The 119805-nt window shown below is 35.8% G+C and overlaps 2 protein-coding genes, 1 long non-coding RNA gene and 3 pseudogenes across 13 annotated transcripts; 2 read left to right on the top strand and 4 right to left on the bottom strand.

Moving 5' to 3' along the window:
- Positions 1-13732: 13732 nt before the first annotated feature.
- Positions 13733-28535, bottom strand: LOC120612312 (uncharacterized). 4 transcript variants are annotated; one of them, XR_005655441.1, is made up of 4 exons: positions 28190-28535; positions 23101-23224; positions 15549-15699; positions 13733-14861 (listed from the first exon to the last, which is right to left on the bottom strand). It is a non-coding gene; the product is annotated as an uncharacterized LOC120612312 (long non-coding RNA). The 4 variants fall into 4 exon arrangements; XR_005655433.1 differs by lacking the exon at positions 28190-28535 and adding an exon at positions 23360-23930; XR_005655436.1 differs by lacking the exon at positions 23101-23224 and having other exon boundaries at positions 15549-15732.
- Positions 28536-28687: 152 nt separating this feature from the next.
- On the top strand, positions 28688-56798 carry SNAPC3 (small nuclear RNA activating complex polypeptide 3). 3 transcript variants are annotated; one of them, XR_005655366.1, is made up of 10 exons: positions 28689-29047; positions 29743-29820; positions 36013-36097; positions 42231-42335; positions 44153-44302; positions 49894-49976; positions 51208-51372; positions 53766-53873; positions 55036-55639; positions 56390-56798. XR_005655366.1 is itself a non-coding variant. In XM_039874669.1 (9 exons), exons 1-9 carry the CDS (start codon positions 28731-28733, stop codon positions 55181-55183), a joined length of 1239 nt encoding a protein of 412 aa, XP_039730603.1. In that variant the 5' UTR covers positions 28689-28730; the 3' UTR covers positions 55184-55836. The 3 variants fall into 3 exon arrangements, 2 of the variants coding, with proteins under 2 accessions (XP_039730657.1, XP_039730603.1); XM_039874669.1 differs by lacking the exon at positions 56390-56798 and having other exon boundaries at positions 55036-55836; XM_039874723.1 differs by lacking the exons at positions 49894-49976; positions 56390-56798 and having other exon boundaries at positions 28688-29047; positions 44153-44307; positions 55036-55231.
- Positions 56799-58537: 1739 nt separating this feature from the next.
- PSIP1 (PC4 and SRSF1 interacting protein 1) lies at positions 58538-92533 on the bottom strand. Of its 6 annotated transcripts, XM_039874438.1 has the most exons (17): positions 92362-92500; positions 92005-92056; positions 91625-91837; positions 88485-88561; positions 80482-80620; positions 78157-78261; positions 77402-77464; positions 72994-73090; positions 71913-71988; positions 67201-67429; positions 66210-66328; positions 63472-63527; positions 62798-62868; positions 62492-62593; positions 62160-62373; positions 60939-61044; positions 58538-60143 (listed from the first exon to the last, which is right to left on the bottom strand). In XM_039874438.1, the coding sequence occupies exons 3-17, from the start codon at positions 91694-91696 to the stop codon at positions 60083-60085; spliced, it is 1587 nt and encodes a 528-aa protein (XP_039730372.1). In that variant the 5' UTR covers positions 91697-91837; positions 92005-92056; positions 92362-92500; the 3' UTR covers positions 58538-60082. The 6 variants fall into 6 exon arrangements, with proteins under 6 accessions (XP_039730372.1, XP_039730266.1, XP_039730288.1 ...); XM_039874332.1 differs by lacking the exon at positions 92005-92056 and having other exon boundaries at positions 92362-92512; XM_039874354.1 differs by lacking the exon at positions 92005-92056 and having other exon boundaries at positions 92236-92374.
- LOC120593736 (uncharacterized) lies at positions 68829-68947 on the top strand (annotated as a pseudogene).
- Positions 92534-97976: 5443 nt separating the features above from the next.
- LOC120592860 (uncharacterized) lies at positions 97977-98095 on the bottom strand (annotated as a pseudogene).
- A 6497-nt stretch (positions 98096-104592) lies between these two features.
- LOC120597637 (uncharacterized) lies at positions 104593-104711 on the bottom strand (annotated as a pseudogene).
- Positions 104712-119805: the final 15094 nt, after the last annotated feature.

The raw sequence follows: 119805 nt of genomic DNA, 5'->3' as shown, positions 1-119805 counted from the left end.
GCCAGGTTGATGCTAGATTTATGGGGGTATTACTTCATAAGTTATACAAATGTCTATCCACTATGTTATAAACCTGAAACTAATATAATACTGAATGTCGACAGTAATTGAAAATTTAAAAAAAATTTTTTTGAAACAGTATACCAAGAAAAAAGAGAGGTAGTCCTAAAGATCATGCATTCCCATTTGGAAGCCATAGGTGGCAGACATGGCCCAAAATGAGGACTCCCTAAGAAGCTGGAGATAAAGGGGGAAAAAAACTACCCTCTGGGAGATGGATTATAATATAAGCAAAGAAAGAATACTATCAGAGGTAGGCAAAGTTATGGGAAAGAGACAGATGGCAAGATTCCAAGGACAGTAAAAGATAACTGTAACTTGAAGTATTTTTGTTAATACACCTAAAGAGAGAGGTTGTGACTGGGTTAGTAAGTGAAGCATTAAAGAGAGTCAGAGACGCAGATACTGACATGGTGCCCCTAGCATGGGGCCAGGGCAGTGAGCCCAACACCACCAGATTCCTGCTATTTCTCATACCTTGATGATGTTAGCCATTAATGTCCAAACACCTCTCTGAATGCCCTAACAATTGAATTTCAGAGCCTAAAAAGCTAAGTATCATTCCCCAGAAAGTGGCACAAAATACCTCCAATACGTGGAATTGGGCTGGAGTGACAAAATACTGCCAATATATGGAGTTGGGCTGGATTTGTAGGAGGTCAGTGGGTCAGAGTACTTCTCCACCACTGATTTCTGCCTGCCATCGAAGCAGGAACAACACTCACCTTCTCTTTCTATCTAATCAGAAAGTGCAGACTGATAGTGAAACTAATAAAACTGTATTGATTTGTTATGTGGTGCCACATACGAATATATGTATTAACATCAGCAAGTCAATATGGCATTTGTAAAAGATTATACTGGGACAAAGAAATAGGAGAGCAACAGCCTCTGGTCATAAAATGATAAGGAAACGAACAGGTTTATTGCCATCCCAGTATGACAAGGCTGATGATTTGGTAACCAGGCTAGAGCTGAGAAGGCATGCAGCCAAAATCCCAGTGGGGCCCCACCTCCATGACCTATGCTATACAATAAGGCTTTCTAGAGCTGTAGTTATGACTCATACCACTGAAACTATATAAGCACTACATAGACTAGCAGGCCCCTGGTATACAAGAATAAAATAAACTTATCTCCCACTCTCCTTTTAAATACACTTGTTGGGGCTTGTTCCTCCTCCCCTGGGTAAAAACTGAAACAGTCCCTATGGCTTTTCTAATTGTTCTCTGTTCAATTTTTAATATATCAGTCTTACATAATAGTTCACACTTTGAACTTCACGTTAAGCTACGGTCTCTCCTCTCGTTGCCCCAGCTCTGGCTTATAGCCAGATGTTATCGGCTTTTCTCTTTCTCCCACTTTGGGCTTTTACTATTCCATCTCTATCTTACTACCTGTGTTTCTAATGTTTCCAAGGAAATTACTACTTGCACTGTTATGATTGGAACTGTCAGATTAATTAATTAAAGTTTTATCTTTCTCTAGTTGGGTATGCTTTTGAGATCCTTGGAGAGCCCTCATCAGTCAAGGTCCTAGCAGAAAATAGCATTTGCCCCAGATGGTTCAAACAAAGACACTCTAATGAGGGGCCTGCTTATAGAAGTGTGCACAGGCTTAGTGGAATACAGAAGGGATGACGTCACAAACAGATTTGTAAGTGTGGCAAGCCAGGCATGAGAGGGCAAGGGAAGGGAACAGTAGCACCAAAGCATAGGGAGGGCTGAGATTGTGAAAGAGGAGCTGCCTGGCCATAGTGTGGTCCTAGAAGGATGCAAATGCTTCCAAAGACACAATACCAATGCAGGGAGGGAGCAGAGAGAAATAGCTAGAACTCCCTCCTCTTGCTCAGTTATTTTCTGTCAGTGCCAAACCCAATAGTAGCTAGCCAGCAAGGGAGCTCGAGTAATAGTGTTCTCAGGAGATAGCCTCCTGGAAAGAATAATGGATCTAAGAGGACAAACAGAATAACCAGTACACCTCTCCCCCACCCTCGGTCACTGGGGAAGGCAAATGAATGCATCTCTGTTATGACCAGTTGCTTACTCTTTCCTAACCCTCTGGGAATTAATCCTGCAATGTTGTCACTCCCTATGTAGAGGGCTACAGAAAACACTCACACATCCTTTACATATAACATTTACTATTTCAGAATCAACATATGATACTTAGCATTCTATTCCATACAATATTTATTACATTCACTGAGCTGCTTGGAGCCAGGCATTGTGCTAAGGTGCCCGGCATGTGTTCTCTTTAAACCCTGCAATAGCTCATCAAGCCAGATATTGTCTTTAACTAAAGAGAATGAGACGCCAGTCCAGGGTGGCCGGGTAATATAAGCCACTGAACTGTCTTTCTGTATCACGTCTTCTCTAGGAAGGGCAAAAAAGAAAAAGAAAAAAAAACCACCGTGTTTCTTGATTTATCATCGTTTGTTTTGCTTTTTACCACGCTGCCCATCCTTGAGGTTGGTATCTGTGTATTTAGCATGAATATTGCAAACAGCTGGGCTTGGCTCTGAGATCCGAGATTTCCACTGAGAATTGCTTTGCATCAGGTTGGTTCAAGAAACCAAATCCCACGTGCCCTCTTTAATTGCTGGCTCATGTTTTCAGCTCATTGGATGTTTTATGTGGAGTCCTTGAAGGAACAAACTGTCCTTCTCATTCTCACCTGAGAGTTCTCTCATGCATTAAGACATAATTTAAAGAGCATCTCCCAAGGGATGTGGATGACATATTGTAGTTATTTTGTTCTGGAAAATTCTGAAATGATAATGGTCAGCTTTTGCCAAGAGACTGGTTTTCATCACAAGCTGTCTTCTTTCCTGATCGGATCTCTAGAGAAGCTACACCTAGGCCTACGTGTTCAGCCTCAGGGGAATTCTCCAGGATCAGCCCAGGACCGAACATGGCCTACGTTTCTCCTTACAAGTATGCTCTCTTGGGGTTATTCCAAACGTGAAGTGAAAATACCTGACAACTCTCTCCTGATGTCTTAATTTAACAAAGCTGTGCTCTGCAGAAGTAAGGCAAGCTTACCTTGATTGAATAAGTAACAGGCCTATTTTTTTTAGTGTTAACATAACTCTTTTTATATTTATTTTTCAATTATAGTTGACATACAATATATTAGTTTCAGTTGTACAAAATAGTGATTAGACACTTATATATCCTACAAAGTGATCACCATGATAATTCCAGTATCTAACTGACACCATATATAGTTATTACAACTATTACTGACTATATTCACTATGCTATACCTTACATCCCCATGACTATTTTAAGGAACAGAGAAGAACCACAAAACAACCAAAAAGAAAAGTTAATAAAATAGCAATAACTAAGTATAACAAAGTAATACTTATCAATAATTACTTTAAATGTATATGAACTAAATGCTCCAATCAAAAGACATAGAGTGGCTGAATGGATTAAAAAAAAAAAAAAGACGCCTGACAAAGCCTATTGTGATGTGTGGTTAAACTTAGTTGATCAGTTCCTAGGTGCCTCTACCTAAAGAGCTTCTTTGTAAATTTCTTTTCTTCCTAACAAATCTTATAGGGTTTTACTGAGTATTATTAAACACAAATTAAAGGTTTTTATTGAGAATAGCTATTAGCGCTTAATTTGATTTAATAAGTAAATAAAATTATTTCTTTCTGTAAAGGCAGTATTATTTTCCTAAAAAAAATTGTTTTACTTGGCTATAATTTATATACAATAAAATTTTAAGTGTATTTTATGTGTATAGTTTAAGTTTTCATAAATGTAGTCTTATAATCAAGACCCCAATCAAAATACAGAATATTTCATCACTCCCATAATTTTCCTCATGCCAATTTGCAGTTATTCCCTTCCCCTGGCCCTTAGGCCAGGCAATCTCTACTCTGTTTTCCTTCACAATGGTTTTAGAAAGAAAAGAAATTCTTTCTAATAGAAATTCTCCTTTCACTAACATAATACTTTTAAGATTCATCAATGTCTTTGAGTGTATCAGCAGTATGTTTCACCTTATTGGTAAGTAGTATTTCATTGTATGGAATGGAATTGTTTTTGGCTATTGTGAATAAAGCTAGAAGTGTTACCTCTTTCACTTATCAAGAAGAGTTTGTATAAGATTGGTATTATTTCCTCCTTAAATTTTTGATAGATTTTACAAGTAAAATCATTTGGGTTTGAGTTTTCTTCTTGAGAAGTTTTTTAAATTATGAATTCAATTTCTTTAGCATTTATAGGGCTATACAGATTTTCTATTTCTTCTTTTATCAGTTTTGGTAAGTTAGGTTTTTCCAAGACTTTGAATGTTTTGTCTAAGTTGTCAAATTTATTGGCATAAAGCTCATCATCATATTTCCTTACTATCCTCTCAGTAGGCTTTGCAGTGACATCCTCTTTTTTTATTCTTGCTATTTGTAATTTGCCTCTGCTCTGTTTCTTTTTCCTTTATTAGTCTTCCTCAATGTTATTAATCTTTTCAAAGAATCAACTTTTTGTTTTAATAATCTATTCTGTGATTTATTTTTCTTATTCGTTTTATCAGTTCTTTCCTTCTATTCGCTTTCATTTAATTTGCGTCTTCTAGCTTTTTAAGAAGGAAACTCAGATTATTGACTTTAAGCCTTACTTCTTCTCTAAATAATCATTTTAGGCTATAAATTACCCCCTAAGCATTGCTTTAGCTACATTCTACAAAGTTTGATATGTTTTCATTATTATTCAGTTTGAATATTTCAACATTTCTCTTGGGATTCTTCTTTGATCCATGGTTTATTTAGAGATACATTTTAAAAAGATATCTTATTGTTATTCATTTCTAATTTGATTGTGCTGTGGTCAGGGAACATACTTCATATGATTTCAATATTTTGAAATTTGAGACATGTTTTCTGGCTCAGCGTATAGTCTATTTTGGTGAACATTCCATGTGCATTGTAAAGAATATATACTTGGCGCTTGTTGGGTTATTGTTCTCTAAATGTCAAAGCGGTCATGGACATATTGACTAATTGACAAGTTGGCTGATCCAGTATTGTTCAAATCTTCTATATCCATGATGATTTTTTTTGTTCCATCATTTATTGAGAAGAGGCTTAATGTCATCAAGGATAAATTTGGGCATAACTACTCCTTTCGGTTCTTTCAGTTTTTGCTTTTGCTAGGCCTCCCAGAGCCTTGGCTATATACACATGTCTCGCCTTCAGCCATGGAGCCAAGGGGAACTACCACATGAATATTTCCAGCTCCTCACTCCTCCCTTCCCCCACTACTACAGTGTCTCTTCTGGGTTCCTTGTCCCATAATTCTAACCTTCTCAATTGCTTCAGATTTGGGCTATGTGTTCTGCAATCCAGAGAATGCCCAAAGACAGAAATCAGAGAAAACTGGGAGCTCACCTCACTTATTTCTCTTTTCTCAAGAATTATAGACCATGCTATCTATTGTCCAATGCCTGAAAACAGTTGTTTCATATATTTTATTCAGCTTTAGAAATGTTTATAGTAGAAAGGACAAAACCAGTTACTATTTCATGTCCAAAGGTGAAAATTCAAAGCACTCAAGATTTTGTAAAAGAAAGAGTCCTTTTACTCTTTCTTGCTTAATCCATAAGTATTAAATATAAAACCTAATGGAAGAAAATATCAAAATGTTCAGCTTATGCTAAGCTTAGTTAAGAAATAAATTCTCTGATCATTCATTTTAAACAGGGAAGATCTCCCTCTAAAGGAAATAACACTTATCTTGATTCAGGAAACAAGTAAGATTTCGTACTAAGAGCATAGTCTTCCTCCTCCACACTCAACATTAATATACAGAAGGTTGGACAGAGAGCCAGTTCCAGGCACCACAAGTGACTGAGGCTAGAAACCCTCCCTGATTCAAATACCCTGAAGTTGTCTTGAACCTTGGGGAAAATGACTGTGTATATGTGTGTGGGTGTACGTTGTATGTTTTGAAGGGAGAGTGAATTAAATGGCCGGATAAATAAAGAGCTCCAACACTGAGACCCATACCTGCAGTGGCATGGAGCTATTATAATAAACACAACACTAGGGAGAAACAGTTCCAAAACTCGATAACCTCTGATGGACAGTCATTTAATAACGGGCAAGCAAAGGGGCCAAAATTATCTCCCTTTTGTAAACAAAAATTACAACAGGCTGCTAGGGTCTCTCCTCTTGAAACAGTATTAAGTAGAATTAAACTCTTAGATATATTTTTGGAGATATCATAAGAGGAAGTAAGAAACCAAAGAGGAAAAAAAGGCATTTTCGTAATAGATAGGATGTAGATTCAGAATTTTGTTATCAAAACATGACCCATCTTCTAACCCAAGCTGGTAAAGCAAAACGTATCATTATACATGTGCTATGCTTTCCTATCTAAGTATGGCTGCTTAGGTTTCTCCTTGTCTGAAGTGCCTTTCTCAAGGCCAGATCATATGCTATCACTCCTACAAAGCTTTTTCTAAACTCTCAGGTAAAAATCAACCTCTTCCTTCTCTTCTTTTGAACTCTCATTGTACTTTATCTCTCCATTTCTTGAGGCAATTATCACTCTCTACATTGTAACATACTTATGGAATACAAATCTTATGTTCCCATACAACAACCTGGGGCTTTTTGGCATCAGAGACCACAATTCATTCCTGTTTACATGTTCAGATTGCTTTGCAAATAAGAGGAGCTCAAAAAGTGTTTTTTAAAAACCAAACAAACACCAAATTCATAGAGAAATAAATGAGATTTATGGTTACCAGGGTTGGGGGAGGTAAGGGAGAATTGGAGAAAGGTGGTCAAAAAGAATAAATTTCCAGTTATAGGATAAGTAAGTACTAGGGATGTAATGTATAACATGAAGACTGCAGTTAACTCTGCTATATGGTATATAGGAAAGCTGTTAAAAGAATAGACGCTAAGAGTTCTCATCACAATGCAAAAATTATTTTTCTTTTTACTGTATCTATATGAGATGATAGATGTTAACTAAACCTATCGTGACAATTATTTCACAGTAAATGTAAATCAAAACATCCTGTTGTATACTGTAAACTTATACAGTGATATATGTCAATTATTTCTCAGTAAAACTGAGGAAAAGTGAATGAATGAAAATAGTGGCTCCAACCCCAAATTAGTGCAATTTCTTCATGGGAAGTCTTCTCACTCAGATAGAGCTTGATTCTAAAATACCAAACAGTTTCAAATTTGCTACAGGATACAGCAGCAACTTCTGTCTACCTCCATGTGACTGAAAGAAACAATAACAAATCTGTTCAAATACACAAAATCATATCTATGTTGAAACTGAAAACTTATGAACTTTACCACCAACACATACTAATGATAAATATCGAATGGATAGTATAATATACCATATTGATTGGCTATCATAACTGACATCATATTTGACCATATCTGATCTAATTGGTAAAACAACATATTGTGATTTATTTTTCTCCACCCTATGACCTATTCCTCAGTTTTCAGCCTACTAGTTTTATTCTCATTATCTAGCTCTGCTCCTATTTTTCACTGAGATCCTAATGTTAGGTAACTAGTCATACATGAGCAACAGGCAGAACAAAAGAATAGGTGCCCAGCCTAGAGACCACTCAAAGAACACCCTATTGATAGCTAGAGAATCCCTCCTGCATTTCCAGAGACAAAGGACAGGAAGGTTATTAACTTAGCTGGCCTAATTTGGCTATAGACACCTGAGCAGAAGATACTACCTTAATTTGCTTACAATTTAAGCTTCATTACAATACTATGTTTATGCCTAGAAGTTCATGAATCTAATTATAACAGACTATGTTCTGGGTAAGCACATGTGCACTAGGCAAAGAGTTGTATAGCAGCCAGGTGTCAAACAAAATGATCTCACTTGCCAATCACCTAGGAATGCCTTTGGAACCACCCATCAAGGCCTTAATATAAGGCAGACATTCCCACTGCTGAGTCCTCATTTTGTGGTCTTTTTGTGGTCTTTTCGTGGTCCCTTTGTGTTGGTTGTAGAGTTGAGACCATGTGCCTCCTTGGGGCATACTCGTCTTTCTCCATGTGCCTCCTTGGGGGCATTCTATGTCTTTTGGAAACATATTTTTAATAAATCTTTTAAAATAAATCTAGATCTCAATGACCTGTGATTCTTCATTTCATCAATTGAGGAAGAACTGAGGAAAAATGCTAACCACACTCTGTACCACTGTTATCCCTCTCTCTGTTCCCTGCCATTGGGACAACACTGAACTCCAATCCGCCCCAGTGGTAACTTTCCTAGACTGAGGTGAACAGGTCTCCACCCGCAGGCTCTAGAATATAGGTTTATCGTGTTGTAACTAGACCATGGATGGTATCTGGCTGAGCCAAACCAAAGAAGTTTGTGTATGAATTTAGGAACAAAGCTAGGGGTCAACTAATTTAAGGAAACCGAATCTGGCAATCAGACATTATAGAAACAAGAGACAGGACTTAAATGCTGCCAACTAACATTCCAATATAAAGAAGGCACAGCGCATCTCTGTAAGCTGGGAAGAGGTAGCCTACTGCCAAATTCTAAAATAAGTAAGAAACATCACAGGTAGAGTTTAACAAATAGTAGTCAGAGTGGGTGGGGTGGGTGATAACAGATAAAGGATACCCAGCCTCTGGGACCACTGGTTATCTGGAAAAATTCAGTTATTAGGGAAAATAAGGACCATATCCCCAGATTTAGTTAATCCTAATCTTTTTTGGCCTTATTCCTAGTGTGTGCCTGCTAATTACTAGGGGATAGTGTCTGGCCATCCTTCTGTGGGATTATAATGGGCTCCCAGCCGTCTAAATCTAGATGCCCAGAGATGAAAATGTATGTGATTTCTTCTGTTATATAGCACTTGATATAATGATAAAGTTATATTGTCCTATTCAAAATTACCTCCATGGGAGACTATATGCTCAATTTGATAACATTATTGCTAAAAATAGTTTGAAATTTCTACAATAGAACTGGCTTCAAAAGTTTATTTGTTGTCATTTTATCTGTAATTTTTTTTTTTTTATTTTATGAAGATCTTTATGTAGTTGGAATAAGCTGAAAATTATTAAGATCCAAGTCTGGAGAAAAAAAATCAATGACCAAGCCAGGTGATTCTGTTTAGGTCAAAAATGAAAATGCAACTATAAAAACACTAGCCTATAAACTCCATTTTATAGGAGAGACAATAGACTGTGTTCTATTGCCTTCTGTGATGTGACTAACTTATAAAGCATAGTGCCTAGCAGATTGTAAATTATGTGATAACACAAAAATGCTATGTATTATTACTAACAGAAGTAGATGCAATGTTTATATTTAGTAAATTCCTTTTGATTATGAAATACAAAATTTTTTAATAGCAAAGCAAAACAAACTCAAGAGGAAGAAGGCAAAGGAGAGTAGAAAGTATAGCATGCTATTGGTTCCAAGTTTCTGTAGTCTCAATGACTAGCCCCCTACCCAACATGAGCAGCCATATAGGCTAGTGACCGGGTAAGGAATGGGTTTCGGAATCAGGCAAATCTGAATCTAAGTCCTACCCTCACCAGCTCCTTGGGTAACTCTGTACAGTTATTAATTTTCTCTGGAATTTAGTTTCATCATCTCTGAAACTGAGATTAATAATAGGACCTAGGTCCTAGGATTGTTTAAAGATTAAATATACCAGTATATTGTCTGGGACCTAGAAGCATTTGATAAGTGATAGTTTCTGCTATCAGTGAATTAATTTACTTTATGTGGAACTCAGTCTTTCTCCTTTTTTAAAAAATTTATTTTAATTAGTTTCAAGCATACGGTACATTGGGTAGACATCTATATAGTTCATAAAACAATCCCCCCAGTTGCTCCCTCCCTCCCCTGACCCTCCACCTAGCCAACATATTAATGCTAACTGCATTCCCTCTGCCATGCTCCCCATCCCCGTGAACATCCACCAGCTAATTTGTGCTTCTTTAGCCCCTGCACCCCATTCTCCCAGTCCCCCAAACTCCCCTCCCTTCTGTCCATCACCAAATTGTCCACTATATTCGTGAGTCTGCTTTTGATTAGTCTGTTCTTTTTATTCCTTAGATTCCGCATATAAGTGAAATCATAATAGTGTTTATCTTTCTCTGTCTGACTTAAATACCTTCTAGGTCAATCAAAGCAGTTTTTTCCACCCACTTCCTTTTAGTCTGTGTGTGTCTTTTAACTCTTTATTTTTTAACTCCACCCATTTATACTACACAAACGAACAAAAAGGCCCACACACATAATGGTGCTTATGTGTGTTGCAAAGTTGTAGAGATGAATAGGATTTTGTTCTGTGCTCTGACCCTGTTGTTAGTGATGCTATCAGCTAGGAATGCCTGAGGCACTCACCTGGGCTCATACTACTTGTGGTGAGCGCCCTCAGACATTTCTCCACTAGAGCCAGTGTTATAGCTGGACTTCTCCTTGTGGTTCTTATGATTGCAGGATGAACTTAAGTAAAAAGTCATCAGGGGACTTTGAAGAACAAGATTAATTACTCACAGGTCCTGGAGGTTACATAGCACACCAGAGGGCCACACGATGAGGTCACGGGGACAGAGGGTCTAGAAACTACAAAAGCAAGTTCAAAGTTTCCTTGAGAATGCTAGATCATGATGTGGTACTCAATTCGGTTTTGTTGAAACATTCATCATGTGAAAAAAGTAGCAAAGGAATAAAAAAAGAACACCGAGGAGATGGCATATCTTTGCAGAGATGAACAAAATGTGGCACTTGTATGGCAGATATCTACAGACCAAAATAAAGTTCTCTAAAGCAGAAGTGACCTCTAATTGCCTCAAAAGCTGTGAAACCAGAGGCATGGCACTTTCAGAGCCATAAAAGAGCCTTTCTGTCAACTAATTTAACTCCCTCACTTCACAAATGAGGAAACTAAGCCACCACCTAATTAACAACACATTTGAGCTCAGAGTTGAGGTGTCCTGATTCCAGTGCACCCCATTGCCCATGACATCATGGCTATCAAGATAAGCCCCAGGGAGCATAAGATAAAGACCTAAGGAAATCTTGAGTATGCTGTGAAGTTCAAGCTACTATATCTTCTGCTATGGTCTGAATGTTTTTGTCCCCCTATAATTCATATGTTGGAACCTAACCCCCAAGGTTGGTATCAGGAGGTGGGACCTATGAGAGGCGATTAGGTCATGAAAGCAGAGCCCTTACGAATGGGATTAGGGCCCTTATATAAGAGGCCTCAGAGACAAAGCTCCCTTGCCCCTTCTGCCATGTGAAGTTACAACAAAAAGACAGTCATCCAGAAAGTGGGCCCTTAGCAGCTACCAAATCTGCCACTGCCATGATCCTGGACTTCCTAGCCTTTAGAACTGTGAGAAATAAATGTTTGTGGTTTATAAGCCACCCACTCTGGTTATTTCGTTACTGTAACCCAAATGGACTAAGATACCTCCCTTGGCCTAAGTTAACTCACCTATAAAAAGGGGTCTAATCCTTCCCTCAAAGGGCTATTTTGAAGATATTTTAAAATGTAAGAGTGCACATGAGATCTCTATCATTATGTCTGGAAATAGTAGGCACAAAATAAAAGATAGCATCCTCCCTTTTATCAGTCACATAGGCAGGCATACAAGTTGGATTCAAGGCCAAATAACATCAGCTAGAAAAAATAACAAGCACCAATAGTTGAGAGACAATGAATTCTATCAGCATTTTTGTTGGTAGACTTTGTTGGAATTAACGCAGACTGGGCCTGTCCTACACAGTGTCAGCTGGCCGATGAGTAAAGAGAAATGCATATGAGCAAAGGGAAATCTGTTCCAAGTTCTGCATCGAGGAATGGTGCACGCCAGGCCCAACCTGGTTTCCAGTCTACATGCCCGTCCTACTGCTCCCCTCTCATTTGCCAAAGGCATGCTCAGTCCTCTTCTGGTTCCCAGAGCCAGTCTTGACCTGGGGCCAGATGTGCTCAAATGACTGCAACTCCACATTTGGCTGCCAGTCTAATCCTGATCTAATGCCCAAGTCTTGATGGCTGGGCTTCTGCTTGCTCTCCTACCTGATTCCCTGCCCCACTGACCTGCTTTCTTCTCTTCCCTGGGTTCCTTGTCATTCTGGCACACACACCTGATAGGAAGTCCACTACATTTTCACTTTGGCCCTTCTAGTAGTCAAAAATTACAATGGCTTCCTGGCACATAATGATTTCTCAAAAAGCTATACCTATATTACTCATCCTGTCCTTTAGCTATGCCTGAATGATCCTAGAGAAGACAATGCTAACCTCATGTTCTTTCCTTGGAACTTTGACAACTTAAACAGAGACAGAAAGTTCTAAGAGCTGAGTTACCTCTGGCAATATTCAGAAGCCCATAGGCTCTTCCTATTTCTGAAGGACTGACTCCATTACCACCCTTCCTGAGACTTGGCTGTTCAGCTCTGCCTTTGACTATGAGCTTCCACAATAAGTCTCATTTTTGCTTAGGTGGTAGACCTGTTCCTAGTGCTTATATCTATAGGAACCTTATCCAGTACAGATCTCGATTGTAGACTACTAATCTGAACTCAATGTGCCTTGCTCCCAGTTCAGGACCTGTCTTTCAGTCAACTCACCCAGCCAGGCCAAATCTTAAAGCATAACAATGCACATTGGTATTTAACATTGATATTTGCCCAAGATTCTCCATAGGATCATAATTTTGGAACTTAACTCCAGTAGTAATTTCTTTGGTTTTATCTATGCATCCATCCATCCATCCATCCATCCATCCATCCATCCATCCATATTGAGCATCTACTGCACACGAGGCACTGACCATGGTCCTGGGGTTACAAAAATATAGCAGACAGCATTCCTCCTTTTCAACCTCATGGACCAGTGGAGGTAACTGCCATACCGATAAATAATCAGTACAAAGGGCTAAGAGCTATAATGGAGGCATAGATATGGGTGAATGAGAGCACAGAGGTGGGAGCAAATGACTATCTTCAGAAAGGGGATCAGGAAGTCTTCACAGAGTAGCTAATGTTTAAAATGAGTCTTGGAGAATAAAAATGAATTCACCAAGAGAATAAGGTGAATTCATTTAAGAAAACACTGCAAGAATGACGAATTTCTTAACTATTCAGACTTGCAATCCCGTTTCTGGGATTTAACCTGATGATGTATGTACATGTAATAAATGACTTATGTATAAGATTAACCGTTGCAGCATTGTTTGTAAGAATAAGAGATGGAAAACAATTCACATGTAAGTTAATAAGCACTCGTTAGATAAATATGGCATATCTGCTTAATGGAAGACCATGCAACTATAACAAAGAACGAGGAAACTCTGTTAATTAATATGATAGATCTTTAAGATACAACATTAAAATTTTTAAAAAGCAACTTTAGAACAATACTGCTTCTTGTTTTAAATGGGGTAAAATGAAAATATATATTCATATGTGTCCATACATATTAAAAACCTAGTTATATACACCTTTAGTTATATAAAAGTTACGTATATATTTGATAAAAGTGGTTACTGTTGGGTATGCAGTGGTGAGAACTGTAAAGACAGTGAAAGAGGTAAGCGTGGGACCTTACACTGAACACTTGTCTTTTGTGTTTCAAAAATGTAAATAAGTTTTCAAACTTTAAATTGCAAGGAAACAGCAAGTTAGATACAAGACTCAAAAGCAACACTTTTTCAACTCCTTTATGAGTCACAAATGTGCTGGCCAAAGAAATAAGGAGAGGATGTTTTGCTTCACCTCCCTCTTATGTGGGTAGCAATACTATATTAGCTAACTACTTATAGCAATTTCAAAGTAAGAAAATAGGCACCTTTAAAAACACGGACATGAGTAGAGACTTATGGCTGGTGCCAAAGTAAAACATTGCTGGCAAGGAAACCTAATGTACAGATTTAGAAGCAGAAATTTTATTCCTTCGGATGTGGGTGTATTCATTCAATTTAAAAACATTCCTTTGGTTGTGTTGATGAAAGGATGCAAAGGCTTTTCATTTAAAACACTAGGAAAATAAAACAAATAAAACAGTATACCCTTAAGTCATCTTACAATGAAAAAAACAATCCACTGTAATTTCAAACTTGTGGGGAATATAAGATACAAGGCTGGAAAGTCTGGATTTTCCCCAGGCAATAAGCCAGTGAATATCATTAGACAGGATTTTCACATTTTTTTTCCATCCTTCCAAGCTTCGGTGTACTCCTCTTTAAAAGAACAACAGTCCCTTCTTGGACATTCCATCTGAGTACTATAAAATCCGTTTAGACACTCAAATGAAAGAAAATATAAATAAGTAAAATCAGTATCATTCATATAAGTGTCCTTGGACATTTATCATTACCTGAGAGTTCAGTCCTCAACTTAATAGTTTCAAAACTTTTGTTTTCAATTCTCCAAAGCATGACCAGGTTTGGGCGGGATTGGGTCATTCTACCAAAACTCAGAAGAATCTTGGTTTTTGTAGACAGCTGTTGTTTCTGTCTGCCCATTATTACCTTCCTTCCTTTGGGGAACTGTTCTTTTCTCATCCACTTGCCAATTCTGATGTTGATTCTGATGGAGCTGTCAATCACAGTATCTAATCATATAGCCACAGGGTGATCTATAACTGGTCAAACAGAGTAGCTCATTCCTCTAGCCACATTGATTGGTTCAAAGGTATGAGACACTATGTAATGGGCATGTGTTCCAAGCTGGATTAATCATCCTCTTGGGTTGTTGCTATTTGGAGCTGGCTGAGAAGAAGCCTTGCCTCTCAGATCACAAAAGCTGGAAAGACATGAATAGGAGACAGCCAGCAGTCATATAAACTACATATGCATATTTAAAAGTTTGGAAGGCTAGTCAAAAATTTTTTTAAATCATTTAATATTGCTGACATTATGAGTAATTTTTAAAATCATCATAATTTAGTACTATAATTTTGATTTTCAACTTAAAAAACAAATGTAGGCCAATTAAACTTTTAAGGTAGTAAAGTATACAGGACAACTTGTAAAGTTCGGACTGATACAGACTGGAGTGGAAAAAACTTCATAGAACTGAGAGACATTAGTTGAACCTCTAATAATCTTGATGAACAGAGAAATATAATGACCACATTTTGTGAAGAAAAGGAAGCAAGCAAGGTCAACTTGACGGGGATAAATGTCAGCAAGCAGTGAGGTGAGCCAAAAACATAAGATTCATATCTGAGAAGCTTGAGACTAAGGGAGGAGAGGGCTCAGTACTTATCTGAGGTAAAAGGTACTGAAAAAGGAGCCCTGCTGAGACAGAGAAGGGGCGAGGAGGAGAACTGGAATGAGGGAAACTTGCACACTAGACGTGTACATGTCTCACTGCCTTCTTCCTACATAAGCAAACTCTATTATCTGCCCCTGCACGCCCCCCCCACCCCACCAGCTCATCTCCATACCACTACTGGTTAGACCAGAAGTGGAGATAGGACAGGCCTACCTGAATGTTGTCCAATGTCCTAGCATGGCCTGGTATGCAGGGCTTCTCCCAAACAGGGAAAACTGGGCCAATCCTCTCCTTTTTCTGCCTCTGGCTTTTGCTCTTTCTCGGGAGATCCAGATTGACATTTCTTGTAGCTCCATGAATTGATCTGAATGGTTATGAAGTAGACAGTAGGTCAGGACTGCCAAGTAAAATACGGGATAGTTAAATTTGAATTTTAGACAAATGACAACAATAACTTTTTTTTACTATAGGTATGTTATAGGTAGTGCATGGGATATACTTATACTAAAAAGTTATTTATTTATTATTTATCTCTGAAATTCAATTTTAACTAGATGTTTCTGTTTTTCATTGGCTAAATCTGGCAACCCTATTAGGAGCCCTTAAGCAGCAGCATGTGAATATAAAGTATGTGGGGCAAAGCAGTACAGATCTCTCCTTTCCTACCGAGGAAGGCAGTTGATGGTCTCTGGTGTTGGGTGACCCTGCCCTGATGCCACAGGTGTGTCTCCTGTCCTCTCTTCGCTAGAGTCCCACTAAGCAATTGGAGAGCACTTACTGTTTCTTCTCAGGTATCCTTGCTGTTTAATCTTCTCTGACCAGACACATATTATACAATGAGTGAGGCAGACATTCATTACCACAGGTTAAGGGTGAAACTGTATTGGACTTTATTCTCTATTCTACTATATACCAGAGAAAGCCTTTCAGACTAGGTCCTCAAAGGAGGGGAGTATGTCGATACTCCCTCACTCCCTCCTTCTTGAACCCTTCTTCAGCTAATATAGCCTGTTTTTGAAGCCCCTTGTCAGGTGCTCCCATGCCACCCACTCCCTCAGAAACCCTCTGCCCTCTGTGTAAGAAGAGGACATGCTCCCCCTCTGTATTTTGCAGGGACTTACAAACTTGAGCACCTGAGAGGCTGAACTTTGCTTAGTCACAGCTGACTCTGGGAGAATAGGTAATCCCTAGTGTTAGATGCACTTGACATTCTCAGATATGTACCTAAAAAGAAAGGCACATCCTCCAAGGTGAGTAGTTTTTTTCTCAGCTACAATGTCTAATCACATACAAGGAAAGAATATTCTTCCTGAAAATAGCATTAATTTGACAAGTTGAAGAAGAGTAACCGTTTTGAGAAGGAATTTTTTTTTTCTGGGTCTAGTACATGACTAGAGGTGTACTTTGCTTTCTTTACCATCATAGGGGGTAATGCCAGCTCTAATTAGATTCTTCTTCATTAGAAATTTCTACCCGTTTCAACCTAGCTAGAAGGGGAGATTCCCCTTCACAGTACAGCAGGGTATATAAGAAGGTAATGAGAACCACCTGACAGAAAGGAATAAAATCCAAAAAGCTGTAGAAGAAAATGTAGTGTTGATTCCTAGTATTAGATCCTATAAACCAAGGGTCCCCAACTTCCAGTCCACAGCGGTCCATGGCCCGTTAGGAACTGGGCCACACAGCAGGAGGTGAGCAGCGGGCCAGTGCACGAAACTTCATTTGTATCTGCAGCTGCTCCCCAGCGCTAGCATCACCACCTTAGTTCCCTCTCAGATCTTAAGGTTTTAGATTCTCATAGGAGCACAGGTCTCTGGTGCCAAAAATGTTGGGGACCACTGCTAAGATCTTTGGTTCATATTTGGACTCCTTTATTTCATGTTTTGGACTTCCATAAGACTTCTCTGTCTTTACAGAAATAAGAACAACCGCCTTCATCTAGAAAAGGGGTCATCAAATTTTCTATAAAGGGCCAGATAGTAAATATTTCAGGCTTTACAGGACATACAGTCTCTTGTAACTACTCAACTCTGCTACTGCAATGCAAAAGCAGCCACAGAAAACATGAAAATGAATGAGCATGACTATTTTCCAATAAAACTTTATTTATAAAAACCAATGGCAAGATCGTTTTCCAATAAAAAGAACCAGGATTCCTTGGAGAAATGTCTGATTCTAGGCATTGGGTGATGATTATATAAGTCAGGGGCACCTTGTAGCACCAGAAAGTAAGGACATCCTCAAAAAGAAAAGAGGACAAGTGGCATGTGGAAGGGACAGAGGAGCCAACCTGAAAGAGCTCCCAATAGCCAAAGCCAGAACAATTTGAGCAAAAAAATAAATAGTAGTTGTTTTATTTATTTATTTTTTTAAAAAATGAGATTGGGCACATTCAGGGTGGCATGGCCGTAGACAGCAGTTGTTTTAAAATGTAGGTTTTGTATTTTTATTCATGTATGGTGAAGGACAGCAGATCAGGGGTTGACTGCCATTGTGAAGATAGTTGCTCACAGTTCCTAAAAGAAGGGGCACGCTATGCCACAGGGGGCCACATGAGGAAGCACCAGGGTTGATCAGGAGGAAGAAAGAGTGAAGGGGAAATGTAAGCAAGAGTCTTTATTGAGGTTTCTGTGTAGCAGTCCTCAAACTTTTTGGCATCAGAGACCAGTGCTCCTATGAGAATCTAATGCCTGATCTGAGGTGGAGCTGAGGTGGTGATGCTAGTGCTGGGGAGTGGCTGCAAATATAGATGAAGTTTCATGTGCTGGCCTGCCACTCACCTCCTACTGTGAGGCCCAGTTCCTAACAGGAGTTGGGGACCCCTGTTCTATAGTAAGGAATAGGCAAGGCAGGATAAGTAGGTTTAGGATTGGCTAGTTTAATTTCAGTGGCTCTGAGGCATAAGTACTGTCACTGGTTTTCTGGTATCTGGGCTTGGCTAATTAGGACAGGAGAATAGTAGCCCTGAGTGTGAGAAGCAGGTAAAGGAGGTGGTGGGGATATAGGCCCTTAATTGGCTGGTTTACATTTGAAAGACCCACTCAAAAGAGAGGCCATTTCTATATCTAGGATTTGGCTAGCCCTGGAAGGGAAAGTCTCTCCAGGGTCAGCAAGACCCCAGATGTCAAAGCATCAGAAAATATATGGCTAATACAATAGTATTGGATGATAATCCAAAGTATAAAATAAATATACTGTGACTTCACACTGATATAAATAAAAGATTGAATATTTAAATAAATAGAAAAGAGACAGATCTCCCTCATAGAATTCCAAATAGTTTATGTTACTCCCCACTCTAGGAGATGGAGTCTCCCCTCTTGAGTATGAGCTGTGCTTAGTGACTTACTAACTCTACAGTGGGAAAATGCTTATCTTTTGAGATGAGGGTAAAATCTTATATAAGAGTATTTCATTATCTGATACCACAGCTTCTAGCCTTCAATCATTTTATAGCATTTCCAGGATCTATTTCACTTACTTCAGGGAATTTGTCTCACGGAGGTACTAGGATAACTTAAGTAGATAAAAGAATGTTTGCTGGATGCCAGCCTCATCTCATGGGAGTCACACAATGTCCTGGTCCAAGCCTCCCTCCAGAAAAATAACAGCTTCTCCCACATCTCTCCAAGTCCACAGTCCCAAAACCAAAAGGGGCCAGAATGTTTTTTGATATTTTTTCTGATTATTTATTTCCTGTAGCTGACTTTCTCACTCTTTGCTAATCCAAGATTTAAAACACCTTCCAGTAAATTTGGCATTGTCCTTGAAAAAAACTATCACCTAATTTTTACATATCAGTGGAACTGAAATGGTGATGGCCCGAGAACAAAGAACAGTAGAGATTTCCCAAAGCAATTAGTTGGGGGCAATTTAGAGAAAAGAAAGTCATTATGCAAATATAGATCTATTAATAGTTATTCAGCCTTGAAAAATGGAAGAGGACACCAGATTCAGGTTTTCCACCTCAGTTGTTAAAATGACTTATAATTAATGTCAGCCCTCTGAATGGTTATAAATTTTACTTCTCACTAAATGGTTATAATTATTCTGCCAACTGCCTTTAGGACTAAGAGCACTCCGGCTGTCTTTCCTGTTCACACAATTCCCTTTCCGTTCTTCTCTACTCCTTTCTTTGGCGGAGAGAAACCCCTATGTGGTCCTCTGTTCAGAAAAGCAATTCTCCACCTGAACAAGCAATCCCTTAAAGCAGAGAATGCAGGAACAACACCAAGCAAAAGATTTTCTCCTTCTTGTATATTCAAAGAGGAGTCCTCAAACTTTTTGCTGAGAAGACCTGGCTAGTTCTTATTTTCCTAAAGCCTCGCAATGTCTAAACGGTGGGTGAGACTTAGGCATTTGCCCCCATCTCACTAGAAATACCAAAGAGAGTTGGCTGTGGCAGCAGCCGTTTCATTTTAGTTCCTGCAGGGTCTTTCTTTGAACCAGGTGGGAATGTCTGCCCTACAGAGACCAAAGGAAAGAAAGATCAAGCACATTGTGATTGACGCTTAAATTTAGAGTTGAGGTATGCTCCCCTGCTAATTGTGGGTCAACTGTAAACCACTGAAATAATCAATTGGCTTAGAATATCGTCAAAAAGAGTATAGCTTTGAAACAGGATAGATAGCCCAGGGATACTTCCTCCCCCTACAGGATATGGCTCAGAATATTTTTTCCTTTCTTCACACCTCCCCGTTTTAGCCCCAAATAAGGGAGATAAGCCAAAACCAGAATTTTCCAGCTTAGACACCATCTTTGGCTAACACATGACCTTTGGCTAACTATATCATTATAATCTTATCCACATTGCAAATGCTGTGGTTCCTGATGCCATTACAGGTCCAGAAACACAGTATAAGGAAGAAAGACCAGGAAACCAAGCTCCCGGCCTACTAGGAGGAGACAGCAAGTCTACATCAGTAACACGTTTCCAGGCTCTGCCCTCAAAAGAACAAAAGTCCAGAATCAAGACATCCTTGTGTGAGACTCTCTCTCATTCTCTTCCTAGTTCGCCCACACTCACCTCTTGAGTGTGTACTTTCACTTTAATAAACCTTGTACTTTCCTGCTTGCTGTTCATCTTGTCCTCGAATCCTTTCTCATGGCATAAAGAACCTGGTCACACTGGAGCTCCAAGCTCTCCAGCAACAGCTTTGGCAATTCATTAATGAAGATTTATTCTCAGTTGAGGTGATGGTTGGATTACAAAAGAGGTGTTCTTTTTTTTTTAATTTAGAAACAAATTTTTTTTCAGATAAAGTTCATCAGAGCTTTGAAATACAAATAACTCTCAACAAAAAGAATCCTTGATAGACAGATGGATATATGGATGGATGAATGGATAGATGATAGATTAGATATAGACATTGGCATATAGATTGTATATGTGTTTCCCAAAGGTCAAAGCAGAGAGTGGACAAAAAGGAGGTAAGTCTGTCTGCTCCCCCGTGTCTCTCTTTGATTATCCCAGATTTTTCCCAAACAAAATGGCAACGCATCAAGGCAAAAATGTCCCTAAATGGTGTCCCACAATGGGAATTGCTACTCAACAAGAAAGAACCAACAGAGTCAAAAAAAAGGTGATCAGAAGAATGAAGACGCCACTCAATATGAAGAGCCCATTCTGACCAAGCTCACAGTTGAAAAGCGATTTGGGTATACTAGCATTTAATGTTCTGAATTAGTCATTTTTGGAAATACTGCTATTCAAGTATATGAATCTTCAGGATTTTTATTATCATCACACATAATTCTCACCCCTATCCCAGCAAACTCTTCTCTTTCTAAGATGTATCACTGTGTTGTGTTGGCTTCAGCCCCAGGGCTTTGCTCCACTGAGGGTCTCCCCTGGGTGTTGCATCTTCCATGTTCTCCTTTCTACTACTTTTGTGTTCTCTGTTGTCTAATTCTGAGAGAGGAGACCTAAGGGTAGTGGTAGAATTACTTTAGAAAACAAACTGAAAGAAGTTCACATGTGGAATTACATAATTTGGGAGCTGGATAGATTTTAGAGATACAACAGATCAGAGACCACAAACTGGTGGGCCACATGCCTGGTGCCTATGTGTTGCGTTTGGACCGAATACTGTTTTCATACAAACTGTTAAAAGATAAACTAAGGCATATTAAAAATTTTTAAGTATTTGAGTAAAAATTGATTCCATTTGGGCAGCAATAAAACAGAAGTGTTGGAGCGCTCCACTGAACAGAGCTGGAAAGAAAACTTTATAGAGAAAAAGTGGCAGCAAAGCAAGGAAATTATTGATTGGCTATAGCTTAAGCCTAGTTGGCTGTTTGTGATTGGTTATCCTTAGCACTTTCATTATGTAATTTTCAGGCATTTACAGGTTTAGATTTTGGGTTGTTTATGTAGGCTGCCATAGAATTAAAGCTGCCTCAGTCTATGGTCTCCTTAAACTGAGTAATTTAACAAAATTAATTGCCCACATTTAAGATCAAGAGATTTCACATTAAAAAAATTAAATGTCTGACTTCAGAAATTTTGGAGTCTCAGATAGACAAAGCATGCATTCCTGCATGGCAGCCATTATAGCTTTGTAGACAGAGGCTGGTACTCCCCAGTTTGCCACAGTTCCCACCAGCAAGCCAGTTTTTATCACCTGCTGAACCCATTAAGCATCTCAGGTGATAAAATGAATGCACAGAGGCAAACTTTAAGAGTACATGTCTCTCTATTCCTGCTCCCTAATTCGTAGTCTTTTCTTTGATGAGCAGAATTGGAAAACCAATAGTCAGATAACACTTCATAATCTTGGTTTGTGTTACTATTAAGAATCCCTACTATAAACCTGTGTCACCACCTCAACCCAGTGGTTGGTTCCAATATCTACAACTGGGAAACCTTAGGTTTTTTCTCCCTCAAGAATTGAACAAAGCTCACCCAGAATCATAGAACCTATGACTATATTGGGACCTTGGGATCTATCTACTTTCCATTGTTGTTTAATCATAGTGCCACATCTAGCAATATTCTCATCTTCTGCCAAGTTTGCCATAGGGCCAGAAACCACCTTTGCCAAGGCTTTGCTGGGGAGGAAAACTTGTTCCTCTATCCTCTTAGGTTCAGTCATTGCGGGCTGTGAACTAAACTGACAAAAAATAGAAGAGTAAGAGAAAAGACAAAGTTTTATTCACATATGTACAACGTATGGGAGAGTTCACAGAAAAATGTGACTCAAGGAGGTGGTTAGAATTGGGGCTTATATAACATCTTAATAGAAAATGGGGCAGGGAAGAAGGGCAGTTACAAGAAAACAAGTGACTTCTTAACAGGGGCGGGGAAGAAAGGGCACTTTTGGGAAAGATAAATGGGCCCTTAGGAGAACAGAGAAGAGTTTTATGACAATGTCTATTTGGGTGTAGGGTCCACTTCTGGTCAATCTTTCCTGGTTTCAGAAAAGGGATTTATGACAACTGAGTTCTATTGAGAAGCTCAGCTTTTAGGTAGATAAGAGAGTTCTGGGGGGAAAAGAAACTTATTTTCAAATGCCTTCAGTTCAAAATAATTGGTATACTGTACCGGCTATTCTGGACCCCTTCAACCTTATTCTAAAGAGTGACTGCTGATGATAAAACTCCAATGAGTGCTATGTTATGACTGTGGCTGGTACTCAGCATGAATCTTTATTTTTCTATTAATATCTACAATCCTCATCTCTCAAGGTGCTGCTACCCAATGCCACACCTCACAGTGACAACGAGCCACGTTCCCTTGACATGCTCATTCTGGTCCTGCACTTACCCACTACTGCTCAGGAACCACTGTGGTCTCCATTCCTGAAGCCAATGCTACTAAATCTCCAGATACATGTTAAGAGTTCTTCCCACCTGAAGTGTAGCTTCATTCTCTGGAGTGAGAGCTCCCTCTGTTGAGAGATTTGGACCAAGTTACAGGCCTGGGGAAGACCATTAGTCTTTAGGTTGTGAGATTACAACTCAAACTAGCTGAAGATATAATAATAATAATAATAATAATAATAATAATAATAATAATGGCCTACATAGTTCCAAGGCACGTGACTTCTCTCTTTTTCCATCTTCTGCCTTTGATTATTTAAACTCATGGCTTTCTTCCAACATTTCCACTGGCCAACATCGTTAGGTCCTTATAAGGAAGGGAGAGTTTCTTAGCTTATAAATAAAATTCCAGAGGAGGATTCTGATTGGCTCTAGTCGAGTCACTTGTTCATCTTTGAGCCAATTACTGTGGCCAGAGTAGGAAGGATTCTATGATTGGCAGCCCCAGGAGGATCAAAAGGAATAAGGAAAGTAAATTCTAAGAAACAGAATGTTAGGCAAACAAAAACAACAGATGTCTCTTACAACAATGTACTAATACTGAGGCTTCTATAAAAAGACATATAACCTTCTTTTAAAATGGGCAATGGAATTGCATAGACATTTCTCCAAAGAAGGTATACGAATGGTTAATAAGCACATCAAAAGCTGCTCAGTGTCATTAGTCATCATGGAAATGCAAATCAAAACCACAAGATACCATTTCACACCCACTATGATGGCTATGATGAAAAACTCAAATAATAACAAGTGTTGAAAAGGAGGTGGAGAAATCAGAATTCTCATATAATGCTGGTAGGAGTGTAAACTGGGGCGGCCACTTTAGAAAACAGTCTGACAGTTCTTCAAATTATTTAACATAGAGTTACCATGTGACCCAGCAATTTCACTCCTACATAGATATACAGAAATAGAAATAGATACAGATATATATAGGTATATCCAAGAGAAATAAAAATATGTCTGCATAGAAATTGTACAGAAATGTTCGTAGCAGCATTATTCACAATGGCCAAGAAGTGGAAACGACCTTTTGATGAATGCAAAAACAAAATATGGTACATCCAATGAGGTTTCTGGTCAAGATGGTGGAGCAGTTAAACACTACTTGCCTCTTTTCATGACATCAAAATTACAACTAAACTACAGAACCATCAATGAGAATTGCCTGAAGTCTAGCTGAAAAGAAGTTCTACAACTAAGGACACAGAGAAGCAGCCATGTCGAGACTGGTAGGATGGGTGGAGACATGAAATGGGCTGGTCCCACACCTCCATGTGGTGGTTAAAAATTGGGAGGGATATCTTGGCTGTAGAGGTACTCTCTAAGGACTGAGTGGTCCCAGCCCCACACCAAGTCCCCCAGTCCAGGGTTCCAGAACTGGAGAGAGGAGTCCCTACAACTTCTGGCTGTGAAAACCAGCAGAGATTGTAGCTGAGTGAGATGGAGAGCAGTTGGACTCACAGCTGCCCCTCTTAAAGGGCCCTCACATGAACTTACTTGCTGATGAACTCAATCACTCGGAGCTCCAGTACTGGGGCAGCAGCTCAAAAGGCTCCAGGGACATATGAGCAGGAACTAGATTGTCTGGCTTCAGGGTAAGGGCTGGAGGAGCAGCTTTCTCCCAGACAGAAGTGCTGGCAATGACTGCTGTCTCTTTATTGGCCCTCCCCCAAACCAGCCTGCAGAGGTAGGTGGCCACCACATACGAGTATCCACCAACCTGACTATCACTGGTCGCCCTGCCCAAGTGATTCCCTGAGCCCTCACCCCACCCAATTTGCAGACCTACCCAAACTGCTTCCAGTAGCTTTTCTATACAAACAGCCTGTCCTGGCAATACTGCAGACTTTCCTAAAATTTCTCAAAGATTCAAAAACCCAAACAAGCAGCATTTAGCCTCAGTGTACCCCATAACTCTTGCTGAGCAGCCCCAAGACCAGCACTAGCAGCAGCTGGCCTCAGTTCACGGCTTGGCCTCTTGAGGAATCTTCAAGCTCAGCTCAGGTGATGGCCATCTGCAGATTTCTTGGTGGCTCAGTCAGGTGGCCCGTGGCAGGGTACAGGCTGTAGCTGAACTGGGCCTTTGACAAGGCCTTTCCCAGAAGACCCTGGGGCCAGCATACCTGGTGGCCAGCTTTGGACTGAGCTGGAGCACCACTAGGGCCAAATCTAAGGACAACACACCCAAAGGGAAGACTGAGCAGGCACCAGAGCCTGCTAAAGTGAACCCTGCTCTATAGGGTCTGCCCCTCACAGGCCATTCCTCACAACCAATCAGCCTGAGGCTCAATCCCTCCCACTGACGTGCAAACAGCAACCAAGGCTCAGCTACAACAGGAAGGAACACACAACCCATACAAACGACATACCTGGAGCACCCAGCTCGGGTAACCAGGGAGACTGCACCACTGGGCCCCATAGGACATCTACTACGTAAGGCCACTCTACCAAGACTGGGAGACATAGCAGCCCTCCCTAATACATAGAAACAAATACAGGAAGGCAGCTAACATGGGGAGACAAAGAAACGTCCCAAATGAAAGAACTGAACAAGCTCCAGAAAAAGAACTGAACAAAGTGGAGGCAAGCAATCTACCAGATGCAGAGTTCAAAACACTGGTTATAGCCATGTTCAATGAACTTAGGAGAAGAGTAGATGAACTCAGTGAGGACGGTAACAGAGATAGAAAACATAAAAATGAAGATAAAAAACAAAAAAGAACCAGTCACAAGTGAAGAATACAATAACTGAAATGAAGGATCCATTACAGGGACTCCACAGTAGATTAGATGAAGCAGAGGATCGAATCAGCGATTTAGAATGTAAGGTAGCAGGAAACACCCAATCAGAAGAGCAACAAGAAAAAAGAATCCAAAAAAATGAGGATAGTATAAGGGGCCTCTGAGACAACATCAATCATACAAACATTCACATCACAGGGGTACCAGAAAGAGGAGAGAGCAAGGAATTGAAAACCTAGTTGAAGAAATAATGACAGAAAACTTATCTAACCTAGCGAAGCAAATGAACATACAAATCCAGGAAGCACAGATTCCCAAACAAGATGAACACAAAGAGGCCCACACAAACAAACCTCATCGTTAAAATGCCAAAGGTGAAAGACGAAGAGAGAATCTTAAAAGAAGCAAGAGAAAAGCAATTAGTTACCTACAAAGTCACTCCCATAAGACTGTCAGCCAATTTCTCAACAGAAACGTTGTAGGCTAGAAAGCATTGGCACAAAATATTCATAGTGATGAAAAGGAAGGACTTACAACCAAGATTACCCAGCAAAGCTATCAATTACATTCAAAGAACAGATAAAAAACTTCCCAGACAAAAACAAAAGAAAACACACTAAAGTTCATCACCACCAAACCAGTTACAAGAAATGTTAGAGAATTCTTTAAGAAGAAAAAAAAAAAGATAAAAAAAATGAATAATAAAATGGCAATGACTACATATCTATCAACAATTACTTTATACATAAATTGTTCAATGTTCCAAACAAAATCGGGGTGGTTGAGGCGGCTAACAAAACCCTTACAGATGCTGCTTACAAGAGACTCACTTCAGATCAAAAGACACTGAAAGTAAGGAGAGAGAAAAAGATATTTCATAAAAATGAAAATGGAAAAAAAAAAAAAAGCAATACTTATACCAGACAAAACAAACTTTACAAAGGCTATAATGAGAAACAAAGAAGGACTCAGTAATCCCGCCTCTGGGTATTTATCAAAACAAATTCAAAACACCACTTTGAAGGGATACATGGATCCATGTGTTCACTGCAGCATCATCTACAAAAGTCAAGATATGGAGGCAACCTGGCTGTCCATCAAGGGATGAATGGGTAAAGAAGAGGTGGTCCATATATATAATGGAATATTATTCAGCCATAAAAAAGAATGAAATGTTGCATCAGCAACAACATGGATGGACCTAGAAGGTATTGTGCTGAGTGGAGTAAGTCAGAGAAGGATAAAGGCTATATGATTTCACTTACATATGGAATCTAGACAACGAAATAAACAAACAAGACAGAAACTCATAGATACAGAGAACATTTTCATGGTTGCCAGATGGGAAGAGTGTTGGGGGCGTATAAAAGGGGAAGGGATTAAGAGATACAAATTGGTAGTTACAAAATAGTCATGGGAATATAAAATATAGCATAAGGAATATAATATATAATATTATAATAACTATGTATGGTGTCAGATGGTACTAGAATTACCAGGGTGATCACTTCTTAAGTTGTATAAATGTTTAATCACTATGTTGTACACCTAAAACTAATATAATATTGCATGCCAACTGTAATTGAAAAATTAAATTTACTTTAAAAAAGAATTAAGTGATTACCAAATAAAAGATATTAAAAAAGAAAAATAAAACCATCTGTAATAAAATCTAAAATAACAAAAATATGGTATAACCATATAATGCAATATTATTCAGTCATCAAAAGGAATGAAGTACTGATGCATGTTACAATATGGATAAACACTGAAAATATTATGTTAATTGAAAGAAGGTGGTCACAAAAAGATCACACACGACTCCATTTACGTTAAATGTCTAGAATACGTCAATCTATAGACACAGGAAAATTAGTGGTTGGCTAGGGCTGGAGGAGTTAAGAAGATTGGGAATGATAGCTAAAAGGCTCAGTGTTTCTTTTGTGAGTGGTCAAAATGTTCTTAAATTCATTATGGCACAATTCTGTACAAAAATAGTAGAACCCATGGAATGAATACTTCAAATGGGAGAAGTGTATGACACGTGAACCATATTTCACCACACTAGTTCTCTAGTCCTGCTACTGCCGTTGGGGTCCTCTGAAAGATAGACGAAGCTCAATCTGAAACTAGATAGAGTTCTGATCTTGCTTCTACATCCTACTAGTTAACGCCATCTTCAACAGCAACATAGGGATCCTAGAAAGGTTGGGGTGACACTGGAGTTAATAATGTCTGAAAAACAGTAGATGCTTAATAAATTTGTGTGGGCAGTAATGTATACCTACATATATTCGCGAACATGAAGCCATTGGCTAGGTCCTGAAGGAACCTTATTTGAAGGGCAGGTTGTGTCGCCAAATCTCAATCCTCGCCCCCCATATCTCTCAGGTTCTGGAACAGTGCGACAACAACGCAGCCCACGAACTCTGGAGTCAAGGAAAAGCTCTGCATTCCGAAGCGGGGGTTCGAGGGGAAGGCAAAAAGTCAGACTCAAGGACGAGGCGAGGCGGCCCCACCCAGCAGAGAGCGATGCTACGTAACTGGGAGCCGAGAACCAAAAGCTACATGCTGCGCTGGATGAAAAGCCGCAACTGCTCACAGCACCGCCCCAGCAGGAGAACAATGCGCTTAGCTCTGAGCGCTGAGGTTTGCGGTGCCGCGCCCAGGGGCGGGCCTGACCTGCGACCTGACGGGAAATGTAGTGTCTGAATTCCGGCTTGCGCAGTCCTGCTGCTCGCTAGCGTGGGCCACGTGCAACTACAAGTCCCAGCACGCCCCGCGAGGCCTTGATCGTTCGGCTTTTGTAGGGAAGGGAGCAGGACGAACATGGCTGAAGGCAGCCGGGGCGTCCCAACGTGTAGTGGGGTGGGCGGCAGGCAGGACACGATCCCCAGCAGCGGCGGCTGCAACTTTCCAGAGTACGAGCTTCCCGATCTAAACACGCGCGTTTTCCACGTGGGCGCCTTCGGGGAGCTGTGGCGTGGCCGGCTGCGTGGACAAGGGGACTTGTCGCTAAAGGAGCTGCCCGCATCCGCGCTGCCTGGGCTCGGCGGGGTCGCCGACTCCGGCCGGGAGGATGCCGCGGTGGCCCGGGATCTGGGCTGCAGCCTGGAGGCGGCGGCCGAACTGAGGACAATCTGTGGGTGAGTGCGGGGCTGAGGGGTTCTTGCTGCTTGGGCCCAAACCGGGTGCCGCCTTGCTCCTGCGCTGCTTTGGGAGGGCCTGTGGTTTACTTCTGGGGTAGATGGACTTCCCTTTCAAAGCTTTCAGCCTCCTGGCGCTTTCCCGGAACATCGGGAGAAGACCCGTGATCGGAATGCACGATTTCTACGAGTTAGCGTGAAGGTACGAGAGACCTGCATAAAAGATTAATTTTCTGTTCGCTAATGTTTAAAGTGCTTGTTGAGGTAGAAAAACAATCAGAGTAACAGCGACGTGTACCTGCCATTGACAGACGCTTTGACAATAGAGGAACCTAAGTAAGGGTGAGGTTGGAAGGAGATTTGACCAGAGGAGTGTTAAAACCGTGATTTACTGTTGTCTCTTTTGGGGACCTCCCGGGTATATTACTGAAATTTTCTCCCAAAGTGCCTTTTTTGGGGGTGAAAATACAAAAATAACTTAAAAAAATTTTTTTTCCTCTACATAACACAGTATTAGCCTTCTTCTGTCGGCCTTATATCCGTTTCTTTATAAGATATACGCCCAGAAATCATTACTTTGCATTCTAGCCTCCTCAGAGCCGCCTGCTGGGTTTTATCTGACTTCTTAATTATTCGGTGATGTATTCTCTACGGACCAGATGAAGGATTGCTTTTCCTTTGTGTTTTCCTTTTAGCCTTGATAAACTGAAGTGCCTTAAGGAAGGCGAGGATCCGGAAGTCGTCCCAGAGGATACTGACCTAGTGACTTTGGGGTATGGAAGATTTTGCTTTTATTAGGTGCTGTTATGTACTATTAAATATTCTTTCAACATATTATTCAAAAGTTAACTATAGTATTATTGTCATCTCAGCCCCTAGGTTCAGCTGTTGTTAACATTTAGACATTTTTGCTTCAGCAGTATGTGTTTGAGATACCTTCTGTCTTTTTCTGTTGCTGAACCGTTCAGTTAGTTGCAGACAGCATGATAATATACTCCTAAATACATCAGCCTATACTCCTAAAATTGTCATTCTGCTACATAATCATTGGTGTTACACCTAAGAAAATTAGCAGTAAATACATATCCTCTAATATACTATCCATATTCAAATTTGTGTTTATTTTTAAATGTGTGTTTACAAAGGTACAGTTAATCTACTTAGATAGATTTTAGGTGCAAGCTAAATATTCAATGCTTCTCAAACTGTCTATGGTAAAAAACCAGTTTTCTGTGTTTTGTTTTTTTTTTATTTTTGACACATCCATACTTTTGTAAAATAGGATAAAAATGATTTATTAGGAAAATGGAATTAAAAAGCAAACACAATAAAAGTTCAACAATTTAGGATGCATGTGACCCACCTGAAACGTACCCCATTTTTGAGACCCTAAGATTCCTTTCCACATTGGGACAACACTCTGTTTTAGGGAGTAGATGCACTTGTAATGTCTAAAAGTCTTCTGACATTTCTAAAGTCTTTGAAGGCCCATTGGGAATCCAGACTCATCGGTGTATTGCTTTTAAACCTGTTGTGCTGCCTAGTTCCAGTTGGTGCTCTTAATTGTTGATCGATTAGTTGGATTTTTCTAAACTGTGTATCTGATTGTGTTACTCTCTCTTAAAACCTTTCAGTGGCTCTTAAGCAAAAGTCCTGAGTTCTTAAGAAGCTCACCAGGGCTTTTATAGAATGGATTTCGCTGATCCTTTCAGCTCTGTCTCTGCAGTGCTGCAGCCACAGTACAGTGTTTTTTAGTTCCTGGAGTGTGTTCTCTCACTCCATGCCTTTGTCTAGAACACTCACTCTTCCTTTTCCTTCTAGTTTGCTGGCTTCTAGTCATCCTTCTAGTGTTAGTGAAGGATTAAGGAATCCATTTAGATCCCCTTTTAAGCTTATGTAGTCCCCCATACTTCTCTATTGAAATACTCATCAAACTCATAATATACCTGTTTAATTTTCTATCTTCCTAGTTAGACTTAAAAGTTCCATAAGTTTTATCTGTCACACACCTTCTGCTATATCCCCACTTCCTAGAACTTGGCACATAATTGGAGAGTCAGTAGATGTTTGTAGAATGAGCGAAATAATGAAATTTTCATAAACCTGAGAAAGTGACTTTTAGAGATTGGCTGATGATAATTCCAAACAAAGCAGACTTTTTGTTAGAGTTAATAACATACTAATTGGCTTATAATGATTTTATTAAGCCATGTTATATAGTAATTTTCAGACTACTTTACACCTTGCTTCCTCTGGCTGTTTTATTAGATCACCTGGCTCTCCTAGGTTGTCTTTCCTTCCATAAGAAATGTGGGTAGAATTATATATATAATCTAACATAAAAGGAGTTAGTATAGCTTTCCTCAGCTGGGATTATTTTGATGTACTTTGAAACTGTTATATTTAAAATATGACTAATATTAATCTTAACAATGCCACAAATAAATTAGACTTATGCCAAAAGCCAAAATCTATATCTCTACACGTTTTTTCTCTAAACCTTCCTTCTCCCCACCAATAACTTAAAAACACAAAAATAAAAACAAAACCTAAGTACATGACCCATTTAATATGGCAGAAAATAAATTTCTACCACTTACTCTTTTCCTAGTCTGAGTAGTTATTGCACTCATTTTGTGCATGTAAGGTGGGAAAAGGCAGTTGGTAGAGATTGAATCTCTACCATGCTGCTCTCTTTAATCCATTGCAAGCTAAATAACTTAATCTCCATCACTTTTAAAATTTTTTGATTACTTAAAGAGAAGATTTTAATTCCTAGGAATAGGAGAGATAATTGTTACTACATTGGTGCTACTGAAATGTATCTGTCATCTCAAAAGTGTGAGCAACATTATTTTTAATATAATAGCAATTTCATCTAGATTAGTCTGCCCATCCCTCTCATTTCTCTGACCAAGAAAGCACTGTTCATTATACTATTTAAAGGATGAAAAGGGGGAACTTTAGAATTCTACAAAAAAAAAAAGAAAGAAAAGAAAACCACACAATTGGAGGACTCTACCAACGAAACAAATTGTTAAAAAAAGAAAAGAAAGAAACCCAATAAGATACCCAGGCTTCATTAGAATGACAGAATAAATAAAATAAAATAGCCAACTTTATAAAGCAAAACTATGGAAGATGGAAGGAAATATAACTAGAAACACACTAACAGTAGGATACTTTACCAGTTTCAGCACAAGACAGACCACTGGTTAAAAAAAAAAAAAAAAAGTGAGGAAATAAAAGCTCTAAACAACATAGTAGGATATGTTGATATCCTTATGGAGATATATATACACATAAAATTTACAACCTGATAATGGAGACTTTGTGGCACATTCATAAAAATTGATTATATATTAGGTCACAAATGAAACATTAGTAACTTCCATAAAGTAGAAATATTACAAACAACACTCTCTGATCACAACATAATAAAACTAGAATTCCCTAACAAAAATAAAAATCAGGCTGTTCATTCAGAAATTTTAAAATTTATTAAATAACACATGGACAAAAGGGAAAATACACAATTAAATTACAGAATTTTAAAGAAATAATGACATTGAAAACAACACATGTTATAAGCAATACATTTATAGCCATGATTAGAGGAAAATTTATTGTAACAGTCTATTAAAAGTACAAGAATAAAAATAAGTGAATTAAATTCCCAGCTCAGAAAACTAAAAATGAACAGCAAAGTAAACTAAAAGAAATTATAAAGAAAAGAAATAATAGTAATAAAAGCAGGAATTAATGAGGGAGAGAATAGGAAAAGGATGGATCTAATTAATCAGAATCTTGGCTTTTTGAAATAATTTATAAAATAGGCAAACCATTAGCTAAATAGCTTAATTTAAAAAAATGGAAGAAAGCACAAACATACAAAATGAGGGAGAAATAACCATTGGAACACATTTTTAAAATATAAGAGACTACATTGCAGGGTTTGGCAAACTATAACTTACTGGCCACCTGTGTTTTGACGTAAAGGTTTATCAAGACAGCTATATCCATTATTTTACGTATTGGCTTTGGCTGCTTTTGTACTACAGTAGTAAGTTGAGTAGTGAAAGAGACCATCTGACCATCCAGCTCACAACCTAAAACATTTACCACTTACTATTTGGCCTTTTAAGGAAAGGTTTGCCAATTCTTGCTCTACAGAAATAAATTTGAAAACCTAGGTGAACTAGATAGTTTCCTAGGGAAATATAAACTACTGAAATTAACCATGTTAGAGTTAGAACCTTAAGTAGACTGATTTTCATAGAAAAATAAAGTTTTCTAAGGAACTATTCCATAAAAATTCCAGGTCCAGATAGTTTTACAGGAGAATTCAAACATTCAAAGACCAAATAGTCCTCATGCTCCTGGGCCTTCTTGCAGATGAACCTTGAAAACATGTTAAGTAAAATAAGCCAGACAGAAAAGCACAAATATTTCATGATTTCTTTTTTATGAAGTTATCTGTAATAGGCAAATCCACAGAGATAGAAAGTAGAACAGAGGTTACCAAGGGCTCGGGGGAGGGAGAATGAAGGGCTATTGTTTAATGGGTATAGAATTTCTGTTTGAGTCCTGCAGTGCACATAGCCTCCCTAGTGCCCAGCTCCTATAGTACCTGTCAGTCATTAGCAACTATCACCCAGCAGCTTTCCCTGCCAAACCACTCTCCTTAACAACTTCCCTAAACAGCTTTTTCTGAAAACCTTGAGGGTAGATTTGAGCAGGATCCACTGATGAAGCATCATGGCAATTTCTTTGTTGTTCAGTGAGTCACAGACATGCCCTCTCCAACAGGGCCTGGTTCCCAGTTCTGGGGGGAGAAAAAGGAGACTTCTTGGGCACTCTTTCTCAGATCAAGGGGTAGGGTGCTCCTTTTTATTATTATTTTTATTTCTGTATTCTTTCTCTAGAGTTGTCTACTTTTTACTTGCCAATCCTTCATTACTCCAGCCCTTTGTTAAAGTTAATATTTTAGTTTAAACTTTCTCATTCAAATTACTCTTTAATTTTTTTTCTAATTGAACTCAGACTGATACAGAAAGGAATATAAAAAAATACATAGGTGTCTGGTGATTTGAACAAAGGAAATGGAAAGGATAAATCAGAACTATAGAGATTGGTTACCTGCAGAGTTGGGGAGTAGTAAAGGGATAGAAAGTAAGAAGGGAATGGGAACAGGGTAGTAGGGACAGAGAGGGAATGACACTTCACTGAGAGAGAGAGTGTGTGTGTGTGCGCGCGCGCGTGTGTGTGTGTGTTGAATCTTAGAACCATCATGTTTCACATGTCTTTCACGTACCTCCAAAGTAATTGGACAGTTAGGTTTTAACTAATTGGGTGGGAGAACTCAGAATAGAATACAAGGCTAACAAGTGAAATGTGTTACAAATGAATAACATGACACTGAAGAAAATGGGGGAGGAAAAAGCTAATCTGAGCTTTGTACAAAAGCATATTTTGATTCACTGCTGTAAGGCTAAAGACTAAAGAACTGTTCATGAGATAGTGTTTCTCACAGGGATGTTGGTTAGCAATTCTAAAACTATTTTCTAGAGTTAAACAGATAAGTTAATAGATTGTAAATAACGGAAGTTGAGTTTCTCACCTGTGGAGGCAGAAGTTATAAACAAGGAAAGGTTAAAAGCTAAAATGAATCCTGTGATTTTAGTTTGAGGTTGAAAGTATCAGTATTAACTCATGGTTTTAAATATATAACAGATAGAGAAGTACCAAAATACAGATATTTGTACATGTGTGGGTTGGTACACATATGAGTTTCCTACCTTTTTCTGTTGAGAAGCCTAGAAGCAGTGACTGTAGTAATGATGAGATTGTCTGGTGCCCAGATACTGCTCTCCAAACACTTCTCTCCATTAAAGGAACTAGGGCTCCTAGGAAAAGTGGTTTATTCCAGGGCCGAGACAGGGAAATACAGGATGAGCCTTGAGCATCTTAGGGTGCCAGAAAGGAAGGAAATGTGCTAAAAAAAAAAAAAGATGATGGCTTGTTGAAAGAACTGGAGCTAAATTAAAGAAACTCCTAATGGACAAAACTAGAACAATTCAGCAACAAACTAATGTTAATAGTAGATTTTATCCTATAGAGTAAAATAAATATGAGTTCATGCCAATGTCAATGATCAAATAATGAGAGGAAAGAGGTCTTCCTCATAATGTCAATGAATAAATGTAGAATGAGGGAAATTGAGAATCTCTACTAGATATATATCACAGTAATAAATGTTGCAGACAGAATCTGATGAATGCTAAAATTCCTGGATGAAAATTTAAGGAGAAACAAGATTTGCATAGTTTCAAAGTATCTCCCCTAAATACTTATCAAGTACAAAGGAAATAGGAACCTGGCAGACAAGAACTTAATCAAGGTAAACAACTCCAGTAATAAGACATATTAATATCATGAATGTTGTGATAACAGTGAGAAGTACAACATGATTCTTGTGATATTCTTGCCAAAAATGTATAGGCTTACTCCAATCATGAGGAAACAGCATTCAGTCCCAAATTGAAGGACATTCTACAAAATAACTAGAGCTCTTCAAAGGTGTCAAGATTGTAAAAGACAGGGAGAGACTGCAGAACTATAAAAGACTGGAGGAAAAGGGAGAAATAAGAAATGCAGTGGGGCGTCCTGCATAGGATCCTAGGACAGAAAAAAGGCATTCAGTTTAAAAACTTGTGAAGTTTAAAAAAGGTCTGTGGTTAATAATACTGTATTAATGTTTATTTCCTGGTCTCGATAATTATTCTGTGATCATGTAAGTGGTTAACATAAGGGAAGCTAGGTGAGAGATACAAGTAAGGGAACTCTTTGTACTATTTTTGCAGCTTTAAGTCTAAAATTAGTTCAAAATAAAACAATTAAATATTACAGATGATTTTGAAGCCCCAGTAAAGAATGAAGTTTAATTTTTCTTCTATGTATAACAGAGTAAGAAAGAAGCTTTTGGAACATCGGGAAGAAACCATAACGATAGATCGTGTCTGCAGACAAGAAACATTTGCTTACGAAATGGTAAGAGTCTCAACGTTTTCACCTTTTGCCAAGAAGCAATAAACTCTATCACCAAGTGAGTGTTAGTGATGACTGTATGGTAACTTTATATTAGATATGCTTAATTAAGAGGAAACTAGAGCAATGCCATTGGGACTGGGAACTAGTAGGAGAAAAAGATCCTCAGAATTCAAGTGATTGCTTATTTTACTCTTAGATCTCTGCCTTTGTTTTTCATTTGGCTTGGTCTTGCTCTCTGTGTTAGGCTAAATTCATGCTTGTTAGCCAACCTGTTTTTTTTTCTGTTCTGCTCCTGATTTTGGTTTAACAACATTTTTTTTTCTTAATCCATCATCTCTTATGTAAAACCCTCAGAAAAATTCAAGATGGTAATGTGGAATTAAATGTTAGCAGATGTGATAGGTTTATTCAGTACATATTTTTGAGGACCTACTATGTGCCAGACACTATTGGGCACTTAACAGTATATAAGGACATCTATTGTTTCTCCCATTTTTGTATATGTGTCTGTGTGTGTGCTAAAATATATAACAAAATTTACTGTTTTAACCACTTTCAAATGCTTAGTTAAGTGGCATATACATTCACAATGCTTTGTAACCATCATCACTATTTCCAAAACTTAATCATCCCAGAAATTCTATACTCATTAAACAATAACTCCCCATTCTCTTTCCCCCAGCCCCTGGTAAGCCCTGCTATACTTTTTGTCTCTGAATTTGCCTGTTATAGATAATTCATATAAGTGGAATCATGCAATGTATGTCCTTTTGTGTCTGGCTTATTTTACTTAACAAACTGTTTTCAAGGTTCATCTGTGCTTTAGCATGTATCAAAACTTCATCCCTTCTTATACCTGAATAATATTCCATTGTATGGATATACCACATTTTGTTTATCCACTCATCTGTTGATGAATATTTGCGTTTTTTCCATTTTTTGGCTATTGTAAATAATGCTGCTGTGAACATTAATGTACAAATATCTGAGTCTGTTTTCAGTTCTTTTCAGTATAAACCTAGGAATGGAATTTGTTGGTCATATGATAATTATTATTTTAACATTTTGAGGAATCACCAAACTGTTTTCCAGTGTCTGCATCATTTTTCATTCCCCCTAGCAATGCAGGAAGGTTCAATTTCTCCACATCCTTGTCAGTACTTACTATTTTCTGGGTTTTGATAATAGCCATCCCAGTAGGTGTGAAGTGGTATCTAATTATGGTTTTGATTTGCATTTCCCTAATGATTAGTGATGTTGGGCATCTTTTCATGTGCTTGTTGGTTATTTGTATATCTTCTTTGGAGAAATATCCAAGTTTTTGCCAATTTTTTAATTGGAGTGTTTGTCTATTTTTGAGTTGTAAGAGTTCTTTATATATTCTGGATACTAGTCCCTTACCATATATATAATTTTAAAATGTTTTCTCCCATTCTATGGATTGTCTTTTCACTCTTGATAGTGTCTATTGATATACAAAAGTTTTAAAATTCGATGTTCAGTTTATGTTTTTTTCTTTTATTATCTGTGTAATTGGTGTCATGGTTAAGAAACTGTCATCCAATATCATGAAGATTTTCCTGTGTTTTCTTTTAAGAGTTTTATGCTTGTAGCTCTTAGTTTAAGCCTTTGTTCCATTTTTAGTTAATTTTTATATATAGTAAAAGGTTTGACTTCATTCTTTTGCATGTGAATATCCAGTTTTCCCAGCACTAACTGAAGAGTGGCCTTTCCTTATGGAATGATCTGGGCACCTTTGTCGAAAGTCAGTTGCACATAAAGTTTATTTCTAAGTTCTATTCCATTGGTCTATACGTCTGTCCTTATGCTGATACCACATTGTTTTGATTACTCTAGTATTGTGGTCATTTTTGAAACTTAGAAATGTTAGTCTTCCAGTTTTGTTCTTTTTCAAGATTGTTTTGAGGATTCATGATCCCTCGAAATTCCATATGAATTTTAGGATGGGTTTTTCTATTTCTGCAAAAAAAAAAAAAAAAAGCCATCGAGATTTTGATAGGGATAGCATTGAATCTGTATGTAGTATTATCACCTTAATATTAAGTCTTTAATCCATGAATAAGAGATGTCTTTCAATTTACTAAGGTTGTCTTTAATTTCATTCAGTGTTTTGTATACAGGTCTTTCATCTCTTTTGTTAAATTTATTACTATGCATTTTATTCCTTTTAGTACTATTTTAAATATAATTGTTAATATAATTTCAAAAAACTGTTCTTTGCTACTGTGTAGAAATGCAACTGATTTTTGTATGTTGGTTTTATATCCTGCAGCTTTGCTAAATTTGTTTATTAGTTCTAACGTGTCTTTTTTTTTTTTGGTAGATTCCTTAGGATTTTGTACATAGAACATGCATGTCATGTCTCTGCAGAGATAACGTTATCTCTTCCTTTCTAATTTGGTTGCTCATTCATTCTGTCTTCTTTCCTTTTTTCCTTTCTTCCTTTTTTTTTCTACCCTTGCCTGAATGCTCCGGTTTCTAGTACCGTGTTGAATGTAAGTAGCAAAAATGCACATCCTTATCAGTCTTTCACCATTGAATATGATTTTAGCTGTGGGTTTTTTATATATGGCCTTTATCATGTTGAGGACATCCTCTTTTATTCTTAGTTTATGAAGTGTTTTTATCATGAAAAAGTATTGGATTTTGTTGAATGCTTTCTTTCATCAGTTGAGATGATGAATTTCCATCATTCTCTTAGTGTGTATTACATTGATCAGTTTGCATATGTTGGACTTATCCTTGCATCCTGAGGATAAGTCCCACTTGGTTGTGATATATAACCCTTTTAATATGCTGTTGAATTCAGTTTGCGAGTATTTTGTTGACTTTGGCATTTGCAATTATAAGGGATATTGGCCTTTAGTTTTCTTGTAGTGTCTTTGTTTGACTTTGGTATCAGGGTAGCTGACTTCATAGAATGATTTAGGAGCCATTCCCTCAACTCCTCAGATTTTTTGAAAGACTTTGAGAAGTATTGGTGTTACTAACTTTCTTTGGTGTTTGGTAGAATTCACCAGTGAAGCAATCTAGTCTTGGGCTTTTCTTTGTTAGGAGGTTTTTGTTGTTGTTGTTTTCTTCTTTTTAAATAATTTTTTTATTTTTTATTTACAGTTGACATATAATATTATCTTAGTTTCAAGTGTATAACATAATGATTAGACATTTATATAATTTATAAAATGATCCCCCTGATAAATCTAATACCCATCTGACATGATACATAGTTATTACAATATTATTGACTATATTCCCTATGCTGTACTTTACATCCCCGTGACTGTTTTCATAACTGATAATTTGCACATCTTAATCCCTTCCCTTTTTTCACCCATCCCCATAACCCCTCCTCCCATCTGGCAACCATCAAAATGTTGTCTGTATCTGTGAGTTGGTTTCTTTTTTGTTTGTTCATTTATTTTGTTTTGTTTTTTTTAGATTGCACATCTAAATGAAATCATATGGTATTTGTCTTTCTTTGTCTGACTTACTTCACTTAGCATAATACTCTCTAAGTCCATTCGTGTTATCACAGATTTCATTCTTTTTTATGGCTGAGTAGCATCCTATTGTATGTTATATATGTACCATATCTTTATCCATTAGTCTGTCAATGGACACTTAGGTTGCTTCCATATCTTAGCTATTGTAAATAATGTTGCAGTGAACATAGGGATGCATATGTCTTTTCAAATTAGTGTTCTGGATTTCTTCAGATATATATCCAGAAGTGGAATTGCTGCATTCTTCTTTGTCTCTTGTTATAGCCTTTGATTTAAAGTCTATTTTGCCTGATGTAAGTATTGCTACTTCAGCTGTTTTTTTGGTAACTATTTGCATGGGATATCTTTTTCTGTCCTTTTACTTTCAACCTTTTTGTGACTTCATATCTAAAGTGAGTCTCTTGTAGACAGTATATAAATAGATCACGTTTCTTTTTTTTCAGTCTCGCAGTCTTTTGCTTTTTTAATAGGAGCGTTTAGTCCATTTACATTTAAAGTAATTCCTGATAACGATTTACTTCTGCTATTTAGCTATTTGTATGTCATATATATCTTTGTTCCTCAGTTACTCCATTATTGCCCTTTTTGTATTAAGTTGAATTTTTGTGGTATATTATTTTGCTTCCCTACTTATATTCTTAGTGATTACATTGGGGGTTACAGTGAACATCTTAAGATTTTAACAACCTAATTCGAATAATACCAACTCTGTTTCAGTAATATCTGAAAAGATACGTACACTGTTCCTATACATTTCCCTCCTTCTGTCTCTATATTGTTATTGTCACAGAGTATGTCTTTATATATTATGTGTCTGTTAACATAAATTTATAAATATTGTTTTATGCATTTGCTTTTGGAAAAAAATTAAAACCAAAAGTGCAGTAATGCTGGCTTCCATGTTTACCTACATCATTAGATAATAATAACGCTTTACCAGTGTTCTTTATTTCTTCTTATGAATTCAAGCTAATCTCTAGTCTTTTTAATTCAAATGAAGAATTTCCTTTAGCGTTTCTTATAGGGTAAATGTATTGATAATGAACTCCCTCAGCTTGTGTTTATCTGAAAATGTCTTAATTTCTTCTTCATTCCTATAGGATAGTATTGCCAGGTATAGAATTCTTGATTTTTTTTCCTTTCATGGCTTAAAATATGTAGTCCCACTGCCTTATCTCCATAGTTTCTGGTGAGAAACTGGCTGTTAATCTTATTGAGAAACCTGATTTCCTTTAGTTTTCTGTCAATTGTTCTTTAGATCATTGTTGAGTGCATTTAAAACCATTGATTTAAGATCTTTGACTATTAATTTCAACACCTCTGCTTCATCAAGTGTGGTTTCTGTCAAATTCTTTTTTTTTCTTGTGAATAGATCATATTTTCCCGTTTGTTTGTTTGTTTTATAAGTTTTTGTTATGAACTAGACACTATGTTTTTCACTTGTTGAGGACTAGAACTATCTATTTGTGACTTTTCCAAACTATTTTACCAGTGTGTATGTTCCTTGTTGTGTATAGTCACTGATGTTTCTGTTTCATTATCTCTGTGGTCAGCCAGTGTCCTGACCAAGTTTTCTTAAATGTTGCTTCCACAAATGAGAAAAATGGTTCCTTTCTCTTTAAATTTTGTTAGAGCTGCTGCTAGGGAAAGCCACTGCTGGCAAGGGAGCCAAAACCAAGGCAAGTGTCTACACCAGGCCCTTAGGCTATTGCCAGCCCAGCCAAAGCACAACCCCCAAATTTTGGAGAGCAAGGTCCCTACTGCCAATCCTGCCTCAGCCGTCATTTCCAGTAACACAGGCTGCTATCTCCACATCTTCAGCAGAGCTGAGGAATGAGAGAATGGTGATTGGTTTGCACTTGCTGCTTACTTATGATAGATCACCAAGCATTCCCCTGGTTGATAGAAGTTCCAGAGATCCAAAATAATTGATTCCAATCTTTCTTATCTTATTGGTTGCTGTGGTGAAGGTACTGGTCCCTAGAGTTTCCTACTCACCATTTTGCATGACATCACTCCCACTTATTTTTAAAACATCTTTTGCACCTTTACTTAACCAGTTTACCCTGGCAGCTCCCATTTTGTAGTTATGAAGCACATATAAAAGAGAGTGTGGTATATTAAAGATATAACAGTGTTGTAAAAAGCAAGGGTTTTTGAGCCAAACAGAGCTATATTTGCATCCTAACTTGTTGATTTACCTTGGGTGAATCTGAACCTCTGAGCTTCATCTGTCTAATGGCTTTCATAATAATGGAAGAGGAGGTATATAAAAGTACTAATATCTGTAAATGCTATTGTTATGCCAACATTAGTTGATATTCCTGTTTTATCATCAGTTGCTAAGCATTTAGTACCAGACATCTTGCTAGATGCTTTATGTACACATTCCCAGCAAAAGTTCTATAAAATAAGTATTTTTGGTTTTTTATAGTAGATGAAACCAAAGCTGTCAGAGGTTTTAACATTTTTCTTAAAGTAGAATTAGGAGTCAAACCCAGGGCTGTGTGACTCAAGTTCTTGTTTATGTCATTGTTCCACACTGTCTCTTATCTGAGTCCACAGTGCCTGATTTTAATGTCTCTTGTTAATTTGTTTTCTTCCTTCAGGAGTCACATGCCATAGGGAAAAAGCCTGAAAATCCAGCAGACATGATTGAAGAAGGGGAGCTTATCCTATCTGTGAATATTTTGTATCCTGTTATATTTCATAAGGTCAGTAGTAAACCCTTTTGGATTTCACAAATAATACGAGTGACTTTTGTCAAAAGGTTTATTTATTTGAAGAGTTACATACCGTAGGGTTCAAAATAAATGCAAGCATATGCTATTGTACCTGGCATCTTGTCTATATTCTTGGGTTTTTTGTTTTGTTTTAATAAGGAATATTATAAATAAGGCAAATTTTAAGTAATACCTTGACAAATAGGATTACAATTTAATTCTTGTAATGTATACCCTGGTTTCTGCACTGGAAGCAGCTGAAAGTATAGAGAAATTTACAATGATTCTAATTATATGAATTCTTGAGGGCATTTTATGTTTTTTTCCCAGTAGGTGACTGGTGAAAAGGTAGGTTCACCACTTTAGAAATACTTGAGAAGTTACTGAACTAACTAAAGATGCTCATCTTTGATGAAAACGTAGAAAGTTAACAGGTCAGGGGTATCTAGGAATTCCTTAGGAGTCTCTAATAAAAAGAACTATCCAAGCCCAGAGTGTGTGTATTCTTGATTTCCTAAATAGGTATGTCATAAACTTTGATAAGATTTCATTGAAATACTGCTATACATAAATTGCACTTGTGAATTATTGAGCTTTTATAAAGCATCTGGGATATAGTTAGTACTAATTACTCAAAGATCTGAGTTATATATAACATTCGGGTAGTAAAGAGATTGCTTCACTACAATGAGGTAACTTCCAGAAAATTTTAAGACAGTGCTGTTAGATGAAGTTATAATCCAAAGCCTCTTCATGCTAATATCATTTTAGTAGCATCTTGATTGTACACTAGCTTAAACTAAAAAAGTTCTATTGCCGAGTGTCTTAGTCCATCCTGGTTGCAATAACGAAGTAACCCAGATTAGGTGGCTTATAAACAACAGAAATTTATTTTTCACAGTTTGGGAGGCTGGAAGTCCGAGATTAGGGTGCCAGCATGGTCAGGTGGGGGTCCTCTTCTGGGTTGAAGAATTCTCACGTGGCAGAAGAGGCTAGGGAGCTAGCTCTGTGGGATCTCTTTTTTAAAAAGCACTACTCCCATTCATGAGGGCTCTACCCTCATAACCTAATCACCTCCCAAAGAAAGGCCCCACCTCCTCACAGCATTGCTTTGGGTGTTAGGATTGCAGCATGTGAATCTTGGGCTGACACAAACATTCAGACCATAGCTCTAAGTGTGTCAGTTGTATCCATGGTTTTCTTATTTATGAACGACTGAGTGACAACACTTAGAGGCCAGTGCCATTGAAGATTTTCATAACTTACATTTCCTGAGGAGAGAGGGGATACACCGTGCTAAGCAGGGTCAAAGAGGAATCACCAATGTCAGTCAGGAGGCAGAAAAGTGGGAGGGGAAGGCATATGTCACAGCCTTTATTGGGGTTTCTGCGGGAAAGGCAAGGCAGGGCAGGATGAACAGTTTAGGGTTGGCTAGTTTGAATAATTCTAGTGGGCTCTGGGGCATAGGGGTGGTCCCTAGTTGTCTGGTACCTGGTCCTTGATTTAGGATAGTGGAAGTGTTGGCTTGGTGTGTGAGAATTAGATAAAGGAGGTAGTTTCAGAGTATAGGCTCTGAATCCTAGAGGAGATGTTAACAGCTTTGGCCATTAGTTTGGACCTATAACTAATGGATGCCAAACAGACAAATACAGAATTTAAGAAAACAGAAAAGTTAAGTTATGTTATGTTAAGTTATGGGCCTAACTTAAATTAAGAAAATCAGTAACTTAATTTGGATCTGATCATGACAGGATTTATATTTAATTGCTTGTTTCTAAGTGGACACTTATTTACTGTTTGACTTTTAGCACAAAGAACACAAACCATACCAGACAATACTGGTATTGGGCAGTCAAAAACTCACGGAACTAAGGGATTCAATTTGCTGTGTCAGTGACCTCCAGATTGGTGGGGAATTCAGCAGCACTCCTGACCAAGCCCCTGAGCACATCAGCAAAGTAAGGTGATATTTTTTTTACCCCCATAAAGCAAGTAGAAATAATAATAATAAGCTAAGGAAGTAATGATGACTCTAGCAGAATCATAAATATTCCAGTAAATACTTTTTTCTTCTAACCATTTCCTCAAGCCTGTCTCTTCCTTGATCTTTGTCATCAAGACCTTTTCAAAGATTAGGCTATAGTCAGTTTTGATTTCCTTATCTCATGTTCATTTCTCAACCAGTCTATGTACATTTTTCCTTCTAAGGTCATAGTGACCACCGAATTGTTTAACCAATTGATCTCTTTCTCATATTCATACAGCTTAACCTCACTGTAGCATTTGAATTTGCTGTTCAAAGTCTCTCCTCTTTCAAACTCTATATGAGTTTGATTGTCCTAACCGCCCTCAATAAAGGGTTGGAGTCTATCCGAGAGTCCCACTACACATAGAAAGACCTGTCAGTCCAGTGACCAGTACCAAACAGGGACATAGCATCTGATGTTGGTCGTTGCTGGTACTCTCAAAAGGACAGAGAAAACCCTACATACCCATTGGATAAGGACAGAAAGAGAAAAATGGTAGATTTAGCCACCTATGAGGTTTTCAGTAAAGTAGTAGGGCCTTGATCCTTCTGAATTTTATCGTAGGGTAAGCTCGAACTAACTCTGTTACCTAGTTCAACTCTAGAAGACGACCTCAGATTGACTGGCCCACTTAAGAGAGGCAGCATCTCCTGTAGATCAATAAAAAGATATTCGGATCAACTAGAATGGACATAGAGTTTGGACGAGAACCATCATAGTCTCTATTTTTGCTGGTTCCTGTGCAACCTGCCACTTAAATGTTATAGCTTCGTTTCATCTTAGTTGTTCTTATTCTAAATTCTTACCCCGATCTTTCCCTGAATTTTCATAGTTTTAAGCATACTCCAGTTGTTGTTAATCTCTCTGTAGCCACATCTCTCCTGATTTCCAGACCATTATTTTAAGTGCCTACTGGACATTTCCACTTAGCCTCAGTGCTGCCTGGCATTTTTACTGCATTTCTGTAGTTGATTCACTCTGCCACTTTTCAAGGCAACTGTTTTATTCCTTATAAAACTGTCAGCATCTTTTCCTCCTGGCTTACCTTCAGTTGGAAACCTTGCTATTTACATCACTGAGAAAATAAAGTTATCGGAAAGGAATTGTCCATCATCTCTCGCCCACATTTACCCATCTGCCTATGCACCCTGCCTTTTCCACCTGTTAACAATGGATGGAATAAATGGGCTGCTATCTGAGGCCAGTCTATAAGTCCACTGGATTCCATCCTTGACTGCATAAGCAAGGACTTTATTCTTGTAATTATTCCCTGTTGCCTCTGTATTATCAGTGTTTTCTCTCCATTCAGTTGGCTCTCCCATCAGAAAACAGATGTATTGTAATATCTCCCACCCTAAAACCTCTTCTTGACAGTGTGTCTTCCTCTAGCTACCACCTCAACTTTCTGCTTCCTTCTCAGCAAACTGACTCGAATTAATGAGTTAATAATAGAATCTAAATTCATTGTTTCTCTTTTTCTCCTCCCATTTTGTCTTGAACTCCTTTTCGTTCCCCACCATTCCACCAAAATCACTTTTATTTGATGCCACCATAGACTCTTAGTTCTCACCTAATCGATTTCTCATCATTACGTGACACAAACAAACATTCCTTCTTCTTTGAAACACTTTCTTTACTTGGCTTTTAGAGTATTACTCCCACCTGATTTTCTCCCTGTCTGAAGAAAATTGAGTTTTAATTCCTTTGCTGGATGTTTCTCATCTTCCTGACTTATAAATGTTATTAAGCCACATGAGTCCATCCTCAGACCTCTCCTCTGTGTATTCTCTCTGGGTGGTCTCATTCAGATAGTCATAGCTATAGATACTGGGATTCCCAGATTTATATCTACAATCTCAACGTATTCTCTGAACTTCAGACATACATCCAGCAGCCTCCTTGATACTTTTTATCAGATGTCTAATAGGCATCTCAAACTTAATATGTTCAAAATCAAACTCTAGATCTCTCTTCTCCTTCAAACCTGTACCTTACCTAGTGTTCCCATATGCACATTTTGTACTGGGTTACTTATCAAGTGCTTTCGTTCTACTTTCAGAATATATTCAGGATCTGCCCATACTTTAATCCTTTACAGGCACCATCATCTCTTGCCCGGACTGCTACAGTAGCCTATTGACAGGCTTTCTTGCCCCCACCTCTATACTTCTTTTATCCTCTGTGCTAGCCAGAATGACATTTTTAAAGTATTAGATCTGCAGATGCTTCTGCTTACATCTAGAATAAAAACAAAGTTCTTATTATGGTATACAAATAGTCCATTATCTGTTCCTTTCTGCCTCTCAACTTCATATCCTAACAACTCACTCAATTGTCGCCTTTGAACCACACTGTCATTCTTGTTGTTTCTTACATATACCAAGCAGGCTCCTCCTGCTCAGAGCCTTTGTATCTTCTATTCCTTCAGCCTAGAATGTTTTCACCCAGATGTTTAGATGCTCACTCCTTTGTTTCTTCCTGGTCTCAGATGTCACCTTGACAGAGAGGTCTTTTCCTACAGCATCCAGATTAGTATTCTCTTCCCCTGTCATGCTGTATTTTTCTTAATTGTTCTCATCACTACCCACATCATGTATTTGTATGTCTTCCTTAACTTGAATATAAACTCTATCAGGGTAGGGACTTTGATTTGTTCAGTGATATATATATCTTTATTCCTCTGATGATGTGTGGCACAAAGGAAGTGCCCAAATAGTTGTTAACTAAATGAATGAACCACAGATAACTCAAGCTCAATGTTTAAATTAAAATTAAACTCATTATTTTACTGTCTCCTTTTTTCTTCAGCTGAAACTCCCTTTTCATTCCTGTTTATTCTGCCATGATAGCTCCAGACTCTTTTTTTCCATTGCCATATATTTTATTTAGGGACTTCCTAACGGGTCTTCCCATCTTTAGACTTTCCTATATATGGTACTCAAGCTGCCTTTCAAAATCAAATCAAACACCCAGAGTGAATCCTGTGGACGTTGGGTGATTATAATGATGGGTCATTGCGCGTTCATCCTTGGTAACAAATGTACTATTCTGGTGAATGATGTTGATAATGGAGAGAGTCTGTGCATGTGTAGGGGCAGGGAGTATATGGGAAGTCTCTGTACCTACCTCTCAATTTTGTTGTAAACCTAAAACTCTTCTTCAAAAAATAAAATATTTAAAAAGAAATTGATCCTGTCATTCTCTGATCTAAAAATCTCAGTGGGTCTGTATTGCCTATAATCTGACTTCTTAGGCTGACATATAAGGCCTTTTGTAATGATAATTCCAATATTAACTTTCCATACTGTTCACCCCCTACTTAGATACCTTGTGCTTCAACAATGAATGTGTTTATCTTAAGCATACCATACTTTTTTGTGCCTCTGAGTGTTTGAAGATGGTAGGAAGCCCTTACCCTCCCTCCATCCAGCTGGGAGTTTTCAAACCCAGCTGAAAACTCATTTGTTATATAAAATTTTTCCTGACTGTCCTGTCTTTGCCACTCTGGCACCATTTCATTTGTCCATTAGAGTGCTTATAATAATATGCTATTACTATTTGTATGTCTCTCTGTGCCCCCCTAAGGCTGGCGATATTCTGGCCTTCTTGATGACTGGCATGAGACCAGCATCATGACTCACATAAATTTCACTTACATAGTTTTTGAGTTAGGTTGAAATGGTTTCAAGATATTTGGGTTCTTCAGGTTTGCCATGTTGATGCTCTTGGAGATAAATATTAAAGAGAAACAAGTGGATATATTCAAGGCTGTATGCAGACCAGAAAATAAGTGATTCTTCTTTTAAAGGAGAAGCAGTCTTCTTGTTTTTCAACCCTACCAGCAAAAGGTGTCACTGTAAAATTTATAAGATCAATTTAATAAGAAAAATCTGAATTCATCTTTTTCATTCCAACTGTCATCAGTACTCACAGTGATTTTGTGTCAGATCTAGAAATCAGCTTTAGTTTCAGCAACTCTGGGAGGTGTTTTTAACCAGCCTTGGTTGGTTTATTGCTTGTACATCAGTACTGATGCCTTCAGCAATTTTCTCAGCAGGGGGCTAGATGACCCAATGTCTTATTTTAAAATGTTTACACATCTGTTATTGTTTCTGCTTCTTCCATCTAGTAAAATAATATCCTCTGATTATTGAGTGCTTACCATATGCTAGATGTATAATATACTATCTTTAGAAAGAATTATCACTATTTTACAGGTAAGAAAAAGACGGGTCAGAGCATTGTCATGAGTTGCCCATGTTCAGTAAGCACCGGTGGAGGCTGAATTCAGACGCTTGTCAACTAGCCTTCAAAGCCCCATGTTCTTTTTTTGCCATATTGGCATTATACCTGGCTTGAGACCTCTTTCTCGACCCTTTTATTTACTTGGTGAACAGGCACTAAGTTTTGCAGTGATGACTCTGAGCCCTTATGTACCTAAATCACTTGAAATGAAGTTCTATAGGAACATTTTGTAATGAACAAAATTTTATATACACTAAACTTTATTTTTGTTTCCAAAATAAGGCAATAGTCATTTTTTCAGAACCTTTACTTTGGACCCTAGCTTACTTCTTTGAGAGTTTAGATGTATATTAAGTGGCAGATTTTGTGTTAACAGCAGCTAGACATGGCATTATATAGTACATTATATCCTTTTACCTCTGAGGCCACCTAGGGAAAAGGTAATACTTTACTCATATTTTACATGAAACAGAGAGTCAGGGCGATGTAGCGAGTGGTCCAAGGAGAAAGAATCTAATAAGGGTGTCTGACACCAACACCAGATGATCTGTAAATAGGGAAATGAAGATAAGAAAGAAAAATAGAATTTAAAGAAGCAGCAGAGAAATTAGGTTATCTTAAGGTAAAATTGCTTTAATACCTGAAGTTTATATATCTTTAATAGTTCATAATCTGCTTTTGATTCTCATCACAATCCTGTAAGATAGAATGCTGGATATTACTCTGCTTTTACAGGTGCGGAAACTGAGGTCTGAGGAGGAGGTATAGATTAAGGAAAAAGGAACACAGGTCTTCTTACCCTCACCCCGGAGTCTAAGCCTACAGCAAAAGACAAGTCTAACAGTGGTTCTCAATGCTGCTTGTACATTTTAATCTCCTGGGGAGCTTGGGAAAACACTGGTACCTGGGCCACATCCTCACAGACTTTCATTTTTTAATGTATCTGAAGTGAGACTTGGTCTTTGATGTTTTTGTGATTCTGTTATGCAGTTAGGGTTAAGAGACACCACTCTGATAGAAAGTCTGGTAGACTGAAAGTTAAGAAACCTAAGGGTTCAGACAAGTTGTGTAAGTGCTGTGATACTTCATTGAAAATATTTTTTAAACGACAGATAAACATAACTCCACAATCATTGTTATCATCACTGGGGAAACACCATATTCGGAAGTTACTGTTAAACAGATTAGTGTGTTTTTATGACATACCAATTTTGAATTCTTAGAGCAATATCATAATTGTTAATAGTAGACTTTCAATACTATCTGTTTTCTCGTAGGATCTATACAAATCAGCCTTCTTTTATTTTGAAGGAACATTTTACAATGATAAAAGATACCCTGAGTGCAGAGATTTGAGCAGGTATAGTTTCCAAAAATCTTTTCAAAGTCTTTCCTAGTTCTGGTTCTCAAAATGGTGTTATCTTTACAAATCCTATTATTGGTCTCTTAAAGATCTTTACCAAGAAATTACTTTGCTAGGTTTTTTTTGTTTGGGGTCAAAAATTCTCTCAATTAAAATATTTTCAAAGTTATTTCATCTTGTTAGTCTGGGTACTAGTAAGTTAATCAAAACTTTTTTACTCCAAGAAAAATTTCCTACCAGAAACATACATAGACCATTTTAAGATCTTTGCCAGCTGTCTAGAATTGTTTTTTAAATGTATTATCTACTATTTTAGAAATTAGAGTAAATCTTGTATTAGGCCTTAGATACATCTAAAAAACAGTGAACTCTCACTTAAATATTTTAATATCTGTTCTAATTATTAGGTGATAACAATAAATTAATCTTTGTTTTTCTGCTTGTCCAGTGTATACTGCTATTTGCCCTAGGTGATATATATGGTTGCTTAAGTCTATATCTAATATCATGTTAATTAGACCATACTTTTCTTATCAGTGTCCTAGAAGCTAGAGTATGTATATATATATATATTTTTTTTTCTGAATGTTTAATAAATTCTCTTTTATTACAGCCATTTGTATCTATTCTAATGTGGCAGTTCTCAAACTTGTCAGTCTTAGCACTCCTTTATATTGCAAATAATTGGACTCCAAAGCTTTTGTTTATGTAATAGCTATCAATATTTACCATATTAGCAATTGAAACTAAGAAATATTTTAAACATTAACAAATTTAAATAATCCCATTACATGCTAACATTAATAACATTTTTATGAAAAATAACTGTTTTCCAAAGCAAAACAAAAGAATGGCATTGTTTTACATTTTCCATTTAATCTAAAGTGATAACACATGTCACATAGCCTCCAGAAAACTAGTCATTTGTGAGAGAATAGAGCTGAAAGGGCAAATGACGTTTTAGGATTATTGTAAAAATAATTTTGACCTCACAAACCCCTGTGGAGTCTCAAGAACCATATTTGAGAACTGCTGCTCTGATGAATAGAAATTTAGAATTCCTAATTCCAACATGTACCAACCAGTATGATTTTCATCAAGATGGCAACTGCCCAGTTAATTGGGAGAGCCAGGTTTTGTGAAATACTGCAATCACAAACTGTTTTCTGTCATTTTTAGTTTTTTGTGGAGCAGTGATATATCCCTCCTTGCCTTTTTCTCTCCTCAGAACTATCATTGAGTGGTCAGAGTCCCATGATAGAGGCTATGGAAAGTTTCAGACTGCTAAAATGGAAGATTTCACATTCAATGACTTGTATATTAAACTGGGTTTTCCCTACTTATACTGTCACCAGGGAGACTGTGAACATGTTGTTGTCATTACCGACATAAGGTAAGTGACAGCGCTCAGAACATTTTATTCTGTTTTCCTTTTCTTTATTTCACAGTATGAAAGCACAAGTAGGTCTTTTTTAAATTTTAAATTAAAAGAATAAAAATAAGTATCCCTGCAGCTTGGCTTGAGAACAGCAAAACTAAATGCTTTCTGTGCAATCACCAGCTTCTCATCTTTTATTGTTTATTTTTTGGAAAACCTATAATAAATACTGTTTATTAAAGCATTAAAATCTATAAATACTTTTTAAAGTATCACCATTTGTATATTAGCTATTATTCAGGTAACAGTCATCCACTCTGTATATCATATAGGCCCTCTGCAAATTTGCAGCAATATTTCTAGGTTTCTTATCTTTTGCCAAAATTTTTAAGGAGATAAAAGGGAACTAGGAGAAGAGAAGAGTAATTTTAACATTTGACAAATGTGAAGTCTTAATGCTTTGATAAAGATTTAAAGTAGAAAGGACTAAGGTAGTCTAAAATGGGATTTTAAAAAAAGTTATAAATTTTGTGTAGCTGGTATCTTCTTTCTTCCTCATGAAAAAGACTATTCATTTCCTTATTTAGGAAATCTCAGATTTTGAAGGACTAATATATAGGAATAAGCCCTGCTCTATCCCTGGTTTGATTTCTTTTGAGAGACCATTTTTAAGTTTTTCGGGGGGGGATGGGGTAGAGGCAGCAATTATATACCCATGTATTTATTATACCAGTAATAGAAACTAATACTTTCAGAAAGTCCCTGCTTCTTTTTGGGGGTTTTAGTGACCAGTCTCCAAAAATTTACCTCCCATGCACTGATAACTCAGGAAGCTACCAGAGGAAGTACTTCACACAAAGACTAAACCTTGAAAAAGAAAAATATGGAATGCAAATCAGAATAGATATAAGACATAAAAGGAACTCTCAGAATGATGGGAAAGGGAAATCCCAGAACGATGGCTGTATAATAGACCTGGAGAACAACTTAGTCCAGAGACTGGAGCAGGACGGAGGACTTGGAAAGGGTGTCTAGAGCTGCAAGACCTCCTATATGGTATACGGTGCATACCATATAGAGAGTACTTTTACTTTTCTGTCAGAAAACAGGGAACTGAATTAGTAATGGGTACATTGAAAGCTAAGCAAATGCAAACATGAGAGAATTAGCTAGAAAATAGAAAACAAAATGCTACACAGTAAAAGGAACCTATAGTCAATTATGTGGCTTACGTGGTAATAATTCAAACTCCTCATAATTCAAACATTAAATATGTAACCAAAGTTATAGTAGTTCTATAGAGGGATGTTGAGGAGCTAAATTAAAAAGAAATAGTTAAGAATGTAAATCAGTTGCCCCATGGGAGAATTTCTGAAGCAAGAGCCAGGAGAGCTCATAAACCGTATAGATTTATATGACTTTCAAAATTATATATTTATTTTTTTGATTATGTGTTCTTTAAATTTTACTAAGCTTGCTCTTCCACTCAGATGAGGGGGAATGTGTCTCAGAATAATAAGTGTAAGATGGAAGACAATCCACTTTTCTGATTTTACTTTAGTCATTCCTTAAACACAAGGAAACTTGTAATTTAGACTACAAGTCATTTTTCTCTCGCAGGTCATTTTTCTCACAGGTGGATTTCATTCAGTGCCATTTTAATAGTTGGTAAACTGTTAAAAGTGTATTAATCATTTTCTGATGTTGATAAACTGCTACCCCTCCTTACAGAAAAAAAAATCAAATTTTAGAATTGTGAGGGACCTTTAGAGTACTCTTGTGCAGTCCCTTCATTTTTCAGAAGAATCTGAGGTCCAACATGGTTAAAGGATTTTACCTAAACCCACTCAGCTGATCAGTGGCATAGTGGAGATTGACTTTCACTTGAAATTCTTAATTTTGACACCTAAAACTAAAGTCCTACCAATTCACATTATACCAGGAGCCAGATATGGATTTTAATTAAGGAGACAGTAAACAAGAGCCATGTTGTAACACATAACCCATTAATCTAGGTAGAATAGCTAGATAAAATAGGATAAATAAGTTACTCAAACTTTGTTCCATAAAAAGGTACTAAGGAGTAAAAAGCAAGGATTCTCTGCCGGAATACATTCAAGAAATGTCATATACAATGTCTCCCTTAGTAATGGTACGCATCACCATGAAGAGATTTGGAATGTTTCATAGGAAAGAAAACATTGTTTGGTCCAAAATGTTTTTTGGGGTGGTTTTGTGGAACACAAGTTTTATCAAACCTGTTGTAACAAGTCAGTTTATACCTAAATCTTTTTTAAGAAAAAAATTGAAAAATATGCCTACTGTGTTAATGTCGAGGTACAGATATATTTGATTTACATATCACAAAAATTTACACTTTAATATTTTTATTTTCTCATGTACAAAAGACTTGTGCATCGTGATGACTGCTTGGATAGGACACTTTACCCCCTTCTTATCAAGAAGCACTGGCTATGGACCAGAAAATGTTTTGTTTGTAAAATGTACACAGCCAGGTAGGTGATACCTGTATTTTTTTGAGAGGTATTTGTTTTTGGCATTTCGTTTCTTTTCTATTTTGAACATGAGGACTTATACTTTGGGGTACAAACAATATGTGGAGTTTTATCTAGTAGAGAAGTGCTGCAGATCATTAGTTCAGTACATTACCACCTTATTTTTAAACAATAAGGAAATGAATCATCACGTATCGTGGAAGTCCAGGTATAGGTCAGACTTTAGGCTGGTTACAATGCTCAGTGTCATCAGGGAGCCACACATTCTTTCTGCCTCTTGTCTAGTTTACAAAATCAGCTTCATCTACAAGTTCTCAAAGAAAAAACACAGCATCTCACATATAATGGTCAAAATATGGTTTTATAAAATTTTTCTTTGCGATTCTGCATGTTTAGATTGTGTTTAACTGCAGATCAGAGTCAAAAAACTATTCAGAGGAAAAGGGAAGAATTTAGTCTCATCAGTTTGTTTTGGGTTCCCCACAATATATTTTCTTAATGATGAGTAGGAAAACATAAATCAGTTATCAAATCAAAATGGAAATCAGAGAATGTTAAAACATTCCATGAGATGCAGAATTCAGATAAACTGGAAAATGTTATTTTCATCTGTGACCAAACATCTCAGGTCAAAAAAACAAAATCTCAGTTGAATAATGTTGCCCGTATTTCTCATTAGTATATACTCTAACATTTTATCCTGAATGCCAAGTAAAACAGCTGGAGTTTTCAAATTAACCAGTACTAATTTACCAGTTAGATAAATTAAGCAAAAAGTTTATCCGGTCTATAGCATCTAATTTATTATGGTTTTTCAAGATGGCCTTTTAGAAGAAAATGATTGTTCATATTGAATTAGTTGGAGGGTAGCTATGCCATGGCAAGTGTATGATGCTTTCAAGTATAGGTTTATAATCTACTTACCTTTAAGGAGAAGTCTTTCAAAGAAACAGCATTCTGCAGTGTTTGTTAGTTGCCCTTTTGCCTTGAATTGAGTGATATATCTGTGTGAATTATATACATATAATATACATATAACCATACAAAGGATTATAACATTAGAATGAGAAGGCAATAGTGGAAATGTTTACAACTTTCAGCATGTTAAAGTTTGAGAAAGTTAACTGTAATGATGTACACCTTTTTTTTTTTTGAACTACAGATGGGTGACGAACAATGACAGTTTTGCACCAGAGGACCCATGTTTCTTTTGTGATGTTTGCTTCCGAATGCTCCACTATGATTCAGAAGGCAACAAACTGGGGGAATTCCTTGCTTATCCTTATGTTGATCCTGGAACCTTTAATTAATAACCAGCAACAAAAAGTGAAATAACTGTCCTCTTGGATGGTTACTTTATTTCCAAGAAATGCCAGAGGACCAGGGTCAAATCTGAACAACTAAAAGTTATTTCACCGTTTCCCTGAATTCAAATCACACATTTTCTTACAAAGTAACGTGATTGTATTTAAATGATTAGAAATATATTATTTTGAAGTATAATCTTTATGTAGTGCTTTTAGCCCATTTTTAAGTATGTTGTTTATCTGAGTTGTAGAGTGCTTTTATAGTCTGAATACAAATCCTTTGTGAGGTACATGTATTCTGATTTTCTCCCAGTCTTTGGCTTGCCTATTCCTTGTGTCCAGAATGATTTTTGCTAATGATTATTAGCAAAATTCAGTTACTGATACATCAAGCACTGGAAGTGTATTGAAAATTCTTTGAAGAATGTGAGCTACACCATGTACCATGAGGCTTCCAAGGTAAAGATCTTTCAAATATCTAATAAAAATGAGTCCAAGAAAAGTAGATTTAATAAATATTAATAGCTATTATGTAATTTAATCTCACAGTGAGCTCTTATGTTTTGGTAGAAACGAGGCACTAAACATTTTAATGAGACTCACTGCATAATGAATGTAAGATGATCTTGGAAATACACTCATCTTTACAGAAGTAACATTTAATTGAAGCTTCATTTCTTGACTTTTTGTAAATCAAAATATAACCAGGGAGATATGGGAAATCAAGATCCTATGAATTGCTAGCTAGCTCTGGCTCACTTATTCTTGGGCAATTATATCCAGTATTCTAAATGCAAAAAAAAAAAAAACAAAAACAAAAACAAAAAACACCACTAAAGTTTTTCTGGCCCAGCTCTTCATTCTTTGGCTCCCTTACTATGGTGATCCTATTTATTGTCTTATTCTGGGCCAAAGCACAACAAAAACAAAAACAAAAAACACCACTAAAGTTTTTCTGGCCCAGCTCTTCATTCTTTGGCTCCCTTACTATGGTGATCCTATTTATTGTCTTATTCTGGGCCAAAGCACAACTATAAAATTTCAAGGTCTAGAGAGCATCAGGGAGTATTGTAGCTTATGTATACTGAAATGTTTTCTGGAAAACTTTTTTGGTGAAAAATTTAATTCTGTATTTCTGTTTAAGACTTATAGAAATGCTATAAAATGGTTCATTTTTAAATGTATTATTTAAATTTCACTTTCTTCCAGGTTATATTTAAATTCACCTGAATTCCACATTCCCTAGATGGGTAAGAACAGACATTTACCACATAAATCAAAAAACTGATGAAGCCTAGAAGCCTATAAGCCTGTGTTTAAAAGACTGACAGTGAAATGTTTTATGGACTTAAATGCCACACAGCCAATTTGGTGTGTACACAAGCACCTGTTTCTGGTATGTCTAGCTACGTTCTTACCCACTGATTCAATCAGTGTACACTAGAGGATCAATATAAAGAACTAAGCGGTCCCTCCACAGCTGCTTTATGTCATTGCTTAAATTTCTGTTTCTAAGGATGCTAAATTGAATTGATTTAAAATTCTATTGGAAATTCACAATTTACTCAATTCCTCTACGTTTCAGAAGTAAAAATAAATGCTTAATTTTTAAATTGCATTCCTTATAGGTCTTACATTAGTATGTAAGGGTCTTTTTACTTTTATTCATTTTCATTTTACATTCTCAAAACAGAAAATTCCAGAAAAGGAACTGTAATGGAAACATTAATCCATGTGCGGTGCCAATCAATTCACTTTAGTGGATGAAGATTGTTGGTTAAAATAATACTGCTACTGACATACTTGTTTTATCATTTATTGAGAATATTATCCTTAAGATTAACTTTTCCACCAACATTACAAAGGGTCAGATATCTATTATCATTTCTGGTGAAATCTAGAGTGGAATGGCCAACCAAGCTACTCCCAGAATTTGCCAATGTATCGTGCACGAGTTACACAGGTCTCCACCAAAAGAAACTCCTAACTTTCAAGTAGGCATAAATGATGTTTAAATCCGGGATTCTATAGCTGCAGAATGCAATATTAAACATAACATTACTGTTAAATTACATATTTTACCTAATTAGGAAAAGCAGATATGAAAATGTCATGAACTATTAATCAACATCCTCTATTAAAACAAATTACATTTTGATATAATAGTGGATAGAAATGCACAAAATCACTAGAAAGTCAAAACCTATTTCCTTAAACATCTTTTTCAGACTTCAGTTCCCTTTAATGATAATTTGATCTTTCTCACAATCCCATCACAATCTCTTCATCTCCAAGGTTGAAGAATCACACAGCACAATTTTAAACACATTTCTGCCTATATATAGCAGCTTCTTCATTTCTTAAGGTGTAATTATGGGTTTGCTATTTCCAATAGATCAACCTTTTTCTGGCCAATGGGACAAACTAAGTTATTAGTGAAGCCCTCACAGAGCCCTGTAAAAGCCTTTACTCTTGTATAAGCCAACTCATCCTGACATCTTCAACCAGGTAAGTGTGTGTGAGTACACCACAGTGTATCCTACTATTTGAAACCACAGGCAGGATATAATAGCAGATATAATAGTAATTATAAGGCTTAAGGTACTCCAGTCAAGCTGTTTACATATATAAAGTCTGATTTAGTTTCTTTGATTCAGATGATACTTCTGAACTTTCTCCAAAGCACCTGGGAAAATTTTCCAACAATTGATTCTGCTGGGCAATGCATAACTTACTTCTTTTAAACATTATTCAATGGTTTAAAAAGCAGCAATGAAATAGTTGTTTATACATACCAAAAAAGTGGGGTTTGGGGTTTTGGTGGAGAAGGGAGTCTATTTCATTTAAATTATCTCAACTAAGTGACATACTCAGCTGTAGAGTTTTGACCAAATACACAATTTAAATTGAACCAATGTTCCTGAAAGTTCTTGACTTTTATGACTTTTTCTTAAGAGTTCTGAGAGTACCATACTATGGTAGTTATCTGTGAATTGCTGGCAAAGAGAAAAATTTCTTGATATGAGGGTTAAGATAGAGAAAGCAACTACTGTGTTTTAACACCACGTAAATTAACTGGTTAAAACAAGGTCAGCCTATACAAGCAGACAGATTATCAGAGTGCTCCCATACTTATCTCCAGAAACTGAATATTCTGTGGTTCTTGGTAAAACTTTATAGATTTCTTGGGTCACACGCACAAAAAAAAAAGGGAGGGTGAACAAAAAAATACCATTTTATTTTCATCATTTTGAGCTTATTAGTTTCCTTGTCTCCCCAAACAATATAATCTCTATTACCAAGTTAACTAAGAAATTACTCCCTTGGAAAGAAATCCAGAATTCCAACACACTTTTATAAATAGCAAAGAAGTAATTTACTAGTAAAGTTTGATAGAAAAATTCTTTAATCAAAACAAGTTTACATGTTGACACTTATGGCTTAACTAGAATAAATCTGTCCAAATTTTAATTGTACTAAGGACCAAACAGATAAAATAGCAAAAATTCCCTCAAAATAGTAGGTCCTAAGTTCCATTGTAAGACCTCTCAAAAGCAAAACTCCAGTTATTGAAATAATTCAAACTTTCCATCTATTGATAAAAACAATTATCCGAGAGGTCACAACATACAATGCATGTCACATGCAAACACTGTAGTAAAAGCCTTTTTCCCATATTCATAGTTTCAAAACACGAGAAGTGTCTTAGCTACTAAAAAACCAACTGACCTAATCAAAATATCTTAGAAATGCTATTTGTTAAGTTACCCTTAAATTTTGTGTTAAACTTGGTTCACCCTAATTTAGTCCATATATATGAATATACAGACTATCAAAAAGTACTCCTTTATCTATTGCCTCATAGCACTGTTTCCACTTTTTGCAATCCTGTCACATGTATGATAAAGAAATAAAAATTCCCTTCTGATATAGCCATGTTTTCAAATAGGTTAGTTTCCTTATATAGTATTTATTTTTATTTACTGCATAAGCATCATGGATTGTTTCCCAATTAAAAAAATATTGCTTAGTGACTTCCTTAATGAGTGTGACTTTTTAAAAAATTCAGAAATGTCTCAAAAATAAACTTTTATCATTCAGTTTTCAGTTTCAGCTACTAGTGCCTGAAAAGGATCTTAGATGGCTGAACCCTAAGACAGATCATTCCTATATACACCCATTGTTTTCTGCAGGAAAAGTCATGTGACTTCACTGAATTCCCAGCCACAAAATTACATTACCTTCAACAGTTAACATGAGTTTTGTACCTTGTAGAATTGTCAGTTCAATGTCAGTTGGATATCTAGTTATACAAAAAGGCATACAGACCACACATTGTTACAAAGCAGCAGGGTAATGTAGCACAAGGTAGACTGAGGTTAACTTTAGATCAGAGAAGGGCGTGAGTACTTATATAGAAGTAACATTTTACCTACCATAAAAATGCATAACTTCTACAAAACCCACAAACAGTGAAAAGACAGTTTGGTAAATCCAAGATTTGTAAAAACTGCACAAAACTCACGGTATTTGGGAAAAGAGGAAAGGTTTATACAAGTAGCAGTTTTAAAAATGTAACTTTTCCCTACTATCAATTACACATTAACATACACACACTAATTGAAAATATGCTACAACCAATGTCTGGAAAAGCAGTTCAACATTTCCTAAATGGATTTTTCCCCTCACATTTACTGTATAATGTAGCTGTTAATACTGCACAAGTACAATTAAGCAATGTTTAATTATTTTAAACAAAGATAAAGGATTTTCTCCCTCAAAACAAGTTTTAAACATCAAAACCTATGCTTATAAAAATTTAAAACTTTCAGCAGTCTAAATATTTCAAATGAAAACCATTACAAACTTCTCAAATATTCTTTATATTCCAGGTATGTTAACCTAGTTATCTAGCGTAGAATCCTTCAGAGATATTTCAGTCTCTCTCTCTTCGCTGGATGGCCTAAAGAAAAGTGGGGAGGAAAAAGGTGTGATAACTGGAATTAGGGGAATTTTTTTTCCTCAGGAGAAAAAAAAAGACATTAAATCTGGCATTGTTTTTTAAATCAAAAGATTTAAAATTCTTTTTGACTTATTTTTGGTTGAAATTTTTGTTTTACCATGTTGTGCCTTCTTCCCAAAATAATATGCGATTAAGCAGAATAACTCAGGGAAGCATTCACGGCTTAGGCCCTTTTCTCATCATATCCAGCTTTAAAATGAGTTCTAAGAACATAAGAATGTCACACCTGTGATACCAACATAGTACAAACCTTAATGAAAACAGGGGATAGTATCACACAGATGAGATTTCTCTCAGTTTCAGAATTAGAAGGGATGCTTGATTCCAAGTCTTGAGATACAGAGGAACAAACCAAGACTTGGTAACTACAGTTCCATATCTAGTTAGAGTGGGTATTTATAATACAAACTAGCCTGTGATTTAGGTCTAATTTTTTTTATTATCCTGTCGAAATTCAAGAAAGTATAGACTTTTAAGTCGTTATTAAAAGTATCAGTGAAAGAAGTCCAAAAATTATTTTTTAAAACTAAATTCCTGCCTCGCTCTATTCCCTTGAATACAGTGAAATTAGTTATAATTTAATTTCTACATCTTTTTGATTTGTAACTTGCTTTCTGAATTCAGGAACTGAGTGATCAAAATATAATACCTTACTACAAATAACCTTGGAACAGCACTGTGATTTAAAAATTAAACAAAAAGTACACATTACGACCCATTAAAACATGTCCTCACTTTTTCTTACTGCTGGCCTCGTCTTTGCTTTCTTCATTGCTATCTCCATTATGCTGTGGTTGATTACTGTCTTGAGCATCAGATCCTCCATTTAGAGTCTTTGAACCTTTAGGAAGGATTCCAATGAAAAACTGTTAAGAGATTCTAACAGTTCATGATGTCCTCTATAAAGATCCAAAAGTCAAAAAGAAAACATGGCCCTGAAGTTTCAGTGTAATTTGAAATTACACTGTAATCTTTATGGCAGCTGAGGCACACAATAAGAATCAGGGTTACTAAATATATTTATGGGTATAGAAAACATCATTAATCTGATTATTCCATTTGTTACTGTTAACAAGAGGCACAACTCTTTAGAGCATTATGATTTATTCTAGTTCTTAGAAAAAGTAAAATCTCTTATTTATCATTATTGGTGTTTTAGAACAAAAAATGTCAAAGTATTTCCTAATTAACATGATTTTGTGCCCTATTACTAAATAAACAATGAGGGCGTCCATGTAAATCTTATTTCATTAACAAATCTCTAAGAGGACCAGTATCATTCCCTAGTAACTCCTTTTGAATGTTGGTTTCTTCATTAAAGCAGCTGCTGCTAAAACATTTAGTAACATGGTATTGGGCAAATTGATAATGCTGCTAATTCTAAGAGTACATCACAGATATATCCTAAAACATTTATGGTTTAAATGGCATATCTAGAATTTGCTTCAAAATAATCTTCAGGGGTGTCACAGAACAAATTTGATGGGAAGTTCATTTCTACTTTTATATAGGTTAGAATTTGTTCCTAATTTAAATGAAAAGAAAATAACTACCACTAGTACAGTTGACCCTTAAATAACATGGGTTTGAATTGTACTGGTCCACTTATATGTAGACTTTTTCAATAAATACTGTCCTTATTTCAGTAACGTTTTTCTCTAGCATACTTTGATATAGTATTATAATAATATATAAAATATGTTAATTGACTTTAAGTTTGGGGGGGAGTCAAAAGTTATATGTGGATTTTCAAATGCAAAAGGTTGTACCCCTAAACTCCACATTGTTTAAGAATCAATTATAATAGCAAATACTAGTAGTATTTAACTATTTAAACTTGAAAAAGAAAAACAGATGATCGAATATGTTACTACTAATTTAATGTCATTAATGTACAGAGATATATCAAAGACATTTTTTAAAAGCAGTCTCAACAAATAATTTTTAATCACATACCTGTTTGTTCCTTTTCTAGCTTTTTGTTTGGCCCTTTCTTCCCTTGATCTTTGGTTTTATTTGCTTCCTCATGCTGTCTTTGTTCAGCCAGAGATTTATTCAGCACTTGTGTGATTACAGAATCTCCTTCACCAACCAAAAACATGTTCTTAAACTTGTTATACAACATTGTAGACTTTTCCATGATAATCTGACTCACTTTGAATCGTCGTATCTGAGAAAACAAAATATACATTCATGATTGTTTTCCTAATTCGTTTTTTAAAATGTCACTTTTTAATGAAATGGTTTTGAAGAAATTTTTTAAATCTGCATGACTCAAGATCACTTACTTTTTTCAGTGTTGTAATCATCTCTGTGTGTTTCTGAGCTTGTTGCATTGTTACCTGAAGTGAAGCAAGTTCATCCAAGGCTTCAATACATCTGTTCACATCCTTCATGACAAAACAGTAATTTCATAACTGTTAATTACCACAACCTATATAATCTTTCTAAAGATTACTTTTAAAATCTCAAAAGGCAGTACAAAATAACTAGTAATGGTGCCTTTTACTTTAAATTTATACTTATAAACTCATGTGAGAAAATATGAAGCTATAAAAGCAGCACTATTTTTAAATGAGGTATTAAACACTTACAAGATTATCAATTTTGAGTGAATTTTTTATTTCAGCATGTATCCTTTGAAGTCGAGAATCCATTGATGTTTCTATAAATTAAAATGTGAAACAGTAAATAGTTTTTCCAAAAGCAGTATTTCTGTATTATATAAACAAAGTATAATGCATAGATTTGGCAGTTTTTAAAAATGTTCTTAGTAATCTGCCTACATTGCTAAGAAGTTTTCTGCCATTTTTAGTATCTGGTTTAAGAAAGTAGCATTCATTATATAAGCAAAAAATCACCATCTAGCTATGTTTCTAAAATAAGCAGTCTGTATCCAATAATATACTCCTCTAGTCCAGTCTTTTAAGCATCTGTTTCATCTTACACATTTAACAAAAAAATACAAAAATCTCTGAAACCAGATTTGTCAAAAATGGGAAGACATCTAGTTTTTGGCATGTTACAAAAAATTTGACTTAATCAGATAATAAGCATTAAATTAATAACAAACATGTTTCCCTTAGCATGTTCACCTGATTATTCTTATAATACAATGCAATGTATATAGACTCCATTAAGAATTTGAAAGAAGTGTATTTGTAGGATTTAAAAACTAAATGACAAATTTTAAAACTTATACATAAAAAATTGAGCGTATAACTTCCTATGTATAATTGTATATATCTTAGAAAGTGAAATAACTAACCTCGCTTCTTCTCCACTTTCTTAACTTCTGGCTTCTTTCCTTCATCTTTATTCTGCCTATCAAATGTTAACACAGATATTTCAAAACATTGGAACTTGTGATTGATTACCAAATGCTCACAATCCCTTATGTAAAAGTTAAAATCTTTTTCTTTAAAATAATAAGTCAGTAGCCAAGATCACAAGGAATTGACTGTAATTATTAGGTCTCTGCAATGCCACAGCATTAGTATTAATTACTATAAATATAAGCAAAACTCAAAACTTGTAAAAACATGCTAAAATAAATAATCTAACAATCTAATTTTTCAGTGCCATCACAAAATAATTTTAAGTCATGGTGAAATTTTTTTCCAGCAATAAATAGTGTATTATTACAAGACCAATATCAAGGGTCAGTGGACAAACAGGAAGAGAATGCCTACAAATATTTCATAAATTCTACATCACACCTATTTTAAAAAGTAACATGTCAAAATAGACTGATTTAATTGTTCCCACACCTCCAAAGGGTAGATAAATCTGAGAGGTTTGAAGTTGGTTTCAACATTAAATAGGCTATTTAAAGATATTATCTCATAAAAATGTTTCTGCCAATATATCAAACTTGTGATATTCACTAACATTTACATACCATTTCACAAATGAAAAGGTACCATATTACTGTAAATTACAAAAATAACCATTTAAAAATGAATTCTTATTAATGTCTAATACCTTGGCTTAGAGTTTGATCCTTATTATAAACCAATTCAAATAGACAAGAACAAAAAAAATATCTAAAAATCAGTTGTTTTTTTAAAAAAACTTTATTTTAAAATTTTGGTTACAGTTTCATTTTTGTTTTCTTAACAAGGCTATGTTTAATCTCTCAGGATTAAAAAAACAATTAAGATTCTAAAGAATTGAACAACAAAGGAATGTCAAGGAAAGGGCACAACTGCCCCATTCTCTGGGGTATAATAGCTATTCCAATTTAACACCTAACTTCAAAGCAAAATTAATTTTTATATTTTCTAAACGAAATAATGTACAACCACCATTTCATCTGAGCTTATGCTAATTTTCAAACACAAAGCTTCACTTTAAGCTTGGAAAAAAACTTAACAGGAATGATGGCCGACCTTAGTATGTAGTGTGTACCTTACAGGAAATTTTTTTTTTTTAACAATCATAACACAGTAATAATGCCATTAATGAAGTCCTCAACTTAGAGAATCTGGAACATTCTTCCATCAAAAGGGGGGAGGGGGAAATTCAGTCCAATGAGTCTGTCTCAAGATCTTCATCTCTTGTTTGCTCCACTTGTATTTTCTTTTCAGTAACTGGATTAATGCTTTGAGCCCAAAATGAGATATATTTTTTATTACTGTAGATTACATGTTGTTTGGCTGGGAATACAATACAATAAACTTTATTTTGCATAATGCATTTCACACAAGCTGCATCTGAAATGCTTTACAGAGCAAAACTGTCCAAGTACAAAGTTTTGTAATAACAGGAGAGGGAAAGAAAACACAAATATTAGAATTTGAGAAAGTTACATTCGGAGGACATTCAAAAAGAAATTGAAATACATAAAGATAACTTTGGATTACTAAAGAAGGGTTGGGCTAGATTTACTAAGCAATGGCTAATTTTCTCTTAATCTGGAGAGTACAAAGTTAAAAAGAACAAACAGTCCAACAACTTTTCAGTGAAAGGATGGAAAAGGACAGTAAGAAAAATTAACTTTAATATTTACAGAAATTCTAAAGGATTAGAGGAAGTACTACACTTCTAAGTTTTTAAATTACTCCCTCAAGCAGCTAAAACTGCTTATATATCCCTCCAAACTAAGAAAGCTGATAGTCAAATGCTATACTTGTGAAGACTTGGCTTACGAATGTACTATAAAATGAAAAAGTACAGAATTATTTAAGAATACTCTAAAGAATTTCATTGTCATTAAGTCTGTCTTAGTGACCTAGAGCATGTTTTTAAAATCCCTCCTCACTAAAACAAAGTTTAATCAGAATAATACAAGATGCTTCACAAAGGAAGAAATGCTTTTCAGAGAAAACTCAAAAGTGACAGTCTAAAGATAACCAAGAAAACAAATGTAATAAACATCTGAAGCCTAGCCATCATTGCCATTGCTGTTTTCCTTCCAATAAAATTATTTTATAGAATAAAAGGGGAAAGAAATTCCCCATGGTTAAGTATTGTCTCCAGGTATCAAAACTTAAGAGAAATCAGCGTTGAATTTGATTTATATTGCACACGTCTAATGCAAACCCTGTCAGCCTTTAGATTTATTTTTACTGGCTTCTTGGGTTTCCGACTGTGCTTTTCTTTTTGCTGGTCTTTTGGGGGAGGCCTGCTGATATAACAAATAAGAATATTTCTTTTATTCTTTCTCCATTGATACTTAATCATCATTCTGTCCTTAAGACTGCACAAATAAATAATATAGAGGATGAGGACATTTTCTACAAAGCCAGTAACAGTTAAATCTTATCTGCACTTTAATTAAAAAAAAAATTCACAGGGTGATACCCTCAGTGAATTTCATCCTCTTACTAAGAATGGAGCCTGAAACATGATTATTATCATATACTGAAGATTTTTCCTAACATATGGACAAAGTCACATCTTTAAAGGCTTCAAAGGTATGAAAAAATGAGATGCCATTTGTTTAAAAATTTCATGCTAGCTTAAAAAAGAAATCAAAATTTAGAATAAAAAAAAAATACTTACTGCTCAGTTTCCATTTGTTCCTCTTGCTTGCGTTTTCTATCCGCTGCTTCTTTCTCATGTTGGCCTTTCAGCATATTCCTTCTATGAGCAGTCTGAAAGTTTCTTCCACCTTTTCTCTTCTGTTTTGAGAATTAGGATGGATTTAGTTAAATATAAAGTCAGTGACTAGTGGTCTATGATTACAGTCTTGGGAGAAGAAACTAGTACTTAAATTGCTTTTTTTTTTTGAAATCTCAGAATTACGCATGTTGTTGCTATCTAAATTTAACCTTTCCTTGATGATTTTGGGAATTAAAATCTACTTTCTACAATACTATAAGAGTGATGTCTTTTGCTTAAAATGATGAATGTATGTTAGGCTATTTGCCTCTATGCTATGACTTTGAGTTCAGTGCATGTTTACTAACAAGTCTACACTGTTCAACCTACACAATTAAAATTGTTCGGCTTCTAAAGTATTAAGTAATCATAAAAATAAACAGTTCTATACAACCTGGGTCTCTAGATCCCCAAGGTTATACACGAAAAAAGATGCACCGCTTTAATGAAATTCCTAAACAACAGTGGCATTCAAATTACCACTGATAAAATGTACAATTAAATAGGCCTGAAGAGTGATACAAATTTCATTGGGGCAAATAATAAAAATCTACATATAAATGCACCTCTTTTACATGTCTCTACTGGTCACAGCCCATTTGGCTTAATCTCTACTTTCCTACCTCTTCTATGTAGGTAGGGTTATTAGAAGCTGATTATATTACATTTAATATCCATCTATATCATAATTCTGAAAAGCTAAGACAAATTTAGAATGTAAAAGGAAGTTTAAAATATGCTTTTTAACACAACTAATTCAGAAAGGGAAAGAAATTCAGTTTAACTTTTAATCATATTTATAGACTTTCACAAAGATATTGAATGTTTCATAAGATTAAGAATTACATAGTAAGCTAAAATTAGAATATTTTATTTGATATAAACATTCTACCTTTTCACCCTCTTGATCATCTCCTTCCTCTTCAGAATCGGAGGTTGATGTGACCCCCGTTTTAGCTAAATTTTTCCTTTTTGATTCAGTTTCTTTCTTCCCCTCTTTTTTATCTGGCTCTTTTCTTGGCTTATCTTCTTCCTTCTGGCCTTCTTCATCCTTTTTAAGCTGCTTTTTAGGTTGTTTTTCCTCTTGCCCTTTTTTCTTACTTTTGTCTTCTTCAGTTACCCTATTTTAGAGAGTGCAACAATGGAAAATGAACTTTTATGTATTATTAATACTTGTCATTCAACCATACTCTCCCAGTCAACAGAATAAGTATTTCAGATAATAAGCTATAATTTATTTAAAGACAAATTTTAAATATGTTTAAGTAAAATATAATGGAGTGTATTTTTCATCCAATCATAGAAGTAAAAGAACATCTTTTAAATATCAATTAGAAGATACAAAAATTATAGTAGCATTGGGGTAATAGAAAAGTGATTCCTTCCCCCCCCCGTTTCCCAGAGTTTTTGTAATGTGACCCAATCACTGAAAAAAATATCAAGTATTATCTTACTTGCCAAGGTACTATTTTCTTGACTCTGGGGATATAGCAGTATATAAGATAGTTGAGATCCTTGAACCTTATGGAATTTACAGTCTGTATCTAATAAATTTGTTTGAAAAGTAGACACACTGGGAAAAAATATAATCGCAGACGTGAACTGCATATGATCAAATATGGTCATTTTAGAATTCAAAGAAATACTCTTCTTCACAAGAGGCTCCCAACTTATACATATAAAATATATGGCCAATCAAGCATAATATCAAACAGTGCTTAACTCCCTAGCATCTCAGCATTCCCATCAGTTCTGAATTGCACAGACATCACTAAACAAGTTGAAGTACTGAAATTGCTCAGTCATCCTAAATTACCACTAGGTAGTATTTATGCTACTATAGCAAAAATAAATGAGTACTTATGATAACAGCTTAGAAGAATGAAATGATGCCAGTGCTTACCACATAATTACTTTTATGGGGTGTGTGTGTGTATTCGACTAAAGCACAGATAAAATACAACTAGAAGCTTCGATGAGTAGTTTAAAATCTAACCCCTTTTTATTCAAGGAATTTCACTGAAATTTTCACAAATTATTATATAACGACTTCAGTGGATTTGAGAGCTGGAAGGGACCTCAGATCACATAGTCCATCCAGCCCATTCCATTTGACCAATGATAAAAGGTGGTACATAAGATCAGTAATTAGCCCAGTATATCAATTCCAAATCCACTGGCCTACCAGACCAGTGCTTCCCTGAACCCTTGAACCCTATTAAATTGGAAGAGAAAACATTCACTTTTTATCTCTTTAGAAATTTTATCACATTACTATCATTGGGTATGCTTATTTTCAAATGTCGTATGGGTTTCAATCCTTTTAATTGAAATAAAATCATTTAACTTCAGTATTTCCATGAATGTAAATATTTTGATAATAATTTCATTGAGATGGGAATAGAGCCAAATATAAAAAGCACTTCCATGGCTCCTAATAGACAGACACTGACCAATTACCTCTCCCCAAATGTTACCCCGCTATGGAAGGAAGCAGATATTAAACATAACAAATAACCAGTTTATGGCCATGCTACCCTGATCAAGCCCAATCCCATCTGATCTAGGAAGCTAAGCAGGGTCGGGCCTGGTTAGTATTTGGATGAGAGACCACCTAGGAAGACCAGGTGCTGTAGGTGTAAAAAAATAAAAAAAATAAGGGATTATAAACTGACAAGGTCCTTACAATCTGTGAGGTCAACCAAGGGTTGCCTCACCTTAAAATAAAATAAATAAAATAAAATAAAATAAAATAAAATAAAATAAAATAAAATAAAATAAATAAAATAAATAAAATAAAATATAAAATAAATAAAATAAACAAAATAAAATAAAATAAAATAATAAAAAAATAAAATAAATAAAATAAAATAAATAAAATAAATAAATAAATAAAATAAAATATAAAATAAAATAATAAAATAAAATAAAATAAACCCTTTGACCCAGTAAATCTGCTTCTAGCAATGTATTATAACCAATATATTTGCACATGTACAAAACAATGGGAGAGTTTTTAAAGGATGTACATCTATAAATGGGATAGATCTTAGGAATTATGATACAGTACACAGTGTGATACTATACAGCTGTTTAAAAAGATTTAAAAGGTGTATATGGTCATTAGACATAGGATTATTTCTTGAACAGTATCAGAGAATTCCTACAAATAATAATCACTACTTGCTACAAATAAGTTTTCCCAATGGTCCTCCTTACCACCTTCCATGAAAAACAGACTGCCCTATAGTGATGTTTCCTTTTTAAAAGGTCAAGTTACAACAGGTTAACAGTATTTATAAATACCTTTAGCTTTTATTGTATGTTAACATAAACAAAAACTAATGCAAACATACCCCAAATATCTTAGGGGCTTGTAACATATTTCTTTACATGAGGATTTATGAGATGGTTTCAGTTCTGGGCTTATTCCACTGTCTTGGCATTTCAGGACCCACTGCAAAGAAGCTGTCACTGACAGATACATTGTTCTCAAGGTGGAGAGCAGAAGTTTCAAAAGTTTATATAGTTCAGTTGTGTACTCCACTGAGTTTGTGCCCAGATACACAGCTAAGAGTAGCTATTGCCAATGCCCACCCTACATATAGTATGAATGAAAAAAACAGTAAGCTATTGCTATTTGGGGGTTGTCCATCACCTTAGCAAAAAGCTCACTAACAGAGAAATCTATACCAGTAACAAAAACCTGAAACATGTGACGCTGGCTTTAGGGCTGCGAAACTGAACTCTAATATACTATTATACTATAGATAAAACCGTCACATGTGGTAACTCTCAAGAAAATAAATTTAGTGAACTTGTGGCTTTGGGTGAAAAGGTTTCAGGATAGAATGCTTGCGTTTTGATTTGGCTATTATGACAAATCTGATAGGGTACTTCAAGAAAAAGACAAGTTCAAAAATTAGGAAGACAAAGGAAGAACAACTTAAAAATTCAGTGTATTTCAGTGTTGAAAGTCACCTCCATCCTTTTCAGTTTCAAAGACTGGGGTCAAAAATCCAATCACAGGTAAGCTGCCAGCCTTTCCTTAAGAATTCAAACTAGGCTACCTGGATCCTTCAAATGGACAAATGGTTCTAGGAAAAAGAGACCCAGCAGTGGTTTCTCAGGAAAACCTACAAAGTGCCTGTAATTATAAAAAGATAAGCATGTCTGGGAAAGTCTTTTGAGTAGGACTACTGCACATGAAGCTGACTAGAATGAAACACACACACACACAATGACAATAGTCTACATTAAAAGGTAATGGACATCTAAAAAGCAACCTATGGCCCCCAAATCTTTAGTCTGAAAGCAAACTGAGAGCTGCTCAGCTGATGAGGGTAATATTCTCCAATGACCTTTTTAGATGCAACTAAGGATAATGAAAAAGTAGTGAACTCTCAGAAGAATTAGCCAAAAGCCATGGAGAGAAATGGCCTAGGAAGATACTGTCAAGAAAAACAGGCCTAATCAAAGAACATTCCTTATATCTAAAATAAGGGGATCTCACAGTATGTTCCCAGCATAATTTCAGATTGCTACGGAACAATGTTGTGTGCTTCTTAAACCTCTCCATTCCAAATGGGGGTATTTATTATGTGATATGTCACAGATCTACATGTGTGTATAAAGGGGAGAGAGGAGCATATAACTTGTGTTTTCAGTTCCTTCATCTCCAGATTAATGTTGATCATGAATTCCTAGACTTTGTGCTTGATGCCATAATTAGATAAGACATTTAAGGGATGAGATGAGTGAGATTTATCTGGTATGTTTTAAAACAAAAACAAAACTCATCTGCATGTGTACCTCACCTTCTTAATTTCACTACAGTAGTTAAAACTATGTTGTAATTCTATGCCACTATTTTTAAGAAAACCTTAACAGCGTGGCAGTAAAATAAAACTCTTTTAAGTATATTTTTGTCGAAGAGCCAACCCTTCAGTGTTCTGTAACTAAAACTTCCTTTAAAAAAGTTTCATTTGAAACATTGCAAATCCATTCTTAAATGACATATTTACTTGAGCATTCTCTATAAAATCTTTAAACACAATAGGTACAAAAAGTTTTGCCCTTTGTCTAAATATATATTCCTTTTGGTGAAGTTTCTCCACAGGAAAAAAAAAAAACGATTATTTTGTTGATAACTAAGTAGTTATTCCAAAATACTTTAAAATTTAAAATTTACCATTATAAAAATAAAATAATTTTAGCATTATTTTAAAAGTTATTTTGGACAAGCTAAAGGTTGTGGAGATTGCTTCAAAAATATTTTGTCAAGAATTTATTTAAATGTACTACCTTGCCCAATTTCCCTATTACAGATTTTATCCTGTATTACCTAAGTATCTTCATAGCCTGATACACCAAGAAAATGTCTTATTTAGATTAATGAAATGATAATCACATCAGATTTTTTGATTATCAATTTTTAATTTTTACCTAATAACTAGAACAGGTTTTCCCACAATTTTTAGAAATACATACAATAACAAATATCCTATAAAATGAAATTGGTAGAAATGCAAAGAGATTTATACGTATTGAAAGTCAAATGTCTCATTTATTGCATAAATAATTATACATCAGAAAAGAACTCACATGTCGCTCTCTGAAGGACAGGTCTGTTTTACCATTTTGGGTCTGCCTCTTGGTTTTGGAATCTTTACTTCTGTAGCTAACATTCACAGGGGGGAAAAAAATTCATAACTACCAGCTTTACCTTCAAGACACCAAACTCATATAAAGATTACAAATTATTATATATTGAGCAATAGTGGTTTATTAGAGGTACCAGTATTTTAAGTTTTAAAGATAATATTCACCCAACGGTTCAAATGAGCAACAGAAAATTTGAAGAGGCAGAGATCAACAGAGTAATTCTTAATTTCTCCTTAGAATGAAAGGGCTAAAAAGATCCATTCTTCACTGTTTTAACATGAATATAATAAAATTATGATAGTAGCTCTTACATTCACTATGAATGTACTTATTATATGTATATGTACATTCACATCTTTGAAAATTTGTATCAGAATTCACTGAGTGTTCATTAATTTGACCTATTATAGTATTAAATTCTAAAATAAATTCTTGGGGGCTTCTCCTCCTTTTTGAGGTATTATTCATAGAATCCTATTATGAAGTAGATAAAAACTGGCTCTATTTTGGTTAATTTTGTTTTACTTTGTATTAGTAGAGCCTTGCAAACTAGTTCCAATTTGCCAAATTAGGAAAATACTTTAAATGGGCAACGCTGATGATAGCTGTATACTGTAAAGGTCCTAAAAAAGAATGCAAAACTTAAAATATTAATGGTTTTCATTTCTCAAATGCTGTTTCTCTTACTTTTGCTATAACTGTATTTGGGAAGTTTATGCTTTCTAATGTGAGAGGTAAAATAAACCCATCACTCATAGAATTTAAACCTTACCACAGCCTCATTTGCCGCTGTTAAGAGAAAATACAATAGGGATAAAACAAAATGAAAAGTCCCAAGCAATTATTTCAAATTTAAATACTTCACTACACAAAGCAGAAACCAAGTTTATCTTCTTTGAAATTTGTATAATATTAGACATAACCATCTGCCTATCCAACTATTCCAAAGGATCTGAGCACAACCCTTAAATGTATTGGAATATTAATCATAAGCCAGAAATTTAAACATTAACAATCCTACCTGCAGGTCGTCCTCTTTTAGGACTCACTTTTAGATTAACAGATGCTGTTGCTGTTGTCACTACTCCTGCCTCCTCGGTTTCTACTTGCTTTTCTGCCTGAATCACAAAGATTTAATTAACTTACTTAGCAAACAAGCATTCCAAGTTTAAGTCAGTGGTAAAACTATGCAACTTTAAGATAACAAATCCAAGTGTAACATAATTTCTATATGATCTTCATTATTTTCAAGTCAATTCATAAGAGTGACATCCTCAAACTTACCTTATAATTCTAGTGAACAATTCTAAGAAACAAAACTTCACTTTTTAGGTATTCTCAACCTAAAAAAGTCATTTTAAAAATAAAGGTAATATTTCTTGACACATAATGACCAAAGCATAATGTAATCACACTGTTAACAACCCACACATTGCTTATGAATGTACTTTATCTAAAAATGTTAACTTTATATTGTGTACTTATAAAACCTAAGTTAATATTCTAATATTAGAAACAGCAAAAAAGTTAAGTTGCTGATATTTCTTATTTTTTAACTTTGTTAATATAATCCCTTTTTGCTTTTGAACTGAGACTGAGATCTGCTGTTCTTCCCTAGGAGTTCTTATTTTCCAAAAAGAGAACTACCATGTAGAGAGAGAAATTCCAATGACCCTTTGCAAACTATAGTACCTCTTAAGAGACGATAGCCCCAAATGAGAATCATTTTAATTGATCCAAATATTAGAGTAGAACAAAGGTTAAGAACCGCTAATTAGAAAGAAGTGTAGTTCTGATTATAATGGAAAAGGGAGAACAGTCGAGAACAGAAGTGTGGGAGGACCACTATGAGCTGCTTCCCTACCCCCAATAATTTAGAATTCAGCATTAACTAGATCAACAAAAATAAAGGCAATAAAGCATGCAAAAACATCTACAATACAATCTTACTGACAACAATTGAAAAATTTTAAATTAACAATCTGATTTGCAAACCTTTAAGAGATAATGCCGGTATTTCTAAGAATGTGGAGAATCATTCTTATATTGATTACTGATGATCGGTAATGTAATGATCAATAAGTTGGTAACATCTTTCTGAAAGAATGTTATTAGGAATGAATACTGCCAATAAAGAATATGCAAATCTGACTCAGCAATTCCACTTCTAAGAATTTATCCATTACTTTTTTGTTAGTTTTTAAACATTATTTTTGCTTTTATAATTGTAATATAAAAATGCATGTTCGAATCATTATTAAAAGTCAATAAATTCATCTAAGGTACCCTTTGAATTGTTTCCATTTGCTCCTTAAACATTAGTCCAGGTTGTATTTCTAGAATTTTTAAAATTTACAGACCACCTACCCCTACCCCTACCCCAATCCTGATTCAATAGATCTGGGGTAGGGATGGCAGCTAGCTGTATTTTTAACAAGCTCCCCAAGTACCAAAGATTGAGCACCCAAGATTGTAATTAGAGTTCCTTTCCTGATGAGGCATTAAGAGGGCAAAAGTTCTCTAAAATTCAGTTCAAATTGATAAACTCTTCAGTACAAAATAAAACCTGTTCACTTACACTTTCTACTTTTGCAAATCAAGACATCAATTAAGAAATAAGTGAAATGGATCTTTTGAGGAGAAACCAATAATAACAAGCTCATCAGTAACTAATACCACAAATAAAAATATATTAACACTAATACTAAGCAAAAAAGCAGCCCTACCATGGACACATTTTCCTATGGCAAAATCATTCAAGTCAAATCCATTTCTCATGAAAATAAAACGTAAATATTTCAACCAAAGACTATTATTTCAAATATACATTTAAATATTTCATGTGCAAATATTCTTACTGCAAATTAACTTCTTCCATATTTATACTTGATCTAACTGAAACCACTAACCCTGACATTTTCTTCCCATTTATTACCCTACCTTTTAGCTCTATTCCCTTTCATGACCTTACCTAAAGCCTGACTCTGACACACTGACACACACACATACACACACCCCACCCACCCATGGGACTAGTATTTCTATGCATGCTCAAGCCCTCCTTTTTGCTGCACCTGTCCCACAAATCTCCATACTTCTCCTGCTCTATTATTCTCTGCTACTGAGCCCTGCTGAAAAAAATTATAAAAACATGCATTTATTTTATGCATTCTCCATTGGGATCTCAAAGCCATCCATTAATCCTTTACCATGTCTGACCCCCCTCTCTCCCTTCACTGATATAAACTTCCAAGCCTTTCTTCCCCCCTTATACCATACATACAGTCTTGCTTTGAATTGGGTGCGGGAGAAAGGAAAACAGGCCAGCAGGATGGAATTCCCTTAATTTCCAAGTCTCCCTCCACCTTGCCCTTCAATGTTAAAAAGGATGAAATGTCCATCTCCTTCTTCCTGGTAAGTCAGTTCCTTCAAATGTGCCCTTCTCATTCAGCATGTCCTTACATACAATAATTTATAATCTTTCCATATCTTCGATCTTTCCTAGTTTTTCAAAGAAAAAGTGTTAACTCTACTTTATTTTTTTCACTTTAAACACTCCCCCTTAACCACGCAAATCCCTGCTGCTGCAGTAGTCTTTCTCCTTCCCTTCAAAGAGTAACTTACAACATTTTATTCACCAATACACTTATTAACCTTTCCTTACAATCTGAACTTAAAGTATCCTGGGGAAGCCTAATTGTCACATATCATACTGGAACCCCTCAATACCATGGCACTACTGACAACTCCCTCATTCTTAAAATTCTCTCCTCCCTCTCAATATTCTCTTAGATTTTCTGACAGTTCATTCTCAGCAGTAATTTTACAAAGCAACCTTTTATCTCTATTATATTACCTCAGGATTCTCGTTTCTGCATTCTTCCCAGTAACTTTCTCCCTTGACTACCTTGTCAGTATTCATCTATTACTCTATCTTTATATCAGTGATAGCATCTTGAACTTTTACCTTTGCCCCGCTTGGTGTCAGAACAAAACACACACGCACGCACGCACACACACCCCCCAGTCTAATTTCCATAGGTGTTTCACTTCCTCTTGCCTCTGCTCCCTAGCCAACATCTCCTGCATTCTCAGTATCTAGTCATCCAAGCTAACACCTTAAAGGCATCCTAGATTCCTCCCCACTCCCTTCACATCCACTTCAAACTATCGACTTTCCCTCCTAAAGTGCTCTTAAATCTAAAAAAGAACAAAACATAACCTGCTATAAAGTTCCTCTTGCCCGTCCAATCTCATGCTAACACCTTAGAAAGACCTTTCATAACTTTGAAGTGGAGAGTTATAATAATGAAGTTACCAAGTCATTATTATAACTCTCCACTTCAAACTCTCTTGTTCTATGTATTTACTATCGGTCTCAACAGAAATGGTTAAGTTCAATGAGAACTGAGACCTTATCTTCCTTAGTCACTGCTCAATCCTCTGCCTGGGCCAGTGAAATTATTACAAAAATTCTAAATGAATTAATCAGTGAACTGGTTTTACCACCTCAATCCAATCCCCATCACTCACATTGCTTTAAAAGAGGAGGCATCTAAAATTTTAAATGATTCAATGGCTTCCCATCACTTCTCTAAGTTCAAGTTATTCAGGATAACATCAGGTGTTTTGTACCCTTTTCCCTGTAACTTTACGGTCTGGTAATACTGAAATACAATACTTGACATGAAATTTTCTCTACACCTCGGTATACGCTATTCAAATTGCTTCAGCATGTCCTTCCCCTCCATCTGGCTGACAAAATTCTGCCTTTTAAAATCTTGTTATAGTTATCATAGCCCCTTCTACGCATACCCTACAAAGAATTGAAAGCCGCTGTAATTATCTGTTTTCCTATTTTACTTCCTCATGAGATACTGAACTCAGTATTTTCTGTATCTCTGGCTTATAACAACAGTCTGAGACATAACACGTCAGAAAAAGGAATGATGAATAAAACTCATGTAGCAAAAGAGGAATTTACATTAATTAAAAGCATACAATGTACCTAGTCTTAAACTGTCACTCTCATTTCAATCAGCAGTACTGTGAATAACATAATGGGCAACACTTACACAGCACTTACTAATACCAGAATTATGAATATTATATGTGTTATTTAATCCTCAACAACCTTATGAGTATATATTATCCATTTCATAGAGATAAATTTAAGACATCATCATTAAGAGGAAAGAAAACTGGTGCATTTTACTTCCTTACCATTCAACTTTAAGGGTCTTGTATTGCTAAGAAAAGAAACATAGTTTTGATTAAGTAAACATAACCTACCCTTTAAAAAAATTAAAGGATTTAGAGTAAAAGGCCAAGTTTAAATTAAATGGTTAAGGTTTCATTATCTCTACTCTTCTTTAATCCACCTAAATTAAAAATTATTTTAAGATCTCTTTGGTTAAGAGTAAAATTACCTTTCTCTTTCTCCCTCTTCTGGCAGCTTTTGGCGTAGTTATGTCAATTGCTTTAGTCATATCCTAGAAAAAAATACAGAGGAAACTGAATAAATTTTGCCAAGACTGAAAAATTTCTTAAAAAGTCACAAGCATGTTTCACTAAAAGTACTAGGGAAATTTGTTTTGCTTCTCCAACCTTTGAAATTATAAACATTAAAAGTCTTATTAACATTATAAGGTGAAAGTAATAGCCAGTATCTTCACCTTAAAAAAAACCTTTCCTCTGTTAGATCAAATATAAAAGTCACAGTTGCTAGTACACCAGGAAGTTTATATATTTAAATTTATAGTAGAGTCCTGAATTTTAGGGTTGCAAATTTTCAGAGGGTCTTTGGACATCATCTAACAACCATTTCATGAGGCCTAGAAGGGCTAAATGAGTCTTCCCCACTCAAATAATCAAATACAGAATTGGAAATAAGTCTAGGTTTTTAAAAATTCAGTTCAATGCCCTTCCCAGTACACGCATCCCACAATATCTTGCTTTAAAAACATTCCTATCAGTAACCCACTCTTCAATAGTTGGACCTCCTATTTTGCACAGCGAAATTAATTTCAAATAAAAACATCCATGCATCAAGATGCAAAAATTATTTCCTTGTTCATTACTCAACTACTCTAAAGACTACTTTCTACTTTGCATCAAAGGAGCAACTCATTTTACAGTTTTTTTCCTTGCAATAAAATGGGTTTAGAATCCAAGAAAAACATACCTCATTGCTGCCTTTTTCTTCATGGTCAGTATCTTCCTTTGAAACACTAGTTTCTTTTTCTTCAACTTCAACATCAGATGATGCATTTGATTGTTTAGCTGATGCCTATGAACAATCAAGTCTATTAATTTCACAAAGTAAGATTTTACCAACTTAAAAACTTTTTACCAATGAAAAATCAAAAGCCTGTTTGCAAGAAAGTTAGAAAAGCACCCTTATTTTTGTCCACAGGACACTTTCAATATATACAATTTTAAAAGTTTTAAATGCTACTATTTTTAGTAAAGTCCTATAAGGGACTGTATTCCTACAATTGAACATATATAAGTGCAGAGAATAAAAGAGTGAGGCCGAAATGAAAGAACAATTACAAAGAATATTTTGATGCTCTAACCAACAAATACCCGACAAGATACAATATAAGTTCATTTAGAATAGCACAGACCTGGGCTGTATTCAACTACTGAAATATTCTGGAGAGAGCAGTGAATCTACTTACTCTAAGACAAACAGCCTTAGCAAAAGATATATATCATAGCTTAAAGACTTTGATTGATCTATATTTCAAATTTACTTTATTTAAAATGCAGATTCCCAAGCCCAAACCCAAGTTATTCTGATTTAACAGGTACTGAGTAGGAGTCCAGTAATCATTAAATTTTAAAAATACCCCCAGATGATAGATACTTAAGCAGGTGATCTAGGGGCCTTAGACTTTCATGACACCAACCAAAAGGATGAGTAATGAGGCAACAAAGTACACTTTGGGAGGTGAGGGTAAGCATGGATCTAGGTGATAGCATTATAATCCAAAAACCCTGTGCCCATTTCTAGCCCTGTTCCCTTAGGCAAGTTTTTTTAAACTGTAAACCCATTTCCTATTCCATAGAAAAAGGTAATGCTGATAAACCACAGAATTGTTATAGTTATAACAAAAAAAAATGTAAAAATGCCCCACAAAGTTTTTAAGGTACTAGTAGATATCTTTATGAATTATGATGGCCATTTTTTTTCCCCCTCATTTATATAAGTTTGGACATCACTGCTTTCCCCAAACTCTAGGAAATGCGCCACTGGGGACATATTTGTGCCAGGAACACTAAGTACATCACATCAGCACAATCATTCATACTTTTGTTAAAGACATAAAATTGTTGGGTTTCGTGCAACCTACCAAAAATTTCATTGTGAAATGAGAAATTTCAAGTATATATGGTGAACACTATTTGGAGATAAAGTAGGTAGATAGGAACAAAGGATAGGGTGACCATGCTGGGCAATATGGAGGATGAAAAAGACTTTGAAGGTACAATCACTGGACACAAGATTCAAGTGAAGCTACAAAATGTTAGTTTCAGAAAACAATCAATTGTTTCTTTGGACTCCCTTTACATAGTCGATGCAATACTGATATGAAACCATTCATCCATTCTTACAGTCATGCAACAAGTATTTAGTGAATATCTATTCTACCCACACATATAACAATGCCAGGCACACAGGACATACAAATTCTTTGTTCATGGAGCTAATAAGTCTGTGGCAGTTAAGTACAGAAGCAATTATGGTATGGCATGATGAGTACTGTAACAAATAAGTTTTGGATGGTAAAGAAGATGCTTAGGATTATCTAATGCAGCCCTGGAACATCAATTTAAAACTTTAAATGTTCCAGATAGAACAGCATCAAAAAACGTCCTCAAAGATAAGAAAAAGCAGAACACATGCAGAGAACTAAAAAAATAGAGAGAGATTTAAAAGTACAAAGTTGCAAAATTTTCACTTTGTTGCTATCTCCTTCCTTAGGTTTATTCATACTTTTTCTGGTGTTTACTACCTCAAGTTTAATATAAATGAACAAAAGCTCTGGGCACATGAAAAAAAAAGGAGGTATATAGTTAATCTTCTAGATTAAATATAATTTGCATAGTGCTATAAGTACTTTTGTCACATATTTAATTTAACCCATGTGAGGAACATATTCCAATAAAATTTCATGGATATTAAAATTAAATAAGAAAACACTTCAAATTATCAACCTGAAAATAAGAGAATGTACATATGGCTTAAATCCAATTATACATTAAATAAACCCAATCGGAAGGAGTTAAAATAACTGAGTATATTCTAGTCTTCTGACATCTGTTTAACCATGCAGGTAATGTTTTCATCAGTTCATCCAGATATGAAAGGTCAACATTCAACCTCACAAATAAGAACAATTTAATCTGAAACTTACAAGACTCTTAAATTAATATTTTCCTAAAGCTAAAATTATTCCTCAAATACATAACACTAAACTAAATATTATGGAAGATGACGCACCTGTTGACTTGAAAATTTCACTTTCGGATTGTTATCTATCTCCCATAAACCTTCATTAAAGCCTTTTCGTTTATTTGGTTTTCCGTACTTTTCCTTATTTTCTGAGTAAGGAAATATATCCTTTGGGCCTAAAAAAGCACTAAAAAAGGAAAGGGGGAAAATATGAGTGCAAAGCAATCTCAAATATATAATAAGTTATTAAACAGCACTGCTCTATGATGCGATTATCGAAAATTCTTAATGTAAAATGCATTAAAATTGTTCATAAAAAAGGTAGACACAATTATATTTAATTCCAAATACTTTTATTAAATTCAATTGCAAGCTCCATAATTCTATTTTTTTAAAAAAATAAGTTGCATAACAATGTGAATGTACTTAATGCCGATGAACTGTACACTTAAAAAAAATGGTTTACATGGTAATTTTTATGTATACTTTACAATATAAATATGCACAAAAATGGGAAAAGACACGATTGCATTAATTGATACATTTCATGTACTCCAAATATAATTTTTATTTCAAAGTAATTTGGTGTATTCCACAATTCATAAAACACTGTCAATAAGGTATATTACTATATGTATGTGTTTTGTATTTGTATATATACAAGCAAATTTTTTAATGTGTTAATAATTTTACTTTATTAAGCAGGGAACCAGATGTTATAACTAGTTCATTTATTCATTCATATACTCACACATACATGCAAGTCAATTCTTGTATTTGTGGTAATTATGTTCTATATAGTCATAGCAAATTCCGAATTAGTGAATACTGCACTACTGGCTCCAGGAGAAATACAAGGTAGGTTCCTACAAGTCTCTGGTCACATTTTCATCAACCAATCAAATATATAACCTATTTTATGTGTGTTTCTGTTTAAAGATACCTTTGTTACCATCTGAACTCTGGTGCTATCCGGTGGCATAGGGGCGGGGGCCGTGGCAGCGACTTATTTAATATATACTGGTAATTCACTAACGATGAACTCACAGCCAACAGTTTATGTAAAACATACTTCCTCCATAAGGGAAAGCACAGCATTCTTGCACTTAGAAACACTAAACAGCACTTCAGCACTACATTTAAGGGTCATTATAAACAGCAAAATGACCAACAAAAAGCACAAAAATGCAAAAACCATGGAACGACATAGACTATAAAAAGGACCCTTGTTTACAGTATGAGAGCTGAAACAAGCAGGCAAAGCACTGCTTGTTCAGCCTCAGCTAGGAACAGTGCATCAAGTTACTCACATTTTTTGACATTTTGCACACAGACGTGACCATAAGTGTATTGACTTGAGATTACAAATTTTAGTGACGAGGCAAATTCACAAATATGGAATCCACCAATGAAAAGATCCAACTGTATTTTGTGTGTACATACATATGTATTTAGATTTTTTCTCCAGAAAAGATCCCTTGTATCTCCCTATGTCAGTTAGTTTTGTAGAAGACTGTCAACTCTACAAAAGTAAATGCACAGTATGTACTAGTTTTTTTGCTATGATGGTTGAGTATGTATTCTCCAAAGAGGAAAACAAAATTACTACTCATTTATTCTAAAATGTGCTATGATTTAAGATTATTATTAATTAGGATATATCACAAATTCCTTATCTGCCGAAATTCTTTAAGAATTGGGAAACTAATTACTATAATTAGCATTCCAGTTAGATTATTTTTAAAGACTTTAAGATAAAATTTCAATTAAAAAGAGACTTAGAGCTCTATTTAAATATAATCAGGGCACATAAAAGTCACTTTATTATTCAAATTCTATAACTGAGAAATACTCATTGTATCCACGTATTTTAACTGCATATCAATTAAGGCACACTTAAATCACCATTATCTCATTTGATCCAGAAATTCAGACTTTTAGTAGGCATCATTCATTCCTATCCCTAGTCTCCAATTAGAAAAATTAACATTTAGTTAAAACAGTAAAACAATTCCTCCTACATAATCAGTTCAAAATCCAAGTAAATGACTAGTATTAAACCTCCATCAAAAATAAAATATACTTCTAGTTAGAACAAAGCAATTCAACACAAATTCTCTCTCCTAAAATTCTACAAAAACAACACATAAGGCCAAAGAGACTAGAGACAATAGCAATTTGGAAGCTGGAAAGAAGACTGAAAAAACTGGGTTCTAAGCAGCAATGTATAGTCAGACAACACCCTAATTTACAGTTCAAGGTCCCCTAAGGGCTCGAACTTGGTGGCCATCAGGAAATTCAGTAAGGGGAAGGTACTTAAATACTTCTGTAAAATTACAGAAAAAAATGTTTTAAATACTCATACATGGAGCATTTTTAGGTATGATTCTAAACCTAAAAGCGATTCAAAGGACTAATTCTACCATGATGTTATTTAGTGTATATATGTTTGACAAGTTTAATTTACACAGATTTTTCTTTTCTCAAAACAGGCAGTCCTCACTTTTCTTTTTAAAAGGTCTAATTGGCTTTATTGAATGATTCATGAGTTGGACAACATCCCACTTAATAAATAGAAAGATGCTCTCTGGCAGTCTTCACTTTGCATGACAGTATGAGACCATAAAGATGCGCTTGCAATGCAATCTTAATAAACAATGGGAAAATTATGATTGTTCCATAACCTTTAAGTATTGTGAAACTTTAAACAATATTACTGATAGTGTGCAAAGAAATGAAAAATAGTAAAATGAAGATTTGTTTATTAGTACACTGATTTAGAATATTAAAAATATTGAGATTTAAAGTTTCATTTCAGTTTGAACAGTGCTTGCTGCCTTCTGATCACATAACCTATGATTCGGAGTGAGCATATTTTCAATGCTTTGGCAAACTGTCATATTCCTTTCTAAGTCTGATCAGCTTCCAACATTTTATCTTTTGCACTACCTTCGGTGTTGTGAAATATCTTTAATTTTTTTGGCATCACCTCCTGAGACATCTTTATGTTATGTATAGGTTAAAAAAAATATGCACACATGGAAAGATGCTCAATATCATTAGCTATCAGTGAAATGTAAATCAAAACCACAATAAGATGCTATCTTCTCACCCACTTCAATAGCTCTAATTTAAAAAGACAATAACAAGCCTTAGCAAAGATATGGAGATATTGGAATCCCCATACATTGTTGATAGGAATGTAAAATGGTGTCAGCTGATTTGAACACAGTCTGACAATTCCTCAAAATACTAAACATAAAGTTACCATTTGACCCAGGAATTCCACTCCTACAAAAAGGCAAACATGTCCACAAAAAAAACTTGTATACAAATGTTCATAGCAGTATTATTTATAATAGCCAAAAGTAGAAACAATCCAAACGTCTATCAACTGATGAATGGATAAATATGGTAAATCAATACAAGAGAATATTTGGCACTAAGAAGAAATGAAGGAAAAAAAAAAAAAGAAATGAAGTACTACCACATGCTACAAATAGAGGAACCTTGAAAACATGCTAAGTGAAAAAAGCCAGTCATTAAAGACCACATGTTGTATAGTTCTATATACTTGAAAAGCCCAAAAAAAGGCAAATAGATGAGGGCAAAACAGGAGAGAGAACTGAAGAGATACAAGAAGTACCTGCTCGTGGGTAGAGTTTCTTTTGGGGGTGATGAAAATGTTCTAAAATTGAGCGAATGACTGCACTACTATCTGGACATTCTAAGATCTATTGAATTGTACACTTTAAATGGATGAATTGTTTAGGATATGCATTATCATCTCAATAAAGCTGTTAAAATATTTTTGTGACTACCACATCCTAGCAAAGAAAAAATGACCCATAATTTTACCAACTATAGATGGCCACTATTTTCAGCCACTTTTTAGTTATATACACATAAATATGTAATTTTAATGTATATGACATAAACTCATCCATAAGTATTTTTTAAATTAAAATAAACATCTCATGTCAACAGTTACTGTTAAGAGCTACATACTATTTCACTGCGTGGCTATTCCAAAATTAGTCTATTGTTAGTCTATAATTTTCTATTATAAAATAATACAACTGTACTAAACATATTGCTCAATCGCGGTACATATCTTTATAATAAGTTCTAAGTAGAACAGCTGGATCAAAGTATATATTTAAGACTAATAAGCCTCTTAACGAGACAAAAACCTGTAGTGGATAAAAAAAAAAAATCCATGTGTTCACCACAAAAAAATAATAATGATGGTACATGATGGAGGTGCAACACTGTGGTGGTAATATACTGCAATATATAAATGCATCAAATCAACACACCTTAAATTTACACAATAGTATATGCCAAGTACATTTCGATTAAAAAAAAAAAAAAAGATTGAATCCTCCCTGGAGATGCAATCCCACAGGTTTAGTGAATAGGGCCCAGATTAGACAGCCATCAATAGTCCCAAGAAATGTTGCTGTGGCTCTGATTCATTTGTCAAAGTACTCCATTTTAAAATGACATGCAAATCTCAAAGAAAATATATCAAAACATTAATGCTATGTCTCTAAAAAAAAAAAGAGTAAAAATGATTTGTTTCCTTTATAGAGAACTTTCCTTTTATGTTGCTTAAAAATTTTTAAACAATGAATAGATATACATTAATTTAAGGTAAGTTACCCACCAAATTCCCAAGTCTAAAGGAACTTTAGGGATCATCAAAATTCTCATTTTAAAGATTAGAAAACTAACGGCCAGAAAGATGAACTTTTTGGCAACATTATCTAGAGCCTCAACTCTGTACAACATTCCTTAAAAAGGTTTCAGGGTTTCCTTTACCCACTATGATACAATCTTTGAAACATCTACTAATAAAATATTGATGCCATATCCTTACATGTGTGGAACTCAGACTTCAAACACCAATGTCAAAACCTGTAAGAATCAAGTCTAATGTATAATAACCCAGGAATATAGCAAATCATTAACTACGATACTAATTTTTTAATTCTGAATCAACTTAAATCCTCCAAATGTATTTCTTACATGGCATTCCTAAAGGCCAAATATTTTTTTAACAGCTACTATGTGCCAGGCAACTTAAGTAAATGATGACCAAACATAAAAAACAAGGTCCCTGCTCTCAAAGCTCTTCATTTGTAGGTGAAGGAAAAAGAAGAAAAAATTTCAATCATGCAATAGAGAAAAGAAGCATAAAAAGGATTTGAGCTAAGATCTAGACCTGGAAAATCTGAAGGCATTTCCCAACAAAGGGATAACAAGCAAAAAGGACCTAAAACAAAACATATTTATGTAACAGTAAAAAAATGTGATGAGGTCGGAAAGGAAATAAGCATAGGCTAGTTCACATAGGGTCTTATAAATAGCATTTGTAGAAAAAATTTGGGTTTTGTTAGTTGGTAATTAACAAGGACACCACTGAAGGTTCATGGGCAGGGAAAAAACATGCTCTGACTGGGATATAAAGCTCACTTTATGCATGAAGAGTAGAAACTGAGGCCAAGATAAGGTTAGGACACTATTTGAATAATTATGGGATGGACTTGAGGTGCAGCAGAGGATATGGAGAAGAGTAGACAGATCAGCATGCACTTTAAAAGAAAAGAATAAAATCTGCTGGCTGACTAGATGTGAGGAAGAAGGTGGAAGACTAATACTTAATCAAAAAGAACATCAAGACTTTTGGCTCCAGAAAAGTACTGAGTCAATGTCAGTCTCATCTACTAAATCTGTTTTGAAGATGTTAGTTTTAAGATATCTAGTATATGGTCACAGCTGGTATACCTTTATTGTTGTACAATATTTAAAACGTCATTGCTGGTTAAATTAACTGTGAATGTTATAAAACACTAAGAAAATCCAGATGTTTTCTGGATTTACAGAAGAATTCTGCTATAAATTCACAATAAAAATATCTTAATCTATAAATCGGTTATGAATAAGCTGTTTTCTAAGTTGCCATTTGATCATCTATGTTCCACCTTTCCCATCTCCCTAACTATGGGCTATTAGCATAAACTGTCATTAGTGCAAAATATAAATTGAAAGAGGTTCAAATAACCCCCTCCGCCCCAGACTTCTGAGGGGGAAAAGGCACATCATTAGATCTAGTTTCTAAAAACTAACCTTAAGTACAAGAAAAGTCATCAGATCAACAGAGCAGCACTGCCTTTCCAAATATAAATGGTATAAACTTATGAGAACACTAAGGCACAAAACATTACAAGTGTATTTTGAAGTGAAAATGTAATATTAGCTTTACATTAAGTTACATTCTAATTCCTTGAATATATTCTAATTTCTTGAATATCAATAAGTGTATTCATGAAACCCTTACTACCATTGTTTTGTTATTAACCAAACAATGCTTATGAAAGTTATTTGGTGTAGTTTGATTTAAAATTTACATACACAATGTAAAAATCCTCATTTTTAAATGTTGGGGAAGGTATGATCATTTTTCATCTAAATATGACATAACAATGAACTATACGTTCTATAAAACTATAAAGATATATATAAAAGTTTAAAATCTACCCCATTTCAGAAAAATTGAATTTAAAGAATTCTGAACTTGTAAAACTAAAAACTTCTAAGGAATGTCTACTCGCATTATTCTAATAGTGTCTGCAAACTTCACATGTATCAGAATCATCTAGAAGCCTTGTTAAACAGCTTGCTGGGCCTCAACACCTCAGTTTCTGATTCTGTAGGTCAAAAGTAAGGCCCAAGAACTTGCATGTCTTACTAGAGTTTCCATGTGATGGTGGTGCGGCTTGACCTGATACCACACTTTGAAAACCCTTTCTCCAAAACAGTACACAAATATTTCATTAAAAGATACCTTTCCCTAATAAATTTATGAAAGAGTTCTTTAAATGGTAGATTATCCTATGGAATCAGAAATTCATTATTTCTTACAAAATTAAATTTTTATATAGAAAGTATACCTAAACCCAATTCAAAGTAATTATGGTAAAGGCCAATCCAAATCTGGACCCAAAACTGTAGTTTAAAGAAAATAATTAAGTGGCACTATATGGTGGAATGTCCAGAATTGACAAATCTAGACAGACAGTAAACTAGTGGTTGTCTAGGGCTGGAGAGAAGGGAATGGAGACCGCTGATGGGTATGGAAGTAAATATTCGGACATCCACTGAATTATACACTTTAAATAAGTGAACTTTATGACATAAATTACATCTCAACAAAGCTATAAAAAGGAATTACAGGAACGTTCTTATAGTCACTAAGCAACATTAAACCAAATGTTGGCATTGTAGACTCTTAGAAATACATAATTTTAATTAGAATATTAACAGCTTTGTTTCTCCCAGTCCCAGGTAAACAAGCCCTACTTTACCAAAATTATTGCAAATTCGAAACTTCAAGTCCAAATCAGAGATTACATGGTACTTGTAAGGCTATTAAATTATAGGCACGTAGGATATTATTTTCCAAAATTGAGATAGCCCCTAGAGCAAGCGTATACACCTAGAATAGTTCAATATTCAGTGGCAATTTTTGAAAAATTAGTTTGTTTCACCAAATCAAGTTCTCTGCCCACATATCCAGGGGCAGCAGAGCAGTCACAGTGGCTCTCAGGACCATGTAAACACAGAGGAACTATCCAGATTTCTTCTCACCTTTCCCACAATATAACATTTATGTGGCTAATATAACAAAGCCTACAATAAGGTGCCAGGTTGTCCTTATGAAAAGCACTTATATTAAATATGAATACCAAATGCCTTGTTAAAACATTCCTTACATTCTTTCATCCAACAGTCATTCTTTTATTTACTGAGGATCCATATGTAATGAAATATCTCTTCCAGTAAAAATTAAACCTACAGTGTTAAATTTTTCAACCCTAAAAATTAATTTAAAAAGGAAGACGACTTTTTCCAAAGTTCAAAGATGATTTTAAAGTTTCCTATTATTTTACTATTTTCCCTTTGAATTAATCTCTCATTGATTTTCATTTTCCCCCCAATGACTCTGCTAAATCAACTGATTTGCCTTTAAAGCTAAAAGAACTTACGTCTCATGAGTTCCAAAAAAGAAAATGGGTAGTTTGTTTGTAGGTGGTTTTACAGCTCCATCAGGAACTTCATCTACCTAAAAGAAAGAGAAAAATTAAAAGCTTTTAAAACATACACACCTCATTACAACAGAATAAACTGGGAACAAGACATCCAAACGGGATCTGATATAAAGTGGACCACTTCTACAGGTCTATAATCCCTGATCCCTAGTTCTGAAACCCAAGAGGCTCTAAAAACCTACCTATTTCTAAAAACTCATTTGGTAGCAAAACCTGGTCTGACAGTGAAGCTATTCCATCATTTCATCTACCTAGTGTTTCTACTGATGCTTCTCTGCAGAAATATTATGTGAGATTATGTGCCATCCTAGACCCTACCAGGAGCAAAATATACAGCATATGTACCATCATTACCTTTCTAAAATCCCCAAATTCTGAATTTTTAAACATACTGACTCTAAACACTTCAGATAAGGGAGTCTACACCTGTTTAAAAACCCTAAATGATATTTCTGCAGGGAAGATATATCGGAGTAATATAAAAGTAGACATTAACGAAAATTTAAAGCACTATCTCCCAAAGCCTGAAATACATATTCTGAAAAGGTATCAGAATATGTAAAGAAAATAATTAAGGCAAACTTCATGGATAGCTACATGGTTGAATCTCATGAGGTTACCTGTTCCTTTTACTTAGTTAGGTAAGGAAAAAAAGTATCAGGTGCTGTTATGTCTAACATGTCTATAGATAATATTTCGCTTATCAATAAAGGGAAAGCAGACCTCAGGGATAAAGCCGTAAGGCAGTAGTATCTACCCAGGATTTAATAACATTTCTTTTTCATAATTTCAGAGACACTTTAATTGAAAAATCAGTTGACTTTGTCAAAAAGGAAGCAGACCATTAGAGGATCTACTATTCTCTGCATGCATTATCATGTTGAAGAAAAGACCAGGGGGGTGATTTGACTGGCTGGCAGTCTGAAGGCTTCAGGCATCAATAGAATCTTTACCAATCAACTCCCTTAGGGGCTTTAATTTCTTCACCTTTCCAATGATTATTTCACTTGTCATTTCAACTATGTGAGAAGGTGCCAAGAATTGTGACAATCCATAGAAGCCTTAAAGGGTGTTTTCTGTCAACCCAGTTCAGATGCTTCTTTTAGCTAGCAAACAGCTTTAAGTCTGTACAAATGTCTAGCACCTACAGAGTTTAATAAATGTTAGGCCATTTTTTAAATTTGACTTTAAAAACAATTAGTACTGGTACAGAATTACATGAATGTTCAAGACTTAAAAAATCATGAAGTTTGGGATATAAAGACATAAAATGTTAAAATCAAAATAGGAACAATAGTTGAGTTGAGACCTTAAATACATACTCTGAGCTCTCTAAAGCAAAGACTTAAAAATTACAAAACTGGAGACAGGAAAAGGAATATAATTTTGGACACAGGTAATACATCAAAACCAAATTCAGTTGCTGCTTCTAAGAAAAAAAGGAAAAAAGGAAAGAGATGTCCCATTCCAATACAAATGAACTTGTTAAATATAGAAGGAAAATACTCTGGCCCTCTTAAGGCTCCTTTTTGCTTTTGTCAGCACTAACTCTTAGTCACCTAATATATTGAAGCGTGTGGGGAGGATGATCTGGAATAACAGTAATTTTTAAAACATTTTCATTTGGCTTTTAACTGTATTGTGGCACAGAAATCTAAATACAGATGTATCCCATTACTTGAGATTTTGTAACACCTCTAAATAATTAAGCATGGTAAAACCATGAAAAAGTATCTTGGAGGGGCCTTAAACCTGCCAAGTTTTCCTATACTCTATTTAAACATGAAATACAGTGTTTTATGTGTGTGATTATGTACTAAGCACCATGTATTAAGAAATTCAGTTTGTCTCTTGTCCTCAACACTCTTACAATCTACTTCGAAAGCAAAGCATGCAAATAAGAGTTAAAATAAAAGGTTATCACAAAAGAAATAAATTACAGTGTCAAATTTATAGACAAGAAATATGATTGACTGGTCAAGTAAGACTCCACTGAAAAAATAGTCTTGATACATTAGGGGAAATTTTTTTTTTCCAGATTGGGGAAGGAAACTTATAAACCTGAATCTATAAAGAGCTAAATGGAAAAAATCAAGAAATACTGAACAGTTTAAATTTGGATAGCACTCAGCCACTCCATCATTTTCTAGAACCAATGGGTATATTTCCTCCAGCTGACATAATTTTAATTATCTTTAAGAAATACACACAAGAGGAAATTACAACTTTAGAATGCCACATGTTTATGAAGGATTATGAGCTTACTAATCTAATGAATCTCAATATTTTTTAGGTTCCATCACTATCTTAGAACCCGAGGCCTACCATAAACTAACAAAAAGATCTCTTTTTCTGAAAATGGAGCTTGGGTACTTAAACAGTCTCAATTCCTAAATGACACACAAAAAAATCCTTGGTCCTTAATCACCTCTCTGTACCATTAAGATGTGCACCCAGGAATCTAGGTCTACTCCTTTTGGTCATGGGAAACAATCAAAGTAAAACAACTTCTTCAAGGTCACAAGGCAAACTTCATGGATAAAACTGTGAAAATAAATGTTCCAGATTTTCCTTGGTGCTAACTTATTGTACAATTTTCGTGAATATCCCGTCCTCAATCTCTTCGTTAAACAAGCAAATCCAGAAGGCCTCCCCAAATACAAAACATGAAAAAATGCCTATAAATCCAGTTTAATCATATATATCTCTTTGACATCCAAGAGTTTGCATAGATTTCATTGATATTACGTATTTTACTCAAAATTGAGAATATGTCAGTTTCATTAATTTTTAAACAAAATCCATACTCGATTATTTTCACCTACATTGAAACACTAACTGGCATCACATTTAAACATCTATTAAGAAAACCTGCCAAAGTCTGTCAATAACAAATACCTAAGTATGTAGAAAACCTGGATTTTCACAATTACATGGGAGATAACTAGACAAAAATCTAAAATGAAAGGTCAAGAGAGTGAGAGAAAGGATGAGGGAAAAAAAATTAAGAGAAAGGGCAGAATGTAGGCCTCTAAGGAAGGTAGCACCGCTAAATGCGAAGGCTGAAAATCACTTACTCGAGCTGGCCAATGAGGATAACCTTTCATCTTGGCGAAGATGAGGTCTCCAGGTTTGAAATCGCGAGTCATGTTTCAGGAGGGGCGATGCCCGGGGTCCGAAGCCCAGGGAGGAGGTGCAGCGGTACAGCGGGAAGATGCAGGGAGACAGACCAGAGCCGAGGATCCCGGGGCGGCAGAAGCTGAGGGAATGCCTTGGATGTCCCAACAAGCCTGCGAGGGAGAGCATCGAGGGCGGTTAAAGCAAAGAAACCCGAAGGGAGGGGCCTACGGGGAGGGGGAGGACCAGGGAGGGGAAGATCGAGAGGGGTGGGAGAGTGAGGGGAGAGCCGCCTCCCGCTCCTCCCCCGCGAGTGCGCGGCCTCCGCAGCCCGAGTTACCCCTCCAGGCTTGGGCAGGTCCTCCGCTCTACGGCCGAAAAGACGCCGCCACCTGAGGCAGAGATGCTTCTCAGCCCTAGATTCCCCTTTCTCCCGCCCCATCTTTCCTCTAGCTTTTTCCCCCCGGGCTTGAGCCCCAAAAGGGAGGGGGTTTGGGGGAGAGGAAAATAAGATGGCAAAAGAAAGGGGAACGTTCCCTTTCCAACAACACACGACCTCTCTCCCCCTAACCTGCTTCCCGACGGTCGCAGCCCCAGGCTGCCACTCAGCTCCGGAGCGGGCCGCGGCCACTTCCCCGCTACAGCCAGGAGCGAGGCCACCGAGGGGGGGCGGGGCGAGTCTCCGCCGCCCGCTCACCTGCCGGGGCCGCGGTGCTGAGGCTGCAGTGGCGGGCCGGCCGCCTCTGCCCGCGTCCACGCAAGCCACCTGCGCCACCAGCTGCCGCAGAGGCGTCTCAACCGCCCGAATCACAACCGCCGCCGCTGCCGCCGCCGCCGCCGTCGCTGCGCTGCTCCCGCGCGGCTCCCGCTCGGCGCCCGCTAGCACTGAGGCGGGACCAAATGCTCGCAGATGAAGGGGGGACAACGCAGCACCCGCCTAAGATGTGTGGCTCCGCAGCGGAACAGTAGAAGACCCTAGATCCTCAAGTTCCCTTTTGCATAATAGTCATAGCCAAATGGAGGGAGAGACGGATGCGAAGGAAAAAGGAGCGTGCGAAAATAGAACGGCCCGCTGCAGCTTCCCCCTGCGGTTTGCAGAGTGGTCCGGCTCGGCCCGCCCCTGCTGGCTGCTCTGCGTGTGTGTATTTGTATGTGTACTGTATGTAAAAGGCGGGGAGAGAGGAAACGATTGTTGTGGATGGGGTTTGGGGGCGGGTATCCGGGCCTCTAACCCTTGGCTGTGTGTTAGGGAGAACCTGGCAGCCTAAGCTGCATGTTCCTACATCGTTTCCCAGGGTGGAGAGGCTTTACTGTTGCACTTGCGCGGTTTGCACCATCCAAAAAAGAAAAACTGTACAAAAACCCATAGATGAAATCGAAGCATGAGGCGGTTGCAGGGTGTGCAGCTTGTAGGCCTCTTACACCTCGCTGAATGGGCCTTGCAGCCAACTTTTCCTTGAAATTGTAATATGAGAAAGCCTATTTCTTTTCTTTTAAATTTAAAGCACCAAGAACTGTTAAGAAAATGCCATCCTAACGAATGCAAAATGTGATGGGTAGAAAACAATGACAGGAAAGCTTAAGCCTTTTAAATAGGATGTGGGTTTGGGCCCTAAGTAAATTTTAGCTGCATCTAAATTTTATTTCCCTACGAGAACTGTAGCTGGTAAGTGGTAGTATAGAAGTGTTACCAAACCTAAAGTGTCTAGTTTCTTAAAATGCTTCTCAAGGGATTTCTAAAATTATTTTTTTATCCTTTAGCCAATACGTTTTTTAATATGTCGATAGTAATAGGCCAAGCCTTCTGATGTGAACTGATATTTCAATATTTTTATTGTACCAGAACTACTTCACCAGAATTGTCTAATTTTAATCATTAACATTCACCCAAATTCCCATAAATGTAAATATGACATTGTGAAAATTGATAAAAGTTAAGTTTTGTTTCATTCTTCATTGAACTCCCCCCAAAAGTACTACCTACTGTGTGTCACACACTCTTAAGTGCTGGGCATACACCATGAACAAGCACAGATACTTCTCATTTAAAACAGAATGAAAATATGAAAAAAGCATCAGAATATTAAATATATACATAATAATACATAGCTCATATTCCTTTAAATGAAGGACTCACAAGCAGTAATAAATCAAGAAAAGCTTTAAGTAGGTAAACATTGAGAAGAAATTTTTGAAAGAGATACACATTCCGTTGAAAGCACTTAGAACATTCCCAATGCAAATGTCCTACAAGGAGTTCAAGAGACTAAATCATACCTCAGCAACACGCAGAGAAGTCCAAGTGGTGCAAAAAGAGAAACTGGCAAGGGAGAGGGAAGGCTTGGGGAAATGTCCTGAAGCTTCTCATCCTGACTTTGAGTTTGATATGATGTATACTGGGAGCTACTATAGGTTGCTGAGCAAGAAAGGGGTAAAGATGATTCTTTAAAATGTTCTTGCTTGCTACAAAGTAGATGACAATAGAAAGAGGCTGGAGGTCACTGTTTTGCTCCCTACATGACCCATTTCTGGATGAGACTGGTAACTATGAAAAGGCAAAGAAGAATCCCGCTAAGTACACAAAGGAATAACTGTCAGGTGTTAGTCATAAAACGTGCACAGGAAAAAGTGGAGAAAGATGTATTTAAGAAATTCCAAGACACTAAATAGGAGAGATGAAGGTATCATCGAGCAACCATTTCTTGTGCACCTCTTCTAAGCCCTGTAAGGCTTTGCAACTCCAAGTGTGGTCCAGGACCCAGCAGCATCGGCTTCACCTGGGAGCTTGTTAGAAAAAACTCAGCCCCTCCCCAGACCTGCTAAATCAGAATCCGCATTTTAACAAGATCCCCAGGTGATTCTTATGCACAGTCAATTTTGAGAAACTACAGATACAGAGGATACTAGACTATAGAAACTTAAAATCAAATAGGGAAGACAGACGTATAATAGATAAATTATAATTAATATTAAAAGATACCTTTTTATTCGTATTAAATGATAGTACCAACAAGCAAAGAGGAAGTGGTTACCATGGTGGGAGTTGCTTAGAAAAGAAATGAAAAGTAGAGAGAAAATGGAAAAGCATTGATGTTTTAGTGTTAGTGTTTGTTTGTTTTTTTTTTAAAAAAGGTACAAACTTAGCTCTTGATATCTTTAAGTTTTGGCAGTTTCAATTTGATAGTCTGTAGAATGGTCGATACCCTGTAAACAAAAAGTCAGGGCAAAACAGGTGGTAGTTTAAACCTCCAGAGAACAAAAGGCCAGGATCCCTGGGAGCAGCAGTTCCAGATGGGAGGGGGAGGAGGAGGAGGGAGGGTTGGGCTCATCAGAGCCACTTGGAGAGTTTTTCTCAACTACAGAGAGCTGTACTCCTCTGTAGCCATGTTTGATGCACCCCTACCCCTCAGTCACCCTTCTTAGTGGGGATGCCAGCAAATATATAGTAAGACAGGAATTAAAGGAGTAATGAGAAAGGTGTAAGGAGAAAATACAATTTCCAAAACAACTGAAGCAAGAGGGAAGGGGACAGGAGATCTAAATGAATTGAGGCAGGAGCTTGACTTACATTCTCTCATTTAATCCAGGTTACTATCCCCATTTTACAGATGAGAAACGGGCTCAAAGAAGTTCAGCAACTTGCCCTGAATCACAGATCTAGTCAAGCTGCCAAGGCAATATTCCAGCCCATCTGTTCTCCAGTCTTGGCCTTTGTGTGATCCCACACCACCTCTAGGTGGAGCAGGGGGCTTGCAGAGCGCAGGCAGAACAGCTTATAATTAGAAAAAGATGCTGGAAGTAAAAGCGACCCAGCACTCTTCTACCTCTGTCTTTGGACTTGAAAGTATTCTTAGCTTCAAATTTCCTAACAACCTCCCTCTACTCCACCCCATTCCCTAGCTTGTCCCCTCCACCAGCCCATTCTGTTTAACTCCTTCTAGTCCTAATGGACTCAACTCAAAAATCTCCTCTGGAAAGCCTTCTGTAGCATAATTTCTTATTTACCGTCTTTCTGATTAATCTTTAAACTCCTTAGAAGTAGGCACTGTCTTTGTGATCAGTGCCTGACATTTAGCAGGCACTCAATGAAATTATTCTCAATAAATATTTGTTGAATAAATGAGAAGTTAAATGAAAAATACTGACAAGGATTCCCTCATTCTTTAGGCTGAGAAAACAGATGACACATGAAGGTATTTATATTTGTTTTGACTTTGTAAATTTTTCATCATGTACTTAACTCTTTGAAAGCACTGACATTCGTCATTGACTACAAATACATTCATTGTAACCATTTTAATGGAAATCATTCTAAATGAGATTTGATACTTATTCCCCAAATTTAGTAATGCTAATCCTTTCCTTCACATATTTTGCATATAATGTACATCACTCTACACCCTAATACACCTTAAAATTATTGGTATGAACAGCAATTATTGAACTGTTTTCTCACATGTGATATTTTAAGCCTCCCGATGGCGAAATTAGCAAGAATATGGGGAAGATAATGTGCATTAATCAAAGAGCTAGTTCAATCAGAGATGTCATAAATCTGATCTAGACCTAGCTTCCCTTAGAAATCAATAAGCATTTGGAACTTTGGCCCTTAGGAGGGGAAAAATCAAGATGTACTAGTTTGTGAGGCAGTGATTGGTTACACTACTGAACTGGTTTACCAATGAGGAGAGAGTTCTCAGACACAAGCGGTAGGAGAAGCATTGTTGAGGCTGGATGGTCATCAGAGTAGCTGGAAAGAAGCTAGGCCAGTATAGGGATTGATAGATAGTTAACCTGCGTGTGCTGTTGGTGTCTGTACTAAAGATTGCTTTAGCTGTGTGCTGTTCCAGTGGAATTTTTTACATCACTGTATGACCTCTCTCTAATCACCTCTCAGACACTTGATTTGCTTCTTTCTTACATTTCCACATCCAGTTTGTTAAGACTTCTCTTATTCCACATGTTTGTGAGCCATGTTCCTCTTTACTCTTCTGTGTGTATGTGTGTTTGTGCATGTGTGCCTTTTTTCCTTCTTCATCTTCATACACTTTCTTGTATATTCTTTCTCATTATTCTGCATGTTCTCACTTTCTGAGTTAAATATCTAAGAGGCGTGGCTTGGAAAGTGGAATGATCCCTTTTCTGGTGAACAGGCCTACTAATGCAATAATGTCTTTAATTATCTTTGTGCTTTTGATTCTTTTAAGGGTGGAGAAATGATTAGCAATTGTCAAAGGTTAGGAATTGTAAAAGCAAGGAGGATGGAATGACTGACTATAAAGTGGTAGCACCAGGGAAATATTTATGATAATGGAGTAGTTCTTTATCTTGATTGTGGTAGCGCTTGCAGGAATCTACACATATGATAAAATGGCATAGAACTATACATACCCATTGTACCAATGTCAGTTTCCTAGTTTTGTCATTGTACTATATAGTTAATTTAGATGTAACAATTGGGGGAAATGAGTCAAGGGTACACAGGAATGTTCTGTTTTATTTTTTCAAATTCTTATGAATTTGTAATTATTTCAAAATAAAAAGTGAAAAAATGGATTTGTACATTGAAGGATCAAGGGAAGGTAATTGGTAAGGAAAATCTGATTGTATTTATAAATATTAGGAAGTTATTAGGAAGAAAGCTACCAGAGAGAGAAACCAATATTTGTAGTGTTTTCTCAACTCTGTGTGTGTGTGTGTGTGTGTGTGTGTGTGTTTTAACACATGGCCTCTACAATGCTTTCTTTACCTACATCACCATGAATATCTCTCTAGTGCTACCACTTTACAGTCCCTCTATCACCCTCCACCTTTCAATTCCCGATCCTTCGCAATCGCTAATCATTTCTCCATCCCTATAATTTTGTCCATTCAAATTTTGTCATTTCGTTCCATTATGTATGGAATCATATAGTATGTAACCTTTTCAGATAGACTTTTCTCACTCACCTTAATGGCTTTTGCTATTTATTTAAGTTATTCTGTGTATCAATAGTACATTGCTTTTTGTATCTGAGTAGATTCCATGGTATCTACGTACACAGTTTAAGCATTACCTATTGAGGGATATTTTGGTTGGATCTAGATTTTTGCAATTTGAATAAAACTTCTATGAATATTTATATACAATTTTCGTGTAGATGTAAGTTTTCATTCTTCTGGGATACATACCCAGGAGTGTAATTACTGAGTCATATGATAGTTGTATACTTAGTTGTTATTTTTTTTAGGCGAGGCAACCCTTGGTTGACCTCACAGATCGCAAGGACCTTGTCAGCTTACAATCCCTTATTTTTTTATTTTTTTACACTTCACCTACAGCACCTGGTCTTCCTAGGTGGTCTCCCATCCAAGTACTAACCAGGCCCAACCCTGCTTAGCTTCCGAGATCAGACCGGATTGGGCTTGTTCAGAGTAGCATGGCCATATACATATACTTAGGTTTTTAAGAAACTGCAAACTGCGTTCTAGAGTGTTATGCCATTTATATCCTACCAACAATTAATGTAGAGAAATCTGGTTTTTTGCACCTTCGCCACCATTTGGAATTGTCACTACATTTTCTTTTCACTGTTCTAATAGGTGCGCTATTAAACATCTTTTCACAACTTATTTACTATCTGTATATCATCTTTCGTGAAATGTCTCTTCATGTCCTTTGCCCATTTTCTAATAGGGCTGGTTTTTTGCTGCGGAATTTTGAGCATTCTTTACATATTCTAGGTAAGAAACTTTTGTCAGGTATGATTTGTGAATATTTTCTCCCAATCTATGGCTTGTCTTGTCATCTTCTTTACAGGATCTTTCACAGACTAAAAGTTGTTAAATGTGATGAAGTCCAACTTATTATTCTTTTCTTTTATAGATTATGTGATTATTGTCATGTCATCTCCAAGCCCTAGGTACCAAAGATTTTTCTATATTTTCTTCTGAGTCTTATAGTATAATCTATTATATTTAAATCTATGATTCATTTTGAAGTGTTTTTCTTTTTCTCTTAAAGTTGAGATTCAAACGGAGATTCTTTCCCCACCTCCCATGGATAGCCAGCACCTATACTGAAAAACTATCCTCTTATTGAGTTGCTTTTTTACCTTCGTCAAAGATTACTGTGTCATACTTTTGTGGGCTTTTTTGTTCAGTTGATCACTGTGTCTTTCTGTCTGAGCCATAGTCAGTTACCAAAGTACTATACACTGTCTTGAAGCTCTGTAATAAATTATAAAATCAGGTAGAGTGATTCCTTCCACTTTATTCTTGTTTATCAGTTTTTTTTCTGGCTATTTTAATTCTTTGCTTTTCCATAAAATTTTAGAATAAGCTTGTCAATATCTATTTTTAAAATCTTTCTGAGATTTAGATAGAAATTATATCAAGCTTGTATATTAATTTGTGGAAATTAATATATCTCTACTAAGTTGAGTCTTCTTATCTGTGAACTAATCCGTGTCTCTCTACTAATTCAGACAGTCTTTAATTTCTTTCATCAGAATTTTGCAGTTTTCAGCCTACAAGCTCCATATATGGTTTGTTAGATTTACAGCTAAGTATTTGATTTTTTTTGAGCTATTGTAGTTTAAGTTCAGTGTCCATATGTTAATTGCTAGTATACAAAATTTGTTTTTTATGTTTATCTTGTATTTTGAGACCTTGCCGAAGTCACTTAATAGTTTTAGGAAGTTTGTTTTTTTTTTTTCTTTACAGATTTCGTGGGATCTCCTACATAAGCAACCATGTTATCTGCAAATATGGACAAAGAACACATTTTATATGATTTCAGTTGTTTTACATTTTTTTAAAGATTGTTTTATGGTCCAGAATATGATCTATCTTGTATATGTTCGTAAATGCTTAAAAAGACTATATGTTCTACTTTCGTTGGGTGGAATAGTCAATAAATGTCAGTTATATCTGGCTGGTCGATAGTACTGTTCAGTTATTCTGTATTCATTATTGTCCTATCAATTGTTAAGAGAGAGATGTTGAAGTCTCCAAATATAGTTGTAGATTTTTTTAATTTTCTTTCAGTTCTATCAGTTTCTGTTCCAGGTATTTTATACCTCTTTGGTGTATATTCATTTTAGATTGCTCTGTTTTCTTGATGGATGGACCTTTTTATCATTATTTAATGTTTCTCTCTGTCTCTGGTAATTCGTTTTGCTTAGAAGTCTACTTTACTTGTTTAATATAACTATTCCTGTTTTCTTTTAATAAATGTTTTCATGATGTGACTTTTGCCATCTTTTTACTAATATGTTTTTATAGAAAAGTGTGTTTCTTATAGACAGCAGTTAGTTTGGTCATATTTCTTAATCTATGCTGCCCATCTCTGTCTTTTAATTGATGTATTTAGAGCATTTACATTAATGTAATTATTGATATGTTAGGGCTTAGTTCTGGCATTTTTTCTGTTTGTTCCCTTTATTTATTTCCTCTTCCCTTCCTTCCCTACTTTTTTTATAATTCCATTTTTATTTATCTATAGTGCTTTTGAGTGTATTTCTTTGTATTTTTTTTTAGTTGTTGCTTTAGTTATTACATTATACATACATAACTTATAGCCTACTTTTGTTGACATATTACTAGTTTGAGTGACATGTAGAAAACTTACCTCCTTTTAAGTCTCTTTAATCTCCACCGATTGTAATATGATTGCCTTAAATATTTCCCTTACATACAGTAAGAACTACTTTAGACAGGGTTATCATTTTTGCTTCAGCCATCAAACATGATTTATAATACTTAAAGGAAGCAGTAAAGTCTATTGTATTTACCCATATTTTTCCTCTTTCCATTGTTCTTTCTTCCTTTCTTATGTTCCAAGTTTCCTTCTTTTATCACGGAGGTAGGATCACAATTTTTTCCAATGTGTTTAGTTAAAGTAGTTTGGTAATTGTCTAAAATTTTTCTCTCTTGTTAGGCTGCCCCTCTCCTGATTCATTGGCTAGAGAGAGCAGGCTTTTCTTGCGTTTTCTTTTGTTCGTGTCTGTTCGTGTTCCCAGTTGCTGGCTTCTCCAGCATCTAGTCCAAGATGTATGAAGCAAAAAGAAAATCCAGCAGGGAACTCACCACTGTGTCATACCTTAGATTCCAAGGTCCCTAGCCAGTTTGTATTCTATTCACCTTTCAGAGACTTCTCATATTTGTTTTATGTGTAACATCCAGTGGACCTAATTTTCTCCTTCCTTTTGTCACCAAGCCTCTGAGGAAAAAAATAGTTTACTTAAAAATAGTTTTCCTCCCTTTCATCATTTGCATCTCAACTTCATCTTCAGTGAAGTTTGACTCCATCAGGGCAAGGGCTTTGTTTTCTTCATGACCGTGTCTCAAGGATACAGTGTCTAGCCAGCCTTTGGTGAACACTTCCTGTCACTACATTATCCTAGTAACTTTCTTTACTTTATATTCTCAATGCACCACCCCAGTATAAAAACTCATTACCTCATGCACGAATTTAGGTATTGGTTTTGTTTTATGCTTTTCTCCTTGTGCCTTTCTCCATACCATCATCCCCCTAAGAAATGTCCTTCAGTTATTCCCTGCTTGCTCATTTTTTTTTTCTTCCCTTAAAAATCAAACCTAGTTACACCTCTTAGTTCTCATCTTCTTAGCCTCGGCATCCTAAAGTCCTGCATTCACTACTTTCTGAGTACTCATTTGTAAATTAACATATTGTCTCAGTTAAAAATGCTTTGAGCTTTAATTAAAACTCTGCTATAGTGGCTTATGCAAAGGAGATAGATGCTGATATTGCAGCTGGATGACTTCAGAGCGAATGTCTTTTCAATTTACTAGGCCTTTTCCTCATGCTGGCTGGTCTACTCAGGAGCAGGTGATTGCTCTTCTGGAAACCACATCTGAATCTTAGGTAAGAAGAAAGGGCATAGAATGAAGGAATAGGCTAACCAAGTCCATTTCTTTTTATTTAGAAAAGAAAGCCCTCTCAAAAGTCACACCCAGCAGATTTCTTATTTTGTCTCTTTGGACAGAATTCTGTTACAAATCCACTCCTAGGTGGAAACTACAAATGAGAAAGGGGTTGTGAATAGAAATTCAGTTAGCCAAACAATGATACCTGCCACACATATACATAAATATCTATATAATCAATTCAAGTAAATCTTATGTCTCCCTAATTAGTTTGGAAGGTCTTTGAGAGCAGATATCTAATCAGAGGAATTTCATACTTCACACTGGATGATTGTTAGGGTCCTCCTAATTTCATATATTTCTGCTAAAAACAACAAATAAAAGTGTTAAATAGAGACTTTAAGCCAAAAATAATTACTTCGGAATTTTTAGTGAGTTCAGCTTCTTCTGAAATTAAAAACTCTTTCAGTCAGAGAGAAGAATTTCTTTCATCTCTTTTTCTTTTTTATAGGAAGTAGAGCATACAAATTATAGTAGGAACAGAAGTGAAGATCTAAGAAGTCTATTGGAAGATTAGATGTAGTAACTAACACATGAACCCGAGAAACCAAGCATGTCCAGCTGTCAAAATAGGTCTGCATAGGGCAAGTTTACAGGATGTCTAGGGGAAGTTGTGCCTCCATTCAGCTACCACCTCTGTGGGTCATCTGCCAAGCATCTGGTGTTGGTCCTGTGGCAATTGTTGTTCAATAGGATCAGGAGTTGGGAAGAAAAGCAAGATGTGGATTGGAGGAGAATGAGGACAAGCCAGACCCTTCTGATCCTTTACCTCTGTCTCTTTGTGCATCTAACCACAGTGAACTTTAGAGTAATAGCTGCTGATTTACTTCCACCTTCCAAATATTCTTTTGGCCAACTCTAATTTGCACCATCCAGGGAAGTGGATTTGGGGAAATGTAGCCCAGCTTAATCAAGTTGACAGAGACAGAATAAACCATCATTCTAAGTAAACTATACAAATGGAAGTTGAATCTCTGACCAGTAGAGTAGTAAAATGATTATATTGCCTGGAGGGCTAGGATTATGTTTTAGTCCAATTCTTCTGTACCCTTTGTCCTAGCCAATAATTTGATTTTTAAGTCACACGTTGTCTTCATTGATCTCCCTGTGCAAGCTAGTTTTCCTCTGCCTTGATACCTGTCTCCCTGAAGGAAAAGGAATCCTTTCTTTGGATTTAGGCTATAATGCCCTGCCCATACAGTCTTGTTTTTTCAACTTTTTCTGGTTTTCTCTCTCTCTCGCTCTCTCGTTTCTTGTATTTCTGTTGGCATTCTTCTCCTGTTTCTCTATTCTGGGTACGACTCTTGTACATTCTTTGGTACATATCCAGCTTCTCTCCTGCCTAAGCATGTTTATGAACCATAACTTCCATCTAATAATTTATCTTCGGGTGATGTAGTTCTCCTATTTTTGTTTTAACTAACCAGTATATATTCAACTGCAGATATTTATTGAACATCCAAGATATCATCCTATTTTCCATATGGGCTCAAAGTATAAAAATATTTATAAAACAAGACAAGAAATAAAAAATACCAATATACAGCAACAAATAAACAGCTTTCAGAATTCAGAGAGAGGAATTAAGTTTGGCTTCTGTATGGGACCTTTATTGACCTTTCCAATCAAGGAACTTTGTATAAGATTTCCAGATCTTTATAGTATTGCCTTAGTGTTTATGTTGTAAGTTAGCTATGAACAGTAAAATTGTTTTAGTACATTGAATTCAAGCAATATTAAATAAACAGTATTACAAAAAGCTATATAAATATATTTGTAAAGGAAGATATAATTAATAATTTTAAATAATATAAAAATAGAAGAGACACTAATTGTGAAAATATAAATATAGGACTAAGAAAACTAGGCTATGATTTTATTTCCACTGACTATTCAGAAATTATTTTTATTTTTGTGGTGTTTCAGGGACATGAACTTCTGGGGCTCAGAGTCACTTAGTGTTGCATGCATTTACTCAAGCTTACTTTTCTCATCATGAAATTTGTAATTTAATGGTATGAGTAAGCAATAGTTAGTGGTTTTGAAGCGGGCGTCCCCAACCCCCTGGTGGCAGATTGCTACTGGGCCACTACCAGTCCTTGGCCTGTTAGGAGTCGGTTTGCACAGCAAGAGGTGAGCGGCAGGTGATCGAGCAAAGCTTCATCAGTATTTGCAGCTGCTCCCATCGCTGGCATCACTACCTCAGCTCCACCTCAGATCATCAGACATTAGATTCTCATAGGAGCACCGCTCCCGCATGCCAAAAACGGTTGGAGACCGCTATTTTAGAGCATTCTATCTATATTCAATATCATCACTGATGAATGCCAGAACAATTCTTTGAGGACTATGCAGATATATATAATTTTATCTTTTTAATGCGGTTATACATTTCTTCTTTGTATAAAAGTTAAATACCATAAACTACTTAGACTGTTACTTTAATTTCACAGTAGTATATATGAACGGAGAAGGGAAATATGACCATGTTTTTTATGAAGTTCAGGTGTGGATTCACACATAGCAAAGAGAATTGTCCTGCTAGCTGCGTGGCTGAGGAAATGATCATAAATGTTATGCAGGAGCAATGCTGAGAAGCTGTCATGTGTTTTCTTTGCTGATATTTTATGTAAAGGAAAAAATAAGATGTAGAATTATTTCTGAAGGATGCAAAACTCAGCTTCCCATTCAGTCTAGTCTCTTCAGTCCAGCATAGATTGGTCAAGCCTCTCAAGTTCAATTCAGTGTCTTTACTCAGCCCTACTTCTTGCCTCCTGGTTAGGGTAGAACAAAAAGAGAGACAAAGATATACTCAATTTTTATGTCTATTTCCTGTTCTAATTTACTATTAATATGGTACCATTAAGCTTTCAAGGAATTTTTTTCTATTCCAAGGTACCTTACAAAAGCTAGAAAAGCTGCATTAAAAAAAAAGTCTTTTTTTTATTGTGATAAAATGTAACATAAAATTCACCTTTTTAAACTTTTTTTGGGGGGGGGCCTACAGCACCCAGTATTCCTAGGAGGTCTCCCATCCAAATACTAACCAGACCTGACCCTGCTTAGCTTCCAAGATCAGACGAGATTGGGCGTGTTTAGGGTGGCATGGCCTTTTTAACCTTTTTTAAGTGTACAATTCAGTGACATTAAGTACACTTACATTGTTGTGCAACCATTACCACCATTCATCTTCAGAACTCTTTCCTCATCCTAAAATGAACACTTCTTATCCTAACTTAATAATAGGAGGATAAGATCATTGGGATAGAGAAGAAATTAGGCGGGGGGTGGGAATAGAATATTCTATGTGTCAAATATATCCCTAATGGAAAGAGAGAGTAAGCAGGAGAAACTTGACCATGGTTAACAGTCTACCTCCGGGCCTCATGAAGAGATATGTATAGAGAACAGCTCAGGTAATGCACGCTGTTCCTTGCTGTGGCATTGTATATTTGATCCCCTGGATTTAACCCTTGGATCTGTTGCACTGGGTTGAATCTCAGGTAAGCTCGTAGTATTTGTTTAAGCCTTATAGCCTCAAACCTCATGACATTTTTTTAAAAGCCCTATAGCCTCAAACTTGGCCATTCTAAGAGCCATGAAAACTTTTCTGTAGAGTTGAGAAAAAATTCGAGAAGATAAAGCCAAAAAAAGAGTGATTAAAAAAAAAAAAGAAGAAGCATTTCTCTTGAAAGCGTAACATAGAGTAACTAGTCTAAGACATTTACACACTTTTGGTCTTCTTAATCTTGGGTCCCACTCTCAATTCTCCTTGGTCTTCTAGTCAGGGTAGAGGGTAGGAGAATGAGACTCTAGGCCTTCTTACTACACCTGCTATACTGAAGGGGATGGTATCATGCGACCCAAAATAATAGGATGTTCCAAGAGAAAGAAATCGCAAAACCAAAATAAAACTGAAAAGTCCAAAAGGAATGAAGCAATCAAAAAAGTCTTCCCAAAAGACTCTAAAATAATGATAATAATAAATTATTGAATACTTATGTGTTCACAAAAATTCTATGATGAAAGTGCAACTTTTTCCCTTCTTCTGATAAGGAAACTGAGGCGCAGAGAAGTAACTATTCAACTCATTTATTACACTAATGCTTATCTGCTTAGTGAGAGATGCTAGGGATACAACACTAAACGTAATTGATATTGGCCATTCTCCCCTCATGGAATTTACAATCAAGTGGAGAAGACAAACAAACAAAACGGCAAGCAAGTCAATGAATAAAATAATTTCAGATTGAATCAAGTGATATGAAGGAAATATATGAAGAGGAGGGTGAATCTGGGACTAATTTAGGCAGGGTACTCAGGGACGACCTCTCTACAGAGATGAGGCTTATACAGTCTCTTAAAGGAAAAGAAAGAGCTAGTCATCAAGGAGTGAAGGAGAGGTTCCAGGCAAGATTAAATAGCATGTGCAAAGAGCTTAGAATATTATCGAAGTTGAAATAAAAAACTTTTGGCTGGAATGTAGAGAATAAGTCATTAGATGACATTGAAAGACTCCAGATCATACAGAGCCTGTTGACCACAATAAAGAGTTTAGACTTTACTCTCTCTCTTTTTTATGTACACAAATGTATTAACTGTCATTCATTCTTAGTAGTAAGGTTACATTTGGTTTTTATATTTTTTCTTCCTTTTTTAACCTGTATTTCTCAAGTTTTTAGAACAAATATATATTACTTATAAAAATCAAATATGAATCTTTTTCTTTTAAAGATGAATGTGATATTATATGATTCCATTTATATGAAATACCAATAAATGGCAAATCTACAAAAACAGAAAGCACATCAGTGGTTTCCTGGAGTTGGGGTGGGCGTGGGGAGGGACTGCAAATAGGCATGAAGGAACTTTCTGATTTTGAAATGTTATAAAGCTGGATTGTAGTGATGGTTCTATAAATTTATAGCTCTATAAATATACAAAAAACAAATAAACAAAAAACAATGTCATTGTACATCTACAATGGGTAAATTTTCTGGCATGTAAAATTATACCTCAATAAATCTGCTTTAAAAAATGAAATTGAGAACAACCGTGGGATGATTTCTAAAACCAGAGACAAGATAAGCCACCCACAGAAGGCAAAAGAAAAGTTAAGCTGTTCTGGAGCCTGTAAAGGACCCTAAAGCTTTATCCAAATTTGCACCCTTTTGCAGAACTGCCTGTGCCCGCTTCCAGGTGCTCTTACAGCTTGCTTTTGACATCTGCCCTTAATATTTAAAAGTTGAAATGAGTGGTGGGGTGGGGATATGGGAAGAATATAAGAATTATAATTAATAATATGACAAAAATAACTATTAATACTAAGACAAAAATAATAAAATAAATCATAACAGAAATAAAATAAGGGCTTGGGATGTGACTGTCAAACTCTTTGACTTTCTGGGACAGCTCTTAGGGTTGAAAGTTTTTCAGGTGCTAGCATCTTTTGAATAGCTTCTTCAAATTTGGGTAACTCTCTACAGTAGGAATCTCCTTTCTCAAATCAGAATCCTCAAGCTTAGGTTTCCCAGCCTCCCTAATTCCTAGCCTGTGTCCAAATTCCACCAAGCAGAAACATTTACACAACCTTTGATTCAGAAGTGAGGGCACTGGTGAGAAGCAGGCATTTGGCTGGCCGAGTTGCCCACAGGGACAGTGTGTTTCCAAGACTGGTGGTGGCGGCAACTTTCTTACCAAGTTGATTTGTGGTTTGGTTTTGGAAATTTTTTTCCTTCAGGGTTTGGGAGCGTTTTATGATTATTTATTGCTGTGTAACAAACTACCTCAAACCTCAGTGGTTTCAAACAACAACGGTGTTGTTATATCTCATAATTCTGTATGTCAGGAATTTGAACAGGGCACAGAGAAGATTTCATATCTGCTCCATGTGGCGCCTACAGGAGCTGGTCAATCCAAGATGGCCTTTTCACTTACATGTCTGATGCTTCAATTAGAGTAACTCAAATGGCTGGAGGCTGGCTGAAGAAGTTCAACGCGGGTCATATGTCTGGGACCTTGTCCTCAAATTGACTGGGTTCCTCAGGTCTTGGGCCTCCACCTTTCCGTGCAGTTTCTGTATCTGGTTCCTCCCATAGTAAAGTTGGACTTCTTACAGGTAGAGAGCTTCTGCAGAGTACAAGAGCAAATGCTGCCAGGCCTTCCTAAAGCTTAAGCCCAGAACTGGCACAGGGTCATTTCATTGCATTCTATTGATTAAAATAAGTCACAGGGCCATTCCAGCTTCAAAGGACAGGGTGTCCACAAGGATTTTAACAGCCAAGAGGCATGATTCATTATAGGCCACCAACGTAACTGTTTACTACCCTCAGCCTAGAGCCTTTCCTCCCGTTCTTCCAATTATTCAGTAAACTCTTGCATGAAATATAATAAATACTTTTCTGCTTGAAATATCAGGAGAAGATTCTGTTGACAATAACAAAGAGTTCTGCCTTATGCAATTAGCATTGCAAATATTTTCTCTATAATTAAAGAAGAAAAGGATCCCAATAATAGTAGTAACTTTATTTCTTTTTTTTCTTAGCCCCTGTATGTGATTATTCAGATTCTAACATGGTCCCCAAAATTCCTCCACAATTATTTCTAGAAGTCCTGTGGTAGTTTCAAGTTATAACTCTTACTCCAAAAAACACTAAGCATAGGTTTGAAGTTAAGTTTTATCAACCTTTCAAAGAAAAAATTATTCTTACAGAGTTTAAAGACGAATATGAAAAGATCTCTAATTCATTTTACAAATCCAGTATAATTCTAAAACTAAAACATATAAAAGACAACATCATAAAAAACCTATAGCCCATTCTCATTAATGAATATAATCACTTTAAACTTTAAAAATGGCCACTCAAATCCAACAGTTATGACAAACTTTAAAAATGGCCACTCAAATCCAACAGTTATGACAAGTACAATAACTATAAATTTAAATGTGATGATCAAGTAGTTTTAGGATTGCAAAGGTGACTCAATGTTAGCAAATATTAATATAACTTGTTATATGAATAGGATAAAGTAGAAAAAAATGATTATGCAATAGGATATTAAACCTGAAGTTTTAGCTGAGTTACTGGGCAATGATGGATCAGTTCCAAAGTGAGTCAGGAGATAGACCAATCTGTAAATTCCTAAAGAAATAATAACTCATCTTGGACCCCATGCCCACTCTAAAAACATTAAAAAGGGGCAGATTTAAGGGGATTCAAGGAAAATTTCTTTAGAGAAAATTTACGGTATATTTTGTGTCCCAAATGTACCAAGAACAGGGATGGAAAGTTCCTCCAGGCTCCCTGGTCCCTCAGAAATAATAGGATTCCTCAGGAAACTTGCTCCACATCCTCTAAGGTGGGGAACAGAGAGGATGGGACCAACTGAAGCCTTGTTGACTCCTGACCAAGAAGAGTTATGCAAAGGGAAATAAGACTCCAAAAGAGAGACCACATGGAGTATCATTGGAAAAGCAGAAGCTGAGTGGAGGGCAGCAGACAGAAATGCTGTTGCCCATGTCCTAGGAGTTGTAGGTGGAAGATGCCAACGAGGAGCCTCAGCAGAGTCCACGCAAGTTTTCAACAGAGAAAAAAACAGCTTTAAACATTTGCTGGATCCTTTGACTTGGGAATTCCAATCCTAGTTAGTGACCCAACAAAAATATATACACATGTACACCAAAGACGTGTACAAAATGTGTATAGCAGAATTATTCACATTAGCCCAACTGAAAGCTTCTCAAATATTTATCAACAGTAGAATGGATAAATAAATGATATATGTTTATATAATGGAATATTATTGAGTAATAAATAAAAGGATGCCTTTCTGAATCATTCAATAGCATGGATAAATCTCACACATGTCGAGTGTCAAAAACAGGTACAAAATAGTACATTCTCTACAATTCCATTTATAAGAGCTCAAAAAAAAGGCAAAACTAACCTATATTGATAGAGTTCAGCATAGAGGTCGAATTTAGAGTAAGCATAGTGACTAAGAGGTGGTACAAAGAAGAGTTCTCGAGTCTGGCAACGCTGTTTCTTGATCTGGGTTCTCAGTTACAGGGATAGTCTCATTTTGTAAAAGTTCACTGAGCCGTATGATGTGTATTTTTTTCTGTATATTTGTAATATTTTAATTTTAAAAAGTTGCATACACATGCAAATTTTCTAGGCCCAGAGAGTATGAGGTCATCTAAAGTATTAGAAATTAAGTGTAAATTGTCTGCTCCTCTTTTGCCTCCCTCTTCCAGTCAGTGAGTGTGAACAGAGAGAAGAAATTGACTGTATTTCTTGCAGTAAAACCAGGCAGTCTTCTGACTCCAGGCCCTACCTAAAGGTGTGTGGGTGGAGAAATCTTACCTTTGAATGCAGATTGACATGTTAATATACAGGTTTCCATTGCTATCCAAAAGTAGAGCATTCTTATGAAATCTTTGGTAAGCTGAAATGTCACAAAGCAAAGCAATTACTACTAATTTATATGGAAAATTTTTTGAGTGTTCCCAGATCCAAAAAATAACCTACCAAATCATAGCAAATACGCTTAATTACATCATTTTACACTAAGCATAACAGCTTTATGAGCTCTCTTAGCACATTTTGCTAAAAGGATGCACAAAATAAATCAAGACACAGCACAGCCGCTCATAGACATAGTTCAAAGCATTGATACTGAGATCCTGAGTGTAGTCCTGGCAGAAGGAACCTGGCAGGGCTCTTCATGTTGCCTCTATCATGGTTCACTGCAAAAGATATGCTGAATGCCATTTTCATTTTTTGCCTTTTTTCATAAAAGCAAAAATCCTCTTCGGATTTCTTTGAGTTAGCAAAAACAGGTATTAACATAGGTCTTTTGCAAACGCTGAGTGGCATAATGCAAACACTCGAAAAGTAGGGATACCTGTACGTCAATTCATATATTTGACAAGACATTTTAATTATTAAATTAAATTTGCCTCCACCAACGATGTTTGGACTTCCAATTACCTAGGAGTGACCAGAAAAGTCAACCTTGAGTTTCATTCAGAGTGACGGAATACACCTCATTCTTAATGCATCTTAAAGGGACCAACATATAGGTGCATTTTGGGACCCACATATAGGTGCATTTTGATTATATCCCATTGGTTTGCTTGTTTAAAATACCATTTACAGTGCTCACTACAGATGCAAAAATAGGTTTTTAGATTTAAAAAAATAGGAAATTAGTAAGAGAAAGATACTTTCTTAACAAAAATAATTTCTAATAAATACCAGTCATATTTATATTTAAAGGGAGTGAATACAAGAATTATTTCACATTAATGTCATGAATAAGATAAAAGTTATCACCTCTTTTATTCAAAATTGTTCTGAGAATTCCATTCAATGTAGTAAGCTGGGTAACAAAAGTAAGTTATAACTAAGAAGACCAAAGAGAATAAATGGTTATTATTTAGAGGCAATATAATTATTACCAAAATATTCCAAGAGAATAAACTAAATAGAAATTGTAGTTAATTCTGAACTATCTTAGGATAACTATAAGTGGAACATATTAAAAATTAATAGTTTTTCTAAATATTCTGCATGATTACATTTATATAAAGGTGAAAAATAGACAACAAAATTAACCTGTCCTGATAGAGGTCAGGATGGTGGTTGAATTTAGAGTAACAAGCGGTGACTGAGATGTGGTCCAGTTTGAGAAAGTAATGGGGGAAAATTCCATTTACAATCTCAAAAAACCAAACCAAATGAAAACAAACCTTTAAAACCTAGTAATAAACTTAAGAATCGATTCATGGGACAAAAACAGTTAAGATTTACTGAAAGATATAAAAGAAAGTCTAGAATAAAGGGAGAGAGATAACATTTCTGCATGAGAAGACTCATCATCATAAAAATGCCGATTATTCCTTATGTAATCTAAACATTTCATGTAATTTCTTAAAAAATTGATTCCCAAATTCACCCGAACGGTTGGTTACCCATGTCACTTAGAAAAAGTCCCTATACAACCTGTTTCCCTCCCATTACCTTTTAAGCCTCATAACTGATCCCTCTACCATTTTATCTCTCTTCTCTACCCATAGCGGATTCCTTGTTACTTCTTCAACATGCCAGACAAGGTTCTGCCTCACATCCTTTGCAACTGCTAGTCTTTCTTTTTGGAATGCTCTTTCTTTAAGTAGCTGCATCCTTGCTCCCTCACCACCTACAGATCTTTGCTCAAATGTGTACTTTTTTTTCCACTTCTTTGTCTATTTTTTTTTCACAGCACTTACCCTTGTCTGGTATGCTATATATTTTTTACTTACTTGTTTATTGCCTGTCTCAACTATCGACCTCTAACTAACACATGTACACCCATGTGCACATAAAAAAACCTGTTGATCAAAAAAGCTAAGATTATTTTACTTTCCTTTTTGGGGAAAACATCACCATGACAGAGTCTAAGAGGTGTCTCAAGATGAGGAAAGTAAAGAAAGGCATTTACAGAGATTTAGGGCCTGGGTCGGGGGACTTTAAGGTAAGTCTTACAGGGTGGGGCACTGGTTGGGAATGAGCACACTTTATGATATAACAGTTTTGGATTACTGGGCCAATTAAACAAGAATTCTAAAATGAGTTCTGATGAGCTAGCAGTTTTGATAAATAAGATGTTTGGTAAATTCGCGTTACATTTTCTAATCAACAGCCAATGCTTCTGCTTTGTTATTGTTTAACACAGGGACTTGAGAATTATGTTAGTTTAAATTCCCAGTTCTCCCTTTTTATTATTCTGCATGCTATTCTGGAGGACCATTATCATTTGGGGACATCATTGATCTGGACCTGTACCATGTTCGATGGATAGAGTGCAGTTTCTGAAGGTAGTTGTTTCCACCTCTACAAGTGTCAACTTTTTTGGTTCTTTTTGGTAGAAGATCATCAGGAAGCACAGTGACTACTTGGCAGCATTTAATGTTCTGGAGTTCTGCATTTGAGCATTGCAACACAAACAAATGCTAGTCTAATTTGGATAAAAGTGTCCAATTAAGCTAAGGGAATAGATTCAACTATGAAGATCCCACAGAACCAGATATTTGGGTATTAGCTAAATTACTTAGTTTCATGATATCTTTATTTGTTTTCCAGATCTTTTTAGAGTAATAGTAACAGTCCCAGAGAATCTGCAGAAATATAAGTACAACATTATTTCCTTTAGAAGCCAATATTATATCTAATGACTCAATATTGTGAACTCAATATTGTGCCTGTCCAACTTCATGAAATTCTTAGATGAAAAGTTCTATGGCCTTAGATACAGTACCTAGTTTGACTATTTTCTGAACCATAGCATATATAATATTGCTTCTACTTTTCAGGCCTCTTGGAAGGCATAAAATGAAGAGCCCAGGGTGCATAAGAGGGCAATCCAAAAAATTCCCTTCAGTTTTAAAGTTTTGAACTCAAATCAAAACACAATTTTCCTCCGTGTTGAATTAAACTATTTAAAAACTTTTCTTCTGGGAGGGGGAATTTGTCGGCTCATATGAACTTTGGATAATATCAGGGCCTATCTTAAAAGCAGATATCAGTTAACCAAGATAACAGATCTCTGTTCAGTCTGCTGGTAGCAGTCCATTTGTGTGCCACAAATTTAATACCATTTGCAAGAGCCAACCAATGGTATTTTTGGTATCCCTATGGAGCTGTCAAATGGTATGGTAATGTTTTTCACTATTGCATAAGTGTCAATGGTATCAAGAAATGATATTTGTAATAAAGAAATTACTAGGTAGCTCTAAAGTAAAAGAACCCAGGGTTAGGTCCACTAGTATAGCTTTCTTGCAAGATTTATAAAAGTGAAACAGTCTTTGAATATACTCTATCTGTGTTTAAATCCTTTCCAAACTCTATTTTTATTGGTTGCAAAGGCTAACTCCTACAAAAGTTTCCTACAATGAGTTTGTCTAACTGCAGATTCTAAGAGCACAAAATGCCCTCACTTCAGATATCAGCCACAAATTGGGGAGTCTCTAGCATAACTCTCACTTCTAAACAATTGGCTACAAACTCAGGGATTCCCATGACCACCCTCAGGTTTAATAGTTTTCTAAGACCCACAGAACTCAGTAAAAGTGCTATATTTATAACTACAATATTATTATAGCAAAAGTCTACAATTTGAACTGGCCAAAAGAAGAGATGCATAGGGTAAGCCTAGGAACGTTTCAAACGTGAAACTCCCATAATCCTCAGGGATGTGTTCCCCTCCTAGCATTAATGTGTGAAAACACTCAAAGAGTACCACTGCCAACCAGAGAAGCTCACCGAAATTCACTATTTAGAGTTTTTACTGAAGTGTTGTTACGTAGGTATGATTGATTGAATCATTGCCCACGTGGTGGAACTCAGTCTCCAGAGGTCAAGCTGATATCACATGGCTCAAAGTCCCAATCCTCTAATCACATGGTTGGTCTTTCTGGTGTGGCCAGCCCCTCATCTGTGTCACCTCATTGGCATAAACTATCAGGTGTGGTCTGAGGGGTCTACCATGAATAACAAAGACAGTACTGTCACTCAGGAAATTAAAAGGGTTTAGAGATTATCTCCTGGGAACTGAAAACAAAGGCCAGTCAAATTATTTATTACATGTTCTCCAAGTATTGTTTCTTTGGAGGGGAACATGCTAGGGGATTTCTGACCATTGTTACTTTTAGAAAAGTCACTTAGTGGTTGAATCCAGGAAATCAACTGATTTTACAAGAAACTAATACAAAAGGAAAATAAATGATACCCAAAGGAAAGAGTATAAAAACCCAAGATTTGGTTTGATTTTGTGTTTTAGCCAAATCACAAGAAAATTGTAATCAAGCATTGGACTTTTACCAGGGAGTGACCAGGAATTCAAAAAGCACTATTAAGTATAGGGATCTTATAGTTAACAATCTAAAATCTTAAAGCAACCAAGAGGAATGAAAGTAGCTTGGAAAATAAAATACAAAAGCATATTGATTAAAGCAGTCTGACTTCGTCATTTTAATCTTTTTTTCATGAGCCTTGCATGGAAGCTATGTACTTCATGCAGTCATTTTGATCTGAAAGTATTAGGAGGAATCTGCCTCCTCCTGATCTTGGAGTTTCTGGTCATTACAGTTTTCCAGTAATTTAAGGGTGACTTAAATCTCTTTACTTGAGAGAAGTGGTTCTAAGGCTAAGCACCCTAGTTTTGCTATAGTGTTTATTGTTTACAGTTTCTGATAAGATTCTTTTCATCAAAGCTCAAGGGCTATTTTTCACTGAGGTCCCTTCTTCAAGATGAAATCTCTCAGAGGATTACCAAAAAAAAAAGAGAGTAGAATTTTTCTTAATATAAAATTGATACATAAGTATGTAGCCAATGATTATCCTAAAAATAGAAACATATTACAAATAGGAAGGAGATTCCAAGGATTTTTTATTTGTACTACAAAGTATATTATGATAATGGTCACCGAGTGACAAGGGCATTGGAACTTAATAGCTTGGAAATAAAATCTTTTTGGAGATGGTTATTGTACAAGTCTTTGGACATGAACAAAAGTATATATCTAAGATATGTCTGTCAGGGACCAGTCGGGAGACAGAAACCACACCAGTTTTTTGAACAGAAAAAATTTGATATAATATCCCCCCCCCCACGCACACACATAATTATTCACTAATAGGAGGTAGAAATAAAAAGAAGACTCTAAGGGATCCAGAATAGCAGGTGCTGAAGAGTAATTACTATCTCTAGGCTAAGGAAGAACAAGCAATAAAAGAACTAAGGACTAGAAGAGAATTCTCACACCTCTTTAAAGAGAACATGCCTACCACATACACAGCTACACAGCCCGCCAGAGATGAAGAAACTTGCTAGAGGGGTCTTTAGAGTGGTTAACTATTGCTGGAGATTATGAGCAGGCTGGGTCAGTCAGTAAAAGTGGCCAGCTGCTGCCAGAGGATCTAGGTTAGTTCATCTAAAGTAGCCTCAAGAAGAGGGAGCATAGCCTGAAAGTAAAGCTGGAGCTCTTCTGTTGGGTTCCTGTGTTGAAGAATGATGATGGAGGGCTAAAGGCCAAAAGAAATGAGTCTTTCTGTAGCTAAGGCCATATTGTGTTACTTCGTTGCCTTCTGCTGATCAGCCATAACATCTCAACTGCTAGTAAAGGAGAAATGATTATAGGGTCCAGCACTAGTATCATGAAAGTGTAGATTTGGAGTGGGGCGATAATATTAAATTAATAACCAGCATATAAGAAGTTCATAGTCATTGAAAAATATCGATTAATTTTACATTTACTCTAAATTTGATAAAGAGTTCTCACAACAGTTATGTTAATGAAAATTTGAAGAATGCCAAACAAGCCAAATTATTTCTACTATCTTTCTTTATGAGTTGATAGATCAAGTATTTGGCTGAACTGGTGGCTATTCCAATAAACTTGAAGAAATTTTTCATTTATTACAAAGCTTAACAATCCAATTATTCTGAATTTGAGGTCTGAATTTGGGACAGATAAAATCAAGAGTTGTCAGAGAATACGAACATCAGTCATTTTATTCAAAAGCAAGGAATAACTAAGGTAATTAATAGGAAACATACAAAATAAGTAATAATGTTTATTAGGGACTTAACTTTTGTTTTAAACCTTTTTTTTTGTCAAAATGATTCAACGGTATGCCCAAAGTCTAGAGAATTAACAGAGTATTTTGGGAATAAAAAAAGAATTCCTGTTATCTGAGATAGAATAACAAGGTTGTTTTAGAGACAGAAATTGTAGATTCTAATTCCACCTTTTGTTTTCCATCTATATTATAATTTACAGTAAAAAATACATAAACACTCAAATTTATCTCTTATTATAATACAGCTTTGAAATATGTTTAACTTAATCAGTAATTAAATAAAAACAATGTATATATTATGTTGTTGGATTTAACATCTTCATAAACTGCAAAAATACCCTTTAAAAGCAAAGGGCATGCCATATTTGTGGTTTTGATTGCATACTCCTATTTCTATTTAATGATTCTCATTATTATAAATAACCAGAGTTATCAATTTGGGATTTTTCAAACACAAGAGAAATTAGAAAGTAGGAAACTAAAAGTATCTTGTTAATTTTTTCCACTGAGCATATATATTATACTACTTTAATACATTTTAAGATGGCAGAAGAATATATCTATAGAAACGTAAGCATAAGTATAATATTTTTAAAAAATTTGCACATCTTGCTAATCTATAATCATTCTGTATATAAAAATAAGGAGAAGAATAACTTAAAACTATGCTTAGTGATTAATGCCTGCACTTTTTTTTTACAAAAACAATTTTTTGGGTAACCAGCATATATTTGTTAGTTGACTCATTTTAATAGAAATTTAAGGTCTTATAATTGACTAAAAATCTGGAAATTACAATTTGAGTTAACCCATTGAGTCCTTAACATATATAGTATTATAAGAATCCATAAGATTAAATCCTTCAGAAATACTCTTTAAGATAATTTCATTTAGCTAAACACAATTTTATGTTTGTGATTTTAAACCATCTGTGAAAATAATAACTTCCTGAGCACATAAAATTAATGTAGAAATTTTAAAAATTTAAATCATGAGAAACTAAACCTAAGTCTTACATTTAAAATAAATATCGAGCTCACCTTTTAATTTTGTTGCAAAGTCAAGGAGAAGACATAAAGTTGTTCTTAACCTAAAGTTATATCACTATATGTTCAAAGAATCATTTATTTATCAGTAATTTACATGGACTTTTAAAAACTATAAGTAAAACTCTGCATTTATATATGAAACTGTGACTTTTCACAAGTTTGGAGAAAAAGATATCCACTAGCTTATATACTTCTTAGGGACTCACTCGGATCTTCCCCCCGCCCCAGTCTTTTTTTTCAATTAAAAAAATTTTTTTTGAAATTACTTCAAACATTTTAAAGGTACAAAAATACAATAGTATAAAGAACATCCATATATTTTTTTTTGCTGTCTGTATTAACATTTTATTTATTTTTATTTTTTAAATTTTTATTCTTTTAATTACAGTTGACATTCAATATTATATTAGTTTCAGGTGTATAGCATAGTGGTTAGACATTTATATAACTTACAAAGAGATCTCCCTGATAAGTCTAGTACCCACCTGGCACCATACATATTTATTAGAGTATTATTGACTATATTCCTTATGCTGTATTTTACATCCTTGTGATTGTTTTGTAACTACCAATTTATACTTTTAAAACCATCCACATTTTTTCATCCAGCCCAGCCACCCCTCCCATTTGGCAACCATCAGTTTGTTTTCTGTATCTACGAATCTGTTTCTGATTTGTTTATTTTATTTTTTAGATTCCATATATAAGTGAAATCATATGGTGTTTGTCTTTCTCTATCTGACTTATTTCACTTAGCTTAATACCCTCTAAGTCCATCTATGTTGTCACAAATGGTAAGATTTCATTTCTTTTTTATGGGTGAGTAATATTTCATTTTATACATGGACCACATCTTTTTATCCAATTGTCTATTGATGGGCACTAAGGTTGCTTCCATATCTTGGCTATTGTAAATAATGTTGCGACGAACATATGGATACATACATCTTTTTGAATTAGTGCTTTGGATTTCCTTGGATAACTACCAGTAGTGGAATTGTTGGGTCATATCATAGTTGTATTTTTAATTTCTTGAGGAAACTCCATTCCATTTTCCGTAGTAACCACATTAATTTGCAATTCCAACAGTGCACAAGGCTTCCCTTTTCTCCACATCTTCACCAACACTTACCGTTAGTCGATTTATTGATAATAGCCATTCTGACAGGTGTGAGGTGATATTTCATTGCGGTTTTTATTTGCATTTCTTTGGCGATAAGCGTCTTTGAGCATATTTTCCTATGTCTATTGTCCATCTGTATGTCCTCTTAGGAGAAATGTCTATTGAGGTCCTCTGCCTAGGATGTTTACGTCTCTTCTCAGGGCCACCCTAATTTCTGCCATTGTGCCTATTTTTCCCTTTTGGCAAATTCTAACTTTGAATTATGGAGAATAGTCTCACTGAAGAGACATTCTCTTTCCCAGAAGTATAGCTCTCTAAATTTGAATTATTTCATCTAGAACAAAAGCTCAAAGCTTCAACAGGGAAGTCTAAGCTCTGGGAGATAAAATCCTATCTAACAGTCCTATGCAGGTTGTTAACAAATCTGGATCTTTTTCAGATCTGTCCACCAGAGAGAGATGCACATACACTCTTTAATTTTTGTGGAAGTCTATTGGGTGAGTAACTATGAGATTAGAAATATAGACATTTATATTACTTAAGGATAAATATTGGTGAATGTTAGTCTAAATTTACAAGTAGGAAGAAAAACACTTTTCCTGTTGCCTATAATATGCAAGAGCATCACTACTCATATTGGAGTGGTTACTTCACCTTGTTATACATATCTATTTTGGTTTCTTTCTTCCATCATTGCCCTCGCTCCTACCCGTTAACATTTCTGCTTTCAAATTGCCCTCTTTAAATCAGCCAGGAATAATAATAAATAAGCTCAATACTTAACAATATGTATCTTTAAAGAATGTACCTTGCTTACAGACACTTGAATACAGCTTTGTAATTATTCACCATAAGGTTATGAATTAAATTATTAGACTTGCCAATTCTCCTCTCTAATTTCTAATGGCAGTGGTGGTGTAGTAGTGGTTTCATGCTTCTAGTTATACAAGATAAAAGTGGTATTTCTAGATGTTACTAAATTTTATTAATAATCAGATAAATGCAAATGAAAAGAATATTAAAAAATGATGTATCACTTTTTTGCCTATCAGATTGGAAAAATTTCAATATCACAAAAACATCTCATGCTGGCAATGGCAGCGGGAAGTAGACACTCTCACAATATGTTGATATTTCTTTAATTTGATACACTCATTGTGGACTATGTATAAAAATTAAAATATGCCATCAAATTTTGTTGATTCCTCAAAACACATCATAAAAACAGTTGATGAAGCAAAAGGCGTTTATTAGATTCCTGCAGTAAGGAAGAATACCACTTTGGCAGTGTCTTGAAATGAAAAATTAGGGCCACTTAGTTTTTGGGTTTTAGGGATTGGAAATGAATAATTTTAGGCAGGTTATTGCAAGTCAAGGAAATGTTTGGGACTGGGCAATAGTATTAGATTGGTGGG

Source organism: Pteropus medius, unplaced genomic scaffold, assembly GCF_902729225.1.
Source record: "Pteropus medius unplaced genomic scaffold, Ma_sr-lr_union100, whole genome shotgun sequence".
NCBI lineage: Eukaryota > Metazoa > Chordata > Mammalia > Chiroptera > Pteropodidae > Pteropus > Pteropus medius.
The sequence above is the reverse complement of the archived record's forward strand: the minus strand, read 5'-3'. Positions and strand labels throughout refer to the sequence as shown.

Coding starts and splice junctions, on each gene's coding strand:
- SNAPC3 (XM_039874669.1), top strand. CDS start 28,731: ATGGCTGAAGGCAGCCGGGGCGTCCCAACGTGTAGTGGGGTGGGCGGC. Junction 29,821..36,012: donor ACTGACCTAGTGACTTTGGG/GTATGGAAGATT, acceptor TATGTATAACAG/AGTAAGAAAGAAGCTTTTGG. Junction 44,303..49,893: donor CCCCTGAGCACATCAGCAAA/GTAAGGTGATAT, acceptor GTTTTCTCGTAG/GATCTATACAAATCAGCCTT.
- PSIP1 (XM_039874332.1), bottom strand. CDS start 91,696: ATGACTCGCGATTTCAAACCTGGAGACCTCATCTTCGCCAAGATGAAA. Junction 77,465..78,156: donor AAGAAAAAGGCAGCAATGAG/GTATGTTTTTCT, acceptor ATTTTTTTCTAG/GATATGACTAAAGCAATTGA. Junction 67,430..71,912: donor TGTCCTTCAGAGAGCGACAT/GTGAGTTCTTTT, acceptor TCTCTAAAATAG/GGTAACTGAAGAAGACAAAA.